Source organism: Rhea pennata, chromosome 1 (assembly GCF_028389875.1).
Source record: "Rhea pennata isolate bPtePen1 chromosome 1, bPtePen1.pri, whole genome shotgun sequence".
Lineage (NCBI taxonomy): Eukaryota > Metazoa > Chordata > Aves > Rheiformes > Rheidae > Rhea > Rhea pennata.
In genome coordinates this window covers 147,987,616-148,100,969 of record NC_084663.1, presented here as the reverse complement: position 1 = coordinate 148,100,969, position 113,354 = coordinate 147,987,616, and the positions used below count along the sequence as shown (strand labels likewise).

Sequence of the window (113,354 nt, the reverse complement as noted above, 5' to 3'; positions counted from 1 at the left end):
AGATGCTTCAAATCAGAAATCCACACTGTTAGGTAAGTATTTCTGCTGTAGTTTCCACAAGTTGCGTAACATCCTTGCTATGGCTTTTCAGGCAGCTTCTAATTCAAGGAATACATTCAACTTTGAAAGCATCTCTTTTGACAGTGAAGATCTGTATTTATTCTGGTGTGGGAGGGAGCTGTTTTCTATCTTTTCAAAACTTTCATAGATGACTTTACCTTGAGCGTTTTCAAAGCTGCCCTTGATCCCTCTCCTTCCTTCAGAACTCATTGATTCACTGCATAAACATTCCTGATGTACAAACACAGTCAAACATTGTTTGCAGGTGGTCTCCTAATCAAGCACAGAAACTAGTGGCAGAGCCGCTGTTTTATTCACCAGCCTCTGAGATAAGTTGAATTTTACTGAATGACTCACCACTGCTTTTATATAAAGAAGAAAGACTTTGTTTCTGTTCAAATTAATGTAACATGCAAAAAATACATGTTAATTATTTCACTGCTTATAGCACAGCTATTAATAAGAGATTAATCTATTAAATGGAAAGTTAGCTCCAGTATGCATCCACAAACACAAAACAAACACACACATACACACACACACACACAAAAGAATGAGGGCAGCGCAGTAAAATATTACTTAGACTTGCAGGAGCAAATGCTGTATCTTCTGCCAAGCAGAAATGAACCAGTTGCTTTCTGCTGCAAGCATTACCTCAGCCACTTCTGGACAGATAGGCAGTTAGCTTTTATCCATATCTCAATCTTCATGAGTCACTGGGTAAATTGTTTGGCTGCCCTGAGAGGATCTGAAGAGACAGAAGCAAGTGTCATCAGCACATGGTGAAAACCATGGTCCACAGCTCCACATTAACTCTCCTAGAGGAACTGCATGCACAGGGAACATGCAGGGTAACCAGCAGAACCCCACGGAAGGCATTCGTACCACAGCCTCTCAGGAAAAGAGGACTAGAGCTACTCAGATAGACCTTGCAATCATCCATGGCAGGACCAAAAGCAGCTAGAATCACTGATAACAAAGAATATGAAGAAATCTGCAAATATTATCATGATACAGTCCTCCTTCATCCAAAAGGAGGTCTTTAGTGAACACTGTAGGGCTGCTTCTGGACAACATCTAGGATTAAAATTGTACCAACTTAGCCAGAGACCCAAGTATTTCATTAACTGTAGGGGGAAGTGTTTCCCTCCCCGCCCCCCACTCTCTTCATCAGACACTCTAAAAAGAGGTGATTTGAGATGGTGTAATGACTGGAGTGATCATCAGTGATTGTCACCCATCTTAGTCAGTAGACCCTAGACCTTTTTAATAGCTTTTAAAAAATCTTAATCGTATAATGATCACACTGTTTTAATCAGTTCATTCTAGTCCCAACAAATCCTAATTTACATACTATTTTGTGTTCCCAGCTCTGTCATTAATGTTTAATGCCTTAAATCAGTCATCAGTCCCCACTCAGCAAAATGATTAAGCTAAGTACATATTTAAAGTTAAGCATATTCCTTAAATGCCTTGCTGAACTGAAATGGTCAAGAGCACATGCTGACATGCTTTGCTGAACTGGGTTTTCATGCACAAAAGAGTTCATTTGCCTTAGGCACTTAGAAGAAAAGCCTTCTCTTACTCATTTGCATTCATGATTGAGTGTGCAGCTTGTGAAGGCCACAGTTTTCTATAACGTCGAAACGCTATATTCAAGGAGAAGGTGAGAGCAATCCTGTTTTGTTTTTGTTGCTGCTGCAAATGTCATGACATAACCAGGTATCATTTTTTTTGTATTTTTTAAATTCTGTCAAGTTTGTTTATTTTGATCTAAAATTTGAAATGTAGCTACTACTCTGAGAATCTTTGTTCACAGTAAACTGCTTAGATCTAGGTGATATCTTATCATAGGCATTACCGGGATCCCAAAGGAAGGGAATGTCAGTAAATCTTTACAGAGATATTATTATGTCCCTGGTAGGTCATCCAGTAGAGATGCAAAAAAAATAAATAAAAATTAAAAAAAAAAAAAAGTAGTGATTGATTTCTCAAAGCAGAATATCTACTTTTTTCCACTAAGACTCTTGCTTCAACACTGAATTCTTTAACTTTTTGTACTGAAAATGTAATAGTATGCTGCTCCAGGGCCTTGCTTTTGTGTTTTTAATTGTTTTCTAACTGTTCAATTTCCTTCACCAATTTCTTTCTATAGGAGAATGAATCAAATATATACCTCAAAGGTGTTTTCAGCTCTAGGGAAACACATAATTTATTACACAGACTTAGTTCCACTGCTACTGGTAATGGTGGAAGTAATATTGGATTTACTTGCTTTCATGACCATGTTTTATAATGGTGCTAGAGTGCTTAAATATCTTATGAAGTGTTTATTTTAAATACTTTAAATATTTGAGAGATGTTAGAATTTTACCTTTCCTCTACAAGACAACTGTCTCCAGCAATAGTTCTTACAAGTTCCATATACCTCTATAGTACTCACAAGGTATCTATATTGCCTCTTCAACATAGGGGAAAGGGTAATCTGAAAAGGCAATTTTGTGCTAAAGAAACTCACTACAATTTTTCAGAAACTTCTGTAATGTCAGATAAAGTTTGATTCAAGTTTGTTCTCATAAGGAGTGAAAGTCAGAGGAGGAGATCTGCTTTAGTGTTTCTTTTAATCAATTCAACCATATCTAACTTTAGGTCAAAATTGTATTCAACTAGAAGACTATTAATTTAATACTCTGTCATTCGATGCAAGCAGGATGCCCATGACAGTAATAAATAGCCTTGCAACTTTCAACTTATGCAAGAAGAAGGACTTACTATAGCTTGACCTACTGTATATCCATCAAGTCCTATCTGACTGGATTAAACTGAAGAAGCAGATTTCAGGTTTTCAATCAAATTCTACTAAAAGCTTGGTATTTAAAATCAGAATTTCCCCCTGAAATGTAGTAGATTTACTTGAAAGGTTAAAGACACATTTTCTGAAAAACTGAAACCCCCAACTGAATAAGAGTAGGCTGTCAAGATCTGGACAGGACACATCCATGCACCTCATTATTGTCATCTGGAAATCAGGCAGGGGAAACTCCGTGTGACCTACTTCTGCACGTCTTAAGCCATGGCCAATAACCAGACAGTTTCTCTGGGGGCATTCACTTCCTTTCATCAATACTTTTCTGAGTAATAGGTGTTTTCTCTGTGATTGCCCTTCTTTTCAGTGTCACCATAAAAATTGGCTGTTCATCATTTTTTAGTTCTAGATAAGTTGCATTTTTTCTTTCCTGCTAAAACCTTTTCGAACATTTCCTTAAGGAGCTTCACCAACATTGTGGACTTTCAGATAGGCCCAGAGTTAACAGCCATTGGCAGTAAACCTTAGAACTAGAACCAGGCCCAAAGGCACATCTGAAAACGTAAGCAAGTCAGTTGTTGAAAACCGGAAAGGCTTCCTCCTTCCCCGGCACACGAGCCTGGAAGGCACTGCTCTGATCGCAATGTGCATGGACATACTTGAGTTAGCAGTAAGTGAGTCAGGCACGGATACTGCTGCTAACTCACAGGGGCAGCACAGTGTTGAGCGTTTCCCGGAAAACACAGTTTGGAAGCTCTATAAATACTTACATAGTAAATCCACACTAGGCTTACAGCTGCTGCAATATGACTGCCGCTGGTTCTTAAGACAGCTGATTTAAAATAACTTGAGAAAGTTTTCACTGTACAGGAATTACAAGAGTATTCACTGCGGAAGCTGAATGTCCCGCAGTGAAAGCCAGCAGACTGGCAAGACGCAGAATCGGAGAGCGGCTGAGAACAGCCACTAAGGGCAGCTCCCACTGTCGGGCTGCAGAAATCTGGTATCGAGTTCTGCTATGAAGTTTTTGCATGACTTTTGTTTCTTCCTTTGCCTAATAAAACGTCCCTCAAAGATGCAAACGGATTTGGCTCAAGTGCAGGAAGGTCTTTTAGCCGGGAATGCTGTTGTCTCCCAGCTGCCTGGGTTGATACTAAGCTTTGAAACGCTCGCTTGCGCAGCTTTAACGTCATGCCTGTCACATAATTAAATTCCATGTAAGATCCATAAGCCATCTGATTTGAAGACGAGGTTATCAAGCACATTTATTAATGACAGATCGTACTGGTTACTGAGCGTGTGCGCTAACTCATGTTTTGGGCAGCCACAGTTTTCAAGGCTTGGGTTTGGGGGCCCTGTAAGTGAGCAGGGTCTTCCCATGGGGTTCTCAAAGCCATATGAGGCTTTACAGATTAAACCAACATATATTATGCATGACATCTGTGTGCACTGCTCCTTGAATGTGAGCGACATTGAGAGGTGAGGAAAGCAACGACCCTCTGCAGTAATTTTGGCTTTTTTTGCCCCCTTCTCTCCCCCCTGCATTTAATATTGCTGTCTACCAATGTGTTGGCTTTGACTGCCCTAAGAAATAAAGCAAACCTCATGTCATACCTAGGCTTTCAGCACTTAGTTAACATTAAATGCCACGGGAGTTTCACAGAAGCACAACTCTGATGTAACGCGTTTCCACCCACTAGGAAGCTTGCAGGCGCTCGGGCCATACATAATTTATTTTTTTGTCAGTCACGTGGTTGTGAAACTCCTTTTGTATAATGGATGGTTGCAACGGAAAACTGCTCACGGGGTTTCAGTGGAGCCTTTAGCTGCATTGAAAAGAAATTAAATCGGGGAGCTCGCAGCATTCCAGCATAAAGCACTGAAAACGAGTCAAACGTGCACGAAACCTGCTCAGCATCCCTCGCGCTGTCCAGAGGCACCGCCGCGCAGCTGAGCGTTTACGCCTCGTCCCCCCGTCTTCGCACCGAGGTGCCCGACGCCGGCTTTGCCCCAGGCTTGGCTTAGGGGCTCTGCGAGCCCAGCGCTGCCGGCGGCCGCCCTTACGGGCTCCGACACCCCCCTGCCTTCGTTTCTGCAGGCGCCCAGGCCGCAGGCGGCCCCAGAAATCTGAGAAATTGGATTTTTATTTGATTTTTTTCTCGTGTGCGTGTGTGTGCGCGCCCGTTTGTGCGCGCGCGGAGGCGGCGCCTGCCGGCGCGGGGGCAGCCGCCGCCGCCGCCATGTCAGCGCCCCGCGGGCAGGGCCGGCGGCGCTGCGCGGGCCGGGCCGGGCCGGGCGCCGCGGGGGCCGGGGCCGGCTGCCGCCATGGCGCCGCGGGGCGGTGGGGGTGCGGGCGGAGCCGCGCTTCCCGGGCCGAGCTCCCCCCGCGGGGCGGCGGCGAGGAGCCGCCGGCCCCGCGCTCTGGAACCGGCTTCTAAAGTAAACAGGGCGCCCGCTCCGCCCCGGCGCGGCCCCGGCGGCCGCGATGGCCGAGGCCAGCCCCAGCGCCGCCTCGTACCAGCGCATCACCCGCTGGTGCGTGCTGCCCGCTTGGCTGCCGCGGGCGCAGGGGAGGGGGATGCGCGGAGGGCAGCGGGGGGCTCCTCGCCCCGCGGGGACGAGGGGCGCCGGGGAGCGCGGCCGGGCCGCGGGTCTGCGCGTGTCCCCTCCGCCCGCTGCTGCGGGAGAGGCAGGAACCCGGCTCTGGCCCTGAACGGCGGTTTCGTAAGAGGCTCTGGCGTCATGGTGGTGAAGGAGCGATGGCCCGGCGGCGTTCCCCGAAATGCCATCTCCTGGCAATTCGCGCTGATGTAGAGGGGGGCTGAAGCGCGGGGGAAGGGGTTTCATCCAAGCCTTTCGGCTCGTTGGGGTCTGGCGGCGAAGCTGCTGCTGGCGCCGGCCGACGTCGCTCCCCGCGCCTTGGCTGCCGCACTTTCGAAGCGCCGCGAGGCCGGCCGCCCTTGCGAGCCGTCCTCTGGCCCCGCGTGCGGGGTCGGGCTCCTCGGCGAGGCGCCTTCCCGTGACGGGGCAAGGTCGGGTCCTCTGTCGCGTGACAGTGAAAGAGGGACATCGGCGTTGCCTTGCTTCTATCCCCAAGCACAGCTGAGCCCAGGCAGTGGAGGGAGCAGTCTGGAAAGTTTGCTTGAACAATAACATTTATGAGGGAACTTTAAATCTTTATATCCTACATCTGGGTCACCTTTTCATGCTTTGAAATTTCTAAAATTCGTAGCCTCGTCTTTGTGGTTGATATATTGATCATAGCAAACTGGGTTTTGGTCCAGAAATGGTTTAATAGCGGGTATGCAAACTGATATAACGGTCTAGCTACCAAAGCATCGGGTATAGCAGGCAGCCCGCCCCAGAAAAGCTGGAGTATGTTTGAGGTGGTTGCCTGTGCTGCTCATGGGACAATCCTAGGGGAAGGCGAAGAGGGAAGTTAGCAGATAAATAGGGGTGGTCTTCCCACATGTGTTTTTTCTTCACCCTCCAGCTTCCTCCCTCACCGTTCCCTTTCTTGTTGATTTTGATGTCTTGATTAAACAGTTTCGTTTTGATGCATGCCATAAACATTCAGGTTTTGAGAACCTTGGGGCTAATAAGCAAGAAGATAAGCACCGCGGTCTTTTCTTTGTAGATTTTTTTCTGATAGGCAGTACTTCTGTATTTCTGTGTCAGCACTAAGAATGTTTGATTTTTTTTTTATTTGAAAAAGGCTCATAGTTTAATGAGCAAAAATTCATGAAATAAAAGCCCCAGATATTTTTTCGCTAAGCAGTTAAATGTTGAGGCAAAACTATTGGCAGTGACCAGTTAACTAAAGTATGAATTAATTTCTGCCACACTTCTGGTGATTCTTGTGGTCTTATACTAAGGATGAATTTGGATTTAGGCTTATTCTCCTCCAGGACTGCTCAGTTACCAGGGGTTTTGAGATGATTGCTCTGGAAGAAACAAGTATTTCTGCCTGCTGGGCTGCAGGGCTCAGTCAGGACTCTTTATCTGGAGTAAAACTCATCTATGACGATAGTTGCATGATGGGAAGTATAGCATCAGCACACAGGTCCTCTCCCTTTCTCCTGCCTATCCTGGGTGCTGGTTTCTGCTCCTTTCTTTCTTTGTGGCTAGGAAGCATTTCACCGCAGGTGGTAAGGCTGGAGGTAGTGAGGACTTGCAGGCTTAGCTGGGGAAGCAGAGCAGGAGCACAGCCAGTAACTTGGCAGCATGAAGCTGTTGGGTTGGTGGGTGGCAACATGGGCTCCAAGTAGGCAAATGCGAGGCATTTCAGGGCCTTTTGCTAGGGAGAGTGAAAATTAGGGGAGGAGGTCAGACTTCTCCCCTGGAAAAAGGGGAGGTTGCATGAATAAAAAGCAGAGTGGAAGCTGAAACAAGACGTCACTGGCCTGTACAGTAATAATGTTCTCACTCATGGGTATCAGATGGACTGTGCTCTAGCAAGCCAGTTTGCTGAAGACTTTATCCGTTATCTACTGCCACTAAAGCTAATACAAAAAGGCAAACACTGTATAGTTTGAAATCAGGCTGTTAATAAAATGGAGAATGCTGATTTAAAACCTGAACTGCTTATCTCACCTGGTGTTTATGAAAAGTCTGCTTTCTCAACCAACTTGATTATCAGTAAAGACATGGGGAATAACTGGCACCGTGTTGCACTAACATTCATCTGCTAAAATAATTAAATATGCATATATCAACATTCTGTTGGTATAACAGAAGCAGAATCACAGTAAGGAAACACTGGCATGCGATCTGTGTGTCATGCTTTGAAAATTAATCTCCTCTCTGCACCAGCTTTGCTTCTGATTTGTACTGCAGGAAGGTATTATCTTCTGACACTGAAGCTGTTGGCATTATCTCATAATTAAAGGCCTTTTTCTGATGAAGGTAATAGCTTAAGCTAATAGATAACTAAGTCCGCATCTCCCTCACTTTATTCAAACATGAAGTTGCATTTACTTGACTGTGTCCATTCTGTCAAGTAGGAAGAGCAAGAGCTCTGGCCAAAGGATGGGCATTTGAACATACTTAGCATGAAAATGCTCATGTTATTATCTTTGGTGTCATGGACTGTATAGTTAGAAGATCAAAGTTAAGTACTGTTAGGTGCTAATACTTAGCATGTTAGTTTTAGTGTTGCAATGATACTATTAAGTTGTATTTTATTATTAAAAACTATGAGATCTGGTCTATTCCTTAGCATATCACATGACCTCTTGTAAACTTTGGAAACAAGGAAAGTAGAAGTTAAAATGATAAAAACAAACTTTAAAAATCTGTAATATATATTTATGAAGATGTCCTATTTTTTTAAGAATACAGATTAGCATAAAAAGACTAGCTCTTATTTTGATTTTACTCCTCTATAAAATGATAGAGTTCACTATAAACCTGGTAAGCTATTAAAACAACAAGCTAACTATCTTCTAGTCCTATCTTCTAATCTTTGCATAAACTAATCGATGTTTTTGTTTTAAAGGATAGCTGATAATTTCTGTGTATGTGAAGGATGCAGTGTGCCCCGTTGTCTACTGTATGAAATGTATGTAGAAAACTGCAGTCAAAATGTCAAGAATCAAGTAAATCCAGCCACCTTTGGAAAGGTACAGAGTAGATAGGATATATAAGATAAGCAGCTGAGCTACCTAAAGAGAAAATGGGACAAGTTTGTATCAAATATATACATTGCATGTCAAATATATACATTACATATCAAGAGAGATTAAATTACAAAAAGGGTGATTACAGTGTATTATGCAGTAATTAATTCAGTGTAGGATCCAGAAAAAAATTGTTTCAATGCTTCTGTCAGTTCTTTCATTCCTCTATAGTCGACTTGGGGAGTTGTGTCTTTATTACTTATTTTCTGTGGCAGGTGCTCAGGGACTTTTGTTGATGTAGTAATGACAGCTGTGCATGTGTCTTGCCTAATATATTTCTGCTAAGTGTCCTCATGTTGAGACAGTTACACTGGGGAAAAAGTACTCTCTCTGATGGACTTTATTTTCTTCATGGAACTGGTGTATGTTACACTGGCACAGATTTCTTTTGCCAATGTATTTTAGAAGTCTTTAGCAAGGTAAGCAGTGTAAGGATAATAAAGTAGTCCTGAGTAGTTGCTGCTTCTGTTCTTAAAAGACCTGTTTGATTGTTATGTAATTATAGCTTTCAAGTGGAAAAATCTTTTAGTTCTCAATTCAGTTTTATTGGTGAGGGTTTTATGTTATTTTTTAAGTGTGGGTAGGGAGATTTTGTTCCAAACACATACCAAAAAAGTCTTTGTAGAATCATCCAAGCGAAACAAATGCAGGTATAAAACCTCCTCTCTTTTAAACAGTTATGTTCGTCTAATAAAGAGAAGCTGATACAACAAAAGAGCTTTTACCATTTAAAAATCCCAAGTACAACAGACACACTCATAGCTACCCAACGTTATTTAACAAATTAAAGAAAATAGAATGGCTTGTGGTTATTTGCTGCTCAAACCTTTTTATTCAAAATTTCCTATTGTTACTGCTAATATTTTTCCATTAGTGTGCATGGTAGAAGCTAGGAGGCATTGTTTTAACCCAAAGCCAAATTAATGTAAGAAAAAGTTGTATATGAAATTAATTTTGTTTGTGTGGATAACCTCGTTTTGTTTTAAAACTCCTTTATTTCAATTCAGTTGAATGGGATTTTTTTACTGAATAAGTTTATAGCAAATCACTCTTACTTAGGGTTTGACTGATTGGTCTGGCATGATTTATTTGCCACAGCTTAATGATCATCACCTATCCATCAAGCCTGTGGGTAGAATTTGTCTGGCACAATGTAGATGTCTGCCATGAAGCCAGTCACATCTTAACATTTCCTGGTAGTCAATGGAGAGAAATAGGTAGTTACATGTGATTCCTTTCATCCTAAATTAGTCATCTAAATTAGATCAGATGAAATGTGTTTTGGAATTGCCTGGTTCTCTCTATTGACCATAGTGTGTGCAGTGACTGTCTTAGACATCTCTACCTTGTAGCCTTGTAGGTAAGATTAATCCCAGTCTGTGCACTTCCAGGTGCCCCAGCATGATTGAATTGTCATCTATAAACTAAGCTTTCTTGTGGTTTAAGTTAAGACATTTTCCTTTACAGCTGATACAGACATAGATGAAGTATGAGTCTGGTCATGCTTAGCTGACAATTCATAGCTGCTATTAGTTGATACTTGAAATTATTTATTCGTAGCTTTAACCTACTCAATACATTGCAGTGCAAGTTAACACGTGACAGATGAACAAACTGGAGTGTGGCTGCCTGGTGGTTTGAACTGGTCTGTGTTTCTGCAGCAGGGGACTGTGTGACAAGAGGTTGAAGAGAGCAGGAACTGAATTTCAACCAAAGATGCGCATGCAGTCAGTTACCACAGCTCAGCTAATGCACTGAACTATTCATAACTGGTTAAACTGTGGTAACCTGATTGCATTAGATACGTATATACTGTAATGACATTTGGAGTCAAGCCCTATGTGAATCAAGCTGTGGTGGTTGAAGATGTTGCTAATTCCAACTGTGCTATCCCTCTACCCAGATATAACACCACTTCTATAGAAGAGGCAGTGGGAAGGAATACATGCCTTGTGCCAGAGCAGCTGCAGTTATCAGCTGGCCTTTTAGGAAAATGTGAGGTGTACATGTGAGGTGTATGCTCACAGAAATGTGCAAAGAACAGAACCACCCAAACACCGCTAAAGTGAAGCTGCACTTTAGTGTGAGCTGAGGGGATTTATCTTTTACAAGGCCTTCAGACTAACCAAGTACACTTTTCACAAGGTGCAAACTTTGCACTGCTCAGCGGAGGCTCCCTTCACTCATCCGTAACAGTTTGTACTTGATCCTCTGTTCTTGCTCTGTAGAGAACATTAGCTCAGCTTTCTTTGATTAGCCTCTGTCTTCATAGGATAACTCATGCAGAATAATCATAATGAAGCAGATTATTGCATTAACAGTATCTTATTTTTATGTAGGGCCTAACCGTGACAGATGCTGCATGCCCTCAGTTCACATTTGCCACAGTGATGGTTAAAAGTCACTGCAGCTTGATGATTCAGGTGCTTTTAAAAACATGTCAGACCCCATCCTCCAAGCGCTCCTTGTAAGTGTGAGTAGTAGGTAGGTTAAGTCCCTTGTATGAACAAGGACTACATGAGTGAGTAAAGCTTGCAGAACTGGCAGAATACTAGGCAGTCGCAGTATCTTTATAAGGCCTTAGTCAGATGTACTCTTGCAGATCAAGTTGCCCTAGTTGATAGACAGTAACTGACTGTGTGTGGTCTCCTAATGTTTGCAGCAGGTATGTTTCAGTACAAAGCAAAACAAGCTATTCCTAAAAAATTCATACTTGTGGGAGGTAATCCCTTAGATTACTATTTTTTTGATCCATAAATCCTGTTTTACTGAGTTGCAGTTCAAGCATTACCATTTGAAAGATACATGAGAACAGGTATTAGCTTGCAAATGGTAGAAGGCAAAATAAATGATTAAGGAGAAAAGTGTAATAGGTACACTTCTGTGTTTTAGAATGAATTAGCCAAATATCTCTTATTTTCTGTTTGCTTTTTAGCTTGTTCGGTTAGTTTTCCCAGGTCTGGGGACAAGAAGGCTGGGCACAAGAGGGAGTGCCAGGTACTGTTTTTGCTTTCTTTGTTTAAAAATCTTATACATGCCTATCCTAACAAAATTTAAAAATGGCTGAATTTTGAGTTCCAGCACTGTGATACACCCACTGATCGCAGTCTGTAATAAATCACAAGAACAGATCCAGAGTGACTCATGATGACACCAAGTGCATTAAAATAGAGTTAATTCCATGAAACTAACCACACTGGTGTTGCTTTGGTAGTGCATGAATCAGATTGGTTCTAAAAAATTTAATACTCTGAGTTGTATTAGCTTTTACAGCACAGCTTGTGTAGGCAGCCACAGGACCTCAGAACCTCAGTCAGGGCTCTTGAGATGCTGTGTCAGGAAGGCCTGGCTCAGGGACATGCAGGGATGGCAGCTGTGATTAATGTCTGTGCTAGGACCCTTGTGCACTGAGAGTGCTTTTTGTCCTTGCATATATCCATGGAGTGACCCAGCATATTTTGGTGGTAAATGGAACTGTTACAAACAATTGAAAACCATTTAAATCAAATCACCTCAGTTTCTCCTCCTACATTTCTCTTCTCTTCCTGTTCTCCTCCTCCTTTCCTCCAGAAGAGCATGGAAAGAAGGAGAATTGAGTTCAATGCACTTTTGTTGATTCAGTGTCCAACTTTATAATCAATTTGTGAACATCTAGACTGGAAAAAGGGATGTTTTAATGGCATTGAGACACAGTAGTTTTACAAGCATTTTGAGTAGTTGTTAAGTATTGGTTCTGAGAACGACATGCACTTACTTGATTTGTCATTTTTCTCCACTAGCCTGGACTTGCTATCAGCTTGATCCGGCGAGATCCTTTATTTTGGGGGTGTTTTACCACAGACGCTCCCAGGCTTTTCTTCATACCTGACTGTAATTGGGATGGTGCATGATAGCCCTCAGGCTCTATGCACTGTCTTCTCATCAGCAGAAGGTTACCCTCTGCTGGCTGTTCGTGGCCAGAAATTGTTGCATTGCTCTTACCAGCTGACATGTGCCAGGTAATTAATAATCCAGCCTGAAAACGCCAAGGAAGACCCAGCTGGTGGCACATGGGTAGCAGGAATAACCACTCTGCTGTTCACCAAGATTGGCAAAATCTTTAGAGCAGGTCTTGCAAGATTCTTGGGTTTTAACTTGTTAGGACAACAGATGGATCATCCAGTCCATAAGCTGCTGTAAATCATAGTGGTGCAACTGAACTAAATCCTTCATCTTCAGTGGAGGTACAGGGACATACACCAACTCGGACTCTGCTCCCTAGCTTATGTAATTGTTGGATACAAGTTTGTTGCATTCCCTTCACTTACTTACTACATTTGTTCATTTAAAAAAAGGTATTGTTACAGTGCTGAAACTGTTAAAAAGTTTGTGAAGTCATTCTAGAAAGATTAGTCAAGTATGTCTCAACTAATCTTATTTTTGAGAAAATAATGTTTTAGTAGAATTGAAAAAATAAATGTAGCTTGCTCTCTTCTTTAAACGGAATGATCAGCTGGAGGAATATGATTTTTTTTTTGCTGATTTTATCTTGAAAATTGTAGCCCTGTCAATTCATCAGTTTTTTATTTTTTAGGTATCATTATGATGGAATATATGTCAAGAAGAGTTCTTCCTTTTATGCACGTTATTGTTCTCTTCTGTCTGAAAAAAGTTATCACAGGTTTGGACTTTAAATATTTTAATTATAAAAGGTCACATGAAAATCTATATATTGTCTGTATATAAAAATCTGTAAGTCATCTGATGAGCACTGAAAATAATACTATTTTTCTTGTTGCAGCAATGCTATGCCATTAGATAATGTCACTAATAGAGAAGCTCCATTTTGAATAAGTAGCCTGCCTAATTGGACTTCCTTGGATTTGGCACTTTAAACATATAGCTCTTAAGAGCAGGAACTCTTGCCAAAAATTAAAAGAAGAGCTAATATATTGAGAATCTAAATGGAAGCTAAAATAAACATAAAATAAAATTGCTTAATGACATTGTAGTACCTTGTTAAATAGTAGGCTGAAAAGATACGCATTAAAGTATAAATAACTGCATTGTTTTGAAGAGAGACCTGTATGTAGTCATTTGTTATCTATTTTTTTACTACTTGAACTCACGAGGCATATTATTTTGAAAGTACTTCCTTTTATGTATTGAAATTACAGATTCTAAAATCATCTCTTGTAAGGAAGCAGCAATGAGAAAATTTGTAAGAGAAGAGTATAAACTGATTGCAAAAATTCAAACTCTCAAAACAATTGAAGAATATAAGATACTTAGGCAAACTGTAAACTAGAGACTTGATCATATTCCAGTAATAGGCAGGGCTAAAAAGAGTTCTCATGATTAAGCTCAGAGTCAAGGTAAACAAACTACAGGTTTATGTTTCTCCTGCATCACACCTTGCATAGTCATACCTGAGAAAAGAGGAAGTGAAATGCTGCCAATTCAAAATCTATTCTTTTACAGTTTTGCACTTATTTTTTGCACTCTTGCATTTGCACAGGAGAAACAAAATTGGGTCGCAGACTTTGCCTTGGACTTTGGAGACCCAGGTTCATATCCTCATTCTTTTATATACTCATGCATCACCTTAATGTGCATTCTGTGTTTTGGTATCCATTTGTTAAAATAGGGGTAATAACATTTCTCCATAGCATGAATGCTGTAGATATACCAGAAAGACTATTAAGCACCCAGATATTTTGGTGATGATGAAAGCTGTTTCAGTGTTTATGATATTTCAGATTATAGGTATGTATGTGCATATATCTTCTTCAGAAAACTGGGAAGATTATACCAATGGATTTGTTGCCCTTCTCCACTGATTCTTTTTGGAACAGTAATGTTGCAGAAGTCCGTAGAGTGACAATGATGCAATGGTAAAGAACGGAACAGAGTGAAGCGTCAGACCCTGTATATGATCAAGTAACAATCAGTTGTTGTGAAACTAAACAAATTATTCATAGGCAACTTGAGGCTCAGTTCACCCTTATTAAAGTAATCCCTATCCCTAGCTACCTAGTACACCCAGTATAATCAGAACAGGCCTGAGGTTTGGCATCTATAATGGGGAAAACTGTATCTTAGCCACTGTTCAAGAAATATTGCAGGTATGGGGCTGACTCTGTTCAGGAAAAGAATAGTATTTTTTCCTGAACTGACCCTTGAAAACAGCTAGCTCAATGTGTCTAGTGGAAGTGCTGCTAGTTCTGGTAATATGAAAGTGCAGACAGAACAGAACAATTTGTATTATTAGTCTTTTTTTCTCTGAAGGTAGAAGCCTGCTGAAGTTACAAAAAGTAAGAGGAACTATACGGAAATGACATTGGCTAAGTTGAGGCAAGCTGCAGGAATAGTCATTAGCCACTGTTGAGCACCAGAAGCACCAACTATATCAGCATATCTTGTGTCATTTGCCCATCACAGGAAACAAGCTGCTTTCCGTGCAGGCCTAGAGAATACTCTACAGCCCATGCTTACTTGCATGGGAGTCACTGCACTGACTGTAGGGTTTCTGTTTTCTGTTAGCTGCCAGAGATGCCTTCCAGGACACCTACTCCTAAAAGAATATCTTTAATTTGGTCAAACTGAGGAAAAAGAGACGTAGTGTAGAGGGCTTGCATCAAGTAACCATGCAGTGATCTTGGTACAGCTTCTTGGGATAACTTTTTCAAAATTAAAAACTCAGAAAATATAAATTGTTTCAGATAAGACCAACTTTCTAGCTTCAGTAGAAAAGTAGGAAAGTCTCTATGAGGATTTTTGTCCAATGCTTCCTTTGTTTAAGACAGTTACAAGAAGTGATTAAGCTGTCTTGTGAAGCCAGATGGCTGAAATGAGAATAGATTCCACTTTAAATGCTCCCACTTGTCACTGTCCAGAGCCAGTGCATACATCAGGAACACCTGGGCAGTTGAGTGTCCCAGTTACTTCGTAATCTTCTTTATCAGAAAGAAACAGAGAGAGAAAACAGTGAAAAAGCACAAAGCAAAGCCAGAGAAGCGTGAGTACCGTAACTCTGAAAAAAATAATTAGGCCAGCAACAAAATAAAATGCAGCTTGGACTAAATAAGTCTGCATAAAGTACACATAAAGAAAATACCTGACTGTTTCTCCTCTGATGGGGAACAACTTGCAGAACCTTTGTTTTGACTTAAAAGTCAAGAAGGGATACAACACCAATGCATCCTCACTGACCTGTGTAGGGTTCAGGGCTTTTTGAATTCAGAATTAATTTTTCATTGATCCAAGAAAGTTGGTATAACTACTACTAATAGATTGTAGTTTTGGGGGGTTTGGGGGTTTGGATTTTTTATTTATTTATTTATTTATTTGGTAATAGGAAGCAAATGTAGAAAGAGATTAATCAAAGCCTGGGGATTTTTCTACCTGCAAGGACAAATTTCCTGAGACAATCTTATAATTGCAGCAGGGATGTTTGACCCATAACTTCTCAGTTTGAAATAGGGTATTGGTGTGGAAATTTCTGACTTCCAGTGACAAAGACTTTTAATATGTTTTTGCCGTGCAGTGCAATTGCTGGTCTGTGGACCAGACCCAGCTAATGGGATATAGCCCTCTGGCTTGTTGCCATTTTCCCCTGGCAGAGACAGCAAATGACTGTTTAAGTACTGATCATGGCCTGAATACCTATTGCTTCCTCGCATGCCTGAATACAATCCAACATGCAGATGCTCTTTCTGTTTAATCAGCCTGAGGGGAAGATGGAGTCAGAAGCCCAACTGAGAGCCCAGCATACCTGCCCAACCTGCAAGCTAGTGAGGAAACAGATGGTTTTAAATTTGGGATCCACCATTGCTAATTACTGAAAACAATCTTTGTTGACCATATTAAGGTTGCTGTCAGTTGAGACAGTGCTGGTAGAAAGGAACTGGGCCCTTAAATAGTCTGGCAGGTTGGGAACTTTGCTTATTGGTGCAATATAAATAGCAATAAGACTGTAATTGTTTGCCTTTGGCTCCAAAGAAAGCATTTGTCTGTTGATAGTCAGCAAAGTTTTGGATGTATCAGTTTGCCTTGTTGAAATGTGGGCACAGTAGGGGTGATGGTGATGTTCTCATAAAACACTTGTGGGTTGGTGGGTTTGGAAATCTTAGATTGAAGGTATTGCTGCTGCCACTCAGATGATGATATTGTTGTGAAAGTAATGTAAATAAACAGAACTGTAAATGACTGAATGTCCAAATGTATTAAGGAGATCTGAACGAATATATTATTTTGATGGTTTGTATTACAGTAGGGTGTCTTTGAGGAGTGGGAGCTTTGAGGAGGTGCTTTCCATAAAATGGTACCTGCTCTGGCAGATGAAGGAGTGTGGCAGTGTTAACAAAAATGTGAGCACATTTTGGCTTTGTAAGAGTTACTTTATGATTCTAGTAATATGGAAGGTTTGAGCCTCTTACTTTCTTGTGAAGCAAACTTGTGATTTTTTTTTTATAGAAGAATCTAATGTGATTCCTCAGGAATGGGACTGGCAAATGTTAATGGGGCCTTGATAGTCAACAGCATGCACATTCAGCAGCCTCCCTCGTTTCATTCTTTGTCTTTCCTGTTTGCCTCTTCCATTAGGTTTTTTTTTTCCATCCCAGTCATTGTATTTTCTATTTTAGCTCCAGTTCCCACCTCATAGCATCATCCATACTCAGCAAGATATACAGTTAAATTCCTTGCAATTTTATTGCTACTGTTTTTTTTCCCCTTCTTCCACCCACCACCTTTTTTTGTTTTTTTTTGCATGTCTTGTCTTTAGGCACCGTGTTTCACAGGAAAGGGACAGTTCTCCATGCCAGTCAAGCACATGTATGGGTGCTGGGTAAGTCTGAATCACATTTGCTAACAACAGGAGCATGTAGATGTTAATATTCCATAGCAAAGAGGAGATAGGTATTTGCACTTAATTATCACTAAGCTTTCATCTGGCTGCTGCAGAGTGGAGGGAGAAGGCGACCGCTTGTCTGTTTCTAGGCAGCTCCCGTTCTCGCATTGACGGGCCCGCACAAGGGGTGAGCCCGGGAGCCAGCACGCCCCAGCCTGCTGAACGAGAGCATTGCTGAGACGTGTTGCCATAGCAGCAGCAGAAGATACAGCTGGCCGCCTTCTCAGTCAGAGCAGGAACTGGAAAATATTCGTTAATTTTGTATCATAGGTTTTAGAAATCTGCAAGAATGACCCGTTTAAAAGAAGCGTTATGGAGCATGTCTACCTACATATTCTTTTGCTTGCCCAGCAACGGACTTTAAAAGATGTGGGGAAAGGAGTGTTGCTAAACATAAGCAATATTAAGGTTGTGCCCTGTAACAGTTTTTAGCAGACAGCTTTTTCTTTCGGTGTAGCACAGTTTTCGGGAAGAGGTAATATTTCAGGTGGCAAAGGTCAGTCTTGTGGACAGGAAGTGGTCCCTGTCCTAATGAGGAACATTGCTTAGACTGTAGAGAATTGTGAGGAGGCATTCTCAATGGCTTGCATTTCTAAGCAGATAAATTGCTGCGTTTTGTCTTCTGCCTTTTCAGTGCATATGGTGGCACCCTGATTTATAATAAATCAAGGAATGAAACTCTGCAGTCGCCAGCACACAATCAGTATCTGATTAGATAGCCCGAGTGTTGGCTTCTGGGCACTCACCAATGGAAGCACATTTTTTCCAAAGCCTTGACTATGACCCTCCAAAATAAGGACCCTGGAGTTCTTCACAGGCAGTGAGCAGGTGTCATCAACAGATGGGGGTTCTAATGGAGGAATCCAAACCTCACAGCATGTCCCTTTTTCTGGCAGTCTTACTTATCTCTCCTTGAAGATTAACCTCATTGAAACAGGCTTGGAGAGAGGTAGGAGATGCTAAAGCAAGAAGGCAGTCTGTGGTTCTCACATTGCTGGTTTTCCAGTTTAATTGTCAAACCGGCTTCCTCTGCAGGTTCTCATGAATTCTGAAGGTGTGGAACGTCATGGAAAACTTGCAAAGGAAACTGAGGACAGAGTCTTTATTAGTCTGTATCTGAACTGATGAGGGGTGAAAAATGGATATACTATGTAACCAGAGCAAGAGGGTATTTACGCTTTCATTATTTGCACGTTTATAGTTATTTGGATCATTGCAAAGGAACTGCAATTATAAAGAGAAAATCATGATTTTGGTACAAGAAGGTGGAAGACTTTGCACTGTTAAATGGCTAATATTTTACTGTCTTTTTAATCATTCAGTTTTATCTTAAAATGAACTGTCTTCAGACTCATTAGAAAATCATGGGGATTCTGAAAGAGTTTTATTTTTTTTTCAGAAACTAAATGTTATATACTTCAGCCTAGTGCATTCTGTCCAGTTTGAGATCATTTGCATACTAAACACAGAAGGAATTGGTAGTTTTTTTAAAGAGTTTTTATGTTGTGCATTTCACCACAGTGGAGATGCCTGCAGTTCTGGAGATGCAGCTGATTGCAAGAGCAATAGCCAAGAAAAAGGAACAGTGAGTTTTGGATAAATTAAAACTTTCAGCAAAATGGATATCTGTATGTTTAATTAGAACTGCTATATGAAATGTTTTAATGAAGTGCAGTTAACCAATTGTATTATTTGAAATAATCTTTCTGTGCATAGTCTTACTAAATGCTTACATCTCCCATTCTTCTTTCACCTGGTAGTTAAGTATTTTTATTGTCTCAGTGACAGCTCAAACAATTTTATCTGTGCTGAGAGTGGAAACTGTGGCTCTGTGCCCACGTTTTGAATACCAGGGGAGTTAGTGGGCACGACCTTCTTTGTCTGAGATCCACAGTTAGAGACCCTCATGCTACTGAGCCAGTGTCTTTTCAATTCACTGGGAGTTTATTGGCATGATAAGTATTTAAATACTGTGAAAGGATTAAGAAAAAAAGAACTCAATCCCTGTTCAGCAAGAAGGGATGATACTAGGCCAACCTGTGGCTGTTCTCAAATAAGCGTGTTGTTATGAATTGGCTTGACACTGGAATTGCTGGAAGTCAGACAGCAGAACATGAGCAACAGAATTATGTGGACCAAAGTGAAGAAAGAGAAGAGACTGGATGTCTTATTTTTACAGAGCGCTCAGATACGGTAATGAGTGCAATGAAGTGTATGTAATGACAACTGATGAAAAATGTGCTGTCACCTCTATAGCAGAGCCAACTATCTGTAGCCTTATTTAGAAGGTTACAACTGTGAAATGAGTACTATGGAAAATATATGTGTAAGATATGTATAGCATTAAATATTCACTTGCTTTGAAAAGAAATGGATGTACTCTTTAGGATTGAAGTATTTAGTCAAGCATGCATGTTTCTTTCATCCACTCTTTCTAAAGAAGGAGACAAGCAGTTCTGTGGAGAAATCAATGCTATTAAAAAATAATGTTATGCAACTTTTAAAAGTACTTAATACCTTTAATACAAATGACAGGATAATTGTGTGACTTTTTATTGTTTAAAATAAATTTTCTTGTATTGAGAGTAAAGATTTGCACTGTTTCCCTTCTGTCATTAATTTGAAGAATGAAGAAAACAGTTTTGAATACTCATTACCTGAATTCAGGAGACTCTATTCTTGGGAGCAAGAGCTAGGGAAGAAACACCCCTATGAACTGGTATGTTTTCTGCTTCTGGTATGATTCAGTAATCAAGCAAATTACCTCTTTGCATGTGCGATCTTTTTGTATGCTGCTTTTGTTCACATTTTCTAGGTTGCTCTGCTTGCAAATGAGTATTGTAGCTATTGTCAAGATATTTTACAGAATGTGAGAAAGGAAGAGCTTGACAAGGTATGCCTTGCCTCTACTTGAGAAACTTTCATTTCAATGACAGCATACAATTGTCAGGATAAAATTGTTTCCTTATAGCTTATTTACCTCTGGGTCTTATCTAAGGTAGATGATCATTTATAGACAAAAGGCACATTCAGTCAGATCATTTTGGAATTTTTAATTGCCATAACATGCTTTGAGGACTTGATTCTGTAGGCATATCCCAAGCATTCCTAACACACCAACAGGTCTGAGCTTAGCATGGAACACAATCACCATGGACACCTCTCTTTCATTTTATCAGCGTATCTATGACCAGACCTACATTTCTTTGCTTCTTTCTTCTTTCTTATGCTCCTTTACAAGCTTCAAGCTAGGATTCAGCTTGCTGTCCCCAGATGCTTCTACTTATGCTTGAGCCTGGCCAGGCAGAGAGTCAAGCTCAAAAATAATACTTTTGCTTCTGTGCTAATATGTATTGTTTTATTGATTTACGCTTCACATTTCACAAATGCAATATTAGTGGAAATTAATAAAGGACTTTGTGCAATAGGTTGAAGACTCTATCATATCATTCTGGAAGTCTTTGCAGCCTGAAACAACAAAACTTATGTCATTGCCAGATGTGTGCCAGCTGTTCAAATACTATGATAGGCAGCTGTTCAAGGTACTGTAGACACATTTGTTTGTTATAATTATTTTATTATCTGTTTGTATCTTTTCAGTGGTTCTACCTGAGGAGAAAAATCAGATTTTTACTATATGCTGTACAGTGAGATTTTTATTTGAACCTCAAATCTGTTCTTTGTATTTTATTTTGAAATAGTACTGTTTAAATTTTGAAAGAAATCAGTGGGATTTGAGATAACTTCCATTCTGCTGCCACATGTTCCTTTGAAAGTCCCTAACATCACTGGAGTATGCTGTTATAGATGATTAGTCTATAGATAGTCTTCTGGCATGAGCATGTATGTGACTGAAATAGTGACTGATAGCTGTTTTCTAAACTATGAGGGTGTTATTTTTCCTTTGATAATACCTCTTTGTAGACTTTCTCAGTGATGTTCCACATAGAAATAGGCAGTTTGCTGTTCAACATGATTTGCTTCCTTCTTACAGCTGTTTATCAAGTAGTGCCTAGTAATTAATTCAGGAAACAGTGTTTATAGTAAAGATCTTTTCGCTTCTGCTAGTAAAGTGAATGTAGCTTAACAGTCAACTTCAGTGAAGTAAAAAATGATCTTATAGTATAATTTATGTTTAAGCCGTAAGTATAATTTTGTTTCATGCTTCTGTAAATATCTGTAGTACACCAATCATACACAGTTACATGAATTTGTATTATAGGAAATGGAGAACATTCTACTTAATGATTTCCTGGAGGATGTGTCTATACAATACTTGAAATCAATCAGATTGTTCAGTAAAAATGTTAAATTTTGGCTGCTTAATGCTTTGGAAGAGTTTCCATTACTGCTCCGAAAGTCCAAATTTAAAGGTATGTTTGAGTAATAGATTTTCAGAAAATAATATTTGTTTGAACGGCAGAGAAGACTATATAGCAAGAATTTTGCATAATTTAATTTTAAAACTTTTTTAGATGACATAATATTTTTAGTAGTGAGGACTAGAGTTAGTTGGGATACAGTTAAAAATAAATAGTCTCAAATAATGTGTGAGAACAAATTTAAGTCAAATTATTCCCAGTTTATGGTAAATTAGAGTGTGCTTGAATCTTTTTAGAGCTCTGTCTCTTGCCATGATCATTCTGGCTGTGTAAGTGATTATGAGTAATATGCAGTGAAGGCATCCTCTCTAACAATTAAGTATTGCTCCATCTCTTCACCTTGCAAGTGGTTTTATGAAGATAAATTAGTTAATAGCTATAGGACAGTTCACTATTGAAGTGAAAATAAAATCATAGGCCCTTAAGGAAACTGTAACTTTCATTAGAATAGGATTTGAATAGTGTGTAATGTATAAAAGTGTGTGTATGTGTGTGTTTGTAAATATTTATGTAAATTCATATATATATATATTTATATATGATGCTAAAGCATTTGGCTAAAACAAAATGTTGCTCAATTGCTCATTGAGCGCAGATCATCTCAGTGTCAAAGCAGGGCTTCTGTGTAGACAAGTGATTGTATTATTATTATTTTGCAGAAAAGATTTGCAGAGTCAGTCTTAATTCTTAACTTTTAAATATTTGGCAAAGCAAACTTAGAAATGTATTTTTAACATATCTATACATGGAAGTGTATGTAATTAATCAGATACAATCCTTTCTATACGCATCCTGTGTGTTCTGGTTTGTATAAACTTCAGAGAAGCAGAAGTTTTCACTTGTAAACCTTTTTACTTGAAAATGGTTGCCTGTGTGCAGAAGCGTGTAAATCGTTTTATACTTGATCTTTCATAAACTAAGAATCAATTATTTTATATTTTATTCTAAAAAGATATTCTTGCACTACACGTTTCGTAATTCTAACACATTATGAACAGGACCAAATAGAACCAAAGAAATCCACTTTTATTAACGCTACTGCAGAATTGCAGATGCGCAAAGGTGAAGACTTAGACTTTTTAGTCAAAGTGCGGAAGGTTTACAATTAATGTTGCTTTCATTGATCTTAAACCATACCTGTAAAACAGTGTTGCTCTTGATTAAGAAGTATTTAATGTAAAAATTAATTTGAAGTATTTTTCCTTTGTGTGATTTGCTAACAGATTTCCATTGAAGGAAAAGTGGTAACACAGGCAGCTGCAGTTTGCAAGCTTTAAACCCATAGTGTCTCTCATGCATAATGCTGGCTCAGTGCCCTCACTGTGCCCTGGTTTAGCCTGTTACATTGCTCCCTCAGGGATCCACTTTCTAGCTTAAAAGAGATATCTTCATTACTTCATTGCTACTACATTATTAGTGTTTAGGAATGTAAAATGCCAATGATATGAAACATCTGCCTCTTCTTTAACAGAAGTTACAGTGTTTGTAAAAAGACTCAGAAGAAAGACATATCTTTCTAATATGGCCAAGGTAAGTTCCAGAATTCTAAAAACTAAACAAAAAAGAGCATCTCATTCACTCTAGAAGACCAACCTGAGAAAGTTTCATGTATCAGATGTTCCACTGTAGTACAACAGCAAAACAAGTGTTTTTATTTGTATACTGACTATCCTCTGAATTGTGCTCTCTCTCCTACCCGTCTCTTCCTATGCAGTAAGTATGCTGAAGCGGCCTTTTCTTTCTCTTTGGCTTCTGTGTAAACCTCTGAGATAGAGTCAGTGGTCCTCCAGGGAGCAGAGAACAACCGCAGTAGTTGGTAGTAGTTGGAGGGTTCAGATGAGGGTTTGCAGTATCTTTACCCAGCCATAGAAAGTAACACATGCTGGAGTTACCCTAAAGTTGTTTTTGTGTAGCATCCTGTCCACTGTCTTTGAAGAGCACTATAGCAGCCTTTATAAAGGAAACTACTAATACCTCAGTTTCACTGAAGCCATGCTCTTGGGAAGCTGAGCATAAGATCTTTAAGGGCTGATACTGTTGCAGAGACCCTGAGCTTTTTCATGGACCCTTGGGGATCTACACTCTCTGCCTAGAGAGTGCTGAAGGAGCATTTTGGGGGTGTATCCTCTGAACGTTCCTTCTCAGGGTCATCACTCTGGCTTTTTTTTTCTTGGGAAGAATGAGACAAAATGGGAGTTCTCAAACCATTATCTCCTTCTACTTTTTGCTTTACAGTATCATTCGTCTCAGCTACAGTGGCAGAGGAGATACGTCAGCCCTTTGAACAGTGTTGTATATTGTTTCATCAAACTGCAGTTAACTTAGTGCTGTTTAAGTATAATGGGCTGTACCCTGCCTGTAGGGTTCCTTCCATTGCTGGCCTTAGATACCTCCAAATAGTTGGCTTTTGAGGTAGTCCAGGATACAGTAGAGCAGATAGGTAATGAATGGGGAAGAAAGCAGAAGAAAGTAGGCAATATATTGGCTCCTGTGCTTCAAAGAGCAAGCACAGGATTCTGCCAAGATACTAGCTTGGTTAAATCACTATACTGTGTCCCAGCAATGAAGGGAATGAGAAGGGGAACTCTGGCTCTTCATAGCTTTTCTTATGGGAGAACTTTATTGCCATAAACATACAGAAGTCACATTTCATGTATTTAAAAAAATATAAAAAAAAAATGCACAAACATATGTATGTGTACTAACAAAGGCAAATGGTCTACTCTGTGAAGTTCTGAGCAGCCTCAGTTCTGATTTACTGCAGCAGCCCGTGAAGATACTGAACACTTCATAAGCTCAGCTTCATATGCTTCTAAACAGTACTTTTTATGCATCAAAGAACTTGATCTAGCAAGTCTGTGACTGCCAACTATTCCCAGTCAAGTTGAAACTGATTTGTGTATTTAGACTTTTTATCTTTCTTCTTGTGCTTGAGCTATGCTGTCAAGGGGCTGATTGGAGCTTTTTGATTCTTCCCTGCCCATTTCTAATGTAAGGAAAAAGCCACAGAGAGTCAACTTTAATTTATACCCTTGAGATTTATGTCAGGAGAATTTTAGCCTAGTTGGGGGGAATTCTCTTGTGGCAGCCTCTAGCTGCTTTATGTCCACTTTACACCATTTAACTAGCACAAAGCGAACCTTGTAGACGTGCAAATCTGGGTCATACGTAGACTTACAGCTGAATGCATTCTGAGCCTGGTTCTTTTTTCTGCTAAAGAGCTCTCAGCACTATTCTCACAAGTAAATGATGTTTGTACCCTCTCTGGGGCCTCTTTAAAATACAAGGAAAGGGCAAAGGAGGTTCCAGTGTAACTGTCTATTAGACCCATTAGCTATTTAAAAATAATAGTTTCAACAAGTGAAAATGTATAATTCTTGTAAATTAGCATCCCCATAATCTTTCAGCAGTTGTATAGCCTGAATTAGAACTTCTGCTAGAGAACTTGTCAAGGCTATTAAATCTGGGCTGCAGCAGAAACGAGTAGGTAGTGTATATCAGAAGACAGTTAGTGTGTCACCACGGATGTTTAAAATTTTCAGCTTGTGAGAAACATGCGGATACTTCATGGGGATGTGGATGTCACTCAGACAGAAATACCAGGTCAGATCAGATACTAGGCTTGTGTTTATTTGAATCCTTTTTCCCCTGGTGGCCTTCATCAGATGCTCAAGTGAAGTGGATAAGAAGAGAGCAAGTGGTATCTCACTCTTCCTGCCTTGTACTGTCCTAGCTTCCAGCAATCTGAGAGGAAGGTGGTATAAATTTCTTTGTATTTAATAGCTTGTTTTTGGCATCCACAACATCTTAGGGTAGTGAGTTCCAGGTTTTAATTGTTTCTTCTGTGAAAAAAATACTTCATTTGTTTTAAAATTTCTGTCTTTCTTCATGCTTCTTCTCATGCAAACCTCTATCATATCTTTCCTCAGTTACTTCTATCCTAAGTTGAATTTTATCTTCTCATACAGGAGTAATTTGGTATTTCTAATCACCCTTCTGTTTTCTCTGTCAAAAACACATCGTGAATTTCTACTAGGGAGTGGTGGTCAAAGCAGGTTGCTATGCTCCTAATGAGAAGTAATTCTGAGGAACTGTACCGCTGCAGTTTTTGAATGCTGTAAACACACAGTCCCTTGTAGAGTATTTTGCAATAGTTTATCTGGTGAGAAAATATTGGCAATTTTGTAAGGGTCAGCATTCAAAAGAAAGAAGTAACTATCCCATCATGTGTAGATAAAGCAGGCTGACATCTGCTACTACTTGGTCATGTAGAAATAATGGGGATATAAAAAGGTGAGAATTCCCTGTGAGAAAGGAATGTGAGTAGAGTATAATGTTTATCATTTCTTGTGGCTACTTCCTGCCTCTGGTAAGCAGTATTTAAGTGTTGTCAGTCATTTAGGTGGTTCTCAGTCCTTATGATATTACACTTAGTGTAGTGAAATGAAATGGCTCAAGAAAGTAGTCTAAAATATTGGAATATGTAATTGGGTGATAGCATATTGAAGGTTCTGTGCTTCTTAGTTCCTTCCTAATGTCCAGGTTGTGTGTTCTTGTTTTAAGCAGCAGCTGTTTTGATACTGGAAACTCCAAGTAAAATAAGAAAAAAGACTTTGTCTTTAACTCTGTGGAAAGAGATTACTGTGTCAGAATCACAGTGCTTTTGATATTTCAATAAAACTAGCAGAATAATGAAAAACAAAAATCACCAGATTGGAAATTACATTTTCAAATAAACAGGCAGCTGTATTCACTGTTGTTTGTGAGATGTAGTAAGTAGTGTTCTCTATTATGAGTATGATGAATGGGATTTGTGAAGATGTTTATGAATCCTGATTTTTTTCTGAATTTTACCAGAATTTATTTTTCCTCTGAAAGGCCAAACTGAGCATGCATTATTTATTATACACTAAAAAGCCAAAATTCAACAATTTAGGTTCCTACTGATACCAGTGTGAAAGTAAGAGACTAAATATATATATATTAATGAATTTTAATGTCTTCAGATTTAATTTTCTTCACTATTTTCCCCCTTAAAATGTTTTAGTCAGGAATCTGAAGTAATACTATGTGATACTGGCAATTAGTTGAAAAAAAATAGTGAAGAAATGGGCAGTTCATCAAAAGTTAGGCTGAAGATCTTTTGCAATGTCTGTCTGAGTAATATTTTGGGGGACAAATATGAAACTAGACTCATCCAGAAATGACCCATAAACAGGTAAATGAGATAAAATCTCCATCAATGTTATTGTAACTAAGACTATTCTAAAGTTTCCAGTGTTATTTTTATCTTCTCAAAGGTCTGGGTAGCTTGAGGAAAGTTGCCTTTAAATTTAATTGAAATGTATATGAAGGACAGGTGGTACTGAGGAGAAGTTGGTCCTGATACACCTTTCCGTATTTTAGAAAAAAATCTGTTACTTGGCATAACTATAATAACTATAGGCAAAAGATTGCCTAGGCAATTGTCCAGATACTTTAACTATCTGTCAGCCTTGTCTGCTCCCTCACACACAGTAATACAAAGTGTCATTGAAAAGAATATCATCTAGAACAAAAAATGCTCGGAGACAACTTACAATTTATCTCCTTTGATCTTTTTTTTTTTCCCCCCTCCAGTTTGGAGATTGTGTATATATTTAAAGTCCCTGTTCTAACTTAGCATTGAATAAGGGAATCCTTTCACTGAGTTAAGGATTTAACAAAATGAAAGACATTAACTGTTTTCTTATTATCTGTAGACAATGAGAATAGTCTTGAACAACAACAGCAAAGTGACTGTTCTAAAATCAGACTTGCATGCTGTCATCGATCAGGGATTTGTGGATATTCATGGAAACCCCTTTCAAAAGAAGTTAAGGAATCCGGATGAACTGCAGAATGACATAGAACTCAAATGTAATATCTTTTTGTATCTTTTCTATCCATTTAAGCCCTTGTTTGACATTGTTAAAGCTCTAGCATTTCCTCTTGTTTATTTGTGGCATCTGCCCTAATGGGAATTACTGTCTTGCAGTAACCCTAAGTACTGGAAAAGAGCCAATAAGATTGAGAATGGAGCGTGTAATATTATCCTTTTAATTTTAAAGGTTAGGAATGAAAGACTTTCAGTTCTGATTGTGTCTTAAAGCTTTCTACAGCAGCAGGGGTGGTTTTTGTGTTATTAAATGATACGTCTTCTAGAAAAAGGTTGATAAACAGGGATATTCGTTTGTTATCTTCTGTGATAAAAAGTTTGAAGAGTTGCATTATGCATTTTCCTATGTTACTAGTCTAAGTACACAAAATTCTTTCATGTGGCTAGATTTTAAATATTGCATGTTGAACTGGACAAGGATTATTGACTTTAAAGCATTCATGTTGTTTTTCTGTATTGTGGCCTCTAGAATTGATGTTGTGCTATAAACTATAAAATACACAATTTGTATGGAACCATGGCATAATGTGTTTGCCAGCTTAATGAAAAGTGATGGGAACATAATGGCAAGTTAATTCTTAGATTAATGAGCTGCCATGTAAATTATTAGTAAGAGACAGGCAACTTGAACTAGGTTATGCACAAAACTGATAGTGAGAACCTGAGCTCTTTGTTCCTGGCCTGCCATTGACTTGCTCTGTGAAAAGGGATGCATTACAGCCTTTTTGTGACTGTTTTCAGTGGGAAAGATTTGCCTTGTTCACAGAAGCATCATGAGAATCATTTAAATAATATTTGTATAGATGTCTTAAAATCCAAAATACTGTGCAGAATGTTTTTATTACATATTCTCTCTATATTAATGTTGATCTTACTATTTTCAAGTTGAATTTACTGCATTTTCTGTTTTTGTTATTTTTGTAAGTTTTGATTTATAATAAACAAGGTCTCACAAGCCTTATACACATACCTTCCTAAAGGAAGACATTTCAATTAGAAGGATGTAAATTCAGCGAGGTGCAATAGTGATATAACTTACGGCACTGGATGGTAGATTTTAATCTTCTGGGAATACAGCTGCACTTGTATTTGGCAATATTATCTATATTCCTGTAGGCTACCAGAATTTTCTGTGTTACCTGTTATTATTTTAAAACAATTTTCTTCCCTTCAACAAATAAAAGAAGATCTTTTTTTTTCTGAGCCACATAAAAGCTCAGATAAGTAAGTTGATATTGCATATAACCAGACTTCAGCTTTCACAATTAAACTGTTTATTCTTGCTGCCACCTCTCCCGTGATGACTAGGTCAGTACAGCCATGGTGGAAGTGAACATAAATCTGAATAGGGTAGGACTGATTTCACAGTAGGGTACAGTTCCACAGTAAAAGAATTATGAGTGTATTAATCAAAATGCTATGAACAGATGTCTTAACATATTTTAAAATGAAGTTGAAAGAAAAAAAAAGCTAAAAACTGCAAATAAAACCAAAAAGCAAGCCAATCGCTTCAAGTAATGTATCTCCCTTACATATTTTATAGGCTTGAATGACTTAATAGCTTTGCTGGACACTTCTACAGATATTGGGATTTTCCTGAACTGTATGTCTTCAAACCTTCAGGCTTTTGTCATTCAGGTATAAAATTAACTTTGTTATTTCAGAGAAGAAAGAGTGATCACACAGTTTATCATATTACATGCTGATTTGTCAATAGTTTGCAGGACTTGCACCATTTACTAGCAACATGACTAGACCACAGATTTACATAAATGCAATTTATGCATGCTGCAGGAAAAGGGAGAATTAATTGGCATACAAAAATTCCATCTGTGCAAACAACCACAGGCATATTTCTGTGCATATGTCCGCTCAGGCAATTTCAGTATCTGGTCTCACTTTATAGACATTCATTATAACACTCTCTTATAAACCAAGATTTATAAGAAAAGTGTTAGTAAAATGAAGAGAACACTTCGTAATTCCTGAAATTTTTGGTTCATGAAACTGTTGATTCAAGCAGGTGGTAGGAGTTTTAGTAAAATGGCTCCAATATTTATTTCTGAAAGATTGAAGTATAATCATCCTTACATATAGGTAAGGACACCTTTCCCTAGGTTATCAGCTCTGTCCCTGCGCTGCTCCATTAGTGATTGAAAACCAGTGGTAGCTTGATGGTTCCACTGCATTCTGATGGTCAGACCAGTTAATTTTACTTCATGGGGCTAGAGGTTGTTGAAGACTTTTCTTCCCTTTCTGAAAAACAGGGTAAACTGTACTTTAGCTTAATTATTTCCTGGTAATTCTTATATATTACTAACAATGGTACCTTTCAGTTCTGTGGTACCTTTACCTCACAGAACCTTCATCTGCGTAATGGGATGGCATAGAGAAGATGGAGCCAAACTTTTCTTGGGGGTTCACAGTGATAGGGCATGAGGCGACAGACAGAAGTTGCAACATAGGAAATACCCAACAGATAAAAGGGGGGAAAAAAAAAAACATGAGGGTAGTTGAACATTGGAAGAGATTGCCCAGGAAGGTTTGGAATCTCTGTCCTTGGAGGTATTCCTTGACTAGAATAACGTGACTGGACAAGGCCATGAGCAACCTGACCCAAGCCAGGCCTGCTTTGAGCAAGAGGTTGGACAAAATGACCTCCAGAGAACCCTTTCAACCTAAGTTATTCTAGGATGCTAACCAAACAACTGTTTGTTCCACCCTTATATGCTATTTGTATATGGTAATAATTTCTGCAGTATAATAAGAAATTCTTTTAATAAGCTTTATCCTGGAGCCAATTTTTTTCTCTTACTTGCAGCCAAGCAAGAATAAAGAAGAGTTTAAAAAATTGGCAGCTAATTTCCAGCTCAGATGGAACTTCCTATTAACTGGAGTAAGCAAAGCTATGACACTCTGCCGTACAGTCAGTTTTGGTAAGATCTTTGTGACCTTTATCTGAAACACCCCTCTGTGACCTGAAAAGATGACAGAGACAGCAGATCATTTTAACTGACATAAATTCAAACTACAATCAAAAGGGGCATCACTTGTTCCTACTCCCTTTCTTGCTTCAAGCAGTAGCATTTGTCCAGTGATGTTCCTTAGGTCAAGGAAATAAAATCATTAGTTTTCAACCAGATCAGTTCTCTGATCCAAACTCTAAAATGAGTATAAGGGAGGAAAGCAGAATCATGCAGCTGGAGGTGGTGGGAAGGGCAGGACTCCCTCTTTCGGTGGAAGCTATCATTTGTCTGAGGGGAAGAGGGAGACAGTAGCCTGAGGTGTGAATGTCTGTTCACCCAGGTTACAAGAGCTGCAAACTCCAGCAGAAGGATGCGATGGAGAGCTGTGCAAATAATATCTCAAGCCACAAAAATTCCAAATATCGGAAGTGATAGCTGCTAGTCTTTCAGATTCTTTCTGTGTAACATGATATACCAGAACCAGTGTAATAACTAGTTGCCAAAAAGGCAGTCCCTCTGAAAGCAGCTATACTCTCCTTTTCCTTGTGCCTTACAGTGACACAGGTATTTGACTGGCCAGCAGCAAGTGTGTTTAGGATGTTAAACTGACTGAGAACTAGTCACTCCTTTAGCTGGATTAGTCTTCTCTCTGTTTTAGTGCTCTGAGCTGTCAAGCATCAAATCAGTCACCCACCAGCGCAAGGCAAGGGAAGTAGTCAAGTGGTAGAGAGCACAGGACCTCAGCCACATTTATTCCAGTCTTCTTGAACTGGCAGAACTGTGTCTTGAATCCATTCTCTGTCTGTGTTCCTTCCATTTCTATATTGCATCAGACCTCAGTGCCTTTCTCTTCACTTACAAAACCTTGCACAGGCTGTCTGTAATTCATTCTGGAGAAATTCTCCTTGAACCTGTGATCAACATCTGATCTCAGGCTGCATAAGCCACTGTTTTTGTTTGTTTGTTTGTTTGTTTGTTTGTTTTAAGAAGCACCTTCATTTTTTTTTTACTGTTCTTTTGGGTAGAGCTCCACACAAATAGCCCAAAAATACCTCATTATTTTCTTTGAAATCCCTCTTCAAAACTGTACGTTCCCCTCTTTTCCTCCAAAGACTAAGCTTGCTGCCTTTTGTATTCTCCACTCTTCTTTTTGCAGTTAATTTTTGTGTGTGTGCGCACTTGTGCACATGCATGTGTATGAATGCATGTTCACCTTTCTGTCTGCATCTAGCTGTTACCTATTTTCCTTAAATTTAGATTGCAAACTCTCTGGAGCAGGATTAGAATTTTGTTCTGTGTCTGCCCTGGCACACAGCACAGTGCGGGGTCCCTGTCTGTGATTGCCACTACAGGCATTACAGTAATAATAAAATATCGTTCTTCTCGATCTCTCAAGATCTTAAGTTCTCTTCAAAATTCTGCAGTGTTGGATGCAGTATTTTGGACAACGATGAAATTATGAATGAATTCCAAGAACAGCATGGGAAGCATAACATTTATTGAAATTCTCCATGATGATGGAATCCTCTCCCCTCTTCCCATCATAAGTGAAGTTTAATGAATTGCTTCTCTGTTCTGCAACTGTCAGTGTCTGAGGACACAGTTAATGTCATTTGATGTAGAACATCTCTTTCTCTGCTGAGTTTTCCATAAACTGGTTACGAATGATGTTTTCATCCTACTTATGATAGTCTTCCTATTAAACTTCATTAATGCTAAGATTGAACTTACTCTCACGTATGAAAAAGTTAAAGAATCTTTTCTATTCTTGTTCCCTGATGCTCCAATTAATTTGGTCACTATTATCTTTTTTCTTAATACCCTTGGTTCTTTACGATGTTGGGTCGTATAATCAAATAACACCTCCTTCTTCCTATAATAGCAAGTTCTGTAGGATTTCAAGTTTTAGCAGACAAAGCTGAAGCAATTATGTTAATAAGCCATGTGGTATAAATATTTTGTTGTCAGGGTCATTGTTTTTCAGAAAGTCCTTGCATCTCAGCATTTCTTGCCGGAATTGCGGGCATCCTGCAAGTTGAAATAAGCACTATCCATGCTGAGGAGATAGAATTACTTTGGTAAAACATGGAATTTTCTGTAAATGTGCAAGTGTCATGCTAGTACAGTGTGACTCCCCTCAAAAATAAATGGCACAACAGTAACCAAAACCAAATTCACCTCTATCTGGAGGCTGTTGCTTGAAGCTTGGTACTTCTGGCAGATATATTGGCATACTCACACCTCTGAATTCAGGATCAGCTTTTACCTTCTTCCAGCTCAGTCCCCATGTGGATGATGACCAAGTATAGTCAGTGGAACTGTGCAACTACTCCCATGTAAGATAGCAAGGTGCAAATGTGCTACAGTAGTCAGTGCTAATGGGACTACTGCAGCCCTTTCAGCCCCACTTCCTCTCCAGCAAGTGTACTCCTGTCTGTCTCCATTGTAAAACCTCATGTCAGCAGATACACCTCCATTTTCTTTATCAGTTTAGCTGCTGTGACATTCAAGGATGTATCTGAGTCATGCTGGCTCGATCATGACCTCAGTGTGCATATTTTTGAGAAATGGTGTGAAAGTAGAGGGGAAGAAGAGTTCTCTTAACTGTCTTTAATGGTTAACCCTGTGCATGCTCCTTTCAAATAGGAGACACTTATGGATTTATATCCAAATAGCTCCAGATCCATGAAGATCACCTCAGTTTCTTGACTGCTCACTTCCACAGGACTCCTCTTGATCTTTGGACAGCACAGATGATTCATCAGATGCCATCCATTCCTGTACAAAGGTCCCACACCAGTTTTCAGTGCACATTACCTTACTCTCAGAAAATGACTTTTTGTGAGACTATTTATGATTAGCAGTTTATGCATTCTTATTTTGTAAGCAGACTGCTTCAACTTAATATCAGTTCAAAATTGTATCCCTCCGTCTTATCCCAAGGAACAATTGGAGTGGTAGCTTTTATTTCACACTTACTCTTTTTGAATATATTGAAAACATCTGTACTGTAAGACTGTTAGAAACACTTCTGGAGCACTAGCACCAGGTTGTATAGTTTGAACTCTAAGTATAATAGTCACATAGATAAACAAACCATTTCACTTACTTCACTGTGATTTACAAATGTGCAAAAGCACAAATAGCGGAAGCAGCAGCTTCTCAGATATATATAACATCAGAATAGGCAATATTTTTCATTTTTAAAGTTTTTGGAGACCTTAATAGTGCATATAAATTACAGTAACTTCTTGCTAATGCCCACATATATATGTTTGTTCATGTGGAGATCATGAATTGCTTGATGAGTTCCTGTGAAGGTTTATGACATGGAAGAAGACGTACTCTTTACTATAAGGGGCTTTCAGCCAAAGGTATGTTTCAAGGTTCAGTGGCCTCAGTGAGTCTTTCTGTTGGTTTTAGCAGCTATGCTAAAGGTAGGTCATCTAACATCATAAATACAGAATATAATGAAGTCTGTAGGAGGGTTTGCTTGGGAAGAGGTGGAATGATTTATCTGTGTGAGAAGGGAATCGGGATGATATGTTCATCCTCATAGCAGCAGTGAATTTTGGGGAAGAACTTGCATAGAAAAATGAATAAACACAAGTATACTTTTGTTATCAGCTAAAATAAAGTGAAAAGACTTTTGCTTATGTTTAAAATCTGCAGTTGATGCCTATTTTGCTGATACATGGAAGCATATAATTTTGTAAATACTATTTGATGAGAGCTAGGCTGCTACTTTGTCTAGCCTATTACCTTAATGAAGTCCTTCAAAAAGGAATAAATACATCATGAAAACAGGCAAATGAAGAGGTTGTTATAATTACTTTTGTTTTTCTTTAAACCTAGGATCCTGGCATTTGTTTCATTTGCTCCTCTTGGAATATGTTGCTCACATTTTCCAGTCCCATCTAGAGGAGGAGGGAGATGAAAATCTCTGTGTCATAGAGCAAAATGACTCAACTGTTCTGTTGGTTCATGAGCCCGACCATCTTTTGGACAATTTTGCAGAGCAGCAATCTCAAATCAAAGCCCCACAGCCAACTCCCATAACTTTGATGCAGAGCCAGAGCGATGTCAGTTTAAGCAACATTTTTTTCAGAGTTCTGAGTTGTTTGGTGGACACAGACACAGGCAGCAAGGTGAAACAAAACATTAGCTTTACAGAAAATAATGAATGCTAGGTTATAAGTGGGGAAAACAAGGAAGGGTATGGGATTTATTTTGAGTTTTCTGTGTGTGTGAAGTAGAAATAATGAAGTCTAGTTTCACACAGAGCTGTGTCCAATGTCACCTAACCATCAAGCCACAAAACATCCTCCTCATTGCCCTCCCACCTCATGATTCTTTTACAGCATTATAATTTCCACATCACCTACATCTGCCTCACCCCGGTTCCCTAATGCTTGCACAGGTCCTTACATTTCCAGCATACCTTCAGTTCTCCTTTAGTACTGTCTAAGCGAGACCAGCACTGTTCTAGTGCATTCCATGCTGTTCATGGGCTGCCCTGTCAGGATGCATGTATTTATTGATCAGAAGAGAGAGCGCGTCTTATCATGTTTCCTCAATATTAGAAGCACTGATAGGCTCTCTGTCCTCTGTCTAGCTATTAGTTTTATCAAAACATATAGAAATATAAAATCCTTGAGACCTTTCTGCTCTGCCAAACTTTTTTTTGCAGCCAGTTCACTCATTTAAAATTATTAGCATAAAGAATGGCAGGCAAAAACCAGAATGTCTAACTCATCTGAGAAAACAAGACTAAATGTAAGGACATGTGGGAACATGGATGAAGCCTCTGTGGTTAATACAAGTGATGCACTAGACACTCAGCTGTTTACAGATTTCTCTTCCTTGTAGTAACACCATACGTCTTAAGTTGCAGGGAACGTTATGTTTTCCAGAGAGCAGAACTGGACAAATATTAATGGCACCAAGATTCACAAAGAAAATCGTATTTTAGGGTGATCCTGCTCTAGTTCTTTTGCTGTTTATCCTGCACCTCCCAGGATGTATTCAGCTTCTGTAAAGTAGGATGAGGATTAGTAAGGAACTGTTTTAAAAAGCATCTTTATTAATTAAGACCATTGAAGGGCTCCTGTTTTTAAATATAAAGCAAGCTAAAACCAGATCGGCACAGAAACCTGGAGGGAAGAAAGAAGGCACAAAGGGGACAAAACACAAAAATGATTTATAGGAATATCATGGGTGTGTTTGACGGTGATTGTTATTTTTTTAAGTGTAATATAATGTCCTCATCCTGCCATACCATCTTGACTTCAAAAAACAAACTGAGCTGGATGAAGGCTATCACAAAGAAGTCTATAAACCACTGATGGTCAGAAGTGGGGAGATACAACAGTGGAGGGTTACTCGATGTCTGCCCTGCTTCTTATGCTCTTCTCGTGTGCTACTAATATGGGCATTTAGCATGGTCCAGTATTACTATTTTAATGTTCTTATGCAAGTGATAGCAGACAAGGACTGTCCAGGCTTTTTGTTTAAAAGTCATGTATTTATAAATAGATTTATCATTTTTGAATATTTTGTACATGTTCTCTGGTCTCAGAAATAGAGCAAGGCTGATTGAAGTGAGGGACAATGGGTGTCAAAGTAAGACTGGATGGGTGCAAAGCATGAGGAATAGAATGACCTGAGAGAAGATATGGAAGAGGGCAGGAGAAAGTGAAGAAGTCAGAGACTGTAGAAAGTGTTCAGAGAGATGAAAGATCCTGACAGCTAATGGGCTTGAAAGTCCTGGGTTCTGCCAGTCCGTGTATAACAAGCAGATGGTGATACTGGTAGGATGAAAAAGACAGTCTGTAGAGAACCTGCTAATGCAGTGGTTCAAGTGTTTGCAGTTTGTGAGGGAGCTGAAGACCTTGAACCTGCAGCTCAGAGGGATCTTGGGAGCTGTGATGGGGTGAGTAAGCACTTCTGGCAACTTCTGTCCTTAGAAGAGGTGGTAACTCCCAGCTCAGCAGTTGCGGGTTCCTTTTCTTTGAGTATCAATATTAATTCTAGAGGTTGCTCAAAAATGCAACTGCCGAAAGCATCTCCATCACCCACCACTTTACTCATATTGCTGTCTCTGTAGATCCCCTGCATGGGTTCGTTGCACAAGGATTTCTGTTCTATGCCTTTTGGTTGCCTTTCCATGCTCTCAAGCAACCATCTGTCTCTGCTCTTGATTAATCCCTGTTCAGCTATCGCCCATTCTGAGGCATATGCAAACCCTCAGCAGCCTCAGGGGCATCCACCAGCCATGCTGCTCTCTCGAGGACTGTGTTTCTGCTACGTGACATACTGGTCTGTATATCCAGGGTATACCTTTAAATTCTTTACCTCATGCAGCCTCTGCAGTTCAGTTTGGCCAAGTGTCTTTCTTCAACTCCCATCCTCCACTTTATCATCTGCCAGCAACACCAACCTCCAAATCTTTTTCATCTTGTCCCACAAGGCATTTCTTTGCCTTCTGTACAGCCTGTTAAGCTTGGAAAAATCTGTTCATTGCACCTCCACCCTCATCTCATTGAAATTACTGCTAAAAACTCAGTTCTGCCATGAAGCCTTGGAAAAATGAGAGGGAGGACTGGCAACAGAAATCAGAAAAGAATCTCCGAACCCTGCCCTTGCATCAGCAGTATCAATATGTGTCTGTGTCTTAACAGATCACTCCATGATCTTTCAGTTGTCACCTTCATCCTTCCTTTTTCTTCCCCATCTGTTTTTGGTCCTTCATTCGTAGTTCATGCTGAATTTAAATTACACTCCTCAGCAGAGAGACCATGTTTTTCCATTTATTTTGAACAGACAAGCACATCTTTGAATCTTTTCCTTTCTTTTTTTAATTTAAAGCATGAGAATTATTGTTAATTATCTGAAAATGGAATAAATACCAAGTTGCTGACATCTCCCAAGGAAAACATTATTTTAATATGACAAGCTGTAGAGGAAGGGGAATGAGACAATATAAGATTTTTTAAAAAGCAGGCTTAATGGATAGTGTGCCAGATTAAATACGATATAGCCAAACGGAATTAGTATCAACTAAGAATTGTTGAAACTAATGGCACAAGTGAAGAAGCTCTGAGTGAACTGTAATCTATAATAAAGTGCAGCTCAGAGAGCACTGCCTGATCTTTATGGCTTATCACAGAGCTTGCAGTCGCTTTCTCTCAGCATGAATAGAATTTTTTTCATCTAGAAAATCCCATTCTGTGCTTCTTCTCTTTGTTCACCTGTTACCAAATTAAAATCCTGTTAAACTGCACACCTGCAGTGGATTTATCTGCAGAGCACTGTGCTATAGCTTTTAATCCAGTTCCACGCCCACATGACATAAAATATACTGCAAATCAGAGCAAAGAGAGACCAAGGTAATGGGTTCTTATTAAGCTCAGCTAGCAGACAGCAAATCAAAGACTTTGGCTTAGTATAAAGAGAGAAAAGGAAATAATTGACTGTTTCACATAAATGAATGATGAGTGTTCATCTAAATGGTTTATGTTTAACCAGGATACAGAGATCAAGTAAAAACAGTAATTAAAATTATCAAAAATTAGAGTAGAATCTTGACCCTTCTCAAAGTCAGTGGCGAAACTTCCACTGACTTTAAGAAAACCAGGAATTCAGAATTAGAAAGTGGGCCCAAGAGGGGAGAGACAGGACTGAGAGTGTTTGTTTTGGAATAGTTAAGAATAGAAGGCGTTATGGCAAACAGATAAAATGCGAATGATGTATTAAAAGATGGTTGTGTGTTCCTATCAGACCATTGCCACTCCACAAGGAAATCCAATGTGTATCTCTTTTTGTTGGGTTAAATGATGTAAAATTAGGTTGGGTACCTGGAAAATATTTTGCGTTCAGCAGGAAAGAATAGAGGAGATTTTTTTTTATTCAGTAAAGGAAGAAACAATGATTTACAGTCTCCACGATCAAAACATTTATATGTTTCTGTTCTAATTTTCAGCTCATTCAGGTCATGTTGGAAGACAGAATTACTAAAACTTCTGTTAAGTTGGATCTTCCAATTGGAAAGGAAGCACTTATTACTCTAAAAGATGGACAGAAATTCATTATTTGTGCCTCTGATGCACAGCAAATCTCCACAGAAGACCAGTCTGATTTTTGAAAATTATTTATGAGGATAGATAATACTTACTTTTTGATACTATTTTAATTTAATTTAAGATATTTTTCTGTAAATACTGAATTCAAAACTGTGCTAATGATTATTGGGCAGTGTTTTAGGTTTTCATGTGAATTAGCTATTTGACTTTATTTGAATAAATCTTCAGAACACAAAGTGAAATACCTGTGTTTTATCTAGCTTGTGTTTCTGTCATCAGTAAAGCTGAAGGCCTACCTGAGGTCATTGTGGTGAATATATCTAGAAGCTACTGAATAGATTAATGACTCTGTATCAATACTGCTTTGTGTCTATAGTGCACAATTTAAAATCGCTATTTATTGCATATAGAATTTAGCACTAATCCCTTTTTCTTGAAAAATTCCGGCATTCTGGAATGCATCAAGCTCTGCCTAGGGGTGGAGGAAGAGGAGGCAGTTGAGAGCTTATGGGTAAAGATCAAAAGGCCAACATGGGGGACACTGTTGTGGGTGTCTACTGCAGGCCACCTGACCAGGAAGAGGTAGTGATTGAGGCCTTCTATAGACAGCTGGAGGTAGCCTCACGATCACAGGCCCTGGTTCTCATGGGGGGCTTCAGCCACCCTGACATCTCCTGGAAGGACTACACAGCTAGGCACAAACAGTCCAGGAGGCTCCTGGCATTGATGGTAACTTCTTGTCGCAAATGGTGGAGGGGCCTACGAGGAAGGGTATCCTGCTGGATCTTGTCCTTACCAACGGAGAGGGACTGGTTAGAGATGTAAAGGTCTTGGCTGCAGTGACCACGAGATGGTGGAGTTCAGGATCTGACAAGAAAGAACTAGGGCAACAGGCAGGATTGCAACCCTGGACTTCAGGAGAGCGGACTTTGGGCTCTTCAGAGACCTAATTGGTGGAGTCTCATGGGTTAAGGCCCTAGAAGGAAGGGGGGTCTGTGAGAGCTGGCTAGTATTCAAACATCACTTCCTCCAAGCTCAAGAGCGGTGCATCCCTATGAGTAAGAAGTGCAGCAAAAGGGACAGGAGACCTGCATGGGTGAGCAAGGAGCTCTTGGCCAAATTCAGACAGAAGAAGAAAATACACAGAATGTGGAAGAGGGGACAGGCTACTTGGGAGAACTATAGCAATGCAGCCAGAGTATGTAGAGATGCAGCGAGGAAGGCTAAGGCCCATTTGGAATTGAGTCTGGCAAGGGATGTCAAGGACAACTGGAAGGGCTTCTTCAAATACATCAGCAGCAAGGGGAGGACTAGGGAAAATGTGGGCCCGCTACCGAATGGGGCAGGGGCCCTGGTGACAGGGGATACAGAGAAGGCAGAATTACTGAATGCCTTCTTCGCTTCAGTCTTCCCTGCTAAGGGCAGCCCTCAGGAATCCTGCAGCCTGGATGTGAGGGAGAAAGTCTGGAGAAGGGAAGACTTTCCTTTGGTTGAGGAGGATAGGATTAGAGACTTTCTGGGCAGGCTAGACATCCACAAATCCATGGGCCTGGATGGGATGCACCCACGGATACTGAGGGAGCTGGTGGATGTTGTTGCCAGGCTGCTCTCCATCATCTTTGAAAGGTCCTGGAGAACTGGAGAGGTGCCTGAGGACTGGAAGAAAGCCAAGGTCACTCCAGTCTTCGAGAAGGGCAAGAAGGAGGACCCAGGGAACTTTAGGCCCGTCAGCCTCACCTCCATCCCTGGAAAGGTGATGGAACAGCTCACTCTGGATGTTGTGTCCAGACATATGGAGGAAAAGAAGGTGATCAGGAGTACCAGCATGGATTCACCAAGGGGAAATCCTGCTTAAGCAACCTGATATCCTTCTCTGATGGAATGACTGGCTGGGTAGATGAGGGGAGAGCAGTGGATGTTGTGTACCTTGACTTCAGCAAGGCTTTTGACATTGTCTCCCATAACATCCTCCTAGAGAAGCTCAGGAAGTGTGGGTTAGACGAGTGGAGAGTGACGTGGATTGAGAACTGGCTGAAAGGCAGAGCTCAGAGGGTCATCATCAGTGTCGTGGAGTCTAGTTGGAGGCCTGTGGCTAGTGGTGTCCCCCAGGGCTCAGTCCTGCTCAACTTCTTCATCAATGACCTGGATGAGGGGATGGAATGCCTCCTCAGCAAGTTTGCTGATGCTACCAAGCTGGGAGGAGTGGCTGACACACCTGAGGGCTGTGCTGCCATTCAGAGAGACCTGGACAGGCTGGAGAGCTGGGCAGGGAGGAATCTCCTGGGGTTCAACAAGGGCAAGTGCAGAGTCCTGCACCTAGGGACAATAACCCTAGGCACCAGTCCAAGGTGGCGGCTGACCTTGTGGAGAGCAGCTCTGTGGAGAAGGATCTGGGAGTGCTGGTGGATGACAAGTTGACCATCAGCCAGCAATGTGCCCTTGTGGCCAAGAAGGCCAATGGTCTCCTGGGGTGCATTAGGAAGAGTGTTGCCAGCAGGTGGAGGGAGGTGATCCTGCTGCTCTCCTCAGCCCTGGTGAGGCCTCATCTGGAGTCCTGTGTCCAGTTCTGGGCTCCCCAGTCCAAGAGAGACATGGAGCTACTGGAGAGAGTCCAGCGCAGGGCTACAAAGATGATCAGAGGGCTGGAGCACCTGCCCTATGAGGAAAGGCTGCGAGAGCTGGGCCTATTTAGCCTGGGGAAGAGAAGACTGAGGGGGGATCTTATCAGTGTGTGTAAGTACTTGAAGGGAGGGTGTCAAGGTGATGGGGACAAACTCTTTTCAGTTGTCCCATGTGACAGGAGAAGAGGCAATGGGCAGAAATTGAAGCACAGGAAGTTCTGCCTGGCCGTGAGGAGGAATTTCTTCCCTTTGGGAGTGATGGAGCACTGGCACAGGTTGCCCAGAGAGGTTGTGGAGTCTCCTTCTGTGGAGCTATTCAAGGCCCGTCTGGATGCAACCCTGTCTACCGTGCTCTAGGTGGCCCTGCTGAGCAAGGAGGTTGGACTAGATGATCTCCAGAGGTCCCTTCCAACCTTACTGATTCTATGATTCTATGAAATAAAGAGAACAAAATTTCTATCACATATGCCTCAGTTTGCATTAGGAAATTGAGTAATTGTCCAGTGAGAAACACAAGGGAATTGGCTTTTAAAAATATGTTTGAAGAGTATGACTGTGGGAAGCTGACTCAAATATCAAGGGCCTGCTTCATTTATTTTAAGACAGGCATCTCCTGAACTAGGAGGAAAAAATGAGCTTATCTAGCTTTTATTTACTCTGGTTTGGGAAATCTACATTTATTTTCCACTTCTATCTACGTTCCTCTTTCTTAGCCCAAGCACTGAAGGAATCAATATTCAAAAGTATCACATGTGAAGTGGGGACCATATGCTAAAGGAAAGACAGAAGTGTATTCAGTTATGCTGATAAATTTAAAAGTTTGATGGAGAAATTATTCTGGCAGAAGTATCTTCCCAGTCTGAAAAATGATTTGGGCCTTACAGCAGTTACATATGTTTACACCATTTCTTAAGGTTACTATGGTGAAAATAAAATACCAAACAGTGGGTTTAGGAAAACAGAAGCTAAAAATACTCAATATTTCAGTTAATTTTTATTTATTAAAGTTTCTAATCTAGGTTAGATATGCAGCATATTCTCGTGAGACAACTAAGCAGAAAAGAGAACAGCAGACCGACCTCATGGTCTGTTCTTCATGCTACAAAAAGTCTAGATACAGTCTACTAGTATATGCAAACCTTATGAAAGGAAGAGTCTCTTGTGAGATTTACTCCTTCCTGCCTAATATTGAAGCAGTATTCCTTAAATAATTTACACGAATACAATCAAAGTTTGAGAGTACATAAAGAACTGTAAGTTTGCATCGAAGGGGTCTACTGCCAAGAGCAGAAAAAGAGATCCAAAAATACTTTTATTTAATAGGGCCATTTTTTTCCAACTTAAATATGCATTTAAGTCTTTGCCTAGTTAAGCCCTTACGTAGTGACCATAGTCTTTTAATAGTGGCTCCATGCCCAAAGGAACCCCACGAGTGTGGGAACTAACGAGGTGTGTCTCCCTCTAACTTTGGGTCTTGCTAGTGCCCGGCCCTGGTGTCCCGCAGAGACTTTCCCTGCAATGGGAGCATTTCTGCGGGCGCACTCTGTGGTGCGTCCTCCGTTTCCCGCCAAACGGAGAGACCGCGCTGCCTCTCTCCGGCGCACGGGGATGGGCTCGTTTCCTCTCCTGGCTCGCACGGAAAGGTGCAGAGAAAGAGCGGGCGGTGTCGCTGCCGGCGCGGCCGCGGGAGGGTGCTGCGCGCCGGGCACGGCGGCGGCGGCGGCGCTGCGGCAGAAGATGTCGGCGGGGCGGCAGGGCCGGGCGGCGGCGGCGGCGTGCTGGCTGGCGGCTGTGCTGTGGGGCGGTGCGGGGCTGCCGCCGGCGCGGGGCTATGTGGTGCTCAGCTCGGTGTCCTGGCCGCTGCCCGACGGCGACGGGGCGGCGGGGGACGAGCTGCACAGCTCCTCCACTGAGGAGGCGCTGCCCGCGCTGCTGGAGGAGGCGAGCAGCCTCTGGAAGCAGAGCTACCCGGCCTCGGCGTACCGGGAGGACGGAGAGCTGGGCCCGGGGCCGGCGGCGCGGCGGGCGGCGCGGGGCGCCTCTCCCTCGAGGATGTTCTCCTACCGGCGGGAAAGCGGCCCGGGGCCCAGCGCCGCCGCCCGGCCGCAGCCCGAGCGGGAACCGGAGCGGGCCGCCGCCACCGCCCGCTTCCTCGCCCACCAGAACACCTGGGGCTTCGTGGCTACGCAGGCGGCGCGAGGCAAGGTACCGTGCCACCCCGCGCCGCGCCGCTGCCCGCCGGCGGCGCCTGGGCGTCCGCGGCAGGTGACAGCCCCGGGGGCGGGGGGGGGGCGGCTAACGGCCGCGCGCGAGCAGCGGCTAACGGTCGGCTTGGGGGCGGCTAACGGCCGCGCGCGAGCAGCGGCTAACGGTCGCGCCAGCCCGGCGCCAAGCGCGTAGCGACCTTCACAGTCCTTCTTTGCCGTGTAGGGAGAGAAACCACGCGTGGATCGCACTGGAGGAGGCGTGCTGAAGGCAGCCGCCCAGGGAGACGCAGAGAGAGGACTAACCCGTGAAGCCAGACCTACAGCGCTATCCTTAGTGGGGGAGGCTTCCCGCCTCCGCGGCGGGGTTTAAAGGGCAGGGCTGGACTTGAACGCGGCATTCAGCGCCACTCCATCCCGAAAAGATGGGTTTAACTTTCTGTGTTGCAAATACCACCAGATTGATTATCTTGAAATTTAAAAAAGCGCAGAAAGTTAGAAGCAAGTTAAGCTTCAGCAAGCTTTGGCTGAGCAGTGTTTGAGTTAGTGGCAATCTTATTCTGAAATGCAAAACAACAGGGATAAGAAAGATATCATTAACTGAGTATTCTAATTTATACACAAGACGCCTGTTCTGGTTCTTGAGAACAAGAAGCCTCATGTTTTCAGAGAGATTGCTAAATCATACGATCTTAACTCTTCTGGTTTATGCTTTCATCAGAAATTCATAGTAGAATGCAGGTCTGCAGTTACCTAATTGCAACACATAAGTAGTACAGAAAAATCTGATTCAGAATGAAATTTGGAACTTATGAGTGGAATGTTGCTACTCTGCTGATCACAGTTCTTTCCGAACGTCTGCTGTGAAGTTAACCATGCATGAAAGACTGAGAATACTTAAGCAGTTGAAACATGTAGTGAAAAATTCCTGACAGCTACTACTTTTTTTTCTTTGTAAATCTTAATAATACACAAATATTTTTAGTTTCTAAGTCATGCAGTTTCTTTAAAACATTGCTACTAACATGCACAGCAAGGACCACTTATAAGACTTATAAACATTAAAGATTTAATAAATATAAACATTAGAAAGCATGCAGTCCAAGTAATAACATCACTCAAGGTCTTCTTATTAACTGCTCATACTTAATTTGATTTTGTTGTGAAGTATTTATCAGTAACATTGAATTAATATATTGACTGATAATTATACTATTTATCATCTAATTGACCCTGAGGGAAGAAATATCTGAAGACGTGAAAAAATAATGATTCATTAAACTTTCTTTCACTATGATTTCTAATAGCATGAAAAAGCACAATAGCAGTGTAAATTGTCCCAGAGAATGTTAATGTGTATCATTACTGGACAAAGACATTTTTGCACGTGTAACATCCATTGTGGATATGCAAGTCAGTGAATGAGAGTAAACTTGGAAAACTTGAGTCCCTGGTTCCCTCCTTCTACATGGGAGGAAGTTTTGCTGCTGGCTAGATTGACGTTCAGTTTGACTTTAAGCACAGTTCTAGCTGAAATGTCTTTCCCTCTATTTTGGCAAATTGATGCAACCACATTCCAAATAAAGGTTAAAAGGGGAGCCAAGATTAGACTAAAAAGCAGACTGAATTAAGTCTAAATTAGAATCTATATCCTTTGGGGTTTGAGAAGGGGTATCAGCACTGTTTGGGGTAAACATTTCTTGTTGCTGATAACATTGATTTTAATGCACTTGAACATTTTTAATTTGCTAGTTCCTTTAAGTTCAGTGGAAGAGAAAATCTTCTCTGTAGCATGACAAACAGGACTGGAAAAAGAAATGGAGGAGAGATCTGTTTTCATAGAAGCTCAATAGTGAGATGTGGTTTAGAAGATGGTCTGTCTAATGGTGACAACAGAACGTGTGAGACAGAACAACTGGGTTTTCTGCTAAAGACCTTGAGGAAGTCCCCAACCTTGTAAACTGTCTATATGCAAAGTTGTAAGGCACTGCTTATTTGGATTTTCCAGATCCAAGGTATGCCCTATGGGAACTGTCTACTTGTCAGCGATGGTCCCATCAATAACAGCACTGGAATCCCTTTCTTTTATGTGACGCCAAAGGATAACACTGTGGCAGATCTACTGAAGAATCCTGTAGCTTCTCTGACCCTGCCAGAGACAAACAGCAATTTTTGCAGGTAACAGAATTTTGTCTGTGTAGTACTGCCTTCGGTGAGAACAAATACAATCTTCAAGATAAATCTGTGATAGCTTTATGCTAGGTCCCAACCTTCAATGTCCTGCTTCTACTCTTGGCTTTCACAATCTGCTACATCCTCTTCTTTAGGTTTATTTTGCAGTAAATTGCCACAGTATATCTTAAAGAAAAGCAGGAGCGTCATTTAAGTGTACTGTAGCATCAAAAGTCAGGATGGCTTTCAGATTGCCTAGTAACAAACCTAAATTTGAGTCTCTTCCTGGAGGTGTATACATGAAATCTAGGTGTTTGAGATCCCATTATAATCCTCAGAGATCTAGTCAATAAGGTCAATAGAGTTTTGAGAGCTATTCAAGTCACCATAGATACCCTTGGTCTACTGAACAGTTCTTGAGGCCTTGTTTTTTGCATTGGCTAGTTCTCAGTGAACTATAATGGGATCCCAAACTCTCAGTTCACAAGCCATACATAGGACCATGCCACACAGTTGAATTTTAATCTCTTTCAGAAAATACAATTAAGTATGATACCATCACAGATTTTTTGTGCATTTTATATCATAAACTGCTGTTAAATGATCCTCCACATAAAGGAAGCCAAGTTTGATATTTACTTATATAAAATACAGCTGGCCTTGGGTTTGTCTCTGCAGAGATAGTATTGAGTTCAGTTCTTTCTTCCTAGTGGTGTGCATGATTGTAGATCACTAATGCTTTACACATATAAAAAAAGTACGTATGCATGGAAACTCAAAAATGATACAATTCTCCCTCACATACTTGTCTCCTTGAAAAAGACATATCTGTGCCATATGTTTGTTTACAGTCAAACCATGTGACAAGCTTGGCTGGGTCAGCCTTGTGTGAAGTGTTATTTCCAGAGGCTCCTTTACATGCTGAGGTATGTGGTGACACTGAAATTGTGTCAGACAGGACAGCTCTTCCAAGAAAGATCTTCCACACTGATATTCTGAGGAAGTAGAAAAACTGGAAATTATAGGCTCAGAAATAAATGAGTTTACAAGAAAAGTTTTAACCCTAAGTTAAGGTGCTCTTTGGGGGAGGAGAGGTTTATTTTAAGAACAAGATCACAAATTTACCCAGCTGGGGATCATCTTGGGCATCGTCCTGTCTTTCAAGCCTTCTAGCTGAAAAGAATAGTGGGGAAAAAAAAACCATAGTGAACAGCAAGTATAAAGCACTTCATTGTTTTGTTTGTCTGTATTTGTCTCCAGAATATACAGCCTGTTTTCTTAAGTGTTGTATCATAATAAAATTAACCATTTCTCTATCCTAAGCAGTGATTTCAAGCTGACATCCCATTCCCAAGGAATGGAAGGCCACCAGGATATCATGGCTACCTCTTGCGGTGTTAGACACCCAATACTTATTTTCCATCACAGTGTTTATTAAGGTGCTTGAGCTTTGAATGTTTGATAAAGTCAACGTAATTGTAAAATTTATCTAGAATAATTCTGTTCCTTAAAATTGCTTCATTAATTTATTTTAAATTGATTGTTTCAAACTGCAAATGAATGTATCAGCTCCTTCTTAAAAAACTAACAGAACTGATTCCAGATTTTTAATTCAATCAAATAACAAGCTGAATATCTAGACCAAGTGCTTAAAAATGTATGCTAAGTTCTACGTCCTACCACTTACATAGTTGCCCTATTTTCAGGGACTCTAGACGCAGAGCAATTTCCATTGATGATAACTGCTGGTGATGAGCACTTCTGAAAATCACACACTCATTTAGGCATCTAAGTGTGGCCTTTCATCCCTTGCTTTAAACAGCCACTTTTGACAGTCTTTGCCTTTTATGATTTAGTAACGTCGCTGCCTGATTCACATGTTACGGAAATGCTAATTCACCAGTAAAAGAAAATCTATTCATGATTTATAGAAATATGAAAATGACATACATCATAGCTCTTCAAGAATATTTATTCACTGGCTTCCTATTAAGCAACCATTAATTTCCAAAATTAACCACTACCCTTTTGTTTAATATCCTAGAAATTACTATTTGTACTGCAGGTAGGGCAACCTAAATACTTCCTTGCAATTCTCTATTTCTCTCAGCAGCCTGAAACTGAATTATATGGTACGAAATGCTCTCTGGATACTAGTAAGCTATTTCCATGACAGTTTACTCCAAACTAGTTACCACATCCCCATTCTCCCTCCCTATGACTGGTTGGTCGCAGGGCCCTCCTCTCTCTCATTCTCTCTCTCACATCAGCTTCCAGGATTTGTGAGACCCTGAATAAAGCATAAATCGGAAGAAAAATAACCCAACAATGTGAATAAAGTTCTCTGCTGGTCCTCTTTCAATTCTTTTTCTACCTGCTCCTGGAGGTGGACCTGCTTAGCTCAGTAACCTGGCAGAAACTTCTCTCTCCCCCCACCCCCGCCTTTTTTTTTTCTCTCTGAAAATTAGATTTCAGCTGGGTTAGTACACTGAATCAGCTCACCAAGAGCTGAAGCAGTACAAAAGAGAAGGAAGGGAGAAGGTGGAGGAGAATGGGACATTCCCATTTCAGCATATAACCATAGCCTAAAAATTGAGGTTTAACACTGAACTGAATACAAAGTTGAACAGTCTAATCAGTACTCCTTGCATTATTTATTTTGTTGTTAAATTCATTTTGTTTTTCTTTACTTCTAGAGTTCCCATCTGCAAGAGATAATGGTGTTAGCACAAAGGACAAGTGATACAGAGAGTGGAAATAGGGGCAGTTCTGGAGTTGAAGTTTGAGTTTTTGATAGGTTAGGAAAATGTGAAAAGATTTTGGGGCTATCTTGCAATCAGGAATTGGGAAAGATACGAGGACTGAGAAAGTTCAATTTTCCCCTGGTGAGCAGAGTCAGAAATGAATTTACATTTTAAACTAGAAAATAAACTTTGTAAATCTATACAGGATCCTACTGTTACCCCACAGAGAGGGCTTCTAAGACCAATGCAACAGTCATGAAAATAACAAGCATTTAGGGGTCCTGTTGTCAGTGCTGTGGGGTTATCTGTCTCCCAGCACTGCCTGCAGCATTGATTGTGCTGTTGATAACAGAGCCAGGTTATGAGGTCTGCCATGGGCAAACCAAGACTCTCTTTTGGATGCTCTGTCTGATGAGTTATTAAGATTGTGCCATGCAAACAGCATGTAACATCCATCCTTAGAGCAATGTTTATGTGGTGGTTTAATTTTTGTATAGCAAATGTCTTTCTCTTTACTCACATTATATGGGGCAAAATCTTTTAGCCTGAAAGACCTCAGATTCTGCTTGGTATTAAGGCAGTATCAGTGGGGTTTCCTTTTCAAAGGAAAATGTCATTTAAAGGTAGTTTTATTACCAGTATTTTCTGGTCAAAAGCCTCATTAATTGTTTTGACTTCAAAATCAGCTAAATGAAGAATGTTCTAGGTAAGTTTATGCCCTTGTATGCCAGCAATGAATTTGGCTCGATAGCTTGTTTTCATGTAGAATTTCTTTAGAATTTCATTATGTACCTACTCTGAGGTTTAAGAATTAAAATACACGTGAAAGCTATTTGATGCAGGTAGTCAATGCTTGTGGGAGTACTTGGCACTCTGCTGAAAATGCTTCTGACCTGTTCTATACAAAAGAAATCTTTGGCCTTTAGAAAGAAAACATAGCTGACATTTCAATAGTCTTGTATCTAATCAGTATCAAGTGACTTGTATACTTGTCAGTTTATTATTAAATTTAGTTAGTAGTGAATTTCCTTTGTTTTGTTTCAGAACATTCTCAAGTTTCAAATCTTGACAATAAATGTTTTCACTTTTGGAGAAGTGAGGAATAGAGCGGTCTTTTTGGTTATCCAATGTTAATATTTAATCATCTGGAAAGAAAATTTGAAAAGCCTAAACTAATAACAGAAATAACATATAATAATGAAAGAAAAAGGGCTATGATGCATCTCAATAGGCACTAATTGCAAGACATTTCAATGTTGCAGCTATAGTCTGGATTCCTCATCTCTGACCTAGAGATTTCCGTTTCCCAAGAGGAAACAAGCCACACTTCTTTTAGAACATTCTCTGGTGGTCAGTCTAAGAAAGCATTAGTTAGTAACTGCTAACACTGAATTTTATTGGAAGGCTAATAAATGAATAATAGAGGGGAGAAAAATTAAATGGTTTAAGGCTATATATAAATAGACAAAGCTGGCAAGTCTATTTCACAGAAAAACTGAAAAGATTGAGTCCTGTTCTTACTGATTTCAGAGCAAACAAGACTGAGCCCTACGTTAAAGAATAGAGCAGCTATTGTTCTAAATGAATGTCCCAACACACAAGCTGCTCAGATGATCTCTCTTTTCAAGTAAGCTCCTGGGCCTGCCTCATTACAGCTGCAGTCTGGAAAACAGGCAATTAATTTTAAACATGTGTTATCTCCTTGACATCAGTTTCAACACCTTCATAGAGACCAAATGCAGCTTTCTTAGAGAAGTAACAGTTAAATGGATGCTGCAAAATGATTTTTGCACAGGGAAAAAGAAAGAAAAACAACACACTTTGGGGTCAATCAATAGGTTTGTTTTCCTTTGCTATTAATTTGGAGGATGGTGTTTCCAATCTGCACTGCAGACTGGTGTTTTGAGTGATCCACATTATTCTACTGTTTGTGACCTGCATCTGGGATGGGAAAGCTGCTTCCTTCAGAGCCATTTTGCTTACATGTTCCATCCGCTGCTTCAGGCAGCAGGTAAAACTGACAAATAAAACTGCCGTGGGTAACAGACACACCTCTGAGATGCGAGTTGGCCATACAAAATTTGTCTACCCCTGTGATTATATAGTCACTGTTTGTTAATACAAGGATGAATATGACCAATAAATTTGGTGTTACACCTTCAAGCAAAGAAAAATTACACATGCAGAAGAGAAATGCATCTGCTAGAGAAGATCCTGTGCTGAAATCCCGACATCCAAACATCTCTTATTTTTTTGAGAAGTTGAGACCAACCTTCTAGATCTGTAGCACAGACACATCTCTAGCTCTGGCATTTATACTGGCTCTCTTTAGTCATATGCAAATAATTATGTCAGTAGCTGTTCCTGAAAAATCTGTATTTAAAAAATCAGGAAAATACCAAATTAGAAAGTTAAATATGAAACCTACTATCATCATGGCCCAATGCATACAATATAGCTTTAAATTACTGTTTTGTTTTGTTTTGTTTTCTGTATTCTTAAATAACCAACTTTACAAAATCCCTGTCTGGTACACTAGTATGTGTTTCTCTGTCTGCTTTTACTGAAATAATTGATGCTATGAATCTTTTTTTTTTTCCTGTGAATTGTCTATTGTTAAACTATATAAAACTTTCCTGGCTTAGACATGTAGTTCAGCCAAAGAAATGGGTTGTTATTGTCAGCAAAGACAAACAGACAAACAGACTTCACTTAAATTATATATACAAAAAACATTCTAGGAAGGATTATCTTCCAGGAACAGTGACATGATTTAAAACATTAAAATAGGTATGCTCTGAATACAGAATCACTTATATGCAAAAAAGCCGTTTTAACAGAATTTATTACTACTAAGCATCACTTTAGATTCAGAATGGAAGATTGCACTTCTGAAAGCAAAGATGACTTTTAACTATCTTTGCTGGATCTCAAACATGATTGACAAAGGAAGTTATTCATGTCAAAAATCAGAGCAAGGCAGGGCAAAACTGCCCAGCCATATCTGCTTGAAGGCCAGCAACTGCTTTTCTGATTATAAGTTGGCTTTCAAAAAGGATTTTGTTTGACATCATGCCATGCAGATTAGTAACACTAATACATTGTTTCTACTTCAGAGCCTTCATTAGTTAATGATGAGTAAATGGAATGTATAAGAGCAATAACTTCTGCTTTTCAAAATATACAGTCAAAATTATATACATGCTACAATGATTTTTCCAGGATATTTCCTCTATTTCTTTCTATAGATTTTAGGAAAAAAAAAAAAAAAAAAAAATGATGTATCATATATTGTCAAGCTAACATGCAACTCTGAGTCTTGCCCAGTTTTGGGCTAGGCAAACAGGAACTCTGCATGGCGCATCAGAGTGCTTACTTCACGTCCATAGAAGGTGTCAGGGATCAGCTGTTCCAGCAGCAAGTGCATCCTGAACAGCCAGTCCTCACCTCCTAACTGCATGGCTTTGTGTGGCTGCTGCTACACTAAAGGAGAGATTAGGGTGTGTGGAGCAAATTCCATCATTGCCCTTACCCATGCCACACAAGTCACATGCTCTCCAATAGCAGGAGTAGGAAACTGCTCTCTAGGGCTTTCATCTTGACTCTCTGGCTTAGTCCTTTCTCCCTTTCTGCAATAAGGGAAAGCTCTTTCCCAGCTGCTTTTCCCTTCCCTTCTGTTCAAGAAGTAGAGAAGCAAAACTAGTGCTTTCTCACAGGGCAGAGAGAAATGCATTCAGGGGAGATGGGAAGGATTTAGGAATCCTGAAGGGGAGGAAGGAAGCTTCTGTCTCCCCAGGGGAGTGCCATCCTGAATGGCAACTCCACACTGGCGAAGTATGTTGATGAAGAAGAAAAAGAGATACCTACCCACAGGCCCCTGCATCCTCCCACAATCCAATACTAATTTCTTCTTGGAAACACTTGACTCTCCTTCCCAAACGCTTTCTGCACTCCTACTTTGCCTTCATTGTAGTGCCACCGCACTAGTGGACTGCAGAAGCTGAGAATGGAAATAAATCCTAAGAATACTCTTGGTCAGAAAGCAGGAGAGAGAGCATCAGTCAAAGCAGGGATCTCAACTGTGAAAGAGAATCCTAAATCTTAGCGTCATCACCTTGTGTGCCCATACAGACATATCAGCCCGAGCCATAGTTTAACGAGGTCTGGATTTAACTAGTTTTCATTTGAGAATCCTCTAATTGAAATCCAAGAAACAGCTAGTGAAGTGAGTATTTTAATGAGTAGGTATCACTCTTTACTCTGAACCCTTTTCAAACCGTGATCCAGAAAGGGCGGAAGTGGAACATAGTCAAATAAGTGGGAGATGTTCATCAGCAATAGGCTTCATTGCATTGCATCATTGTTGGGAAACATGTTTAACACGCAGACTTCTCCATAAGCTCAGAAAAGCTGGCACCTTTGTAGAGATTACTTTCTGTAGGCCAGCTGAATGAGGCTGAACACAGCTCGTTCTCTAATCTCACATAATCAAAATAGACAACTGCCCAGACAGAGTCAAACACTGTATACTTAGTTTGCTCACTGTAAGCAGAGGAACAGAGACAATCAATTCTTCCCTGTCCTCAAAACCAGATGAATAATTAAGATAATCTCTCTTAATGTACTATGTTCTTATAAAATGCATAAACTGAATCATCCTCCATTTTAATCTGGCTTCCTTTAATTTCTTCCACAAAGTGAACATTATTTTATATAAGCATAAATAAGTAAATGTGTTCTCTATTGATTTGTCTCCTTCCACAGTTTCCTGCTTTCTGTTCCCTTCAGTTTATATTTCATCATAGACTTCATGAAATCCTCTCCAGTAATAGCAAGGACCTGATTCTCAGCACTGGTAAAGACGGGGCGTAAGAAGCCATTTAGGGTTTCCCTGATGCAGAGACTGTATAAAGCATACTGTCTCTTCCTGTGAACTGTGCTTCCCTTAATCCCCCAGTCCGTGATGCACAAATGTTACATAAAGCCACTTCTATGTACCTACTTGTTCTTGAGCCAACAAACATAAAAGGACCCAAGGACTGAGAGCTGAATATGTATTTATTTATACAAAAGGCAAGAAATAACTGGTGAATGCATGACTAGACCTCTACAGATTTATCCCTAGTATCTTTTTCATCTTTTGTAAAAATAGGAGATACATTCCTAGTTATATCCCTTTATTCACAGGAAACAAAGCCTGCACTTACACAAATTACACTAGTACCACTGAAAATTAACAACAGAGTTAGAAGTGGTAGCTATAAATTCAGGGATTTTTAATGGTTTAGACACTATAAAAATAGTTATACGTTATAGGGAAATACTATGCCAAAAGTGATGCAGAAAAACAGATTTACTTCAGAACATGAACAACTCCTTTAATAAAATACTAATGTCAATGTAAGACTAGAATACAAGGTTACTATTCTGAAATAGAAAACCTATGATAAGAGGCAGTGCTAAAAACAAAGCAAAGAAAGTAATAACATAGCATACTAAATTCAAATAATTAATTGTCCCTGTTCAGCTCTTTCAAAAACTTTGTCAAACATAATCATAACAAGTAATTTGTTTGCCTCAGTTCCCTGAAAGATAAACTTCTGACCTTCCAGAATATTATTCCAATGTGCAACATTCAGTTTAAATAACTCTTACTAGGAATGATAGTATTTTATTTTTGTATGCTAATTAATGCAACAATGGAGTCCAGAGGAATGAACATAGAGAAAGCTGAAAATAAAAGAAGTCAGGAAAAAAGAGAGATGAAAATATTCCAGATACAGGTGTACAGTATATAGGTTCTGTTGTCAGTCAAATATGCAAAGAGCAGTTTTTCCTGTAAATTAGTGAAAAGTCAAAGTCATACCTGACATGTCAATCTTTGGCAAAAGGCAAACACCTCTCAGTGATTTCAGTAATAAAAGTAGGATTCACTGTGTAATGACAGCAATATCATGTCTATTGCCTACTTAAAACTGGCAAGTCACTTTTAGAATAAATGAGTGCTTACAGAAAAAGATTAAATAATTGTAAATTTTGTATTTGAGAAAATATCAGACCAAAATCTCTCATTGCTCATCTTCACATCTGAATTTTTGGCCTTGATCCACTCTATGAGCTGTAGACATCCTTCGCTAACAATCCTTTTATAATTCCTATCTGAAAATAATTAACATCTAACCTAGGGGCTACACCAAACAAAAGCACTTGCAACTATTGCTGATTTTTCCCAGCTGTTCTGTTGTTTTACAGTACTATTAGGTTCCATTGGAAAGGGTTACATGCATGCAGGCATATGGTTATTCATTTAAATTAAATTTCTAAAGTGAAATTTTGCTTGTGAGAAGTTCCTTACATTATTTTTAAGAATTATCAAGTTCAATATATACATATATGTGAGGATGACAGAGCACTTGAACAGGTGATCCAGAGAGGTTGTAGAGTCTTCTGCAGATACTCAAAACCCGCCTGGATGCAATCCTGTGCAACGTGCTCTAGGTGACCCTGCTTGAGCAGGGGCTGGACTAGATGATCTCCAGAGGTCCCTTCCAACCTCAACTATTCTGTGATTCTGTGATATATGCAAAATGTCTTGCTAAAATACAAAGATTAAGCACAAAATGTAACAGTAGATCAGGAAATCCCTTCAAATGGACTTTGTGACTTTTCTATACAAGGCCAGTTGTGTATGGAAGTGTGAATTTACACAGCCCTAGATGCTGGACATTCAGGCCCTCATCTCCCACTCTGTAAGAGGGATTCATTCTTCCTTCAAATTTCTTTCTTCAGCTGCATAGACTGTATTTATATATGCTATAGGTGAGCTGATTCCCACTTAAAGTGCTTTTCTGTGAGACAGCTTACCAACTTCCAAAATGAAGTAAATTATTGTAAATAATTAACAAAAGGGGTAATTCTGTTCTTCATCTGTATCCTTATGCATGCTGCATGCTGCTATCCTTTTCTTTGCATGAACTCTTGGAATTAAACTCACAGAAAACTTTTTTTTTTTTTTTTAAAAAAAAAAAGTAGATCAGTTTTTTGCCACAGGTGCACTCCAAAGAGTCTTACCATGCAGCCTGAGAAGTGCCAGAGCTACCATGAGGTGGAGAGAGGGAATGTAGTTGTGAGAAGAAAAGTGAGATGAGAGGGAAAAGCAGATCTGTACCTCTTGGTGGAAACTAACTGTTAAATCAGTTTTGCTGTAAGCTGAAATATCATAAAGTACAGTTTTATAGTTAGCTCAGTCTAGTCTTAAACTGCAGGCTGTCCCCAGCTGCACATACCTATTTCCTCCTTTGTTTTAGTTGTAATGACGGATATTTATATTTGGTGGGTTCGTTTCCCAGTGGATCCCACACCCTGAACAGCCACACAACATCCAAAGCCAACTTGGAAGAAACAACGTGAACTGTGACTAACATTGGGTCAAAAAAAAAGTCAGCATGGAGCTGCACTATTTAGGGACAGTACTGGTTTTAGACTGGCTTAAGTCAGTAGTGAAACTGCATCTCCAGCACACAGTATGAGTTAGTGTAGAGGCTCTGCAGTGTGCCAAGGTGACCATGCAGACAAGTTCATACTCTGAATATACACTGATAGAATTAAATCCAGAGGTGCAGCATGGAACGTAGATTTTCAGGTAGTTAGACCACCATTCATTTATTAGTTCATATTTCAAAAAATGTACTGGAAAAAAATCTTGAGCATTATTTATTAATGTGAATAGAAAGCTTGAGCTGGATCCTTGGCTGCTGTCCTTATTTCCCTGAAGAAAGTGAGGTAAAGGAAAAAGAGTATGAGTGGAGTTTGTCCAGACATCATCAAGCTGAATGATTTCAGAGAACTGCTGCTACAAACTGATCAGAATGCTGAAAAAACATCCCAAAGATGATGTGACTGCAAATGGCTCTTTGGAGCACAGGCTACAAACTGTGCCAAGTGCTTACCGGGCATAGCAGAGTATCAGCCTGTTAAATTTTCTGGCATATTTTTGCTCATGGTCCTATGTATAAAAGCAGACACTTTAATCAGTAAGTTACGTAGTCTTTCCTAACCATCTGTGGCGAATCTGCAGGTGTTAAATTAGCTGCAGGAGAATGCCCATATGTTTCCTGCATGCAATAGACACGTACTAAGAATTATAGGGGAAAAAAAGCATTGCAGATTGTATATACAGTGAAGGCTAAAGGGTTAAAGCCAAGATCTTTAACTAAAATGGCACACAGATTAGATTTAATTTACTGTGCTTTGGTGCTTCAGATTAAAGCACATAGAACAAGAAATGCAATCTTCGTTTCCTAATGTGATTTTTTAAGCTTATGTTATTATGTGGGACACAGTTCTGAGAGATCCTTGGGGGTGGCTCAGCACTTCTTTATGGGATCAGGCCTTTACAAATTTTTTTTGCTATTGGTCAAGTTACGTAGAGTGTATGTCAGTGTCAGCAGCTGCCCCATAACTGTTCATGGGAGTTATTTAAATACTATTATTGTGTAGAAAGATCCAAAAAACAACTAATACCTTTCCATTCTCAGCTTGAAGGATGGGGATGTTTCAAGGTTCTTTTTAAACAAATGTTATGCATTTCTTTTGTTTGCAAAAAAGAATCTGATATAAAGCAATCAGCAGGGTACAAGTAAATGGGGACTGAATCTGCAGGAGATGCTAGGAAAAGATCTTGTATTTTATACCCACATATACACGTATGCACACTGATTTTTTAGACTTAGGTCCAAACTAACCATTTCACTAATACTCTTCGGAATCCTGACTACATATTCAAATCTAGTTTTAAAAATCATAAATGAAGATTAAACAAATCTCTACAATAGACACCTACTTTAGATGAGTATTCCTTCAGTAGTCCCACTGAATGTTATTGCCGAGTGTAGAAAAAAACTGAAAGATGACAAAATGTTGCAGCTATATATATGTGAGAATCTGTTCACATTCATATTTCTCAAAAACTCATAACAAAAAAAAAGCAAACTATTATACGTGAGCATTTTTCTCTGTGCACAGAAAAAATGTAATTGATCCTGAGGATCCAAGGTGCACCAGACTGACTCTCACAGGACAGATGGTCACAGTGCCTCCGGAGGAAATGGAATTTGCCAAGCAAGCAATGTTTTCTAGGTCTGTATGTAATATGCATATAGTATAATACAACCTGGTGTTTGGAGACAAATATATGGACATGGCCATTTGGGACTGAAAATCTGAGAAGTAATGAACCTGGCCTTTATTTGGAGGCCACAGAAGTAATATGACTCGTTGTTTCTTAAAATGATGTGCAGAGCTTTAGAGCCGCCTTTTAGCTTTTGGGGTAATGAATTATGGAAATACAATTAGTAAATATTAGACTTTAGTAGTACATGTGATTTATAATCTGGGGATTAGGAAACTATTTCACATGGCTTTGAGGAAAGATTCTTAACTACAAGCTTTATTTGTTCAGTGTGGCACTACCTTTAATAATTCTCCCCTACTTTAGGACAAGATAGTGCCTTTAAGCCACAGCCTATTAAGATACAGTGCTGCTTTCAGGCATCAGGCTTACACATTTTTATGGAGTGGAGTCCCTCAATGGTCTTCTGTGATGCCCACTGAACCTAATGGCCTATATCAAGTACAACAAAATTATGGGCTATCTGCTTCTCATCTTCTGGAAATTCTTTGAAGGCAGAAAAGGAACAATTTGTCCCATGCTTCTAAGAGCTGCAGTTCACGTTTTCAAATAAGTTACACTGGAGAATGAATGAGCATTCTTAGAATGCTTTGTTTTTTACTTACTTATAGACCAAAAAACATCAGCCTTTGGAAATCAAATTCTATAAGGCGGTAGGATGGCGGACTATGCACGTCTTTTTTTTCTTTTACTTTTTTTTTTTTTTTTTTTTGTCTGTCCAGGCACCCAGTGATAAGAAAGTGGCCTCGCCACTATGAGTGGTTCTTCATGAAAATGAACATTGAGCACATTTGGCTTCAAAGCTGGTATGGAGAAGTTTCTACCATTACAGTAGAGGAGTATTTAAAAGCAATTCCAAGTAAAGCATGACTGAATGGCCTTTGAAGTACAGGTCTTCTAAGTTTCCTTTCCGAGCATTTTTAAAATTTCATGCTGGATGTTTTCTTTATAGTGATTCTTTTTTTTTTCAAAAATGTTCAAAATAGTCCTGTCTTACAGGGAACAGAGTGAAAATAAACCAAACACAGACTTTGAAATTATACAGGAGAGGTGAATAGTAACCCTAACCTGCAAAGTATGAATACGTCATTTCAAACAGGCAATATACCATCTTGAACATTACTTAAAAACATTTTGTATCTGTTTGTTTTGACTTTTATTGCTGCACACCCACATAGAAATTATAGTATGTGCTAAATATAATGTTCTGATTTACAGAAAAGCAAATTGCCTATTCAAAACACTCTGTATTGTGGAAGTATTGCTGCTTGATCTCTCGTGTTTTGTAGGCATTCTAAGCTAAATCTAACAGCTACAACTTTAGATATCTAAGTTAAAGAATATTTTAATAAAATTGTCCTCATTTCCTAACTTGTATTTTCTACATATATTTTTCACTAATTATCTAATTGGATAGTGGTAGAACACAGCCTCTCATCAGGCACTTAGTAGAAAAAATGCAAGCAGCTCTAACAACACAACTTCAGTACAGCTTGTCTCCTACTGACGCAAAGCTGGTTAAACATGTTAAGGGCCAAACAACAAATCAGCCCCACAAGGATTATCCCAATACAAGTATAAACATTCTTGTAAAAAAAACTAAGTAAATGTTCTCAGCTAGCCTACTGTAGATTATGAGACAGGAAAGTATTTTTAATAGACTATAGTCCCAAATTTTTTTACATCCCATCTGCAGCTACTGTTTTTTTTTTTTTTTTTTTTTTTTTTTTTTTTAATTCATTTGTGCAACTGACTTTGTAAAGCATCACTAACTCATTTAAGGGGTGCAGCCAGTCCCTTAATTCTGTTTTCTCACTCAGTTTAGAAGAGTTCCTTCCTGGATTTATTTTTTTAAAGAAGTCTACTGATAGATATTTCAATCCATGAAAAACTCACTTTCTTAGTATGGACAGTGCAAACTTCATTGCAAATGCATTATGTATGGCATTTTTCACAATGATATTAAAACAGTTCAAAGATGTTTTATTAGTCTTCAGCTCTTTCTCTAGAGGATAAACTTACTCGGTAGCTTCTAAGGGTATCACAGTTAAAAATGTCCCATTGCTTAACTGGCTAATCCATTATACCATCTGTAAATCATACAATTGTCCTCCCTGTAACACTGAAAACAAGACAAATTTAGATGGGTTTTGTGTGTCTGAGAGGGAATGCACAAGTCTTTCAGCATTCTGGGAGAGAACCAGAGCTCGTGATAGTAACCCATGCCAAGGTAGGCCTGAGAAAGAGCACGGATCTCTCTGCTAGTGACCTGAGCTTTTACAAGTTAAGCTTTGGACAAGTTAAGCTCAGAGCACCGTGACCAGCTGGAAGCCAATTAAGCATAGCTGAGCTTATTTTGGTTCACACATTAGGAGAGGGCATCACTCTCTGAGCCGAGCTAGACGACATGCTGCTTTAACTACTAGGGGTCACTAAGACCTTGGGTGATTTTAAGGCTTCAGGCATTGCTACCATTACTAATACTCTATAAGAACTGGAGAAAAATTGGTGGGGAAAAATCTTTGTTTGCACACTTGCTAAGCATACGTTTTCTTGTCTCACTTCCAGTGAGCCTCTTAACAGTGCTGATCTTTCGTAGAGGTAATTTTGCAAAAAAAGAGTAAGTCCTGCCTGAATGTGTTTCCTTTTTTTTTTTCTTGTCAGATCAGCAGCATTTTCCCATGTGAGTTTGCCTCCAAATCTTGTAGTACTGAAGCAAAACAGCTGATTCTATATAGCTTTATAGAATACCATTAAGTGAAATCCTCCTGGATACATATACCTGGAGATATGGATACATATTACCCTGGAGATCTTTGTCCACTGTGGATTTGATTCTATATCCCCATTAAGATTAATGGGACTTTTAAAAAGAAAATTCAATAGATAGAGTACTAGATAGAGTACTCTAGATAGAGTACTAGACCCAGTAAGAGAATCTCCACAGGTCTGAAGTACAAATTTATGTGCAACTTTAATTACATGTTATCCTAGTTCACTATTATTCCCAGAAAAACTTGAAATGCTCATATTCTCTTTCTTTCTCACACACAAAAATGCTGAATGTTTGAACAGCTGAGGAATAGAATACAAATTTTAGAAATGTTTTTATTACTCTACTCTCATTTTCACTCACATACTTGCATAGCATGGTAACAGTGATATGGTCCAACCAGGTAGTATCCATTACTTATTAACACTCTTGCCTTAAAGTAGTAAGGGATAGTATCAACAATATTTAGCAGAGCTTTAACCACTTAAGAAGTAAATGTATACTAAGAAAGGTCTTGCATTCACAATACACTATTTACTATCTGTTCTCTGCCTGGTTAAAGTGATTGGAGTAGCTACTTTCTAAAGTGATACACCAATAGACAAGCTTTGCTATGTGGACAAGCCTTGAGACCCTTTGAAGAACTTCAAAACATGAAACAGCAGGGGCATGTAAAGTGACAAAGAATGCTTTGTAAAGAAATGTCATCTTAAACCACCTGTTTCATTTCATGCTTCTTTCTTCTGAAGAATAGTTTCCATGAAAGCCCTTGAGAGTCTGTAAAAAGTCATCAAAAATATGCCCTGGAGGATTTGAATGGAATTTTCTGCAGCAAAAGAAAAAAAGGAGAGGAGATAGTCACTAGTTTGTTTAATTGGACTTTACATTGTTAATTATATATTACTATTTTTCTTTAAACTGACAAATTTCTCAAGCGATACTGATCATTATCATCACATGGTAAGTGATGTTTGTTAATGCTTTTAATCCAAAGATTATTATTAAGATCCATAAGAAGATCATATTTTCTTGAGACTGTAGTGGAACTGATCTTGCTTTAGTTCAAGTCAATAGCAAAAATCCTATTTATTTGTTGTGCTTTAATTATTAGATCAAATAGACATTTTATGAAAGGCTTTGCAAGCCTGTTTGAATTTATAAAGCGTTGCAGCTAGATGATTTTTATTTTCATGTATTGTGTATTTTAGCTATTTATTTCTGTAGCTTCCCCCCAAAACCTTGTTGTGCAACATATAATAGCTAAAATTTGAACTGTAGTTTTGCAATATTTAAGAGATGCATTTAGTCATGCCAGTGTATTTGCTGAAAAAAGGAAGGAAGACAAAGTTCCTATACTTGAATTCTAACTTTTAGCTAATTTGTGCAAATGTAATGCATGTACAGTATTTAAGTACAGCTAGTTTTAACTGCTGTTCTTATTTAACCAAAGAATGCTCCATTTCTAATGAAATTTGCATCATTTAAGTGGATGAAATTCACTGCATCTTGTTTCTGGATGTGTGCTGCAATTTGCAATGTATTTTGACTTCTAAAGATACTAAATGTTGTTAACAAAATGGCTGTCAAGCACAAAATGCAAATAAAATAAATTTCAGAAGTGAAACTGCAGATAGAACATTCTTAAGTCTTCAGTACAGCACTAGTCAGACTAACTGACCTTTTGGTGATGACCATTATAATTTCTATCTGATTTGAACTTCTGCTTTTTTTCTCTTTTCTTGAACCAAGCTGATTTCTTTCAAGGGACTTTGGGGAATTGAGACTCAGATCTGTCTTAGTATAAGCCTAGCTTCTCTCTAGGGCAGAAAAGTCTAGCCAAGCGCCTTTTATCTTTCTTTTGTCTTCTCATTTTTATCAGCTCTGCTTTCTAGGTAGCAATTAGTTGTCATTCTTAGTAAAATTTGTTATTCCTTTCTGCACATGGAGATTGAGCACCACCTATCAGGTGTGCATCAATGAAATTTTGGAAGTTTCCTCAATGCTATTTCTTCCCTTGCTAGTCTTGCTCTTGTATGTTCCTCTTACACCTTGTTCTTTACTGTCTGCTTTCCTCTGGCAGGTTTTCCCAAGCTAAAGTCTGCTTTCCTGCCATCTCCTTTCAAGAAAATTCAAGCTTTCCCTCTAAAATTCCCCCCAAATTTTGGATTCTTATCCAAAAAGGTTATAGGAAACAGCCTCTGTTTCTTATTTATGCACTACAGTCTTTGTCTTGTCATTCACTTCATTCTCTGTGAAGACTGCAGCAATAGTGTTTCTTAACCTGTATAATCACAGTCAACACCATTTTCCTATTGCCAGTGTCTCCATATTCTTAAAAGAACATTTTCTGAAGCTGTTCTTTTCATTTTTTACTGACTATAATGAACACTGTACTCTTTCTAGTTTATTGCATTTCTGGAGTGATTTTAGTTTCAATACTGTTGTCTATTCTGCTTCTCTCTCAAACTCTCATTTGAACTACATTTTTGGACTCCCTAAAAATACCATCACTTTTCTTGATCAGCTTTTTACCAAACACTGAATTCTTGTTTATTCTGAATTCTCTGTCACTTGCTGTCCTTAAACAATGTTTACCTTTACCTGGCTTCATTCCTCATCCCCCATCTAATATTCTCTGGCTAATCTGTTGTCTTGACCTCTTTTTGATATCTTTTTTTTTCTTACCTCTAGTTTTGCTCTGGTTTTTTCCTCAGCTTCTGATTCCCGCTCCACAGCTCCTTACACACTACTTCCCCTGTTTCACAAATCTCAGTCTTGGCTGTCTTCTTGATTTTGTTACTTTGATCTTGTTCTCACAATGCTCAGTGCCTTTGGATGGAGTCCTAAAACTACACTGCCAAGTATTTTAGGAGAATGCTAAAGAGTTACTTTAAAGAACAACTTGGGGTTTGAAAATGTTTTTGAAAATTTATTTCAACACCAACTCTAGATCAGAATTTTGAACACATTGGCCTTGATGCTGATATGGAATAAAGTAGATCTGCTGCTGAAGAGTTAACCAAGCGCAAGGCTTTTGTAAGGTGGAGGCCAGTCACACCTTTTTTAGAAAGTGTTCAAACTCTGCTCGAATCTGTCAGCATCAGCAGCCACAACATACAGTCATGATTAGGAAGAAAAGGGGAAGCATCCCTTGACAACATATGTAAGAATATAAGATCACACAATGACCTTTGTCTTTTTAAAGAGAAATGATAGTGTTTGAGACCATCTGAAAAGGACCAGTAAGAACAAGAGATCAATTTCACAAGCTAGGAAAAAAATATACATATAATGCCTTTTATGCAAAAAAATAGCCTTTAAATATATGTTTATGCAAGAAAAGGTATACATCTTTTTTTTTTCTTTAATATATCACTAATCTGTAAAACTAGCATCTTTATTCAGTACTTCTAACTTTTTCAATACATTTTTCTTAAGTTTATAGAGTAACTGACTTTCTCAACATTTGTCACCCTTCTTCCATGAGCTTCCTTCAGTATAGTAGCACAAGTACCTTTCTTGTTTGAACTTCTAGCTTCAGTGATTTTGTTCTTTTTCCTGCCCTGCTAGAGATCATGCTCTATTTCTGGCTGGCTTCTGACCATACCTTCTTCCCTTTCATCCTCACTTCCTGTGCTCCCAGTCTGCCTTCCATTTAGGAGGACACTTATTTTACCCTTCAGTGTGGGTGAGGAGCACTTTGGAGGGTGGAGTAGGTGACTAATTCAATTTATGCATGTCTCACTGGGCAAGCTGACAGACTAGACTTAAAATAGTTATTGTTGGGGTTAAAGTAAAAACAACATTGACAGGCTTGTTTGTATGGGAGGCAGGTATACGGAGAACTACAGTGGAAATTTTCAGCACTCTAGGTACTTTACATTAATTCCCTCTGTAGCCACTGTTTGTATGCAGTGAGCTGGGTTATTGCACATTCAGAGTAATCAAGTCACATCATGTGAAGACATGCTTACTACACAGAACAAAACATCCTCAGGGGTTCTTGGCGTGCAACAGCCGTCAGTCCCCCTGAGCTCTTGCTCAACCAAAGTGCACAGATTTCCCTGCACTGAGCAGCTCTGCCCAGTCATTGCCTTCTACACCGCGTACAGCGCCTCCGCGCTCTTCTGTGTAGGCCCAAACCCTAGGCCTGGGCGCCGAGGTCTTCGCGGGGCACCTCAGCGCAGCAGCGCGCCCCGAGCCCCGGCCGCGCGCCCGGGGGGCAGGCGCTGCTGCTGCTGCTGCGGCGCGGCCGTTAGCGCGGCCGGGGAAGGGGGGAGGGGCGGTGGCGCCCCGCAGCGCGCGGCCGCAGCAACGGCCGCTGCCGCGCGCGGGGCGGGGCCGAGGCGGGAGGCGGAGGGGCGCCCCTCCCCCCGCGGCGGGGGGGCCGTTGGGCGGCGCAGCGCCCCGCGCGCGCTCGCGCGGCGGCCGGCCGGCGTCTGGCGGGGCGGCCCCCGCCTCGCCCATTAGCTGCGTCCGCGCCGCGGCTCCGCCCGCCCGGGGCGGGGAGAGGGCGGGGGGGACGGCGGGAGGGGGCTACCTGCGCGGCGGCGGGGCCGGGCGCGGGGCAGTGAGAGGCGAGGCGGCGGCGGCGGCGCCTGTTCCCGAGCGCAGCGCCCCGGCGAGCCGCCTCGGCGTGGCGGCGGCGGGCGGGCCATGCTGCGCCGCGCCCGGCTGGCGCTGGTGGCGGCGGCGCTGGTGGCGCTGGGGGCGCCGAGCGGCCACGGCGCGCGGGCCCTGGAGTGGTACACGGCGTGGGTGAGCACGGCGTATGTGGAGCCGCTGAGCAACCGCACGGTGCGCGGCAACACGGAGAGCGGCCGCTACGGGGACAGCTCGCCCAAGGAGGGCGCGCAGGGCCTGGTGGGCATCCCCCGCGGCGCCTCGCCGCGCCACATGGAGGGCTGCGCCGCCGACACCGACTACGACGTGCCGCTGCCGCCCGGCAGCCGCGCGCCGCCCGACGGCGACCTGCCGCCCTGGATCGCCCTGGTGGCCCGCGGCGGCTGCACCTTCAAGGACAAGATCACCAACGCGGCGCGCAAGCGGGCGGCCGCCGTGGTCATCTACAACGAGGCCCGCTTCGGCAACACCACCGTCTCCATGTCGCACCTCGGTGAGCGGGGCGGCGCGCGGGGACGGCGGGGGACGGCGGCGGCCGGGCCGGGTCGGGCCAGGCCAGGCCGCCGCCGCAGGGCTTTGTTGTCGCGGTGGCTCCGCCGCGGCGGAGGGCCGCGCGGAGGGGAGGCGGCTTTGTCTGGCGCCCCGGTGACACGGAAGCGCGGCGAGGGGCTGGGGGGAAGGGACAGAAAGAATCGCCGAAAAAACGATACGAAGAACCGGTTCTGACTTCCTCTTCTCCCTCCCCCCTTCTTTTTCTTTTTTTTTTTTTCCTTTTTTAAAAAACAACCCACTAGACATCGCAATGCGAAAGCGCACAGATTGTATTTTTTCTTTCAAAGTTGCAGACGAGGATCTGGGGAGAAGAGGTGGCGAAGCCATCGAAACGGGAAGCACTGTAACAATTCAAGTCAGTCAAAGGAGAAATGGTCGTGTTTAAAGCTATCTTTTTTTTGCTCTAGCCTGTACCTCCAAACAGTACTGTTGCAATAACAGACAGGCATCTTTCTACAGTGTGTGCAGAAATACATGAGGTATCCTGAAGGTGTCTTCTGGTGCCCCTAAAGGCACTGGCTTAGCTACTTGAGGATAGCTTTTTAGTGCAGGTTTTGTTGTAATAGCTTCACCTTTCTCATGCCTAACTCTGTAAGAGATGGGAAAACATATAAACACCAGATGATAATCCTTAAATGCTTATGAGGTAGGAAAACTGATGCCTAGAGAAAGTCGAGCTGACTTGACTTGACTTGCCCAAGCATGCCTATCTGTATGTGCCTATAGAAAGAATCTCTGATTTTTGTACTAAGATAGGAACTCAAATGTTCTAGCATTTTAGCATTAGGCTCTGTTCAGTCTACTAGACTAAAATGTGTTGCTGAATTTTGTGAACATGACAGTTTCAAATGATTAAATTGAAGGAAAAAATAATCTCTGCTAAAATCTGACAGCATTTGTAGATTTTTGACAAACTGGAAGGTCTGCAGGGAAGGCTGCAAATACAAAGCAAAATAAGGAGAGAAAAAAGCTGCAGATACCTGTTTCATATGGTTTTGGTACAACAAGCTTGTTGATGACCAGTCCATCTTTCTTGGTGGTGGGAAGGGGGAAGATGAGGGTTGGTTGGTTGAAGCAGAACTTTAACGTGCTTCTAGAGACCAGCTTACTTACTCTGATATGGTTAGCTGAAAACCTCAGTTAGGGAGCTGTTGCTGATATCGCAGGAGAACTAGCCTCTCTCTCTCTCTGAAATACTGAGTAGTGCCAATTTAGATGTTGAAATTGTAGTTATTAGTCTTGGTCTTCTGCTTGTGTGGTTATATCAGCTTGAGCTGTTTCTTGTGCTCTTTATCATTCCTGAGGTGAGATGCGAAGCAAATTGTATCTTTCATTTTGATATTATGTGGCAAGTAAGATCCTTTGCTTTGTAATAATTCTTTCTTCTATCAGTTGCTACATTCTTTTTCTTGCCATTACTGTGTATTGGCCAATCAGGAGAGGAAAAAAATCTTTCTCCCTGTTGATTTTCCCATATTACTCTCCATTCCCCACCTTACCTCTCATAAGTATTCTCTGCTTTTTGGTAGAATCCTTTCTTCTCCCTCTCTCTCTCTCTTTTTTGATATTGCTTAATCTCTCTAATTTTCATTATTTTCTTGCTTCCCTATTGCCTCTGTGCTGCAGAAGGCTTTCTTGAGCTGGTGCTCCAGTCTGAACTTGCTAGTCTAGCTGCATGTAGCAGTGGTATGAAGAAAAGTGCTTGCTGACTGCTGCTGCTCTCTTAACAACATTTTTATTGTTAGACTGATAGAATTTTGCTGATACAAGCTCTGTGTAAGGAGTGCTTTGTTATTATAGTACATACATCTGTATATATTTGCATGGCATTTGTATGGCTTTATTCCTCCTTCATAAACACAGATTCGACCTCAAGATGGTCTGGATGGGTCAGAAATATAGTAGTATATAATCATTGGCTCTATTGGAATAACAAATCTTCATATTTGATGTTTGAAATTTTAAAATATCTAAATAGCTACCAGAAGTCTCAGTGTGCTTTGTTGGGAATATGGGGAGGAATTGCTGTTAGTGACTTGAATCTTGGATTGCTTGAAGAAAAGATTCCTGGGCAAGGGAGAACATGGAATGTGAAGCTGTTTGTGTTATAGGATTCAAGTTCGCCTTTCCTCTGAAGGAATTTGTGAACTGGCATCTGAGGAAGCCCTGCTTCTGGGAGGTGTGCTGAGAACAAATACCCTGGGAAATCTGCAATGCTGTAACTAAGAACTGGAGTTATATACATAAGGCATGTCCACTTAATGGCTTTGCAAGTAGTGGTACTGGCAAAGATGTGAGGTGACGCAGCTGTTAAACCTGGCAGAGGTGTAGCCAGAGTTACATGAATGTGATAAATGGATAGCTTTTCTGATCTCAAGGTTACCTATTTCATCTTTTTATCCTCTTTCTTTTTTTTTTTCTTTTTTTAAAAAAGAAACAAACAAAAAAAGGAACCAAAACCCTGGCCTTCGATTTATTTATTTATTTTTATCCAGCTAAAGAGTTCTTGATAAGGCAAAGAGGTGATTTGCCCTAATTGGGGTCAAAATATTTGATGATGGACAAGTATTCTGCAGTTCAGATGCTTGCTTGAAATCTTGTGTATTTCACAGTTACAGTGAGTAGGGCTTTTAATTAAAGTATGCATCAGCCAGTAGTTTGAATACTTAAACTTGCAATCCTGTTCCTCCTTCCAGAAGACAGTTTTTCAAATAGGACTTTTTTTTTAATGGGTCCTGTGTATCTCGGGCCTTTGCTCCCTGCCTGAGTTAAGTGGCTTGAATTGCCAGATGCCTTGTGTCCTTTGAAGTAAGATTGAAACCACTTCAGGTGTGGCAGAGAGCACTTTCTGCTAGGGAGGGTTCACTTTACCTGAGTGACTGGAGGAATTAAACTTTTGTCTACTGAATCCGAACAGTATAAACTTGAACTTCAATTTTGTCAAGACTAGACTAGACTTTGCAGGCAATCTTCAATGTCAGGTTTTATAGGATGGGGAGAGGCACCTTTCTGTAATATAGTAGCTTGAAAACATTCAGATGCCTTTCCAAAAAGAAAATAAATTGCATACATAAATATTAGCTGGGAGAGGATTGATGATGAGTCTGGAGTGGCAAGGTGGGGAGGACTGTGAAGAGTAGACTAAGGAGAGCTAAAGGCACTGTGTTAGTGGAAATATTAGGGGAAATGGGTATTTTGCAGGGGGAAGCAATCATCTTTTGATGCTGCATTTTCTGTTATACTTTATTCATCCTGCCCTTTCCTGAATTCTTTGGCAAGCAAGGATTTGAAGATCCTGATCAGAATATGAGTTTGCCTTGAAGACCAAGGAATAAAATGTGATTGTCCTTGACAAACATGGTGTAGTGTGGAAGAATGGAGGTTGGCCACTGTACTTTGAGAAATGGGTCCAGAGCTTTGCTGTGTGACTTGTAGATTTAATGGGAACTTGGAACTTAGCTTGAGTTGTAAGGCTTTGGCTCTGTACAGAAAATTGTTTTTTGACTTGGTGCACCTTTACCAAAGTATTCCAATTAATTATTTCCTCCATTGTCACTTTTTTTTTAATATATATATTAAAAAAAATAGTTGAGACAAACTTTATGCTGATGATTCTAAAGGCTCTTACCAACTCCAAAGGGGCAGAGTCAGGGTTATTTTGGCATATACTTCAACTTTTTGCTATGTAGCTTTCAGAGACCTGAGTTCTTACAGAATTCTGAAGTGTGAATAACTTTCTGTGATACTGTTGCATTTTAATGATGGCTTCTGATAGCTTTTAGTACGCTCCTTCTAAAAGGACTGAACTGGAATCAATTGCTCGCCTAACTCTGAGAGCAACTATATGATGCTGAGCTGCTACATTGTTCTGAAGAAACAGACTTAAATTGAAAATGCTCCTATCATGTTTTACATGTAAGAGCAGGTGCTTGTTAGAAAGCTTGGGGAGCGGGGGAAGAACTTGTGTCTGCATTGACTGCTTGACTACTTGACTCATCTGGTTACACATCTTCTTTCTTGAGGCAAGTGAGAACACAGCCCAAATCTGGGGTTTGGGGAGATGGAATGGGGCAGATAGATAAGATAATGAAGCTTGTCATCTAACTTTAATGTACTGCTTGCTATATCCTTAGTAAAGGTCAGAGCTTTTGATTTGCAATCAGAAGTGAAAGAGCACATTCAGTGTAAATTCTGGCAATCTGAATAAAATCCCCAGCTTAAATAGATTGACCTCAAAAATACCGACCTCAAACATTCTTCCCAGGGTTCTCAAGCTCTGAGGGTTTTCTGGTGTTTCTCATAAGGACAGAAATAGACTATAGCGAATTTTTGTTCCCAGGTGATAGAAAATGATTTCTAAGTTATCTGTAGGAATGAATAGCAATAAACATAAGTCTGGAGTGTCTAGAATCAAGATTTGTATCTGTGCTGCTTCTTCCTCATCAGGAGAGTGCTGGTTTCCATCTACAAGAGAAGATTATAACAGTACCAGGAGTAAAAATGACCTTGGCACATTGGCAGGAAACATGCCTTCATCTCCTCAGAGTTCCAAACTTATCCTCATTTCCAGGTATCATATGGATTTGACGACTCACACTGCTTTATTTGGATAATATTTTTAAAAAGACTAGATTTCAAATCTACCTGAGTCCACTCAAACATCAAGCAGTCCTAAAAACTATAATGAACTTATTCTAGCAGAATAAACATGCAATTTATCACAAAATTGGAAACAGTCACAGAAGAGTAAAGCCAAAAAACCATGATTTTTGTGCATGCGTGCGTGTGAGATGCTTGAAACTCTCTTGTAATTATGATTTAAGGTCTCTTGAGTTGTATTGCTGTTAAAGCTGATGGAATGACTCTGCAGCATTTTAGTGTGCTTTTTTAGTGTGCTTTTTTTTTTTTTTTAATGCCTTTCAGAAGTGGAGTCTAAAATTAATGCCGGGAGTGGGAGTTGAAGTTAAGAGTCTGAAGTTTCTATGGGCCACTTGGGGCAACTGCTTCTCTGAGCTCTCTCTTGTTCCTTTTGTAATAGTGTGTCTCCATTTTTCTTCCCCTCCTTCCATCTCTTGACCTTCAAGGCCATCATGCTTAATTTTATATATTTTTAATAGGTTCATCACCACATCTTTAAAATGTTAAAAATGCTTTTAATTGAAATTTTAATTAAAAATGTTATTTGTCTTGAAGCTTGTAAGAGGTGAAAGCAAACTAGAAACCAAATGTGACCTATGAGTAATAGGTATGATAAGATTGGTATTGGTGAGGCTTATCTCACTTTTATGTCTTCCGTTAAGTTTTAAAAGTTGAAGGTGTCATAGTATCTAACAGTCATTGCATGACAATATCCTGCTTTCCTAATCAAGGCAATAACTGACAGTTGGACATGCTAATGCCAAAACAGCTGTACCATTGGTAGGCATTACTGATTATTGTAACTTTAAAAAAAAATGTTAGAAATGGTGCAGAGAACTGTATAGCAGGATTTAACCAACTCTAGATTTTGGGACTGAAGAAGTAGTAGACACTGATCTAAAAATACAAGTTTCTTGTCTTGAAACTTTCTATGCTCTCTTCAGCCTGAATGAAACCATACACATCTTTTTGAACACTCCTTTATCATCCAGTAACCACCCTGAAGCACCCATTACTTGAAACTCTTACAGTTGGTTAAAGACATAATAGAACGTAAATTCCTATTTTAAGTTTGTGGGTAAAAGTTCTCAACTATGTGAGAATTGAAGTGAATTTCTACTTTCCTGCTTTCTTTTCTTGTTAACTCATTGTGGGTTTGTCCAAGACCAGAAAGCAAAGAAAATTTCAAATTATTCGTCTCTTTGATAATGCTTTCATGCTAGTTCATAGAAGAAAATAATATTTTTAACCACTTCTTAGCATGCTTGGACTTCTGGTGCCGTGTGAATTAGCACATTGTTTCTAACAGTAGAAATTATTAGTGAAGCCTAGCGACTTGTGGATGTGTCGTAGTGGTCTTAAACTTCATTGCTTTGCCTGTTCTTGCCCCTAGGCAAGGTAACACATGCTGTGAGCTGGGTGAATGCTGACTGTTCAACTGGCCACTGGTGAACAGTGTGTGATGACAGTGGACACATAAGTTAGGCCTTTCTCCAAAGGCACTCTTTTCTTTGCCTCTCAACACAACCCTCAAGACTTTTAGAAACAGCCTTATTTGGAAAATCTACTCTTTTGTGAGGTCTCAAACTTGCAAATGAGTACAATAGTTTTTAAGAGTAGATGAAAAGAAGTGGGATAATTGCCTAAGCAAGGGTGAAAAAGGCCAGCTGGCACACAGATAGGAAGATTATTCCACTGATTGGAACTTTTAGTGTTTTATCCACAGCAGACTGTAAGTACCTTATGGAAGGAGGAGCTACAGAAGTGAAAGTGTGCTTCATCTTACTGTGCCAATAGATAAGAGTTTCCCTGACTTTTTAATGCTTTGGGCAAAGCGGTGGGTGGTTGTATGTAAAAAGCTTTTTTTTTTTTCCCCCTTCTTTTTTTTGAGTTTCGTAAATATCCCCATGATGTGATGTTACAAATTAGGCAGCAGTTTGTTTTGATATAGCTTCTCAATGGTGAAACTAACACAGCTGTGGGGAAGAAGGGCTTTATAAATATTCAGTGGGAGGTCTTACTGCAAGTCAGCAGTTTTGTATATCTAAAGGTAATCATTAGATCGCTTTAGCTTTTCAGATAGGAAAACATTTTTCTTCCTTTTTCCTTTATTTTCTCTCTGAAAAAATCTGGCTTCTAACTTACTTTTACTTTTTCTCAGAAGCATGATTGAAAAGTAGGCTATAAAACCATGATTTGTCAGGAGTGTATATCAGTGTTATCACATGAAGTAATAAGTATTCAAGTAAATATGGTTTAGACTAGGAAAATGTGAGGTAACAGTTTTAACAAGTAGATTTGTTTGTCATTTATTTTGTAATGCTTTTAAGTTAAATGTTTCTGGGACAATGCTGGAGATGTTTCCAGAAAAAAAGAGTGAAGCTTTGGCCAAAAGGGATCTTTGGTTTCTGCTAGTCAGCCTTGACAATATCTTATCTTGTTTGTCATACTAGTGTGTTTAAAGTCTTTTTCTGGAATCAATTTTGTTTTCATACGGTTTGAAAGCTTTCAAGTTTTAATATAATGGAAAATCTTTTGATTCTTTGTTCCCAAATGAGTTCCAGAGTGTTTATTAACAAAAGTTTGTCATGAGGTCTCATTAAATTTTAAATAGTCAAGTATTGAAGTATTTAATGTAATTAATGTATTTTAATTTATCTTTTCCTGTTCACCTCTCTAATCTAATTGTACTCTGGATTCTGATCCAGTTTAACTGGATGTGTGTCTTGGTGCTTCCTAGACTGTCTTCAGCTATGGTTAAAACTTCTGCACTGACAAATAAGGATTGGCTATTTTTGAAAGCATGTTAAAACTTTAGCAACTTCAGGATGTGAAATGCTTATAACTTGCCTATTCTTACCTAGCATCCATATTTTATCTCACTGTGTGGAATGAGGAGTAAAGAACCTTGATAAAGGTGCAGCTGTTGAAGTGTGGGTGGTTGGTTGGTTTGTTTGTTTTCCCCTTGTATTTGAAAGTTTCAAAACGTGAACAGTATGTTCTTTACTATTAAATTCTGTGTAAGGTCTGCTAAGCGTGAAAAGCTTTGGGATTTTCCTGTAACTTTCCTCCTTCATCTTAACTGAAGAGGTTAAAATTACCATCAAAACAGATTGCCTTTCTTACCATGTTGACTGACCTTTATTTTTTTCCCTCTCAACAGGAACAGGAAATACAGTGGTGATAATGGTTGGTTATCCGAAAGGAATAGAGATACTGGAGCCAGTACGAAGAGGGATTCCAGTAAAAATGAGTATCGTTGTTGGTACACGACATGTGCAGGAATATATTAGTGGTCAGTCGGTTGTGTTTGTAGCCATCGCCTTCATTACCATGATGATTATATCACTTGCTTGGCTCATATTTTACTATATACAACGTTTTCTGTATACAGGATCACAATTTGGAAACCAGGTAATTAGAGATGATGATGCTTTAAAGCATTAGTGTTTTCAGTCTTACTGTGCCAAGTCATTTTCTAACTTTGCCTGTTTATTGAAGTATTCTTGAAGATCTATGTTTGCTTGCTAATGTATTACCTAGAAAAAGTATTCAGTTGTGTTTAGTAAGGCTAATAAGCAGTGTGCTAATCAGTATCACAAGTTTGTACAAAGTTGTGGGAAATATATTTAGCCAGTTGTCAACAACTAAATAAAGGCAGCTTCTTGTATGATTTGTCATCTTTGCGAGTTTAACTTCAGAAGGAAGGAAGTTATTTTAATTCTTAAGTAATTTTAATTCTGAAAGTACTGACTTCACTAATCAGGGCACTCTTTTTTTAGTGTTGCAGTTAACTGTTTTTAATAGGAGACTTAAGTAATTAGGCCTAAGATTTTTGATTCTTTGAGAATTACTTCCGAGACTTAAAATTCTAGCATTTCACCAGTATAGAGTAATCATGGTCCATCCATTGTCATCGGCAAGTATGCCATAGTTCTCTAGTGATGGTGAAAAAGAAAACTGGATGTTTGCAGACATCTTTTTTTCATTCTTTTAACCTTAATTTTGTATGTAGAAGTTTCAAATGGCTACTTAACATTTGGACTTTACATGCCTTCTGTTTGGATGTGTAGGTGGGGGATAGGGATGCAATAGTGGGGGAGAAGAGAAAGGAGAATAGTTTTTGGTTGACTTCAGGTCTGAGCTCAGATGTAATTTACAGCGCTTTTCTAGGAAAACAATTCCTCTTTTCAGCAGCTGAAGATAACACCTGGGGCATCCATAATGATTAAACTTGCAGTCTATTTGAAGATGCTTGTTTTGGTTCCCTATGTTCTTTTTATGAAGCTTTAAGTCTTAGAACTTAAACATCTTCAGAATACTTTCAAAACCTCCCAGAATTTTGGAGAAATACATATTTTTTTAAAAAAGGGATATTTAAATCTGTTGCAACAACTACTTGGTGAAGAAAGTTTTAGCTTTAGGACAGTTGCATAAAGTTCAAACACTTTTATAAAAAGTTTAAGAGCATTTTATAGATTGAATGTTTTCCAAAAATACATATCAAAAACACTAAGAACAAAGTTTGCCATTTGGTTTGCTTTTTAATTTAATGCAGTTGCCTAGCATTAGAAGGCTATGCCACTCCAGTGTCACTCTTTTAAAACAGCTGTAAAAAAAATTAAATCAACCACCTCAAAATGCAATTTTTGACAAACTAGATTTTAAAACTAGTTTGGATACTTTAGTCAAGATATATTATCAGATGTTTGAAATATGGGTTATAAAAGCAGCTTTTTGTTTCCAAAAAGTCTTTATTTAGCCTGGCAATAATAAAAACTTAGAAGGAAGTTAATGAAGCCTTGCTTTCATGCAAGCTACTGTATATCTGGTAAGTGAAGCCAAAAAAGTATATCTTATGAGTTGGCCTACTCGCAGTTTAGCAGTAAAGCTTTGGAAGAACTCCTTGTTACCAAAGGTGAGACAGGACTGGCATAGCAGGTGGAATAGACTGCCGCCCGGTTAAATCTTTTTTTGAGGGTAGTTTAATTCTAATATTGAAAATTGGGATTTTTCTCTTTTTAAAGAATGAAAAATAATTTTGTTTAAAGGATATAAGTTACTGTAATCATCATTAAAGAGAAAAGCTGCTGCTGTTATTATTTTCTGATTTCTTAATTGTATTTCATCAGTGATGTGGGTTGTTGCTAGACAGATCAATATCTGTTGAGTGGGTGTGATTTGTTCTTCAACTTATAATGGTAGCTATCACTTAATCTTAGAATATAGTACCTCTTCATTTTCTCACTTCCCCTCTAAGCATAGTTGGAACTGTTAATGTGTAGCTGTCCGATATGGTGTCTCATGTATGTTAGCTTTTTTTTTTTTCTTGCTATCTCCTTTGCACAATGAATCTTTTCAATGGAAAGCTTTATATAATGTCTTGCACTGTGTTCAACTGAGGGGAAGTATTAATAGCAACAAACAGCCTTTTAACCTTAAGCCTTGATAACTAGCTATAGACTCTTTGGCGGGATTCCCCTTTCTTTCAAGCTTGTGTAAAATGTACCAGTGTGATTGCTTATTGGTTTGACTAACTAGAAGGTCTGGTTATACTAGTGTTGTTTCAGTTCTGATTGTCTCTAAAGAGAAATTTCTTGAGGGGTAAGTCCCTTAATACGGGCAATGAGTGTATATGACTACGTATTTCAACCTTGTCTGTATAATTGTGCACCCAGTTTAGTTCCATTGTTAAGCAGTATGTTTATAGATAATGTTTACTAGTGTGCCCTAAGAATGAAAAGCATGGTGTTCCTCAATATCTGTTGACTGGAAATATTTTGTAAACATATGATCTAGCCAAACTGTTAAATTCTTGTGGATGATATCTATACGCCAAGTGTTCAGAAGCTTTACAATATTGCTCTTAAAACTAACCTATGTACTAATATTTAAAATTGTCTGGCTTTATTCAAAGGGACATAGGAAAGAAACTAAGAAAGCAATCAGCCAGCTTCAGCTGCATACTGTGAAACGTGGAGACAAGGTGATTCAATGGCTTTGGTTATTAACGTATGATTTGAACACTGCTGTAAAGTAATCTTTGTAGAATTTAAATAAAGTGCTTGCAAGATTGTCCAACTGAAGTGTGACTCATATAACCTCTGATTTTAGCGCCTTTGTTTAGAAGGCCAAACTTGAAGTCCTTCTGAAACGTGGGACTGGTTTGTTGCAAATAGTATCTAGTTACGTGGAACATTGCAGGAGACTATAAAAAGCTGGTACTGTAAACATCAGGGAACACTAATATCTCATCAGCACTTGCAAGCATCAACAAGTGAATTGCAAAATACTTCCTAGGACTTATTGATTGCACAGTTCTTACAGCTAATGTAATGTTTTGTTTTCTTTTTTAGTGGAATAGCCATATTTTTTATTGATTAAAAGTCTTTAGAAATCTTAAAAGCTATGAAAAATAAAATATTTGTTTTATCTCTTTTGACATACAATGCATTAAGGAGCTATACAGACGTGCTTGAAGCATAAATTAAAATATTTCTCTATATTAAAAACTTTCATAAAATTGTATTGAATTTTTAAAATGGATCAATTTGACATAAGGCCTAAACTTATTACATCTAGAATAATTATGACCTGGAAAAAGCTCAGGTTTTGAAAGAAAGTGATAGTGTTTCAAGCAGACTCTAGATTCTGGTTCTGGATGCTGAATTGGCTTCTGACTGCAGACTTCTGCTGGTGCAGCATTCCTCCACATACACACACTGGCCTTCCTCTCCCATTCCGTTTGGCTTATTTAATTCCTTTTTACTTAAGGAGTGACTTGCTCAGAGATTTAAAAACAAAACAACAACAAAAAACACGAGGATTTGCGTTTTTTCGCTTTCAGTCCATGAATAAGACTAAGGTGAGGAAGGATGCTGAAGTCTTAAAAACCTCAGGAGACATATTAAACAGAAGCAATTGAGCCTAAGTCACAGACTACTTCCTAGAATACTTCCTTCATTTATTAAACAGGTTTTAAATGAAAAGAACTGTCTTTGACTTGCCTTTTTCCCCTTATACATTCAGCATGTTTTAAGTAGCATTTTATAACTATTTGTTAATCTTTAATTATATTCTGAATTCCAAATAAATGTGATTTTTATCAAGCTACAAATAGAAGAACATACTTCTATGCAGTGCACTGATGAGATCAAGAAAGATGGAATTGAACCAAAACATGTGTAAAGTAGTATTAAAGTATAAAGCAGCATAAAGAAGAAATGAGTGTAAATGAGTCATGATGAAATCTGTGATAAGGGCCATAAGGAAGCTGTTAACTACACTTAAATTGATCTTCAGTAGACTTTTTTAAAGGATTGTGAGATTGTTTGCAGTGTACCAGGTAGTTCCTTCCCATCTGTATACCCTTAAAGGGGAATACGGAGAAGCAAAATTTAACTAAGTTATAGAGTGTATTGGTTGTAACCATGAATGCCATGTTCAGTATAGCAAAGTGGGATGAAAATAGATTGAAATCTATAAAATACAAGCTTTATCCTTGGTGAATTATGTTTGATTATTTGGTTTGAATCAGCCTACTTTCAGCAAACTTATGTAACTTACTGATGCGAATATACTTTTGTGAACTGATATGAATTCATCTGAAAATAGCTATCTACTTCATAAATGTATGTTTTCCTTTTAAATATTTCCTTTCAGTCATTATGATTGAAAGAGTATATTTCTTATTTTTAGTTATTGTGACACAGTACAATGTTTCATTATTTCACTCAGAGTTGAGGCATTTAACTAAAAATAGGTCAGCCTTAAAAAGTGTATTTGCTATCATCCAGCTCTTTCCTGAGAAGCTTAAGGGATTATTGTAAAATGGACACTCATTTGACTATGTGTTACATATGGTGTGCTTGGGCTTTGCCTCTTGTATGGAGTGAAAAATATTTGCAGTAGAATAAATACAATTTATTTATTTTCCCTGCTTTTGTAAAAATTTAAAATTAATTTGGCTTTTATAGGAGTTTAAATCCTTAATTACATAAATTGATAGCATGCAAAAAAAAAAAAAAGAAATTTTTGCTTTGATCTTGAAAGCTTTCTTGTAGTACTAATTCATATGAACATTTGTGATAACAATATTGAAATAGTGCAGTAAGCAGCAAACAAAATATTTATTTTGTGGTGGATTAGAAAGGAGTTGGCTTGCTCTCTGTTGTTGTTCTAATACTTGTTTTTAATACAACCCAATGAATGCTGAATAATGTGAAGGATATATCCTGATACAGGAGAAATATAACCTGTTATGTATGTACAAATGACCTGTTATGACCTCTTAGGATCCTTTGAAAGAAAATGAGAGGAGAAAGAAAAGAAACCTACTGTGTTTTGATTACATCTTTTGTATGAGCTTGGAGAAGAGTTTTAAAATCATGCCAATTCTTTACTTTAGTTCTCCTCTAGCTTCCCAAGGCTATTCACTGGGATGTGATAGATGAAAGGAAAATGTGGGGAAACAAGAGTTTGTAACATTCAACCTGCAGAGTCTCTGCCTACTTGAGCACTTGCAAGCCTTTGGGAACATCAGTTAAGAATTGGATAAGGTGCTTGCATCTCTGTGGACCTCTCAAATTTTCTTCATGTTGTAGTGATATTAAATCAAAGTTTTATTGTGCTCAGTGAACACAGCCAGTGTTCGCAACTTAACAAGTGATTTAAGATGCCATGTATAGTCGTATAAATTAGAAAATTGGAATTTGGCTGGTTTTAATTTGGTATTGCTTGATCAGATCACCTCCTGATGGAATCTTGAATTAAGTGAAGAAGCAGTTTATTTACTAGACCATTCTATTACCACGTACATTTGCAAAGTTATATGTGAGATGCAACTTGTTACTGTAATGACATATGGACATAATGCATTAAATGTGTTATAATTTTAGGGTTTAGATGTCGATGTGGAAAACTGTGCTGTATGTATTGAAAACTATAAACTGAAAGATACTGTCCGAATTCTGCCATGCAAGTAAGTTACCATGATTGTTTTCTCCTCTTTACTATGTTTTCCCTAAGAAATATTCAATGAGCTTCCTTTGTGGAAACTTTTCTGAAACTTTGGTGGCAGAACAGTATGCAGAGCTAAAGTTGTGCCATTTGTATGGCCAGTTACATGTTAAAATATTTGGGGAGACTGTATAGCATTTCATATATGAGGAGGTAGTAGCAACTGGGAGAACTATAGGAGCAAAGTAGAGTCTCTTAATAGTGAAAGTTTGAACTGTAGCCTGCTGAAATGCTAGCTCAGTGGGTTTTATGTGGTTAGTAACACATTTCTTAAGGCCAGGCATAGCCGTAAATTCTTGATTTGATGCTGTACTAGTAAACTGAAGTGCCTAAATACGTTCCTGCTTGCTGGAATGCTGCTAAGTTTCTAGTACATTATCTTCAATGCTTTTGCCCCTTGCCAGTGTGACACTTTCCCAAGCAATTGCCAGGTGTAGTTCAGCATTAGAATGTGCCAAGGATAGCTGTGATGGGCAGTTCATGTGTCACCATCTGTACTAGCAAACCTAGCTTCCAATATAGGCATGATACTGTAAAGATTAGAAAATAGCATTCACATTTCTGTATATCTTTAAGAATTATAGGAAAACACCATTATGCATGTGATGTTAGGGACTTTTTGAGCTTTCAAATGTCTGCTTTTAGATGTGTAGCAACTGTTTAATGAATAATCTTTAGAGCTTTCTCACTAAAATACTGGCACTGTCTCTGAACTGTTAATGATGTGAGCCATATGCATAGTTGTTCTGTGTGTTACAGTTCTGAAGAATTGTATTTTTCATCTTGTCTCAACTATTACAACTTCTTTTGTGGTAACACTTAATCACTTAGGCAGCAATATGATGCTTTAGGATTATTAATTATCTATATGAACTATAGAGTAATTGTCAAGATTTTGAAAGAACTGGCTTACCTCTTAATGTAATAGTCTTTTATGGTAAGTTCTAATGAATATTTGTTTTCCTTAGGCATATCTTTCATAGAACGTGCATTGATCCTTGGCTTTTGGACCACCGAACTTGTCCAATGTGTAAACTAGACGTTATTAAAGCTTTGGGATACTGGGTATGTTGCATACTTTAAGTACAATGCAAGAAACAAGACTTCATCTGACTGCTCAGAATATGAGAACAGTTGTTACTTGCCTACACTGAAGAAGCTAGGCAAAGATGCAAGAGTAATCGAGTGAGAACCAGAAAAATAGGGGAATTTTATGAGTAATAGCTTAAATAGTGTATTGTACAGTTGGCTAATCCTCCATTTACTCTTCTGTAATAGCCAAATTTTTCTATCCACAGCTAACAATAGTAATGAAATTAAGGCAGAGGTGAGGCAATTTGCTTAGGTTGCATAAATCTAGCTTATTTCAGTAGGTCTAGAAGATATATGCTATCTTGTCGAGAACTGGGATTCAAAGGAAGAAATTAGTGTTTCTAACTTGTTTTTATGTACGCTTCTACATATGCCAAACACTTTATCCTTGTAAATGAACCAGTACTCAAAACCTTCCTAAAGACTTTCACTAGGACTTACATAAATAGAGAAAATGATGTGCTTTCATTTCTTTCTGACAGCACCAGAAAAGAGAGATGAAGACACATGCGGTAGGTTACTCAGTCACTATTGATAAATAGCCTTGAGTTCCACTAAAATGCCATAGGCATGAATGTACCTCTTTTCCGCTACCGATCTAGAGATCGTGAGAAAATAGTGGCACTCTTTGGTTTTGGGATCTTCCTTTCATAGCCTATGTGTGCATTTTGACTAGCTTTTCTCTTATTTGGTAAAAGAGACTTAGCAGATCTATGAGACTTCTTTTATGACTCACCATTTAATTTTCATCAAGGATGACAATACTCTTGCTGTGTAATATAATATATACCAGGTTGTGGTGGTTCTGTGCATCAAACCTGACTTTACTCAGGATTTGTAATCTTTTTGGTCATGTGGAACAACTACAGTTAAATTAATATGACTGTGTTAGTTGCTTAATTTTGGATTATTTTCAGTTCTTGGAGTTGATTTAACTTCTGCTATATGCAAAGGGATATATTCTTTTGTGTATGGTCTGAATACTTAAATACATTGTCCTTCAGAACATCATTTTTCTTCACTGAATTTGGACTTTTGGGGAGGATGCTGATACAGAGCATAATCGAGAGGAGTAATACCCCCTCTGCTTTTTAGCAAAAATGAATGTTAGAAGCAGGTCAAATGGCATTATATTATATTATATACAGCAGCTCATTTTTCCTAATGGAATGAGGGAAATGAGCTTGCTTATACATCAAACATTCAAGCTCCATTGGAACTAGTAAAATGTGAAATCATTCAGTATTTTATCTAGTTTAGCTTTCAGCTTGATTCAGGTTGTTCAGTCTGGTTCATAGAGTGATTGTGAATGTTTTACTGACATAAGAAAAGTGAAGAACAAGCAAGACAGCTTCTTTTACTGGTGAGCTCACTGAATGATGTAGCTGCAGCCAGCAATGTGCGGCCTTATTATAGAAATCTATTAAACTTTCTGCAAAGAGGCTGAAGGCTGAATCCAGTTTTATGAAAACCAGAAATATTTATATGCTTCAAACTTACAAGCTTTAAGTAGAAAGAAGGCATTAAGTTCTATTTCCTGGCTGTTATTTTGTAAATTAGGGACTTCAGTGATATAGTTCTCCGTTACCCTATTTCTTACAGGGAAAAAGAGAACTGGAGTTCAACATGTCTAACTTACAAGATTTAACAATGCTCCACTAAATCAGTAACTTCAGTGCTTATTTAACTACCTGGAAAACTTTTTTTTTTTTTTTTTTTTTTTTTTTTTTTTTTTTTTTTTTTTTTTTTTTTTTTTTTTTTAGAAACCGAAAACATTAACTGCCATACACACCCCTCAACAAAACCTGGAGATTGTCACGTGTCTTACATTTTACATTACGTTATACATTTAAACACAAGTTAAGTTCTATAACTTACTAAAATTCAGCACGTTTTAAGCTGTTCTGTTGTGATGCTAAAGAATGGACTAGCCTAGTAGTTCATAAATCTTAAGGAGACAGGAGTGTGCTAATTGTTTGGGGCAGAGCAGGTGGACATATTCATTATAAAGCCTGAGGAATAGCTACTTTGTACTGCAGTATTCTTGTCTATGCATAAATAGTGTCATTGCATTAATTTTGTAACATTAATGGGAATGGCCTTATGAAGGAGGTCTGCTTAATTTTAGGAATGGAATTGTGCACGTAAGACTTCTCTGATCCATTCTGAGAGCTGATTTTAGTAAAATAATTCATGCTAGATAATAGCTGAAATAAACTCTTCCGAAAGATGAAGATGCTGGCTTCTCAGTTTGCAGGAACAAAACATCTTCAACACAAACAAACAGATTTAAGGATAAGCTGTTGGAAGAGGAGGAGGGGAGTTTGGTCTGATGTCAAAAGTTTGCTTGCCTCAGTAAAAATCTGTCCAAACTTGCCAACCTAATACCACAAAAAAAGAGCAGTTTCCACAAACTCAGTAGAACTAAAGGATTAGCAGGCTTGCTTGGTGAAGACCTTGTATGGGCTGAGCATGCTCCCAACCAGACTGCAGTAATACGGTTGCTAACAACTATTGAGACACACATCCTGAAGGCTAGCTAAGTAGACTCCTGCAGTTATTCCTGATTTATCAAGTTTTTTTTTTTTTGACTTAAATATTAAAACTAGGTGTAGACATTGCTCAGTTTCGTTTCCGTGAATGTAGAAGATGGAGAAAAATGATCCTTTTCCCAGTAAAGTCAGATTTACGAAGTGTTAAAATAGAAGACTGATTCCTAATGGTGGACCAAAGTGTCAGTTAATGTACTTAATTTTGAAGGGAGACCCTGAAGATGTGCTTGATGTTCCAATACCTGAATCAATAAGTGGCAGTGTTTCAGTTGGAAGTCTGAGTATTGCTTTACAAGAAGATGACAGAAATGAAGTAAGCGAATTGTCAGCTTCCTCCACTAATGAATCTGTTTTGCAATGTACCAGTTTGAAAGAGGATGCAGGTGAAACGACAGCATTACTTGGTAAGTAATAATGCAGTATATCACTTGATAAGCCTTAATGCCATTAATTTGGTTAGAAGAAGCTGCCTTTCTCTAAGTGTTGTTAGTCTTAATATTGCAGTGCTGACCAGATTGAATGGTGTTGCTACTGAAGTGCAAAAATTAAAATCAGGCAGTTTTTGAGAGACTTCCACTAAGTTGGAGAAGATTGGACTTAAGGTGAGGGGGAGGGAAGTAAACAATGTTTTGGAAGGATTACTCACCTTGAGAACCTTAGAGATATCTGAATGCCTTTTTTTTTTTTTTTTTTTTTTTTTTTCCTGGAGATGAGATTAACTTAACAGATAAAGTGCATTAAAATGGTAAATCAACAGACTATTTATCTTTTGATTCCTAACCTCTAGATGTGGATGTCAGTAATAACCGGCATGGAGAACATCTGGCTAATGGAAATTCCCACTGAACTGCTTCATGGAAGATATCTTTAACAGACTGTTAAAGAACTATTATTTTTTATTTAATTAGTATGAACTTTTGTCTAGTTAATGGAAAATAACAATGTAAATTATTTTACCTTTCAAACTTTTCTAGCTGGTGTTTCAAAAGGGCTAATAACTTAGAATTTTGTACAAAAGAGGATTTTATAAAATCTCCTCTGGATGTCTCATCCTAAAAAAAAAAAAAAATGCAATAACCCTTTTCCTGTAAGCATTATTACAATGTCATTGTGTTCCAGAGGGCTGTAACAAAGATGAAGACTAGGCAGTGAAAACAATGTAGAATGTCTAATGGTAAATACTTTGGATGCACTATTTACATTCAGTACCTACACAAAGAGAACACTTACAAGACTACAGCTATTAAAATGATCTGAAAGTTCTGGTCTATTGTAATTGGAGATGGATGTTCTTAGAAAAGACACAATCTAAGAATTACTTGACTGAATCAAATCACTCATGGATATGTTATATATCCTTTTTCGAGATGAAAAAATAATAGTTGGAAATTTCCTTATGTAATTAATAATAATTTCATCTTGTAATGTGTTCCACTTAGAGTGGATGCTGAGAGAAAAGGAGACTTTCTCCATCTCACTAGCTTTTTATACTGAATTTGGCAGTAATAGGTTGTGCTAGGGGGTCTTAACGTGCTGAGCATGTAGACTTAAATAGGTATATGCACACTGGTTACTTCTTTCAATCTTAAACTCAGTAGAACAGAGGTAAAGGGCTAATTATAGCTAAAAATATATTTATTAGTCTATTTATAAGATTTTATTGAATTCTTCCTTACTCTTGCTCCCATGCTGTCCTACTACTTTATGTACAAGTTGGAACCATTTCTTAAGATCTTCTATGAAGTTTTTTTTGTCTATAGATGCTAGAATTCATTTCTTGGCGGTTCCATATTAGGAGTTTTGACTGGGTTTATCATTAGCTTTTATTCTTTTCTTTTGGATTAGCAGTATTGTGCCTTATAGTAAAACATCTATTAAACCTGAAGCATCTGAGCGTAAATATAAACCCTGGCATCTTCCATTATGACCTCTTATTCAAATATTTATATACTGTAAGTGGTATAAGGAATTGCTAAACTGTTTTGTAAAGAGATATGTATATTTAAAACACTACTTACCAAGAATGTTAAATGAATTGTTTAGGATTTTAGTATTGTCATGTTTTAAATGTGCTACATTCCTCTTTTTTTTGTTTTTTGTAAAGCTGTTAATTGTTTAGTTGTACAAGTTGTTTAAAATGGTGTCTCTTACTAGATGCTTGTTTTAGAGGGCATTTTGTTTCTTAGATGTATATTTGGAATGTTTTTTAAAAATATGCAATTCTTTTTCTAACTTATATTCAGCTTCTATAGAAGCAATAATTTTTTTTTTTTTTAGAGTGAATGTTCCAGAAATGATAGAGGTTTCAGCTGGGGAAAAAGAATTTGAATTTGTATTTTGCAGGGCAGATGTTTCATCTTAAATTTTCTTCAGAATATTCTTATTAATGCCTACTTAAAAATCTGCCTCTTCCCAGTAGGAGTTTTATTTTTGGTTTACTGGAAAATTGTCAGGTTGTAGTTTTCTGATGTCACCAGCAGGTGCAAGTTTTTGTGATGCCTTTATCTTATGAGAAGCACATGAGAACGGAATGTGACTGATCAACCATCTCCAAAACTGGAAAAAAAAATCGCAACTAAACCAATGTATAGGGACCTATATGTCTCCAAAAGAAGCTTATCAATATTTCCAGAAACTGCCTTTTTAACTTGTTCTTCAGTACAAAAATTAAGTCTTCTCCCTCTTCTTTAACACAAAACTGAACATTGATATAGTATATTTTGAGAGGTTTCAAACTCTAGCTCAATGAGGAATCAAAAGGAGTTATCAAGAAGAGCTCTGTCAGTCTATGGATCATGACTTGCTGATACCTGCACCACAGTATTCATGCTGGAGGGGAGAAATGTGGTAAGTAGTTCAACTCGTGAAAGTAAAATCCAAGCCACAATCCAATAGAAATTGTGAAGCAAAGTTAAAGATCCCACAAACCAAAAAGTGTGCTTATAAAATCTAAAGTGTAAGTAATGCTTAATACTACTGATTTAGAAAAATGCCTGAGTATGAAATTCCTGGAATTGCTTTTAATAATGACACTACCTGTTTCACTCAAACTTTCTGAAGAAGTTACTGTTGTTTCAGTTGAGCTGATTGGATCACAGTTAATCTCTGATACAGCTAGGTCTCTAAGACCTGCTGCCTCGCTGAGGAATGATGACAATAAAAGGCCGAATTGCAGTGCTTCCATATGCAGTTTGCTCTCCTTGGATGCACGATGACAAAGTCTGCTGAAGCGAATCATTAGTCTGACCTCAGTAAAATAGCACATGCATTAGCAAAAAAGGGTACAAAAAAGTACAGAAAAAAAACCCAAAATCTACAGAAGTTCAAACAGTAACAAGGGATGACTAGAAACATGGATATCCTCTACTATTACAAGTCTAACAGATAACTTTTAGAGCAAATGGTTGTAAGCAGCTATAGGTTCACAGATCTTGTTGATCTGCACCTACTATGTTGGCTCAAACTAGCATTTCTAGCTTCTAGCCCTTTATAATTCTCAGAGGTTTATATGATCAGAACTATGAGGCTTTTTCCTGTGTGTGTTGTGTTTTTTGTTTTTGTTTTCAAGTAGGATTGGTGGTGTGACTCCCCTCCCCCTGCTTGAGGAATCTGATCTACCTCTTCTATTCAAGTTATTTGTTGCCTAATGTAGGAGTTCATGCTTATCTCCCACCTTATCCTACAATCTTCCCCTCTTCCTATCTGCATATTTTTCATAAAACATGCAGGAACTTCTCTGAGAGCTGTCAGATTTTGTTGATACCAGCCAGAAGGATTCTTTCTAGAGACATATATGTGGTATGATTATACAAAGCAAAAGCATTGTGCCAACTTAAAGTGGACACCCATCCTACCCTTAAGCCCCAGTATAAGCTGTTGAAGCTAGAACTCAGAAATGGGCAGAATCGCAGAAAGCTAGAAGACAGTAGTATAACAAATACCTGAAAATAACATATTGCAGAAAACAAGTCACATCAGTCAATCTTACATGTATATTAAAAACTAGTATTTAAGGTGTATAATAATATATATCTAATTGCCTGTTAATTTATGTCTTCTCTAGTAATATAAAACGAATGTCTCTCCTCGAGTTGCCAGAAATCTGCTTTCTGTCCTTTGTTCATTTCATTGCCAATGGCTTGGAGAAAAACAGAATCACTAGTGAAACTGGGAAGTATCTAATTAGATAAATTATACCGACTGACCTGAATTGCTCAACAGCATATGTGTTAAAGTAATAGCACAGCAGGAGTAACAGACACATGAATTCTTTCATTTCATATCTCTGGGGTGGAGAATTCCATGCTGTAGAGCAATAAGCCTTAAAGGCTTAACGAGCATCACTTGATTGTATGAAAGTAACATAATTCGGAGTGTAAATGGCAGTGTTGAATAAGTCAGTTGGGCAAATTGTGTTACTACTGGGGGAGAAAAGTTGTAAAGTATAAGGGTATTAAAAAGGAGCTATAAATATCTCAAACTGTTTCTTAATTTTGTGGAACATGCTAAGTTCTTGCCACTTCTTGTTCTCATGTTGGAGTGCTCATCCTTGGTTTTTGTGTAGTCTGCCATGCTTTTGTTGGGAGTAGCTCAGTAGTAGCTGTGTAGTGATTATATCCCCAACTCTGATGGCCTGTGGTTCAGCGAAATTTTGAACCTAGCAAGACCTCTGAGTGTAGATATCGTCTCTTTCTCAGTCAGAAAATGTTGTTTTTATGTTACATAGCAACAACAGGACAACAGGTTGGGATGATTATTTAGCCCTCCCCTAAAAGCAAACTTTTTGCAACTCTAGATAAGTCTAAACATATAATTACTATTAGTAAAACCAATTAGTGCTTTGAAGTATACATCAGTAGTTTAAGAATGGCATTCTGAATTTGTGGATTTTTTTTTTCAGTTGTTTGCTGAGGCTGTAAAAGTGTAATAAAATATTTATATATTTGGTTACAGTTGGTTGTTATACCACATCCCAGTGTCTGGTAAAACAGAATATTTGCTCAGAAAAGCCTTAAGGGCTCTGTATCAAAGCAGTAATTATTTTATTGTGGAGATTGATGGCTTTGTTTTACCTTTATAATAGTGGAGAGGTTATATGTATAATCTTTCATTAGTTGGATTTTCAACTTTTGGTACAGTATTGCAGTGTTTCTGTGCTGGACCAAGATACTGAAATCAATAGGAAAGTACTGACTCTGCAGTTCTACAGAGAAAAGAGGAACTGAAACTTAGTTTAAAAAGAAAAATCAGCTGGCAGTATTGTGTCAGGTTAACCTCAAGGGAATGGAATTCCTGATGTTGGCTGTCTGGTGGATCAAATTGTACTGGCAGCTTGACAAGATTCCTCTGTCTCACTTAAGCCACTAGTCAGGGTGAGATTTCACAAAATGGCTTGAACCAATTTATTAGCTTCCTCTTACAGAAGGAGATAGTGTAGTTCTCCCCATTTCCCTCTTCTGCTCTCACTATTTACTTTGTGCTGGTGCTTGCATTCAAATGAAGAGTACATGCTAAGCTAACTTAGCTTAAATAGCAGAAGATAAATTTATGCCAAGTAGGGAGTTGAATGACACTACTGTGTAACTAGGTGAGTGTTAAAGTTGGGCTACAAGAATGAGGAGTTGAGGGGGAAAGACCCTTCCATTTGAGCTGTTGAGATACAATTATAGTAGGGCTGTGCTGAATTATACCTGAAATGGAAGATTTCTCAACTGGAAGTGTTGTGAAAGTTATAGCATGCTTTCTGTCCTTGAGCCTGCTCTTCACTGCATGTTCTCTTTTTTCATAGGTGCTATGTGAAGATTTGGGAATTGGAATTGCAGATTAAACATGCACAAACCAAGCTGAAGGCTTTTGTTCTTGTTCAGTATAGGTCCTGATCTCTCTCCTCAGATATCCTGCTGTATTGCAAAACGTGAGAAAGTTTAAAAAGTAGAATGTCTTTATAACTGCATGTGTTTGTGTGAGGAATGCATTGCCTGGAAACTGTCCATTTATGCTTCCACTGGATCTGAAGCTAGTTTTCACCATCTGAAACGTGGTAATGATACTGCATTTTTAAATGAGCATATCCTTCTTAAGTAAGTCAGAAAAGAAAAATAATTTAAGCTTCCATCATTTCATTAGTCTGAAGCTTAAGTCCAAAACTTGGAATTCAGTTACTTCTACTCCAACTATGTCTGCACATAACCATCTGAACTTGATAGTTTTTCTGTCAACTACTGCTCACAATCAACTGTCTTACAGTAACCTTGCATTAACTCAGTTGCATTGATTAAGCACTGAACTTTCCATTGTGTATGTACAACTGTAAGACTGTCTAGTTATGCATTGTTGATGTAACTTAAAAGTTAATGTCTGAAAGCTCAAATTCTGTAATAAATTATAGACCTTTTAAAAAAAGCAGCACTTATTTTCTTTACTATATTTTTGTAAATGGATGCCAGACACTCAACCAACAAAGCACAGAACAAACTTAACTTTGCTTGGGGAATTACAAAAATGTTGCCTACATGGAAGTTCACATCCTTTCTGCCTGTTGCATTTTTTTTCTATGTAGCCTTTACTTAGGATCACTTTCCCTCCTGAGAAGAAACACGGACAGAAGATAATAGCAAATTAAGTAACAAAATTAAGTATTTTCATCAACCCACAAAAGTATAAAATGAATGGGATATTCTGCCAAGTTCCTGAGGACTACATTGCAGAAATTCCACTGCTAAATCATAAGGCTGTTCTGATTACTGATCACTGATAACTTTACAACTACAGGATTAATCCATGGATGGAAGACTTACGTAGGCTAACAGAATTCAAGCAAGTAGTGTGAAGAGCTAGAACTGCTAGGCCTTTGCTGTAGCACTGTAGCCTTCTACCTACTTTTCTTATGGCTTAAATTTTGTTAAAGTATTTCTGCAAGTTAAAATGGAAATTCACTCAAACTTGCAGGGCAGCTAATAAGAGTAGTAATCAATTTTTCATGGAGTCTGTTATTTTGTTTAAAGCTGTAGTAATAACTTCCAAACAGAAGCTTAAATGCTCTATAAAGAACTCCCTTTTAAGTACTATCTGAAGAAGAATACTAGTAGAGGATGAATCTTTCTTGTTATAGCAGTCAAATGCTGCAGTAAATGTGAAACAGCAGGTTACAAATTTAGAGCAATATTGACTCTTGCTGTTAATGGTGATTTGAAGCAAACTTGTCTCGTTTAAGGAAGAAATTTTACAATTGAAACAGAGCTTAAATAAAATGCCACTTCAGTAAACTTACTTAATACATCTTAATTGGGGGGAAGCTCTGTAACTCTAAACTGAATCCCTGGGGAGCACTTCTCACAGGACTTCTTATGCAGCATAATCTGGTAAGGTGAGAGACTGAGATTTTCAACCAGCAATTTAGCCACTTAAATTACTTGGAAAGATGAAACCAAAAGAAAATCTTGATCTTGCATTATTGATCTTGCACTTCATGAAAATTTGAGAAGCAGATGCAAACTTACAGCAGTTGTCACTTCTCAAGCACTATTAAATATTAAACTAACTCTTCACATTAAATTATTTTGCTTTTAATGTCAGGGCTTAAGCAACAGCAGTCATTCTATTAGCAACATGAAATAGTATTTTATCCCCCATCCTTCCACAGCACCTGCACTCTGATCTATGAATGGTACTCTGATTACAGCTTTTAGCAAAAAGGCTACTTTAATTTTGGTAGCCACAAAGCAACTGCCTATGCAAGTTGCAAAGTGTAAACATGCTCCTGCACTTTGATTTTATGTAAGAAAGGAGACAGGTTCCCTTTAGTGGAACATTCTTGCAAGCATAAAACATACCAGCTACTGTTGGTATCAGTATTTTGCAATTCAGTGATCTTGAAGAGAGCATATTGCACTGTTATAAGGCCTTAGCTTATTCCAGACATTAGACTTCACTTATTCCCTGAAAACAGCAGGCATCATTAAAAGTTGAATTCAGCTGCCTTCAGGGAGGGTAGAGAAAGGCCCAACAGGAACTGAAGTCACTTATCTTGATAAAACTTAACTGAAGGTATTCATGAACTGTTTTGACACAGACAGTGAAAAAGCCAAGTTACTATTTCAATAATATTTGACAGTTCACATCAAACTTACTTGCATCTCTCTCTGGGAACAGAGCCTGTTAAGTACATTCCATGACTAAAGGTTAAATGCTGCATATCATATGCACAGCATGTGTTAGGCCTAACACATTTCACCAGCTCAAGCATGCATATCAGAAAAAGCAATATTTATTGTTGCATAAAATACTATTTATAGTGTATTAAATTGGTTAATCCCATGATTTAAGCTTAAAATATACAGTAAATTGGTACAGAATGTTGATTTTTTCTTTCCAATGGCAAAATGGTTTTATTTTGAAGCTTTTGTCTCTGATGGATTTTCCCCAGTATCTAGTGTCTTCAGCAGTCTGAAAAGGCCAGCTGCTTCTCGTATCCGACTGAATTCAATGCAGAATGCTTGCACTTCTATAAACAAGTCCTGTACATTAATAATTTTGTTTCTGATTAAAGACTGAAGAAAGACACAAACAAGACGTACCAGGCGGTTCTGAAACAGAAAAGATGCAGTTTCATCATTCAAGTAAGTGCTTGTGAACAATTCAGTTAAAGAACTGTTGGCCCCCAGTCAAGATTTTTCATGAGTACTTAGCTACGGCAGTAATCATCAAGATTTTTATATGTTGCCCCTACTCTTCTACCTCCCATACTACTACTCCTCTGATTTATAATATTGCACTCTGGATACAGGAGCTTTCTCTTAAAATTAATCTCATGCATAAATGAAGTAGCAGATTTACAAATACACTGTTCTTAATTTATTAGGCAATCACTAAGTAAAGTCCTGAGAGAAGGGATCATATCCCAAGACACTGTTAACACTAAGAGCATCCTTCTTAATGTTTACAGAAAATAAAATTAAGTAACATAAAGAAAAATGAACAAGCCTCACATCTCAGAATCCCCAGTCATCAAACATTTAAGGCATTCCAGCTGGGAAATAATAGCTGCTGAACTCATCCCCAGCTTGCTTCCTTGAAAAGTGCTCTATCAGCAAATTATATTACCCTTTTGCTGTGTCTTAGATGAAAGACAGTACCAGAGACACCAATTCAAGGACAGGCCTCAGAGCTCATACTATAAGCTGTAATTCCCTGCCTGGTCCTATGATGGGATTTCAGTAAAGTTCCTCTTTCCTAAGGGCTGCTCAGATAATACCTTGCTGAGCACGCTGGGAATTGCAAATTCAAGACCTATGAACTTGCACCTAGGGTTCGCCATACACAGATTCAGTCACTAGCTGTATGCTTTGTACAGGGTGCATTTTTCTCTTGCTATAACAATGGTTTCATACTTTGCATTGTGAAAGAGTCGAACCCAAATCTTTCTCCAAAAAAACCCAGCTGTATACATAACCATTATCTATCAGACTGAAGTGACTGGTTTCATAGAAAAGTTCAAAGTATTCTACATTATTTTACACTAAAAACTGAAAGAGACAAGTCACCAACTATTTTTACATGACCTGAGTTTACAACTGCAAAATTTGCTACCTATGCTGAGAGAATGCAAAAAAAACCAAGCAAATGACTTCCTTCACTGCAGTCAAAAAGGCATCACAGGTTTTCTTTCCAGCATAAGAAGAGTAATTTTAATAATTGAAGAATATGAAACAAAAGTACAAATGCAAGATGCTGGCTGACTCCCAATCTCTAAGGATCATGGCTGTTTAACTTCTATTAGAAGTTTTTGTACAGGGCTTCTTGAACAAAAAACATCTTGTGTTCCAGTTGCTGTGAGACCTCATATGTAGCATTGGCAAATACGAAAGATTTTGGGTTGTTCTCAGTGTTTTGTTATCATTGTTTATGAATGGGCAAGTTGCAGCTCACAAGTCTTTCTATGCATAACTCAAACGCTACGTGGCTATTGCTATACCCCTGACCCTCTGTTCTTCTTCCTCAATGTGCCTGAAGCACAGCTGTTACATGCTCTCTGGAATCTGCTTTCTAAAGCAGCCCCTTTGAGCACAGGGTCCCACTGTGTGGGCATATACCAGCTACAGCCCAGCTCTACAGTTTCTTCCTATTCTGGTACCAAATGAATTAGCACAACTGTTCAGTAAGTCACAGACTGTGCCACCCATGCATATCTGGCAGAGTCCCAAAGCAGAGAAACACCAAACCTACAGCAGCCACCAAAAAAAAAAGTCATCATCAGGAATAGTACTGAGAACAAGAGAGAGGACTTTCTGCTGCTATTTAAACAGTAACCTATCTTGAGCACTGTGTGCAAATTTGGTCTTTGCAACTTAAGGACAAATAGAGTTAGAGAACAGAAAAATCTTAAAGAAAAGGAACATCTGCCTCACAAGAGAGGATAGAGGTTGTAATCCTTCAGTACAGCAAGAAGCAAGCCTGGGGAGGAATTGGTCAAGGTCAAGGTTTACACAGCACTGGATAAACTGTGTGTGAACTGTTTTTCACCAAATCCTGGAATATAGGGCATACTGGGCAGCTGGTGAAACTAACAGATCAGTTTAAGACGGAAGGAAGGACCTTCTGCCAAAGCTGTGGAAATCTTGTCAGATGGGTAAAGATCTTTGGAGTAGAAACAACTTCTATACCAGTATTAAGGAAGACAGACAGGCAGGCTTGGGAAGCAGCAGGTATGGTATGAGGACAGCAGGAGAGAATGGGTTTTAGGTCTCTGAGGGTTTTGGCAAGCTGCTGTGGGTCAGTAATAGGCACGATTGAAGGGGAAAAATTCCACATGAGTTAAAATTTCAAAGGTTCACAACTGGTAGACACACTTTGACAGAAAAGGAACTGGAAGCTTGGAAGTAAGCAAAAAGGCAAACATCTAATGCAGGGAAGTGAAGAAAAGGTATACTGAATGACAAATAAGCCTCTTGTGTGTAAGGATCTGAGTCACAAAATTGCAGTTCTGCCAGGCAGAAGTATATGATGTTTACAGGAAAAAAAAAGAAAGAACATTAATTACCTGTGAAGTCTTGTAAAAAAGGTGAAGAAACATATAAAGTGTGTGAAATACTATGAAGAACTGTGTCCGTCATTAGGAAAAAAAAAAAAGACTTTGAAACAAAGCAGTAAAGCAGAACAAATTTAATGGTATCAGCCTTATAAAATCTCAGCACACATTATACAGAGCAAGAGATAGGACCCCTTTTCCTAAATCATTTACTATGAAGTACTCACCTGCATATATTTGTCTTTAATCTGTTCACAGGTGGAGATACAGTTAGAGATGTAAAGATGAATAAATTCAGGAGGGAGATCAACTGCAGTAGTAAGCCTGTTCAATTAAAAATATCCAATGATTTATCAAGCCAGAAATCTTAGTTATTCCATTACAAATCAGATGAATTACAGACCAATAATGTTAATTCCTGGAACATGTCATATAGAACTGATTTCTGACAGCTTCCACAGACATGTTTATAAACATTTAACTTTTTCCAGTAAGAGTCCAAAACTCATTTTTTGAGATCAGGCACAGCGCAGAAGTTGGATTTGGTTTCTAGTGTATCCAGCACACTCCTGATCTTTACTCCACAAAGACTTGCTATATATTACATAAAGGAGTTAGTGATATTCATTTCAAATTTAAGAAATTTAAGAATTTAAGAAGTAGTTTGAATACTACTTGTTTGAGTACCAAGATTCTACTGCTGCAAGTACTTTAACAGAATTTTGTGTTTTCACATTTGAGTTTCAAGTACTGAATCTAGATGGTATACAACAGAAGTATACAACTAGAATAACTTTTTTGTTGCTTCAAAACAGTTTCTTTAGTTCTTTCAGATCCAGATTTCAATCATCAACCCATAGCTAACTTTACCAATTTAATCTAGACCAGAAGAGTTGGGTTTTTGTTTAACTACAGGCACACCATTAAGAAACTGCATGCAAAGCAAATAAAGCCTTTCAAGAGAAATATACTTAGGTAGTCCAATAGTTGCAGAAATCTGTAACTCCAAGAACACTGTCTTCCTCTACAGGATGAATCCAAAGACTGTTTTAGTTGTAGTATAAAAGGGGTTTAAAAAAAAAATCACAAATAATATGTTGAAATTGAAAAGGAAATGATTGCCTGATACTCTCTCTTCTCCTTCACTGTAATCTGACTAGTTATTTCCTCAATTCCTGTTACTTTTGATAGTCTTTGAAATGAATCCAAATATAGCCCTGCAGCCAGCATCACAATCACATTTTACATGTCTAAGAAATTTTTCTCAAGGTTACTTACCTATTTACCACTTCCATTGAATGTAAAGACATGTCCATGTTGACCAAGACAGAAAAATACTCTGTTATTTGACTTGACTGCATCAGTTTAAGCAACATTTCTATAGCTACTAAAGGATTGTTTTCAACAAGGTCAGGCAACTTGGCAGGAGTGAGGCCAATATGATAAACAAGTTTGGGGTCCTTTTCGAGTTCTCCAAGGAGCTATAAAGAAAGATGACACTCTTAAGTTCCAGTAATCAACTGCAAACAAGCTGCTGACCTAAACCACAACCTGACTTCATTATAGTCCATGTCTTAATATCCACTACGTTGAAAAGAAATAGCAAAGCTATGGAGAACTGTTCCATTTCACAATTAACAAGATTCATATTCATCACACCCAAATTTAACCATCTAAGAGTAAGGTATCTAATTAAAGCTATTGATCTAGAGTAACTCGATGCCATGGAAATGGCAATTCATTGTACCCTAAAACACAAGTCATTGATCACCCATCTCACTCCATTTACTGTAGAAGAAATCAAAGGTCACCTGAGCAGGTAAGAATACTTAGAGATAAGGTGTACCATCAAACAGTTGATTTTTTCTAAACTTCATATTGTCACTTGAAACAACAGCTATAATCCACCTAAGTTACAGGAGAATGATAATCACTTAGACACCTCTGTTAAAAGTCACTGCAGATGTATCTTTAATATTTCTATTAAAGGACACTTGTGCCTTTGAAAGGCATTTAATAGTCTTTCATCTGTGGATAGCAAGGAGGGGATAAAAAAAGCATTACAAGGTTCATCCTCCTTTAGTTTCCTGTTTAGTAGGATAAAACCTTAGTTTCAACTGCTCTGTTGTCAGGAAAAGTTCTACAAATCATGGAGACTTCACAGTTCTAATATAACGAATATCACAAAAACGCGCTAAGGCGTTTCAGGGGTACTATTACCAAAGATTAGGTGATGGCATTTCTGAACTAATTTCTTATCAAAAGCTTCCATGGAAGCACAAACAACTTTGCTATGAGAAGATTTTCCAAGCAGAGAAATACTGGTGCCACTTACTGATTAGCTTTAACCATGTCCAGCCAATGCTATGAAGTATAAAGATTTTTTCCTTATCCATACAAAGCCAAGTCAAAACTTTTGGGTTTTGACAATTCAAAGTATTTGGAGTTTCCTGAATCAGAAGATAGATCTGAATTCAGTTAAAAATGACCCAAGTTTTCTAAAATACATGAACAAATAGCTTGTTAAAAAAATCAGCTTAGACAGAAAACTGCAAAAACATCAAACTTACTTGTGTTTGCTGTGGGGAAGTCAAGGGACTTTTGAAAGCTTTTGCCATGATTCGTTTTATCTCTACTCCAGTGCTGTTTTTAACACACATTGACTTATCCCATTGAATTGTGTGATCTGGTTCTATTGGATTTAGCCATGCCAATTCATCCTCGCATATATGGAGCGGAGGTGGTGGGCGAATAAACTCTGGTCGAAAGTGACCTGAAAAAGGCAACAATATGAAGTGTTTTTTTAAACTTCAGGTATTTCAATAAAATTAAGTAAATAAACAGTCCCTCCTCATCCATTTCTCTAGGTTATTATAGTAGCAAAAATAACATTATGATTCGTATTCCCAGACAAATGCTTATTCCTGATTCTTAGTGATGCTGCTACACCCAGCCAGTTGTTTCTCTGTCATTTAGCTCAACAAGTTATTGCTTGCACCATGGAGGCATGGCCATTTCCCCTTCCACAGTAACCTATTCTTTAAGGAGCTACAGTCAATGCAGATCTTAGTGTAGAGGACTAAGATCTCAAGGGCATATTAGATCCAATGTTTTAGCCAGCAGATGATGTAAGTTAACAGTTTGAAGACTCCACATTCTGAGTAGTGTGGAAATATGAACACTGTGAACTCTGATTTGGAAGCCACTCTGAGAAAGTTTTGCACCATTTCATTCATCTCTGTTCACATTTCATTATCTTCGAAGTACTTCAGATTACATTATCTTTGATTTGGAGAAGTACAGTAACATAGCATGTCAGTTACAGAGACAAAAATGTGAAAAAGCACATACTTTCTATAGGAGGTTTTGGTCCACTCACTAAGGCTTCAGTGATCTGAGAGGCAACAGAGCTGTCAAAACCAGAGTTGGAAGAATCTGGGTCAGGATCGCTGAGAATGCTGGGGAAGCTGGCCTTGCTCTGTGTTGGCAACTCGGATTGACGTTCTGAAAGAGGGTCAGTCCATAATATTAAAGCATAAAATCGAAACAGAGATGTCTAGAATACTAAAAGTAGCAAGAAACAATCAGCTTTAGAAAAGAACTAACTTAAAAAACAGATAACAATGTGAAATTTAGTACCATGTCAGTCTGCTAATTCTTAGGGTGCCAGCAAGGATAAAGTAGAAACACAAATGAATCTGAAGCGCAGTCTCAGCTTTAAAAAAAGGTAGGTTAAATGATCTAATACACTTGTAAAAACAAACTCTAAGTAGTTTTAGACACTCCTGAAGGAGTTCACATACCACCTTGCATTTTGCAATCACTTTTCAGAGCAGGGAAGCAAAAAACCTACATGGATACAATATTTACACTCTATTGTGTTAAGGGCCATGCTATTCAGCTATTCAGGTTTATTCAGCACATTTGAGTGGTATTGCATAAGCTACTTGCTGTCAAAGATACAGCAACTGCTTGCATGAACAAGAGCTGAATTGTTACAAGTTTCCACATCACTGTAAAAGCAGACCTGACAGAACTTGACAGTGATGTCCCTTTAAAGGCCAAATTAAAAAAATGTAATTTGCCTAAAAATAGCTAAGTCTAGTACATAGAGTTTAAGACGCCAGCTTTTGGACAGGAAAACAAAAACAAACAAAAAATCAGGCTCAATCCTTACACTGCTAGATTTCAGGTGTTTAGTTCCCGTCACAATCTATCACTTTTGTCCCCAAAGACTTCACGGCTGACCCTCTATATTCTCTGCACCAAGAGACAACGTTTTCTATGACTTTGGCACTTTGTTTTAAGCTTTGCCAATCTTGCTGCATGCAACTGCACATGTAAATACACTTTTCTCCAACAGAATGCTAGACTAAACCTTAAGAAAACTGGATCCCCAAACTGCTGGTCCCACACAGCTTACCCTTTGGTCCACAGAATCCCTTGAAAAAGTTCCACATAAAACTAAATACCATTTCTTTGTGTGACCAGCACAGTGCTGTCAGAATCCGTGACCAGTCCCTATCTATTTGAAGTAAAGCGTGCTTGCTCCCTTTTGGGTAATCGTGACCCTTCATGACTCCCCATGCGTAAGGGCTCTACTTTATACGACACCAATCAAAGCCACAAGAAATGCTGAAAGGGAACTTCCTATGAGTGACTAAGAGGTCATCAAAACAAAGCACTACACATTGCTGATTTTTTTTATGCCTCTCTGTCCTGCTTTATCCAATTATTTCAGATCATGGAAATATTTGAATATATGCTCACTGAAAAACATAGCACCTGCCATGCTAGTTCAGTTAAAGACAAGCATTATAATTTTTAGCTATTTTCAAAAAAGTGATTTTGAAGGTTAAGTCCAAATGAACTGGTTTATGAAACATTTATTTTATCAATTGTCACAAACTCCATCTTGTGAACACTCTCATTCAGCCACTGAACAGAATGGTTAAGAAATTAAGTTCTCTGAGGGGAAAGAAAAAGATATTGGATTTTTTTTTCCCATCTTGTAGTTTATAGTATAGAATTAAATCTTTATCAAGTCAGTAATAGTAAATCAGAGATTTGTATGGGTCCCCATACTCTCAAATCACCAACAATGCTTAATAAGAAATATAAAAGATTTGGCTGCAATCCTTCAATTCACTCATTTTAGGAGCCTCAGTTAAATACAGTGAAGCTCAACAGCCCACCCTCACTGCTCTAAGAATCAGGGCTGGATCAATAATTTCAGATAAGTGAAAGCAAAACTGAGAGAAGTCAATACTGTTCCCACTGATTTAACAGAAAAGAATATAGCCTGCCTCTTCAACTAGTACATTTGAATCAAAAAAAGCTAATTGGAAAGCAATCACTAAAATTCCATTACAGATTTTTTTTTTTTTTTTTTTTTTTTTTTTTTTACAGATTACAAGAGACTTCCTTTAATTTTTAACAATAGATGCTACAATGCATTAGAAATCAATTTTCAGTGCTTGTCCATTACCCTTCAAACAAGTAAGGGTCATCAGATAATAAGTTAAAAGCACTTTTCCATAAGACATGTCCCTCCAAGTTCTAGAAAGTGACATTTTTGATACAGTACACACCAGGCTGACAAAAACAAGTTAGAAACAGGCAGCAGCTTACATGAACACTCTGCAGACCAAAGTAAGAGAACAAACCAAGCTTTCATATTGATTTCCAAGACACTATATTCCAACATTCTGCTCTTAGAAAAAAGAAAGCAGAACACATAACAACAAAAGATCTTACAGTGAAAAGGGAGGTTGTCACATTTAACTCTAAGGAAGGAATGAATAAATTATACCTCAGTTCTGACACTAGAGGACAAGCTTAGTATTTTTTTTCCTGAAAAAATATATTTGGGATAGATTCATAAAGAGCATAATGCTTTCTAAATAGCTTAAGTTTAGCTCAGTTGGTTAGAGTGTGGTGGTATTAATGCCAGGGTTCCGGGTTCAATCCCCGTATGGGCCACTCATTTGAGGGCTGGACTAGATGATCTCCACAGGTCCCTTCCAACCTTACTGATTCTATGATTCTAAGATCTATTAAGTTGATCTTTCAGACACATTCTAAAGCAGGTCAAAATCATTCTCCTCTAAATAGCCCCAAATTCATTTCAGGGACAAAAAAATTTCCAGAGTCATCAAATCTTACAACTTTTACATTCCAGGAAATGTGGGGAAAAATGAGGCAAATCCAACACCTCAAATATTGTATTTAAGCATTGTAACAGAAATAAGTACGCACTGTAAACAGCACAGCTTCATCTCATATTTTGAATCATTAGAAGAAACATACTGAAGACTTCTGAAAAATTTACAGAGCTTCTGAAACATTACCAGTAGACAGTTAACAAGCATGATAATGTTAAAAAAGAGCAAAAAGGTCACTTTCTAAGAAAGTGGATAGAAAGCAGATGACATTTATTCTCAGAAGCTAGAGCTAGAAGTATGAGAAAAGCAGTATGAAGTTTTAATCAGGAGTATTGCTATGAGTCCTTGCAAGAGTTATTATGTAACAAAGCTCATTATGCATGTTGTTTACTATCTTAGGTAAACATACAAATACATCTTACCAATCTTCATTTTGCAAAGCACCACTAGCAACTGTACTGTTTTTAAAGACATCATTGTATTGTATTTTTTAAAAAGGCAGAATAAAACATATTGACTAGAGTACCCATCCATACAACTAAGACAAGGGTAACAGGGTTACCTACATCTTATACCTTTGATGTGAACAAAATCCTCAGAAAGTGAGCACAGTACCAAAGAGGAAAACAAACAAACAAACAAAAAAACACCAGGCTTCTTTAGAGCACCAAGGATTGGGTAGCGAAAGTCACAATTTACCTGAAATTCTGTGAAATCTGAATTCACAAAAATATTCCAAAAAGCCCAGACAGAATGGATAGAAGAAAAATCAGAAGCAGTTTGGAGGTTTTTTTTTTCCCTCCTCCTCCTGAAGGTAGGTTAGTGCATTCAATCTACATTTTTCAAAAGATCCTGCAGTCTGGAAATCATGACTGAGGATGACACCAGAGATTTATGCACTGTAAAAGAGCAGCAGTATAACAGAGCACAAGAAATCAGTGACCACAGAGAATGAAGATACCAAGATACAACTGTGGGACTGAGAAAGCCTAGTCAGAGCCTAAGCTGGAGAGGTGAACCACGTTACACAGGTACAGAACACAGAGGATCAGTTTTCGGGTGAATAAGTGCATTTGCACATACCCAGGAAAAAAAAATACCAATTTTTGCTGTTCAAACTGGCTCCTTACCCTCAACAATATCTTCTATTTCATAACAACTCCAGAAGTGACTCATCAATCAAAGTGATCAGAACAATCATGTTCCTTTCTCCTGTCAAAGGATACGCATCACTTTGCTTTTCTTATTAACCCTGTAAAAGCAGACTGTGCTCCCAGTCTCAAGCTGAAAAATCTGTTTTTATTTTATAAAACTGGAGATGCAAGTATAATAGCCAATCTGCCAGCTGCTGCTGAAGTACTGCTATGTGACAGTCATCCTATGTTCTTTCATACAACTACTGCCAAAAGTGAAAGGGGATAAAAATATTCATAGAAACAAAAAAAGGAAAAGTGATTTAAATGAAAATATTTTTATGCTTGCAAAATTTTCTTATTTTTAAGGCAGCGAGAACCTCTGCACTTAAGAAATTTCTTTTTAAGTAGGACAAAAAACTTCAAGGATAGATTGCATCTATTACTGTACATCAGTACAGTAATACACATTCATTACATCATTGCCCAAAGCCTTTTAATATTTAGCATAAGGAAATGTTTCTCAAGTAACTCACAGGCAAATTACAATCAACATTTCAATTCTTAACTGAACCATGGCACACTGCAGTTCTTCCTTACCTGCTAAGGCTAGCTGAAGGCCGCTTATATCCACTGACTGGGCCATGTTCCCCACATCCATTGAAGCAATCTGCCGAGGAGTCTTCTTGAAGAGTTCTCTAGGGGGGGCCAACATCAGTTGAGAAAGAAAGAATTTTTCTGGAGGAGTTATGGGAGGTAAAAAGCCTGTGAAGACACAAGGAAAAGTAATCCACGACTTTTAAGGCAGCAAGATGAATCATTCCAATACTTTTCAAGCAGAATAAGCAGACAAACTTAGAATACGAACTACTGTATCACGAATTACTGCATCACGTACGCTGGCACCAGTGCAAGCGAGAGGTCTCCAGGGAAGCGCGCAAAGCCCGCATCCGCTCAGCTCCCGAGGCGACGCACGGTACAATACCAACCCGCCGGCTCTCGGACGGCAATCTACAGCCTCGACGCGCAACCCCTAACGCTAGGCCGGGCCCACCGCTTCGTTACGCGGTGCCTCGCCGAGAGGAGCAGCGAGCTCCGGACCGCGGCAGGACGCGCGGCCCCGCTCGCAGGCCCCGGCCGCGCCCCCGCCGGCACGCACCGGAGAGCGGCGTGCGCTCCGCCTCGTCGCCGCCGCGCTCGGGCGCGGGGTTGAGCAGGTGGGCGAAGACGGCGGCGAAGGGGTTGGCGGCGAGGGGCTCGGTGCGGTACATCTCCCAGAGGAGGTAGAGGGCGGTGAGGCGCTGCGCGGGGCTGGGCAGCAGGTCGGGCTGCTGCAGGAGCAGGACGAGCACGGAGCCGAGGCGGAAGTGCTCGGCCTTGCCGAAGTAGTGGTGGAAGGCGCTGGAGAGGCCCTCGAAGGTGCTGCCGCCCGCCTCCTCCGACACGATGCTCAGCAGGCTCGACAGCTCCTTCGGCGACAGGCTCATCCTGCCGCCCGCCGCCGCCGCGCCGCCGCCGCCGCTGCCGCCGGGCTCCTCCGCTCCCAGCTGAGTGCAGGGCGCCGGGCTGCCGCCGCCGCCGCCGCCGCTGCCGCCGGGCATCCGCGCCCCCGCGCAGGCCACCGGCCCCGCTGCGCCCCGCGGCCGCAACGCCCCGCCGCGCCGCGCCGCTTTACGGCGCTGCCGTAAGGCAGCGCGGGGCCGCAACGGGGCGGACGCGAGGCTGCGGCTTGGAGCGGGGCGGGGGCGCCGCGTGGGTGAGGCGCTCACGGCGCACGGGGCGCCGCACGCACACGCCATTGGCTCCCGCCGCGGGCAAGCCGCCGATTGGCCGCCTGCATGCTCCCGTAGAAAGCGATTGGTCGCCGCCGCGCGGCTGGAGAGGGGGGCGGGGGATTGACTGTGGCTGCGCGGCTACGCGCGCTCCCATTGGGCCGCGCCGGAGGAGGGGGGTGGGGCCGGAGCGCGGCTGTGTGCGGGCGGGCCGGCAGGGGGAGCCCGGCGACAGCGAGCCGCCGCGGGGGAGGGGCGGCGCCGCCGGGGGGGCGGGGCCGCCGGGGGGCGGGGCCGCCGAGGGACCCGCCCTCCGCCGGCGGCGGTCGGCGCGTGTGAGGGGGCGGCGCGGCGGTGCCTGCGCGCGGCCCGGGAGCGCTGGCGGCCTGGGCGGCGGGGGGCGGCTCGGCCAAGGGAGCGGCTCGGCGGAGCCCCTCGGCGGGGGTGTGCGGGCGCGGAGGGGCGTTTTTCCGTTTTTCTCGGGTTCCTTTTTTTTTTTTTTTTTTTTTCGTTAGAGGAGAGCAGTGCCGGTGTAAGGTGCGGCGGGAGGAGGTGCTCGGCTTCCTCATGGCCGCCTGGACCAACCTCCCGGGAGAGAACTGCGACTAAAACCAACGCTTTCTCCAGTGGTCTGGAGAAATGAGGAGCTGTTTGGGGGTGGGATGGAGTGATTAAACTGTATCTGCATCTGTAGCTCTCTCCATCTTTGCCTGTACCTGCTGAGATGTAGATGGAGCATTTTTTTTTCTTGGCTGGGGAGTATCAGTCACGATTTAACGACAGCGCTGTTACGTGATTAGTTACGTCTTGCTGTAATACCCTTCATTTAAGGTCACTGAATCGTCTGAGTTGCTTTCTGAAACACCAAGTGAAACTGCCACTCCAAAGATCTCATGTCACAACCCAAAGTGGGAGCGGGGGCACGCTCCCCGCGTGTGGAGAAGCGTGTTGTGCAAGGCTGTGTGTCTGAGGAAGAGCAGCGGAGCAGGGAAGCTGTGGCTGTGCTTCAACGGACAGGCAAGGCAGCCTTGCAAATCTCTGCTCTTAAAAGGCAGCACCTGTTCTCACGGCCTACTTTCTCCCTGCCCAAAGGACATCTTAGAGGTGGTGCTCATCTGTTTCTTCCATGAATTGATTCAACTGGAAACTGTCTGCTTCGCTAAAGGGTTTCTGGCAAGAGCTGACGACAGGTGAGCTGCAGTAGTGTGTGCTGGAAGTAAGGGAGGGAAGATCTATTTCATCAGCTTACCTTGTGGAGCTGCAGCTTGAGAGACAGCAACTCAGAGATGTACCGACCATAGCCTGAAGAAGTGCTAATAGTTACATCAATGCCAGCAAAGCCAAAGACAGTCTTCTGCAAGCCTTGTTGGTGCAGCACCTGCTCACTGACTAGATCGCAGTGAGAAGTCTACCTGCAAAACATGCAGGCTAGAATAGTAAAGGAGGTGGAAGAGGGGGGCAGTGAACTTGCTGCCATGTCCCAGAGTGTATTCTAGGAAACGAGGAGTCTTGGAAGTTTTGGCCAATGTGGAATCTACTAACAGCTACAGCAAGGACTTAAACTGTAAAATTTGGGAGGAAGATCAAAGCACTGCAAATTACTGAGGAAGTCATCTGTGTAGGTGTGTGGTGAGGCTAGCGAGAGAACTTCAGAAAGTTTAGATATATATGAGAGCTTTCCTGCCTAACTTGTGATGCGTAAAGGAGATTCATTATCTCCAGTCAAATAATATGAAAGCTCAGTAGTTCAGAGAGGAGAGGAAGGTTCCTCAGAACTAAAATGGCTTTCTGGAAAAATAGGTAGAATTCTGCAGCTGGCTTGAACACTTGGTCTTTGAGGAGACATTTCAGCTTACAGAGGAACTGAAGATATGCAGAAGAAACCAACTTTGTCTTCCCCTCTGACCACTCATCTGTAGAGGAATTATTGTAGTTCTCTATTCTTGTCAGGGAAGGATTTTTGTTTTTGTGGGGACTATGAGGGACTTTGAGGGACTATGGTTTGAAACAGGGATATAAAAGACTTGAGAGAGTGTTAGCTTAGTATTACAAAACTAAGTTTTCCTGATGGGAGTTACAGGACCAAATGAAAGAAACTTGTATGAGTAGCTGTGGCTATAAATGTCCATCGCTGTACACAAAAACAGTGAGGTTCATAACGTTCATTGAGCTCAGTGCCCTGTCCATGACCGCTAGCAGAAGCTTGAAGAGTGTAACAAGGAAAGCACAGAGTGACACTTCCCTCTGCGTACTCTCGGCTTCTGGCCATCTGCAGCTTAAGGACTTCCTGAGTCGAAGGTTGAATCCTCATCACTGTGGTTAGTAGTCCTTGATAGAACTTGCTTTCACTAGCTCATCTTGTGTGCTTTTTGAGCCCATTTCTAATTTTGACATCCATAAAACCCTATGACATTGCCACCCTGTGGCAGTGAGTGTGGCAATTTAAGAACTATGCTGTGCAAAACAGAACTTCCTTCTCTACTCTGTTGCTCATTATTCTGTACATCTCTTATCTCAGGTGTTCCCTTTCTAAGGTAGAGTCCTCATTTATTTGATGACCTCTCTGCAGAATCTCTGCCATAGTTCTGTCAACCATATTGCCCTTCTCTGCTTTTTCTGCTTCAGCTACATCCTTTTTTTTTGAGTAGTGGGGACCAAACTTGCATCCAGTATTCAACCTGTGAGTGTCCCATAGATCTGTATGTTTACATACCTTTATATAATGAGTCATGTTTTGTTCTCTATTTCTTTTCTAGTAATTCCTAATATGCTATTTGCTCTTTTGGTCAGTGAGGGTTGAGCTTACACTATCAAAGTCCTGTGTTTAGTGACTTCAGGTTAGCTTTGCTCAGTAGCAATAGCTGGCTAGCACTGACCACAACAAAAGGGAAGGATTCCTTCCCTTTGCACCTCACCCTCACTACAGTGTTTTACCTTGCATTTATCAAATATTTGATTTCATCACATTCCATTTAGTCATTCAATATTATGAAACTCTCCGGCAGTAATTTCCTGTGAGTTCTGGTTTTGACAATCCTGAATGATTTTGTCTCACTGGGAATCTTTGAGCAGCTGCATCATGTACCCAGGAAGAGTGTATCATCAGTCCCTTTATGCACACACGTTGAGGTTGCCTCTCTGTGCACATTTCTGTTCATTGCTGTAGTTTCATGCAATGTGTACAGAAATTGGCTTGGTGGTTTGCAGTTTGTTGGATTATCTTCATGGCCCTTTTAAAGATCCATATGACATTTGCCACCCTTATTTCTTTGACACTGAGATCATTTAGATCAGCAGGTTATACACCACAGTTCATAGTTTAGCTTCTTCATCCTTCAGCTGATATAAATCCTTTGGATGAATCCCATCTGCTCTTGGTGATAAATAATAGCTCATTTTATGCATTTAGTTTCACATCTCTTACTAATACTTTAGTGTGAGACAGTTCTCTTGATTTGTTACCCCATCAGTAAAGGTTCTTGTATGGGAACATCTCCAGCATCTCATGTAGAGATGCAAAGAACTAATTTGGCTTTTCTCTTCCAACTTTTCCCCTTAGTGTTTTTCTTATATTTTGCTCATCTGTTGAATTCACAGATTCTCCAGATTTTCTGCCTTTAGTATGCTTGTAAAAGTTCTTTTTGTTCATTTTTGGGATGAAGTTTGTGGTTAGGGACGATGATGCCTAAGATCATAGCTCAAACTGAGGGACAATTTGCTGGGTGCTGTTTCACAGTTGAATAGACCTGTGGTGATTCTGTCCATATGGTCTTTTTTGTACAGCCTATTTCTTAATAAGAAACTCTGCTGAAGACAGCAGAAAAAAGGAATTGTTGCAAGAGGAAAAACATGCTCAGAAAGAGAAAGCTTCTTTTCTTGTAATTTGCTGAAATGTAAGTCACTCTTGTATAACATACTTAATGGAGTAATGGATATAGATTTGCAGAAATTGACTTCAGAGCAATAAAAAGTTTCACCAATGACTGAGATAGCAAAAAAACTGTGTGACTCATATGTGGCTATGAAGCCATCTTAAATTATTCTATCCAAATTAAAAGATTTCTGGTCAGAGGAGGAAAGCTAGAAAATGGAATACTTCATAGGAAGTGGGATGGATTGCAAGCATCAATTGACAAAGGAGATTCTGAAGTCCTTGTGGCTTCTAAAATAGATGGCCATTTTAGGGGAGTAAACACCTTAATCTAAGAAAAAGATGGGGGTAAAATGCTACTGAGGCAGGAAGTCTAGTAAATGTGCTACAGAAGAAGGTTTCAGTTACTACACAAGTTACTGTGTTTTGTGAGCATGTTGACAGAGTGTATTACTGTTGATATTCTTGGGCTTGAAACTTGTGTAATGAAGAACCAAGAGAACGTAATGCTTGCAGAGACTTAGCTGATGAATTCTCACCAGATATGACTTCTGAAAGGGACCACATTACTCTCAAGGATGAAATCTGGACTCCAGCTACTTCAGTGGGTTTAGAATGCACAGAATATACATCACTGCAGCACAATCTCATAATGTAAAGGTAAAGAAAGGTTCATTTTTTCTGCCTTTGCAGAACAGCTCCTCTGGTGCTAGGCAGTGCATACTTCATTTCCTTTAGATGGCTTATAGAATAGCCATTAAATGGTCAGTAAGAGCATAAAGTGTATTCCATCATTCTTTATGTCTGGATTTGGCGTTGAGTCCTTAAAGATGGACAAAGGGATTGGGGCTATTCTTGAATTCCTGACTCTCCATTTCTAACTCTATCCTCTTAGCTCATAAAATCTAATACAGATGCACAGATTTCAGACAGAAGTGACATAGATAGTCTGTTTTGTCAGGTTACCCTTTAAAAATACAAATAAAATACTACAAATTATTTGGCTGCCAATATGCAATTGGTTTAATATTTAAATGAACACCAGCATTTGAGAAATTGTAATTGTTACTGGAAAATTAAATCCGTGACCAAAGGAGCATATTCAGTCTGATTTGATTTGATTTCTTAATAGTGGGCAAAGTTAAGGGAAAAGTCGTATAATTTCACTTCAAAAATTGTTTCACCTTGTTTCCTTATTAAAATAGATAAAGTTAGTGTTTGATATTTTATTTTAGGTGACAACCAATGAACAAGAACTGCATTGTGGGTGCTAGAAAAAAAAAAGGCTACTAACGAAGGAGCAGCAGAAAAAGAGAGCATTAGAAAGGAGAAAGAAAGAGGTATAAAAGCTTTAATAGTCTGACTTATTCTACAAGTATTTGAGTTTCTTGTAGCAAAGAAGCTAAACACTTAGGAAGCAACTCCCACCAGCATATTTTTGATCTCATATTTCATTCAGGAGGAATATGGTGGGAAGGAATTAGATCACACCTAAAAGTCTAAGGGGAAATTAAAGCACTTCCAGATTGTTCTGTTTATTCTCATGAGACTTCTCTCTTGGAGACAAATTCCTTTCCTTGATAATTTAAGTGGCCAATCTCATCTGCAGTACATCTTAAATAGAAACAAATCAGAAAAGGGAAAGAGAAGGTGCGCTTTGTCTGCATCTCTTTATGCTTGTCTTTCTAGCAACCATTGCATGTTTTTCTTCCAAGTCCATTTCTTCAAGACACAAGATGAGACCACCAATGCAGATACAGGTTTTGTTATTCATGGTGTATTAGACAATATTGGCACACAAACAATGCCTAAAAGCTTTTCTGAGTAACGGTATGAGAATGAATCCTCACTTTTTAGTCAGACCTCGAAGATGTCAAGGGGTATTTGGATATAGCTTGAAGTGGACTTCAGAAACACCTAAAATATCAGAGCACAACAACTACATGAGTGTTGGAACACTGAGTGGTTTATAAACAAACACATATATTGCTGCATTCTTAGCTATTGTGAATTTTAGAGAGACATTTGCATTTTAAGCCAGTTTTCAAATGTCAGATACTCACATATATAAATTCATGTTAGTCTGCTCACTTAGTTTCTTCAGTATGCTAGACACTCTTGAAGAGATGAAATTTTGTCCCCAATTAAAATCAATGGTAAAACTCCAGCATGCCATATTGGTGCATAAAAACAAGATAAAATATGCCTATTTATGCATACACACACACACACAAATGTATATTTTTGTATGATCTCCCCCTTATGACTACAGAACCCTTCACTGATAACTTAAAAACATTTTTTCCTCAACAAATGATTAAAAAAAGATCTTTTCATTTATCCCTTCTTGTTTAATCAGACAGATTTTTAAAAATCTCTGTTATTCTAAAATTGCTGAGCACGTGTTTTGTGTGAAAAAGTCAGCATATGCACTGCTTGGGAGCTCTTCAATGTGAACTTTGAATACTCAGCATCTATAATTTGAGCTATGCAATTGTGTAGCTCAAATGGCACTATTTCTCTTCCGTGGTTTGGTGACTTGATTTACGCTTTATGTTTCTGTTTTTATCCCAAATCAATTTCAGCTGAATCTTTACCTATGCAGACAGAATTGCAGGAGGAAGGACTTTATGCCTAAGCTACAAATTTGAAATCCACTTTCTGAGAAAGTATTCAATAATTCAGAACTGATTAGAGCTCTCATCCAGGAAGCAGGAGACTGACATTCTATTTCTTCCTCTGCTTTAGAGTTTCAAACTCAAATTCTGTGCTATTGTTATTCTTGGAGTAGAGGGAAATTTTCTGCTCCTGTGGTTCAAGTTATTTTGTTTGTTTACAAGAATTAAGGATTTCCTGGAAGAGAAAGGGAGGATGGTTTTAGTGAGACTGGTTTTGGTGAAATGCAGGAGGTAATCTGTGTTCTAGTCCTGCTACAGGAGCAAAGCAGGCATGATAACCATGTTCAATGATAACAAAGTATAAAATGCTCAAGTGTAGGGTCTGGAAGTCTGTTGCCTCCTTGCTTACTAAAAATCCCACCCATTAGGGGAGGGAATCACTTCTTTCCCTCTATAATTTTTTTCAATATAAATTTAGAAAGGAAATTCTGTTTCACATATATGTATATAAATGTATATGTACGAAAATATACACACACATTTAAATGTTAAACCTTAGAGTTCTTATTAGAAATATTCTAGTTTAGATAGAGAAGAAGGGGGTTAGAGTATCTGATGACCTGTCACTTTTCCACATGACATTTGACCAGAAAGAGGCTTGGAAATGATAATTTCTAAACATGCTTTTAGGCCCTAATACAATCTTTTTTTTTGCAAGAAGGAATATGTGAATGGTGTTTTAGGGCCATTACTGGACATTGTGGTACAGTGATATTTATAGACCAGGCACAGAGAGAACCTCAAACTGCAAAGGCTCATTTGTAAAAGTATCTTTAATAATAATTTGATCATTTTATTTTTCTCCAGCCTTGCTGCTGCACCACTGAATAGTCTTTATACTCACTTAGTCCTGTGCTGTTCATTTTATAACATTCTCAGATGTTTCAGACACCCACTGAGCTCTTTGCAGGCCTTTTTCTTCCAACGCCCTACAAAGTTTCTCTCGAGATTCTTTATTACCTTCTAAGTATGCTGCATATCCTCAAAGTGTCTTGTTGTTCTTCCCATCTCCTGTTTCATGGTGAAAGCCTTTAAATACATTTTAATGATGCATAACAGCAATATAATGAGCCTAATAGCATTCTATTGATTTTCATTTGAAACTATGACATTTGAACATTTCAATAGCCTTTTAACAGTGTGTATATTTAATATGATTCAAAGACAAGGCAAATGCAACACACTATCTTTCTACTAAAAAAACCCACAATCCCTGTCTACTGACCCCCCGCTGTCTGTTACAATCAGCCATATTAGGAGCATATCCTTTTCAGTATCTTAGAAATGAGTAAACCATAATCCTTGGTACAAAGGAACAGAAGGGAAAAACACAAGATCACTGTATTCATCCACAGCTTTGCTTATCTGCTGTTGTTATTAATGTTATTAATGATCCAGATTCAGTCAGAGTTGTCAGAGAATAGAGCGCATTAGCTCCACAACAAAATAAACTGCCCAGGGATGCCCTCTAGATAGGAGATAGCTTAGTTATAGTGTCCCGTAACTCAGGCTAAGTGAATGGACTAAGAAAAATAAACAGAAATATGAAACCAGTAAACATACATGCCAATAAAAAGAAAATGTAATAGTTCCCTTTTAGTTAATAACTCAGGAGTTAGCACTGCATTTAGGAGAGGTTTACAAGAATTCAATGAGAAAGATGGAAAGCAACTATATAGTGCACTGGCTAGCCCACGTACATGGGTACTTTGAAATAACATTAGCGGTAGTGTTGTCAGGCTGCATCAGCCATATATGCTGCTATAGGTCCTTGCATTGTAACTCTGAACTGCCTTTTTCTAGAGCCATTATGGTTTTTTTAAGGGATTGTCTACAGCAAACGAATGCAAGTGCAATTTTCATCAAATATAAATCTCACCATTCTGGCTTTTCACAGCATCATTTGTATGCATTACACACCAATTACCTGTACAGCCACATACATGTGCTTGATATCACACACTATCAAGATATTAGGAAATACAATTTATCCCTTGAATGCAATAAGGTATTATACAGAGAGAGAAAACCAAAAGGACCAGGGTTATGTGTAAGACTTATGCATGTACAAGGTTTTCAGTTCATTTGCTTTGACACTGTGCAGCTGTTCGTTTGAAACCACATCCACCAACAGGATCATCTAACAGGTCATGACTCAGACTGTGTTGCAGTTAAGTATAACCAGACAGGTTTTTTGCTATTTAACAAAAAGCAAAAGAAGGCCCAGAAGCTTTGATTACCATATTTTTTCAGTTTTTTTTCTGCTCTCTGTGCTTGTCTTTTGAGATCATGCTGCAGGTCAGCTCAGAAGCAAAATTCTTGAGAATGTTATGTAAGTGATTTTGAACACTTTTGAAGATACTTTTTGAATTAGTAGAAGTCCCCAGTATGCAAATCAGGCTGAAATTAAGGTTCATGAATCTCAGGAGTTACCTAAGAAATCGAAGAGTATTTAACAGCTAAGGTACGTAAGACAGGCATAGATGCCTGTGTGTTGTGATGAAAATGTATGTAATGTTCTATTTCTGCCCATATTCTGCCCAGAGGCACTGACTTCTAGCTATGACAGAGAGGATCAAGAAGACAGACTGTCTTCATTTGGTTCACAAATTTGGAAATGAGAAAAACAGTTTAGCTTTAATACTAGTAGCAGTAATGAGGAATTCTGTTGAAAGCAGAAAAGCAGAACACTGATTTTAAACCAATTGGAGAAGAAATTTCAGGTGTATCATTGAAGACATTGAAGGGCTGTTATCTTTTTATTTAAAATAGGTCGCATGAGTGGTCTCCTGGAAGTACCTGATTCTTTCTGCTGACTGCAGAGGGAATGTAGAATGATAAGCTCGGGTGTCTCATTTTTGACCCCCTAAGTTAAGGCAGATATATCCCATCCCTAGAGTCATGCTGAATCCCCTAGTTTGAAGCCAAGAGGTGAGGTTGAATCCTGGTAAGAGCCCCAGGTATATCTGCACGCAATATATATGTTCAATTTCTTGTCTTCCAAGGATGTGTTGTATCTCATTTTCTCAGACTATACTCATCTTGCGTATTTTAAACATAGATTCTTCAGGACAAAGACTTACTCTAATGACGTGTTTACATAGGCATAGTACAGTGTTTGCTGGGACTGCTAAATGGTCCTGTAGTGGAAATTATAGCATGTCTCGGGAAGAAGATGCTTGCATGCGTACACCATTGAAACAGAAAATAGAAGTCAATGCAGAAGCAAAGGAAATGGAGAATGCAAATACCTTCTGTTAGCCAGCCTAATGTGAGGGAAGTTCCTCTTGGCTTCTGCTGTACGAACTGTTGTCTTCTCGATGTTACATCTGCACTCATGTATTGCAATAATCACAAGTTTTTAGAGGATGTGGAACTACTTTGTTCCCCCTCTATTAAGCCTATCTGTAAAAACACAAGTCCAAAATGCTACCAGTTCAATCAAACTAAAAGACAGTAAATTTAAGTCTTGTAAAAGAAAATCATTTTTCTATATGGCATGAATAAAAAGAACTTACTGCCACAAACTATCACTGAGGCCAAGGTTGTAAGGAGGGATATTTTCAAAGATTACAAGAATATCTGGAGATAACCAAGAAAGGAGCATTTTAGAATGCACATAAATGCTTGTTCAGCTTAAGCAACCTATTAGCGATGAATGAGACTTTTGAGGGGAGTATTTCCTCTGAAGCAGCTAGTCCTAGTCACTGTCAGACAAGAGAGTCTAGACCATAAATCTGATCAAATATAG

The 113,354-nt window shown here is 39.3% G+C and overlaps 4 protein-coding genes and 1 non-coding gene across 6 annotated transcripts; 4 read left to right on the top strand and 1 right to left on the bottom strand.

Annotated features, from left to right (window-relative positions):
* The first annotated feature begins 5,268 nt into the window (after positions 1-5,268).
* On the top strand, positions 5,269-38,852 carry RFX8 (regulatory factor X8). The gene is made up of 16 exons (XM_062575134.1): positions 5,269-5,401; positions 8,364-8,487; positions 11,480-11,541; positions 13,118-13,204; positions 17,309-17,371; positions 18,956-19,019; positions 20,061-20,153; positions 20,250-20,327; positions 20,863-20,976; positions 21,657-21,807; positions 23,288-23,346; positions 27,558-27,714; positions 29,277-29,371; positions 30,555-30,669; positions 34,555-34,847; positions 38,681-38,852. The coding sequence occupies exons 1-16, from the start codon at positions 5,352-5,354 to the stop codon at positions 38,840-38,842; spliced, it is 1,767 nt and encodes a 588-aa protein (XP_062431118.1). The 5' UTR covers positions 5,269-5,351; the 3' UTR covers positions 38,843-38,852.
* Positions 38,853-39,526: 674 nt separating this feature from the next.
* CREG2 (cellular repressor of E1A stimulated genes 2) lies at positions 39,527-62,120 on the top strand. Its single transcript, XM_062578934.1, is given in 6 exon segments — positions 39,527-39,551; positions 42,883-43,211; positions 43,214-43,606; positions 45,614-45,783; positions 57,546-57,659; positions 58,434-62,120. Coding segments are annotated over 6 exon segments (1,179 nt in total). The 3' UTR covers positions 58,582-62,120.
* A 3,005-nt stretch (positions 62,121-65,125) lies between these two features.
* RNF149 (ring finger protein 149) lies at positions 65,126-89,343 on the top strand. Of its 2 annotated transcripts, XM_062601609.1 has the most exons (9): positions 65,141-65,600; positions 73,461-73,711; positions 76,215-76,283; positions 79,195-79,277; positions 80,284-80,380; positions 80,890-80,919; positions 83,168-83,363; positions 83,747-85,806; positions 88,748-89,343. In XM_062601609.1, the coding sequence occupies exons 1-8, from the start codon at positions 65,141-65,143 to the stop codon at positions 83,803-83,805; spliced, it is 1,245 nt and encodes a 414-aa protein (XP_062457593.1). In that variant the 3' UTR covers positions 83,806-85,806; positions 88,748-89,343. The 2 variants fall into 2 exon arrangements, with proteins under 2 accessions (XP_062457594.1, XP_062457593.1); XM_062601610.1 differs by lacking the exon at positions 80,890-80,919 and having other exon boundaries at positions 65,126-65,600.
* Positions 86,099-86,212, top strand: LOC134135793 (small nucleolar RNA SNORD89). The gene has a single exon (XR_009957378.1). It is a non-coding gene; the product is annotated as a small nucleolar RNA SNORD89 (small nucleolar RNA).
* Positions 89,344-89,350: 7 nt separating the features above from the next.
* Positions 89,351-102,883, bottom strand: CNOT11 (CCR4-NOT transcription complex subunit 11). Its single transcript, XM_062578818.1, has 7 exons — positions 102,442-102,883; positions 101,883-102,047; positions 97,337-97,489; positions 96,556-96,758; positions 95,264-95,466; positions 94,213-94,309; positions 89,351-91,544 (listed from the first exon to the last, which is right to left on the bottom strand). The coding sequence occupies exons 1-7, from the start codon at positions 102,881-102,883 to the stop codon at positions 91,347-91,349; spliced, it is 1,461 nt and encodes a 486-aa protein (XP_062434802.1). The 3' UTR covers positions 89,351-91,346.
* Positions 102,884-113,354: the final 10,471 nt, after the last annotated feature.

Coding starts and splice junctions, on each gene's coding strand:
- RFX8 (XM_062575134.1), top strand. CDS start 5,352: ATGGCCGAGGCCAGCCCCAGCGCCGCCTCGTACCAGCGCATCACCCGC. Junction 20,977..21,656: donor ATGATAGGCAGCTGTTCAAG/GTACTGTAGACA, acceptor TTTGTATTATAG/GAAATGGAGAACATTCTACT. Junction 21,808..23,287: donor CCGAAAGTCCAAATTTAAAG/GTATGTTTGAGT, acceptor CTTCTTTAACAG/AAGTTACAGTGTTTGTAAAA.
- RNF149 (XM_062601609.1), top strand. CDS start 65,141: ATGCTGCGCCGCGCCCGGCTGGCGCTGGTGGCGGCGGCGCTGGTGGCG. Junction 79,278..80,283: donor GTCCGAATTCTGCCATGCAA/GTAAGTTACCAT, acceptor TGTTTTCCTTAG/GCATATCTTTCATAGAACGT. Junction 80,920..83,167: donor GAGAGATGAAGACACATGCG/GTAGGTTACTCA, acceptor TTAATTTTGAAG/GGAGACCCTGAAGATGTGCT.
- CNOT11 (XM_062578818.1), bottom strand. CDS start 102,883: ATGCCCGGCGGCAGCGGCGGCGGCGGCGGCGGCAGCCCGGCGCCCTGC. Junction 96,759..97,336: donor ACCAAAACCTCCTATAGAAA/GTATGTGCTTTT, acceptor TGCCTTTTTCAG/GTCACTTTCGACCAGAGTTT. Junction 95,467..96,555: donor CTTCCCCACAGCAAACACAA/GTAAGTTTGATG, acceptor CTTTCTTTATAG/CTCCTTGGAGAACTCGAAAA.